This window comes from Aulonocara sp. 'chitande type north' Nkhata Bay, linkage group LG7 (assembly GCF_057382095.1).
Source record: "Aulonocara sp. 'chitande type north' Nkhata Bay isolate Kocher_YH1m ecotype deep benthic linkage group LG7, A_spYH_male_GT1.1, whole genome shotgun sequence".
Lineage (NCBI taxonomy): Eukaryota > Metazoa > Chordata > Actinopteri > Cichliformes > Cichlidae > Aulonocara > Aulonocara sp. 'chitande type north' Nkhata Bay.
In genome coordinates, this window is record NC_141350.1 from 35,752,780 (window position 1) to 35,896,958 (window position 144,179).

At 40.4% G+C, this 144,179-nt stretch overlaps 6 protein-coding genes and 1 long non-coding RNA gene across 17 annotated transcripts; all 7 read right to left on the minus strand.

Annotated features, from left to right (window-relative positions):
- Positions 1–12,333: 12,333 nt before the first annotated feature.
- Positions 12,334–55,438, minus strand: grin1a (glutamate receptor, ionotropic, N-methyl D-aspartate 1a). 10 transcript variants are annotated; one of them, XM_086300214.1, is made up of 23 exons: positions 54,388–55,435; positions 46,660–46,794; positions 45,364–45,540; positions 40,441–40,503; positions 39,604–39,701; positions 37,984–38,105; positions 36,818–36,992; positions 35,785–35,929; positions 34,213–34,299; positions 33,728–33,863; positions 33,264–33,391; positions 30,831–30,995; positions 29,289–29,407; positions 28,831–28,943; positions 25,680–25,828; positions 25,393–25,550; positions 24,679–24,840; positions 24,242–24,351; positions 23,729–23,874; positions 23,396–23,446; positions 19,340–19,366; positions 18,470–18,580; positions 12,334–15,177 (listed from the first exon to the last, which is right to left on the minus strand). In XM_086300214.1, exons 1-23 carry the CDS (start codon positions 54,634–54,636, stop codon positions 15,109–15,111), a joined length of 2,895 nt encoding a protein of 964 aa, XP_086156340.1. In that variant the 5' UTR covers positions 54,637–55,435; the 3' UTR covers positions 12,334–15,108. The 10 variants fall into 10 exon arrangements, 9 of the variants coding, with proteins under 9 accessions (XP_086156340.1, XP_086156336.1, XP_086156332.1 ...); XM_086300210.1 differs by lacking the exon at positions 23,396–23,446 and having other exon boundaries at positions 33,264–33,390; positions 33,715–33,863; positions 54,388–55,436; XM_086300206.1 differs by lacking the exon at positions 23,396–23,446 and having other exon boundaries at positions 12,334–18,580; positions 33,264–33,390; positions 33,715–33,863; positions 54,388–55,438.
- Positions 55,439–59,117: 3,679 nt separating this feature from the next.
- Positions 59,118–69,212, minus strand: LOC147325622 (uncharacterized). Of its 2 annotated transcripts, XR_015130578.1 has the most exons (6): positions 69,164–69,212; positions 62,037–62,096; positions 61,760–61,822; positions 59,618–59,688; positions 59,353–59,499; positions 59,118–59,267 (listed from the first exon to the last, which is right to left on the minus strand). It is a non-coding gene; the product is annotated as an uncharacterized LOC147325622 (long non-coding RNA). The 2 variants fall into 2 exon arrangements; XR_015130577.1 differs by having other exon boundaries at positions 59,118–59,499.
- A 4,533-nt stretch (positions 69,213–73,745) lies between these two features.
- LOC147325623 (cholesterol 7-desaturase nvd) lies at positions 73,746–94,271 on the minus strand. Its single transcript, XM_086300215.1, has 7 exons — positions 93,813–94,271; positions 88,754–88,942; positions 84,962–85,140; positions 82,599–82,724; positions 82,362–82,481; positions 81,407–81,583; positions 73,746–79,479 (listed from the first exon to the last, which is right to left on the minus strand). Exons 1-7 carry the CDS (start codon positions 94,216–94,218, stop codon positions 79,318–79,320), a joined length of 1,359 nt encoding a protein of 452 aa, XP_086156341.1. The 5' UTR covers positions 94,219–94,271; the 3' UTR covers positions 73,746–79,317.
- Positions 94,272–95,792: 1,521 nt separating this feature from the next.
- On the minus strand, positions 95,793–96,972 carry LOC147325624 (zinc finger BED domain-containing protein 4-like). Its single transcript, XM_086297751.1, has 2 exons — positions 96,312–96,972; positions 95,793–96,181 (listed from the first exon to the last, which is right to left on the minus strand). Exons 1-2 carry the CDS (start codon positions 96,970–96,972, stop codon positions 95,793–95,795), a joined length of 1,050 nt encoding a protein of 349 aa, XP_086153877.1.
- A 21,032-nt stretch (positions 96,973–118,004) lies between these two features.
- LOC147325625 (bile salt-activated lipase-like) lies at positions 118,005–123,628 on the minus strand. Its single transcript, XM_086300216.1, has 11 exons — positions 123,559–123,628; positions 123,286–123,433; positions 122,939–123,058; positions 120,553–120,750; positions 120,312–120,442; positions 119,820–119,927; positions 119,588–119,702; positions 119,203–119,389; positions 118,876–119,079; positions 118,399–118,608; positions 118,005–118,275 (listed from the first exon to the last, which is right to left on the minus strand). The coding sequence occupies exons 1-11, from the start codon at positions 123,622–123,624 to the stop codon at positions 118,092–118,094; spliced, it is 1,671 nt and encodes a 556-aa protein (XP_086156342.1). The 5' UTR covers positions 123,625–123,628; the 3' UTR covers positions 118,005–118,091.
- Positions 123,629–127,864: 4,236 nt separating this feature from the next.
- Positions 127,865–132,065, minus strand: LOC147325626 (bile salt-activated lipase-like). The gene is made up of 12 exons (XM_086300217.1): positions 131,732–132,065; positions 131,068–131,600; positions 130,651–130,798; positions 130,295–130,414; positions 130,029–130,226; positions 129,789–129,919; positions 129,582–129,689; positions 129,338–129,452; positions 129,010–129,196; positions 128,663–128,866; positions 128,319–128,528; positions 127,865–128,205 (listed from the first exon to the last, which is right to left on the minus strand). Exons 2-12 carry the CDS (start codon positions 131,131–131,133, stop codon positions 128,022–128,024), a joined length of 1,671 nt encoding a protein of 556 aa, XP_086156343.1. The 5' UTR covers positions 131,134–131,600; positions 131,732–132,065; the 3' UTR covers positions 127,865–128,021.
- Positions 132,066–133,890: 1,825 nt separating this feature from the next.
- Positions 133,891–143,487, minus strand: gtf3c5 (general transcription factor IIIC, polypeptide 5). Its single transcript, XM_086300218.1, has 11 exons — positions 142,623–143,487; positions 139,815–140,013; positions 138,913–139,108; positions 138,622–138,805; positions 138,186–138,290; positions 137,489–137,603; positions 137,244–137,324; positions 136,941–137,029; positions 135,711–135,793; positions 135,131–135,273; positions 133,891–134,357 (listed from the first exon to the last, which is right to left on the minus strand). Exons 1-11 carry the CDS (start codon positions 142,818–142,820, stop codon positions 134,167–134,169), a joined length of 1,584 nt encoding a protein of 527 aa, XP_086156344.1. The 5' UTR covers positions 142,821–143,487; the 3' UTR covers positions 133,891–134,166.
- Between the last annotated feature and the right edge of the window lie 692 nt (positions 143,488–144,179).

Genomic DNA, 144,179 nt, shown 5'->3' on the forward strand with positions numbered 1-144,179 from the left:
AACTGATTTAATTTTGGTAGAAATCACGTCAAGGTCACACCAAATGTGCAACTCAGGAAAATTTTTACAATATTATTATTAATATTTTTATGGAATGTCTTCAAACTTCACAGCAATATACTAAACCTCAGGGGACGTGGGTACCTAGGTTGTCTAAGCGTTTGACCTTGACCTTCTTTGTAACCAGCAAAGGTTCGGAGATACTGGGAGAAGTCAGACTAGAGAAGGTAAAAAGAAAACAAAAACAGAAAAAGAGATTCACATGGTAACCTTAACCATGTATCAAGTTCCTGCTGAAGGAGGAGGTGGCAACAAAACGATATGACCAGGACATGTGACAAGTACCATCACCTTGTGTTTTACTATGTTTTTTTTTCTCTATATCACATACAGAGACTCTTTGACCCTCTGTATGTGATATTGGCCTATACAAGGTGGAAAAAGAATTAAAGTGAATAACAATAAGACATTGTGCTTCAAGTGACAGGAAGATACAATTTTTTCTTATTCAGCATTTGGTTACACTAAATGGCACTCTAAGGAGAGGATTTTAGACTTTTCAAAATCCTTTATAGTTCCCATGATATATCTGTTGTCAAAGCTTACCTGGGTCATTTCCAAGATTTCCTTATTTCACAACTCCAGGTTGTAGCATAGGTTGTACGACAAAACTTTATTAACCTCTGGGCCTAAGCATAAATAATCCAGATGGCGTGACTTTCCAGACATCTCCTTCTGGAGCCAGTTCTTTTCACACACATGACAGCAGGCCATAGCATGTTTTGTGTGTATAAGTCATTTCTTTCCAATTTTCTGGAAACTTAGGCTTGTTTTTGCATGCCCTGTTGTCTGTTTGCTTGAATCCTGTTACATACCTTAAGAGTTTTTGTCTCCCATAAACTAAAAGGTTATTGCTGTTCATCTAAACCTTGTGTCACAGGCCTTTTTCACAGCAGTCAGTATAATTTGCTGCAGTCGAAAAAGCACTAGTGTCGCCAATAATGACAACAATGGGTCTGTTCTATTCAGATGTCTCAGTAAAGCAGGGCAGTGTGACAGTGAGCCAGCACGAACAGCATCTGGAAGTCAGCTATCATTATTATTATGTATAACAAAATAATTACTACTTTAAGTACACTGAACAAAAATATAAACGCAACACTTTTGTTTTTGCTCCCATTTTTCATGAGCTGAACTTAAAGATCTGAAACATTTTCTACAAACACAAAGGACCCATTACTATCAAATACTGTTCACAAATCTGTCTAAATCTGTGTTAGTGAGAACTTCAGGTTTGCCGAGATAATCCATCCTACCTCACAGGTGTGGCATGTCGAGGTGCTGATTAGACAGCATGAACATTGCACAGGTGTGCCTTAGACTGCCCACAATAAAAGGCCACTCTGAAATATGCTACAGATGTCACAGCTTTTGAGGGAGCATGCAATTGGCATGCTGACTGCAGGAATGTCTACCAGAACAGTTGCCTGTGAAATTAATGTTCATTTCTCTGCCATAAGCCATCTTCAAAGGCGTTTAAGAGAATTTGGCTGTACATCCAACCAGCCTCACAATTGCAGACCACATGTAACCACACCAGCCCAGGACCTCCACATCCAGCATGTTCACCTCCAGGATGGTCGACCAGGTGGAGGCCAGCCACCCAGACAGCTGCAGCAACAATCGGTTTGCATAAAAGAATTTCTGCAAAAACTGTCAGAAACCGTGTCAGGGAAGCTCATCTGCATGCTCGTGGTCCTCATCAGGGTCTAGACCTGACTGCAGTTCATCACTTTAACCAACTTGAGTGGACAAATGCTCACATTCAATGGCATCTGGCACGTTGGAGAGGTGTTCTGTTGACAGATGTTTTTACTGTTCAGGGCAGATGGCAGACAGCTTGTGTTGCGTCATGTGGATGAGCAGTTTGCTGACGTCAATGTTGTGGACTGAGTGGCCCATGGTGCCGGTGGGGTTATGGACAATGAACACGAGTGCATTTTATTGTTGGTGTGGCGCCCTGAGTATTTTGAGCATTAAGAACAAGTCTCAGATGTGTTCCTTATGTGTTCGTGCCCACCCCCCATCATCATTTTTTTGCTATTTGTTGTGACAATAGTTTGCATCATAACACAGAGCGAAAAGCTCATTTGCTCCCACCTGATGTGATGTTAGGGCGATATTTAGTTTCGCCAGTAGGTGGCAGTGGCGGCTCAGCCAAACGGGTAACTGGCAAAATAATCCTTCACAAAAGTAACGCAGGCCAGTTATTACAATGGAAGCCGCCAGTAACACTGAATTGTTTTGCTGTGTTTCAGGTGAGAGCAATATACGAGAACTACATACATTTATGTAAAGTTGATGCTTATTTAACATGTTTGGAGTGTAATTCTTGTTTATATGGTGTTTAATGTGAGCGAATAAGGGAGTTGTTTCACGTTATCTGTGGGTAATCCTAGTAACATTTGTGCGCTAGCTAAGTCATGTTAGCCTCCTGCATTAATCTCTGTAACCGTGTTGTTCCATCAGTAAGGTGAAAGGAAACTGTTAGCGGGTTTCAGTTAAAGTTATAGGAAATAGACCAGCCAGTACATGTTATGTTGTCTATTGTGTACTGGTCATTTTCTCTGTGTGTTAAGGGCTGATTAATACGTGGCCATTACACGTAATGCCACAAAAGTAACGCAGGCCAGTTATTACAATGGAAGCCGCCAGTAACACTGAATTGTTTTGCTGTGTTTCAGCGCAATAAATCTTCATGTGCACCTGAATGAACCCTGTCGTCCTTCAGTGTGTAACATAATTTGGCGAGCCAGCCAGGAGCATATTTCCTGCTCCAGACAAGAACCTAGAACACATTAAATCAACATCTGGTAAAGATGGAACAACTACAGGATGAGATCAGCACAGCCTTGTGGACACTTGGGAAACCCGAACTCACCAAGGTATGCCAGCATCTTAAGTGCAGCGAACCAGCAGGGGTGGGTTTTAAAGGACAGTCCCGACGTGCTCTGATTCGGCTGGCAGAAAGTACTCTGGACGAGATTGAAAAAACAGAGGAATCTGAAGTGTTTCAGCAGTTCATCCGTGATCTCCAGTCATTCATACAGTCATTACAAGAACATCCTGTAGCTGAAGTGGAGATACAACGAGCAGAGCTCAATGAGATAGAAAAACTGAAACAAGAGTACAGTCAGCTCCAACAAGCTCAAGCAGAAGCACGACGTGTTCTGGAAGAAAAAATTGAAGCGTTGGGGACCGAGTTTAGAGGTGCAGCTGGGATAAGTGAAAAACAAGTAAGTCAGCTTGCACCCTTTACTACACCAGAAGTGACTCTGAGAAAAGACTTTCGGATCTGGGGTCAGATCGGGGAAGCAGGACAAAAAGACAAGTTATCTTTCACTAGCTTGACCAACCAAATTGATTCCGGGCTTAAGAAAGGCTACTCAGAGACTGAAATCATTGAAGCTGTGATTAAGGCAGTAAGCCCTGGCCTTCACCTTCGAGACTTGCTGGAAGTGAAGCGTGACCTCACACTTCCCACACTAAGAACTATATTACGGGGACATTACAAAGTAGACTCGTCAGCTGACCTGCTTCATCAACTCATGAGCATATCTCAAGACCCCAAAGAATCTGCTCAGTGCTTTCTGTTCAGGGCAATAGAACTCAGAGAGAAATTACTCTGGAAGTCTGGTGATGACGATGAAGGGGAGCAGTTCAGCCCAGACTTAATTCAGCGCAAGTTCCTGCGCTCATTAGAGACTGGCCTCCTCAGTGAAGCCGTGAAGTTTCAGTTAAAGCCTTATCTTAGCAACTACCAAGTAACAGATGAGGTTCTAATTGAGAAGATAAATGAAGCAGCCAGCCTTGAATTAGAGCGACAAAATAAACTGAGGAGAAATACTACAGTAAAAACACCAAGGATAAATGAGGTACACACAGAGTCACAGCACAACCACACTCAGCCACCTTTGAACAGTGAACCAGACAGAAAGGATGAAACCCAGACAAAGGGGGGTGAAGGAGGTGCCACAAAGAAAAAGCAAGGACAGAATAAGGGCCTGGATTCAGAGACAGCTAAGCTGATTGAAGGCCTGAAAGCTGATGTGCTTGAAGTAAAGAAAATGTTTAATGAGACTTTGGAAGCAACAAAAGTAAGGTCAAGTATGGACAGTCGGTTCTCTCCTACAACAAGACGTGCTAGAGGTTGCCAAATGTGCAGAGAGGCTCAGCTTGGTGATCTGTGTAGACACTGCTATCGCTGTGGTCAGGAGGGTCACCTTTCCCGAGGGTGCAGGCAGGCTAGGATCACCCAGGGAAACGGGAGGGGGCTACTGAGCCGGGACCCACAGTAGCCCACTCATCACCCAGGTCCCAGGTAAATCCTGTCTATGGGCAAGACACCCCGCATCAACAAGCACCACAAAATGACTTCACACGCACTGAAACTGGCCCCAAAGAGCCAAACAGCAACAAATTGACAAGTGACACATCTAATGGTTATATACCCTCACAACGGCAAACCAAGCTCATCAGTCTCATTGGGAAAAGATGCACAGTTCAGTGCCACCTAGATAAGGTACCAGTAGAGGCCCTGTGGGACACTGGAGCTCAGGCAAGTCTGATTAACAATGAATGGCGAGAACAACACCTACCACACAGCACTGTCAGGCCACTTGCTGAGCTGTTGGGAACAGAACCTCTAGTGGCTTTAGCAGCTAATGGTAGTGAAATCCCATATGATGGGTGGGTAGAGACAGAATTCTATTTGGACTGTAACCCTGAAAATTGTCTTCTAGTCCCAATGCTTGTATCCAGTGACCCCAATGTTGCACAACTGCCCATTATTGGATTTAATGTAATAGAGGAAGTTGTGAGTAAATGGGGCAAGCGACAACCAAGCTCACGCAACGTTCGAAAAATCAGCCAAATCCTTTCAGTATCAGTACACACTGCTAAATCAGTACTAAAACTATTGCAGTCACCAGACCAAAACCAAAGTGTGGGCACAGTATTGGCAGGAAAGAGGGGACTATGTCTCGCTGCTGAACAGATTACCACCACATATGTCCGTGCACACATTGGAGCCCAGTTTTCAGGACAGAGTCTGTTATTTGTCCCGAATGAACCATCACAGTTGCCTGAGGGTCTTGTCATCCAAGAGGGACTGGTCACCATAATGGAGGGCAGGTCAGTGTACATCCCAGTCGCGATAGCTAATACCAACAAGCGGGATGTCAACTTAATCCCTCACACTGTTCTGGGACATCTGGAAGAAATAAAAGCAGTGTACCCCATCACCCCTGAAAAGACACAAGACTCAGTGGAGCAGATTTCATCACAGCCTCCTATACAGGTGAATGAGGTTATGAACACACCCTCCTCCAGCCATAAGCCACCTCAGTGGGACCCTCCAGTTAAGTTGGACCATCTCAGTGAAAATGAACAACAAACGGTGAGACAGCTGTTAAGAGAGGAATGTCATGCTTTTGCTTATGATGATAAAGATGTTGGGTGCATCCCCAGTTTAAACATGCACATCACATTGCATGACACAACACCTGTTCGAAAAACCTACATATCTGTGCCAAAGCCTCTGCACCAAGAGGTGAAAGACTATCTTCAAGACCTGCTGAACCGTGGGTGGATTTCAGAGTCTAGGTCACCCTACTCATCTCCAATCGTCTGCGTTCGGAAGAAGTCAGGTGAATTGAGATTGTGCTGTGATTACAGGGAACTCAACCGGAAGTCAGTACCAGACAGACACCCAATTCCCAGAATTCAGGATATGCTAGATTCCCTTCATGGCAGCTCCTGGTTCTCTGTTCTTGATCAGGGGAAAGCATACCATCAGGGGTTCCTGGACCCTGAAAGTCGCCCCCTGACAGCCTTCATCATACCTTGGGGCTTGTACCAGTGGAACCGCATACCCTTTGGCCTCAGCTCAGCCCCAGCAGAGTTTCAGCGGAGCATGGAGGACTGTTTAAGGGGACTGCGGGATGTAATCTGTCAGCCATATTTGGACGACAACCTAGTCCACTCTACTTCATTTGATACTCATCTTGAACACATCAGAGCCGTCCTTCAGAGATACCAAAAACATGGTGTCAAACTCAGCCCACAGAAATGTGACATCTTCAAGAAAAAGGTACGTTTCCTTGGTCGGATGGTGTCCGAAGAGGGATATACCATGGACCCAGCGGAAATAGTCCCTGTACAAGCTCTGAGAGACAAACCACCATCCACAGTGGGGGAACTGAGTCGGGTCCTAGGATTCCTGTCCTACTATAGATCCTATATCCCAAACTTTTCAAAAGTGGCAAAACCCCTGTACCAGTTGCTGACACTGCCTCCAGATAAAGCACCGCCACCAGTGCCCAGGGCAAAGGGGAAAGTGGTTAAGACAAAACCGAAAGGTCGACCACCGCCTAACACACCCATTAAATGGACTGAGAGCCATCAAAATGCCCTAAATGAGTTGACTGACTGTCTAACACAGCCACCTATTCTGGGTTACCCTGATTTCTCAGAGCCCTTTGTACTCCATTGTGATGCCTCACAACAGGGCCTGGGAGCTGTGTTATATCAAAAGCAAGCAGGCAAGATGAAGGTCATTGCATATGGCTCAAGGACATTAACACCCCCTGAGAAAAACTATCATATGCATTCGGGAAAGCTGGAATTCTTGGCTTTAAAATGGGCAGTCTGTGAACGCTTTCGGGACTACCTATATTACGCCCCACATTTTGTTGTCTACACAGACAATAACCCTTTGACATATGTCCTTACGACAGCAAAGCTGAACGCCACAGGCCACCGCTGGGTGAGTGAACTGGCTGACTTCAACTTTACTATCAAATACCGGCCAGGGAAGAAAAATGCTGATGCAGATGGCCTATCCCGCTTACCACTAAACATTGAGCAGTATATGGCACAGTGCACATCAGAAGTCAAACAGGGTGTCGCTAGAGCTGCTGTTGAAAGTGCAGTATTGCAGAGGGAGAATCTGCTGCATGAAACTGTTGTTGTCAGCCTGAGTGCCGTCAGTTTAGTGCAAGACGCGGTCACACTGTCTGCTGGAAAGTCTCTGTCACCCGAGGAAATCCGAGTGAGTCAGGAGAAAGATCCCATCATCAGTCGCTTTTTACAACACAAAAGCAACAACTACTTACCAAAAGGTCGTGCCCTAACAGCAGAACCCCCTGATGTCAGAATCTTGCTGAGGCAGTGGAGCAGAGTGCACATAAATGATGATGGGGTCCTCTATAGGAGAGTGAGAGGCAGAGACCAGCTTCTTCTCCCTAAAGAGCATCGTGACACTGTGTTCAGGGAACTGCACAAAGAGATGGGACATTTGGGGGCAGAAAGAACTCTGTGTTTAATAAGGGACAGGTTCTACTGGCCTCGAATGCAAAACGATGTGGAGCATTTTGTAATGCATGCCTGCGAATGCCTCAAGAGAAAGCGGCCAAGTAAGATTACCAGGGCCCCACTGACCACCATTACAACGACATTCCCATTTGAGCTTGTGTCCATAGACTTTTTGCACCTTGAGACTTGTAAACAGGGATATGAGTACATACTGGTAGTGATGGACCACTTCACACGTTTTGCACAAGCTTATGCAACAAAAAACAAATCTGCAAAAACAGTGGTGGATAAGGTCTTCAATCACTTTGCTCTGAACTTTGGTTTCCCAGCACGAATCCACCATGACATGGGCAGGGAATTTGAGAATCAGATGTTTTCCCAGTTGCAAAAAGTCTGTGGTTTACGTGGCTCTCACACTACCCCATACCATCCACAAGGAAATGGGCAAGTGGAGCGTTTCAACAGAACTTTGTTGTCCATGTTGAGAACACTAACTGACCTTGAAAAAGCAGACTGGAAGGAATCATTGACAAAAGTGGTGCACGCCTACAACTGCACTCGGAATGAGGCTACTGGGTTTTCCCCGTACTATTTGTTGTTTGGCCGTACTCCAAGACTCCCTATAGACATCTTGTTCAACTTGCCTTCACAGGAACAGCAATTAAGCTACGAGGAGTATGTGACAAAATGGCAATCCCGAATGAAGGAGGCCTATGAGATTGCATCTATGGCAGCCCAGAAAGAAGCTTCAAGAGGTAAACAGTATTACAACCGTAAGATCTACGGAGCTCAACTTCATCCGGGGAACAGAGTCCTGCTCCGCAACCTCAAGGAGAGAGGAGGCCCAGGCAAGCTTCGGTCATACTGGGAGGATACAGTGTATGTGGTGGTGAGTCAAAAAAGCCCTGACATCCCAGTTTACGAGATCAAGCCAGAGAGGGGAGGAAAAAGCCGCACAGTACACAGGAACCTGTTGCTTCCATGTGACAGTCTACCTGTGGAAAATCCACACAGACAGGAGCAAAACGAAAGAAGAAAAAGCCTGAGACAAAAAACGGTAGAAGCTCAACAACAGCTACTACAACAAGACACAGACGTAGAGAGTGAGGATGAGGGTGAGCTTGTGTGGAGGTTTCCACAGCAAAACAGTACCACCACCATTATCCCTCCAACCCTGGAATCTCTGGTGGGTGAACAACAACTGGGGGAGCCTCAAACAGCTGACTTCGACCCTTTCTTACAGGACCACAGAGAGATACACGAACCTGAGTTGCAGACAGCAGAGCAACATTACAACCACCAGGAGTCACAGGATGAACAACAAGATGAGCAAGGAGACAGTGACTCCAACAGTGAACAAGGGTTGTCACCTGTCCTCAGACACCCCAAGAGAGAGCGACGTCAGCCCAAAATGCTGACATATGATATATTAGGACAACCCACAGTCAGACAAGCTGATATGGACAGTGTTAAGATGGGAGCTATTTGCACCCAGAGACTGTGGAGGCCTTGGTGGCCTGAAGATATACCAGCAAGGTGTGAGAGACAGTAATAAGAAACTGATCCAAAATGAAGACATTTACATGAACATTGTGACAAGCAGAATAGAGCAAATGTAGCACCAACAGACAATGGACAGAATCTAACATTCATTCTTATGGTGTGTGCTAACTTGTCACATGCTGAACGTATGATGATGATGACCATCTGTAAAAGATGCCTTGATATGTAAACAAAGTTAAGTGTGGTAACAGACTAGTGTATTGTTGGCCGAATATTGAGTCTGGTTACAGTCAGAAATTCAGAGTAACAGGATGAACTTGTTTACTAACCTTGAGGGAGAAAAATGGTTACTTGGCACAACATGATTCATGATTAGCTTCTACCATGACTTTTAATTTGCTGAATGCAAATTGTTGAATTGCAATGTTTCATTGAACAGATGTCAGAAGCATGTGTAACCATAATTGTTACCCAGGGATAGGTATACTAATAGTACACAAGAAATGTACTGACAACAGCAAACATGTTCAAAGAGTTTAGGAAAAAATTTATTTCTTTCTTTCTTTTTTTATTAAGCAGGGGAGGGTGTGGCGCCCTGAGTATTTTGAGCATTAAGAACAAGTCTCAGATGTGTTCCTTATGTGTTCGTGCCCACCCCCCATCATCATTTTTTTGCTATTTGTTGTGACAATAGTTTGCATCATAACACAGAGCGAAAAGCTCATTTGCTCCCACCTGATGTGATGTTAGGGCGATATTTAGTTTCGCCAGTAGGTGGCAGTGGCGGCTCAGCCAAACGGGTAACTGGCAAAATAATCCTTCACAAAAGTAACGCAGGCCAGTTATTACAATGGAAGCCGCCAGTAACACTGAATTGTTTTGCTGTGTTTCAGGTGAGAGCAATATACGAGAACTACATACATTTATGTAAAGTTGATGCTTATTTAACATGTTTGGAGTGTAATTCTTGTTTATATGGTGTTTAATGTGAGCGAATAAGGGAGTTGTTTCACGTTATCTGTGGGTAATCCTAGTAACATTTGTGCGCTAGCTAAGTCATGTTAGCCTCCTGCATTAATCTCTGTAACCGTGTTGTTCCATCAGTAAGGTGAAAGGAAACTGTTAGCGGGTTTCAGTTAAAGTTATAGGAAATAGACCAGCCAGTACATGTTATGTTGTCTATTGTGTACTGGTCATTTTCTCTGTGTGTTAAGGGCTGATTAATACGTGGCCATTACACGTAATGCCACAAAAGTAACGCAGGCCAGTTATTACAATGGAAGCCGCCAGTAACACTGAATTGTTTTGCTGTGTTTCAGCGCAATAAATCTTCATGTGCACCTGAATGAACCCTGTCGTCCTTCAGTGTGTAACATTGGCATTTTGAATGCACAGAGATACCGTGTTGAGATCCTGAGGACCATGGTTGTGCGTTTTATTCATGACCATAACCTCCTGTTACAGCATGATAATATGGGCCTCCCCCATATTGCAAGGATCTGTACACAATTCCTTGGAAGCTGAAAACATCCCAGTTCTTGCATGGCCAGCATACTCACCAGACATGTCACCCATTGAGCATGTTTGGGACACTCGGCTCGGCGTATATGACAGCGTGTTCCACTTCCTGCCAATATTCAGCAACTTTGCACAAGTATTGAAGAGGAGTGGACCAACATTCCACTGCCCACAATCAACAACCTGATCAACTCTATGCCCATTGTGAGGCAAATGGTGGCCACAGCAGATACTGACTGGTTTTGCGGCATCTGTAGCATTGTGCTGTGTGATCAAGCTGCATATTTCAGAGTGGCCTTTTATTGTGGGCAGTCTAAGGCACACCTGTGCAATGTTCATGCTGTCTAATCAGCACCTCGACATGCCACACCTGTGAGGTAGGATGGATTATCTCGGCAAACCTGAAGTTCTCACTAACACAGATTTGTGAACAGTATTTGATAGTAATGGGTCCTTTGTGTTTGTAGAAAATGTTTCAGATCTTTCTTTAAGTTCAGCTCGTGAAAAATGGGAGCAAAAACAAAAGTGTTGCGTTTATATTTTTGTTCAGTGTAGATATATTCATTCCTCCTTCCATCCATCCAAAGACTTAGTTTTAGGGCTATGCAGGCTCTTTTAGATGTTTCTTTTTGGTAAAGTCTAATCTGCCTTCCTGTTCTTTAATGTAACTGTTGGGTTTCACCTTATTATAAATGCTTTTATATTCACATGAGGCATCTTTTGCTTGTAGCCCTTGACAAAAAAACTCCTACCTCCTTGAGTGTGTTCTTGACTTGGTTGATGTTTTGATGGTGTTTTTCTTAACCATCGGAAAAAATCGGTCATCATGCACTTAGGTTGTCTTCTGTGGTCGTTCAGGCCCCTCAGTGTTGCTGACGTGGCCAGTGTATCCAAAGTTTTTAAGAGTATATATATTAGATTGTTGATTTGGCAGATCTTAAAGGTTTTGGTCTGTCTTACAAGGCTATTTTGCTTTTTCAGCCTCACTTCCACTGACATTAATTTGGACCTTATATTTAAAATTACGCTGAAAAAGTATAAAATACAATTTCAACACTTTGTATGTATGTGTGAAATAATTGACTTACATACCTTTATAAAACTGCATGACTGCATTGCATATTAAAAGCAAACCTGCAAATGTCCTGAGCACAAATCCCAAAACATATTGTGTACATACAGTGGTCTCATCTCAGGACTTGAAATCTGCTTGTTGGCTTGACATTATATTGATGGCTGAGCATTATAACGACTCTGACAGACTGTCTGCTGTGATTAGGACAGAAAGTCAGTGCACCAAGACAAATATCTCACCTCCTGCTTCTGCAACATTTGCATTAATTAATAGTGACAGCTGAGATATGACCAAAGATGACGCTCATAATTAAATTTCAGATTACACTTAATGTGATTTTGATGTTAGCGCTATGCTTCATCCAAGAAAACAGTGGTATAATTACAGCTGCTGAAATGTCAAATTATTAACCCTTACATTAGGAAAGCTGCTGTGAAATACAAGTTTAAATCAGCTATTTTATATGAGTAACTCTACTGAGAGTTTTAGAGGAAAAGCTAAAAGCTGGTTTCATAACCCTTGTGGATATTTAACAAATTTAACAAATTTCCCACGTGTGGGACTAATAAAGGTTATCTTATCTTATTAACCAAAATAACTAAATATGTCAACTAACAGATGCAACTAAAACAAGTTGGCTAGCAGACTCCTTCTGAACTAATCGATAATGTTACTAATCATGCTAATATACTCACAGCAATACTGCTGTCATGTTGACCTGCGAATGAGATCCATGTTACAATGCAGAAATGTACTATGGTTAATATCTACAAAGATTTTATGGCTGTTTTTTGAGATATTTCAGTTGGGACCAAACTGAGAAGCAGCTGAGGAGAACATGTAAAAAGTACTTCAGACACACCTTTGCTTTGCATTATACTTTTATAACAATGAGTAAAAGCAGCAGACAACTATACAGTCTAAATGTAGACAACAGAAACAAAGCTATGGGGATTCACAAACTTTAACCTATATCACTAGACTTGGCTAGTTGGACAGGTGGCCTCAGGTTTGACTCTAGATCACTGTGGTATACAGAGGAGTTATTAGATTCTTGCAGTCATGTGCAAGAAGCTCAGATGGGTGTGTATGAAAAAGAAGCCCAAATCATCACCCCTCCACCACCGTGCTTGGCATTTAATATGAAGTGTGTGTGCTGATATGCTGTGTTTTGTTTACTGCAAATGTGGTTCTGTGCATTATGGCTAAACATTTCTACTGTAGTCTCATCTGTCTGGAGGACATAGTTCCAGGAATCTTGTGGATAGTTCAGATGGAACTGTGTGAACCTGGGTTATGCTACCATTTTAAATTTGTTTAGTCTTTTTTCTACCTTTGCACTTGTGAATGTTAACATTTATCATACTAAATGAGACCTGTAGAGTCTGAGATGTAGCTCTTGGATGTTTTGCGGTTTCTCTGAGCATCGCACGGTCAGACCTTGAAGTGAATTTGTTGGGAGGCCCACTCCTGAGAAGACTGTAGTATTGTGTTTACACATCTGGATGCTTAAAACCATCAAATTGCCAAAACATCTGCGTTTATAGAACTGCCAAAATTTTCTGACAATCAGTTAATCAAGTGAATTTGATTAGCAGCATATGTCTCCTACTTTCACTCTTAATTTCTATGGCTGCAGTAATGATACACTAAGTTTTTCACAGACCTGCATGGAGTGGCTGTAGCCCTATTTGTACTTTTTTTGCTTGCCTTGATTATATGACATTGTGTAGATGTCATCAATTAACTGAAAGAATTACTTGACATTGACGAGAGAAATAGTTGTTAGTTGGAGCCCTATATTTAGCATATTAAAGCAAAGGATTCATTAGACATGACAATGTAAGTGTATTTTATTTACAGGTGTATAAACAACATGATTCAATGCAAGATCGTCACTGGAAAAGGTAAGAAAAACAAGTGAACCTTCCCTTAATGTTTGTGTGCGTGTGTGTGTGTGTGTGTGTGTGTGCGTATATGCATATGTATATGTGTGTGTTGATGCATGCCTGTGTATCACACCTGTTTTGTGTTTGTGTAACTATAGTATAAGACATTCCCAGCTGCAGTCATTGTACGAGCTCATGAACCTCATCTACACAGAGCCAGACTCTATTTACATTTCATTCAACTTTAAGTGCTCCTCACGGCTCAGCTAACTGTACATGGCAACAGCACGCATCCAAACTAAAGCATTAATAATAACACATAAGCATGCACAGGTCTGAATGAGATCAGAAGCAACCTCTTTGCTCAAATTAAAATCATTTAATCCTATAAAGACTTTGTAGATCCTGCTGTTTTTTCTCAATAAAGCAAATTAAAAAGGAAACCGGTAAGATACTTTACAGTATGACTGTCGTTCTGTTTTGGGAATCGGTGTTTTGTTTAAATACAGTTTGGGGAGACTCCTCATCATAAAGTGCTATGCAGTGCCATACACCAGAAAGAATGTTACAGTTTTCTTCAGAGCAGTGGTTTCTCATCTCCAGAAATTGGGAAACGGCCTGTTTTTGCATCTAACCAAACCTGCACATGTGCTTGCAAGCTGAGCGAAGCTTTCAAATTCACTCGGCTTCCTTCGTGTAAAAGTTCTCCGGCGCTGCACAGGGGAGGAGGTTTTGCATGAAAGACCGAGTGCTGGTTGGGTGAAAAACCTGGCCCTTTGATGCAACCCCTTGGAGACTGGAAATGAGAAAGACTGCAGTGGCGGCGGCAGGAGAGAGGAAGAGAGAGGGCGTCCCAAAACAGCAGCATGGCTCACAGCCAACTGTCTCAAATATGGCTGAATATGAAAGACACCACTAGTATTTAACTAATTAAGTAGGATGTGATTTCTTATATCACCTGCATATGTCGTGCTATAAATAGTAGTAAAGCTAAATACTTCAAACTTGAATTGTTGTTAAAAATAGAAACACATGCAAATTTTGAGGTTAGTGCAAAATAAAAGTGGGGAAAGGTTCAATTTGTTCATCTCCAGAAGCTGATGTATACCCTTGCCCAAGCACACCCATGCCTTCATCATCTTCTCTGGTTGACATGGTTAGCCAACTGCCTTCTGTAGTGCCATTATTAGTGTGGATAAAAACACAGGTATGTCCTATTAAAAAATACTTGACCTCCATCGGAGCTTACAGACCATTTTGTATTGCAGTATATGTTGTTAAGAAATATTAAATGTTGTGACTTCTAGGCCCTAAGTGGAAGTGAAATGTCCAGTACAATACTCGCAGCCAAACTGGTTCATCCATAAACTTAGCCGAACTAACCTGGCTTGCTAAAAGCTATAAAGCTGCTTGGGAAATTGGAAAACATCAAACATTAAGTAAATGTGTGCAATTAAAGGGACAAAACAACGTTAAATAAGTTAGGTAATAATATACAGAAGGAAAAGATTGTATATGTCGGATGGGTTCTTCTGTGCATGCTCAGGGACCCTACGAACATTAAAGTCATTTCGTCTTTAAAAAAAAAAGATAAAAGAAAAAGAAAGGTGCAAGTTGAGTGTTTTCAGCCAGTTCCTCAGCAAGCAGTTTCCTCAAAAGCTCCGCTGGCAGGCGGTGAAATAAAAGCTTCGGTTTTGGCTTCCTCTCCTCCTCTCCTTGGGGAGTGAACCTCATTGTCGCCCTCTCCGTTTACACCACTGTGCTGACAGACGGGTCAGACAAGTTGAGTTGGCCCGTGACGTCAGTGGGTGGGTACTGCTGCAGAGGTGAAGAAAAACAGGGCGGAGGAAGAGAGACACATAACAGGGTGTCATTTCTTGACAAAATTTAGTGTCCCTTTTGTTGCCGATGTTGTTGTTGTCCTAGCATTGTCTAAATATTAATTTTAATTTAGGGAACAACTGTGTTCTGCAGAAGCTGGATGTTGCTCTAACCCCTCTCAGGCAGACTTTAATTTTGTGTCATTTTCTTTAAAGTCTGAATTTTTGTAGAACAGTTTGTGCCTGGGGTGGGCTAGTTTTGGAGCTGACGTAAGATCCCGAGAGTCTTGACAACAGCAGTCATTTATTTTTTTATTTTATTTTTTGCCTCAGCAACATGACTGGGTGATAACTTCCTGCCATGGATAAAATGGGCAGCTCATTTATCACCCCCACAGTCATCTGTGTGCATGCAGACAGGCAGCTTCTCTATATTTAGCTCAAGAGGAGAACATGAATTTTGGGCTGATTGCACAAGTGCTGCTGTGTCCGACTCTTACGTCCAATCCCTGCATCACTGTGCTTCTTTAAGAGCAGAATATGTTGAATTATAGGCTTCTACAATGCTGAGAGGGGAGGCAAGATCCCATATCCATGCATATGCTTCGTTTGAGTGGGTTGTTTTTAGTGCTTTTGGCAGCAGTAAGCCATTTTTTAAAATGTTATCTTTTACATAGAAACACAGAAATCCTACATTACAGAATCCGCTTTATACATCATAAATCGAGTTTGCAGAACATGTTGTTTTTGTAGAATTGCTTCATGTTTTGAAACACAGTGAGATTGGGTGGAGTAACTGCATTATGTCCTTTATAATTCAGCTAATTTCCAACATGCCAATCAAAATTCTGACTCACAGTGCTGTGTTGCAAAGCATGCAGGAAAGCATCTTTTCTTTTTACATTAAGCACATTACTACTGCACATTAATGACATTCAGAACCAAAACAGGGAAGGTGTACCCGTCTCATTTGTCACTTTTTTTGATTTAAGCACCTCTCGTTTTAAGCCGATAGAGCCGATACATTCAAGCATGTGAGTTTCAGAAGTTGGTATGATGCAACTAACATGCTGACAGATGTGGGGGCATCCAGACTGAATGGGAAAATTGTTGCTTTTTATTTTAAGGTAATAAATAGGAGTCAGAGTGGATGTCCCTCATCTCCTTGACCCGCAAGTTGCATCATCACATAGCTTACAGCCCCCATTTGGGTCTCCACATGTCTTGTACCTTGAGGGCCTGCTAACAGCGCACCCTACTGGGGTCAAGTGGACCAGCAAAAGAGAAACACTTCACTGACATCACAACCACAGTTAAAAGCTACTTATTCAGCACAACTAAGATGACGTTTTTTTGTTGGGGTTTTTTGTCATATATGGAACAGCTACAAAGAGTATTACTACTTCTACGGTTACTACATCTATGACAGTTAAAGTAATTAGCATGCTTGTAGAGGGAGAGAGGAGCAGTGTGGCATGTGGGTGAGGGACACTGACACTCAAGTCCATTGATATCCATTAATAGAAAAGAAGAACATTTATATAAAATCAAAAATAATGGTCAAAGACTGAAGATGGTAGGTCTTTCAGTTGGAGCATCTTTTGTAATTACACTAAATCCTGTTTCATTTTACACTTTGAGACATTTTCTTCCCCCAATAGGGCTCCCAAACCAGCATCCGAAACCTCATACAGACAAAGTGGCAGTGGCGATCCCGCTCTTCTTCTCATAAAATGAAAGAAATTCTATTGGAAAAACGCCGGGGAAGAGTAAAGGTGCTTGGCTTCATTGCTGAAACATCCGTTAAAAAAACAAAACAAAACAAAAAAACAACAACAGATAGTTAACAGAAGAGAAAGAAAGGAGAAACAGAAAATCAAATCGTAACTTTTTTTTAAATGTTGCAAGCTGTTATCTTTGCTGCCATAGGCTACATTTCTCCAGAGAAACACATTCAAAGCATAGTGTTAGTGCAAAAGGCTATGAAGGCTATCTCCACAAATTATTGCCATTCTTTTATAAAGCCCAGATTTGGTTAACAACCAGCTATGCCTGGCAGATCAGCTGGGCACAAATGACCGTGGGTCACCGGTTTGTCAGCGCGATCCAAGCTTGTGTAGTGCAATCTCCAAACCGCAATGAGCAGGGCCTTTCAACCGAACTGTGAAGGAATGCAGAAAACCTGACACTCTCATTGTGCTGCAGCAAAGGAGTGATATAAAAAGAATGGGGGGGGGGGCAGTAGCTTGTATTTATTCTTGCATCACAACACAGTGAGAGTCTAAGGCTTCACAGAGTTTTTAGCACAATAAAAACAATATGTAAAACTTAAAGTCGACTGTCTTCACGACCTGAAAATATACCCTGCAAAAGGCATGCACAGTTCGGACCACAAGGACACTGGAAATAAAACAAGAATTATGACAAACAAAATATGATAATGCAAAAAAGTAAATTGATTAATAGAAATCCATGAGTGGAATCCTGAAATAGACACACCGAAAAATATGACAACACATTAGTTTTCTTCTCGGGAGGGCTGGACGTCACCTTAAATTTTAAAAAAGGGTTTTGGGAATAAAAAAATGACAGAACACCAGCGCATGCTTTTCAAACCATAAGCAAACCAACAGCGGCTGAAACCCAAACAGAGGAAGTGCAGGATTGGTGCAAAGAAACAATGGATATACGAAGGATCAGGCAGTCAAAACGACAGGACATGAACAGAAACGTATAAACAGACACGCTCGCATACGGTACACTCACGCACACACGTACCACAGTGCCACCACCACCATCACCACCAAATACGGACAGAATCCACGTCCAAACCAGAGGCAGGGAGGAAGAGCAGCCCAAGACAAAACACCACTGGCAGACTGCTTGCTTTTGTCGCGCCCCTTCCTCCAGAAGACACTAATCCCATTAAATCCTTCCCCCCTTTTCCCCCAAATCCTGGACACTTGGGACGCTCCCTTTCCAAATTCAGAGCCCAGCTCCTGGCCTGGCCTGACCTGAGATCCTGCACTGATGCCCTCTATGCTGTAGAGGAACCATAAGAGCTAAATGGTAATGGTTGATCGATGGTGAAGGGACAGACACGTGGCAGAGGCCAGCGGAGCCGTGTGGAAATGAGTGAGTGGAACATGGGACTCTTTTGAGGTCAGATATGGGGATGGGGGCAGAGAGGACAGCGAAAGACAAAGAGATGGAAGCAGAGACAGAGGAGGAGAAGAGGAAAGAGAGGAAAGAATAAACAAGGGAAGGTGTCGCTTCTTCCGTCTCCTTACCGTGTCTTTGGAGGACCTACGTCTCTTGATGCTGGAGGCCAGGGTGGTACTGATGGACCTAAAAGAGGCTTTCTTTTTGGGGTCAGGCTCTGCTCTACCACTTTTCCTATCCTAAAATAAATATATGTAGAAACATTATTCATGTCCTATGGCTGGGGTGATAACCGTGGTTTCAGTCTCACCCGTTTTCTCTCTACCCACCACCACCAAAACCACTGCCACCCCAATAGATTACCTTATGTTTTTAATAGACTAATTACTGGGAGGGTCCTTGTGAAAAACACTACACCATTTGGAAATGTAAAAGAGGGAGAAAGAAGGGGATAAAGCTTGTTAGATGTGAGAGTGAACAAAGTCTGTTCAGTCTGATATGAGGGCATTTGTCTACATTTTATGCAACATAATCACACTTGGACTGCACAAGATGGCACAGTAGTCCTCTAGAAACACACTCAGTTGGCCCTAGAAATGCACTGGAATGAGTGATGACTAGTAAAGATGTCAGTGGGTGTGATACCTAGGTTTTAAACCATCTAAAATAGTCTACCCGTACACTCGCTATTGTGTGAGTGCACACACACTTTAAAGCTGCCACTTCTTTATCTCAGCACATGATTAATCTTCAATCTACTCTTACTCAGTAACACACAGGTAACATCTTCAAATGCGTACCTGTCAAAATAAAATAAAAACATAAAGAAAAAGAAGCACTATTAACCGTATTCTTACAACATGGTGAGCCAATTTGGTGCCCTCGCTCCCTCATACCATCAGAGTGCCCCACAGCTATTCTCAGCACAATTACTGGATGTCTGTGTGCAACAATAAAAAAAGAACTCATATTAAGAACTCATATTAAGGTATTCTTACATCCTGAGTCTCTACAGAGGAAGAGGGCTGCATAGGGGGAGAAAAGAAAAATAAAATAAATGTCCATCCACTTGGATTGTTATTACTTTAAAGAATATCCTTAAGCAAAAGCCAAGGGAACCAAAAATGGCAGATAAAAAAATCCCAAAACTAGCAAAGCAAACATTCACATCCAAAGCCAGGCAGGTATAAAAAGTTAAAAAATAATAATAATAATAATAAAAAAGCTACAGTATTGGATGCATAGAAGGAAAACAACAGCGACATAAGTCAGTAATTAAAGCCCATTTAACGTCATTATACCTTTAAGGGGTATAATGGAAATTCACCCCACACACCAGGGAATGGGATGAGATGGAGAGCATAAAGGTAAAAATAAGAAGGAATGGTTGTCTACTAGAGCAACGAAAAAGCCTGTTTTCTACTGAAATTAAAGTGCAAAAACAAAAGTCAGTGTTTAAATGATAAATTCATAATTAACTGAGCAAATGAAAGCTAAAAGATGCTACTTCTAATAAAAAAAAAAGAGTATAGTATAAGTGGAGGATGACAGATTAGTAGCAGCAAGGGAGGCCCTTGGGGTGGGCGGGGCAGTGTGGTGTGAATTTCAACATGCCAAATCGTTTTATGGATGGAGGGAAGGAATAAAAGGGGGAACATAGATTAAGTAACACAAAACAAATAGCACGACAAATCAATCCTGGCCAGCACTGGCCCCGCAGTTCATCCTTTTTCATCAGGTCACATGACTAGGCTCTTTCAGGGCACATTTGTTCCACCATCACCCCGCCAACCAGCACTCTCTCAACCCCCTGATGACATAATATCAGGTGGCGAGCAGGTATTATCTCATGTGCAGGATAGATGAAAGCTGGCAGAAGAGTGATTGGTGCACGGCACCGTTCGATTTTAGTGCAAAAAATATCTTTTTCCTGTTGGAAGATGACATCTCGTGTTAGTAAATGGTTAAAGTCAGCGTGCGTATTGGTCTTGGTTCAGAAAAATCAATGCCCAAGTGACGTCAGGTGTTCGTTTAATCTTTACTTTCCCCTTTTCTTACACATGTTAGACTGCAGGAGTGAAGCCCGGCCATCCAGAGCCCTGATGAGGCGCTGCGTGTGCACAGTCCCGGCCATGCAGGGCATGCTGGACCATCAGATGAAGAGCGGCATGGGAATTGCACCGTGTACATCGGCTGCGTGTTTCCCGTTGGAAACAGATGTGAGCTGTCATAGTCCAGCATCATTATACAACATCACTGTTATCGTCACGCAGCAGACTTTCTGACGCTTTGTTTTCATCCCAAACTATCATCAGGTTCAATCTGGTTCAGACAGTGCACTTCTAAGTAACATCTGTTTGAAAAGACAGATGTAGAAGCCACATGTGTAGTCTCTTAGTAATGGAACACAATGTAACTTTTTTTATAATATAAATGTTCACATTGTAGCTACATTGTCCACCTCTAAAAAAGAGAACAGAGAGAGTGGATCAGCAGCAGCCTTTCACTAACCCTAACCCTGCCCCAGTCCTAATGTAACTGACAGCTTTTATTAAAGATGAAGATGAGTTATTACTTACACACCCTACATAAATTATAGCAATCGTTGCACTCGAGTGGTCGCACCCTTAGGCGATTTATTCACAGTCAGCTATGGTAAAGTGACAGATAGATGACTGTGTAACACGTATACTTATTAATTGTGTTTGCTATTTAGGTTATTTCTTTATCGGTTTGGCTTAATTCTTTTCCCCTCCAACCAACATACTTTGAAAGGCACAACTACTTTTACTTTAAAGTCATACTGGTTCTGTTTATACTAAGATTTTCTTTCTATAAATTGAATAATGGAATAAGCGGACACTTCGGCCCATTACTATATATCATGCCTTTATTTAAAAGGGACAGTTAAGCCTTAATATCATTTAGGCACCATCGGCAACCAAATAAAAAGCTCTCACACACAAAAATGCATGTGCATTAGCTAAATTAGGTAAAAGTAGGAAATGCCCCAGTAAACTAGCATTTCTCATTATAGAACTCAAAAAACTAAAAATAAATTTTACTCCAAAGACCCTTTACTCACTCATCATGTATGTTGCTACAGCTTTTAAAGTTTTACAATCCTGGGCAACCTACACACATGCACTTTTCTTTCTTAGTAAAAGTCTGCAAAACCAATGCCATGGTGGCGTGACACCTAATGAACTTCTTGTTTGAGAGCTTTTAGCTTTTAAAAATAACTGGGTGCAGAGATAATGCAAAGGTGGCAACTAGTGAGGATTTTACTTTGTGAACAGATTTACTCAGAAGTGCACTTTCTCTGAAGTTAAACCTCTGTTTGAAGGCATTTGGGTGCACAGTCCTGCACATTGCTTTGCATAATACAACCTGAGGCATTTAAAAGCACATAATAACAAAAAACACACATGGAAGCAGTCGAAACGATGCCAGTAATGGGTATCGAGGTTTTAGTGATTGCTGTACTAGAGAAGGAAGAGGCCACATAAACTGTGATCTTAGATTGAGTTTGTACCCTGGAAAACCAAGCTATCATTTTTAATTTCAGAAATTTAGATCACTGTGAGTAATCAAATCAGCGTACCTAAACAGTGTGAATAAGATCCTGAATAATTTTCATGCAAAGCAGATTTGATTAGCCTTACTTCATGGGTCCTCTCAGCGCTTCTTGCGTAAGGCGCCATTGTAATAGCTATAGTTAGAGCAATGTGTGTCTAGCAATTTTAGCTTTTGGGCCCAGAGTGATGGTGAATGAGCAAGATGAGCAAGCATGAGCCATCTTTGTTTAGTGATGCAGAGAAATTGGCATGATCATCACTGACATGGATATAAATTACATTAGTCTGCGGGCAGTTTAGTGTGTCCCTCTCCTTTCTCAGTGACGCCCCCCTGCATGCATTCATCTGCTGTATGCGCCTACATCTATATGTACAGCTATATGAGGACACATACGACAGTTACATACAGCTATCAGTTTGATGGTAGACACTTTTAGAAGGACATTGATTTGCTGACAGGCACTTGTGATAATTATACTGTACCTTCCTCCAGCCCTGCTGTCTCATTTCACTTGGTTCAAGAGAGACACAGCAGACAAACTGCCACAGCCACATCACAGACTCAGGCTGTGATTGGCCATCAAATGTGGAAACCCTGTACCTTCAAAGCAGCACTGATTGCATCAGAGTGCAGGGGAAATCATGTTCTTCACTGGCTGAGCAAAGGAACTTATCGCTTGATTATAGCTCAGATGGTCAGTTCATTCAAAAAAAACAAAAAACAAAAATGTTCATAGTGGTATCTGGCCATGAAAATGACTTTAAACTGCAAAGAAGTTCCATTTATTGTTTTTTTTAATTACGTGAATGTTTCTGAAAACCCCTGAAAATGAATCTAAGTTAGCTGTATAGTTAGATACCACTAGAGCAAGTATGAAAATAAGGACTTATAAAATTATATTTGAGTGAACTGAGCCTTTAGATTGATGCCTGTTCAGGCAATGTTGCACGAAGCCTTTGCCATGCGAGATTTTAAGTTCTTGCTTGGTGTCTGCATCATGAACACTGCGGTGGATAAGGAGACACACTGTGCGCTGCAGCATTGCACATTTCACTTATGCTGACAATTGTGGAACGGTCACTGCCGTATGATTGTGCCAGGGCATTGATTTGACTCTTTATGCTCTATTTGTCTTATCAGCTTTTGGCTGCTGTTAGTTTTGCTGCCAGAGAGAAGGAAATCAATGGGGTCGCGAGCAAAATGCATCAACCTTAGAGTATTCATTGTCAATAATGTTTTTTCAATGTTTCTGGCAGGGAATTTGTTTTTTCTGCTGGATTTCCATGTACAAATCATATGACCTTATGAAGAATATAGCGCCACAGCAGCAGCTTAGAACTACTGGTTCATGCCATGGACGTGGGTAGTGGAGAGTTTTCATTTGGAGATTTATTGTGTGAGAGAATCTCTAATTATCTTATTGTTACGCCAAGAACGAGAGGTGACATGACGGTGGAAATGGCTCTACTACATACTAAAGAGGGAGTTCCAGCCACCGCTTGACTTCCAGAAGTCTCCTTACTATCCTGCAGGCACACACACAAGAGACACGGGTGCATTTGGCCTCAGGGAACTGTGTAAACCCACAGGGTGGCCACTCAGCATGCCTTACATTATATGTAGGCATCAGAGATCACTGTTTCTTGTATGGTGATCTGCTGGTTTGATCACTACTTAAAAAAACCCCCAAAGTTCTCAGATGGGTTGAGAAACAGAAATCAACCCTCATTCGAGGGAGGTTTTTCTGGCTCTCTTCCACCCCAGTTTTGACCCTTCCACCTTCAGTGGATGCAGGGTATCAATCCTACCTGCAAGTTCTTCCTCCAGACATTGACGGCCGCAAAGGCCAGCTGCATCTGCTTCCTGCGGGCGTCTTTATGGCGCTTATAGGCAATTTCAATGAAGATGAGGAAGATCCCTGCTGCTATTCCTCCAGCCACCAGCATGAATACCCCTGTGAAGGAGGGACACATGAACAGAAACAGAGCAGACACAGGGATGCGTGAGTTTCCTGTCTACATCTCCCCCGCTCCCACTAAGCATGAACGCATGGTCTGACTGTCATGCTCAGTGGTCGCCCTCCTTTCTCAACCAGCTCCTACTGACGACGACTGCTGCAAACTACACAATATTAATAGAGAACCACAACCGCACGAAATCACAGGACAAGATACTGTACGGCACACTACCCACAGAGCACCACGCTGACACTAAAACAACGATTTTGTAAAGGTATTGGACAAAAAAGGGCTACAGTACCTTACCACTGCAGTTTTTGTCCAATCACTTTTAACGCTTTCTCTACGCCATAAGGACCATACCTGCCATGTTTTCAAAGGTGAGTGTGGCTGGGGCATTGCTCCTTGAGTCACACTCCTGGTATCTCACCCAGGTTTTATCTAGGTCTTCCATGAAGCCGTTCTCATGAGAACTGCAGGGGGTTGGGGGTAGTGGGGAGAGAGGTAACAGAGTTAATGAATGCCGCAAATGACCGAATGTTTGAGCCGCTTACTCCCAGCTAGCAACACAGATGAAGCACAGACAGCTGTACAGACACGTGTACTGACAAACAGTGATACACTTGACAAGAGACAACCAGACAAACAGGGCAGGAAAGGGGAGATACAAAGATGTGACATAAGGCAATGTATTGGATGGCTATAAAGGGTCAATATGTGACCATGAAATCATATTGATAAGAAAAAAAAAAAGAAAAAAAAAAGGTCATACGAGTAATGCAGCTTCGGCTGGGACAGACCTGAGAATGGCCAGGGACACATTCTGTTTCCAGGGGCTGTCCTTGCGCATGCCTATGCCAAAGCCCGAACGGAAAAACAGCTCTCCCGTGGTCACCAGGTCGCACTTCTGCGAGGCTTCAAACTCCAGCACCGCAGAGTCCCAGATGAAAGCATGCAGCTTGCTGTGGGGGCAGGGGGAGGGAGGAGGAGGAGGAAGTGGGGAGGAAGGGGAAGGAGGGGAAGGAGGGGGTTACGGTGCAACAGTACAATGATTTACATACACATTTACGGCTCCCACCCTTCTCTCTCTCTCACACCACATCGTGTGTGTCAGTCAGCGTTTACCAGCAATCTCTACCGCTGCTTATGTCCCAAATGAAATCCAATGCCAGATGGGTGAGGGCGCGTCCCCCATTGGATTCCCCCAATCTCAAAGATGTTCGTCTGGGTACAACCTGAAAAAGGGGGCTCTTCGACTCAATGTTAGCTCAACCTCACACTGTTGTCAGTGCTGTTGACACGTCCACTCCTGCTGCTGTCCCTGGAAACCTGCCTTGGCTGGGCGATGGGCCTGAATCAGGGCGAATGTCGCAGTAAAGCCTACCACTTCCACCTGATCCGGAGGTCCATGTCCCTCCCCTAGAGTTAACTGGAATAGCCCTGGTCTACGTGCTTGATAGGTCGAACAGCCGGCCGACACGTACTCTGGTCGGCCCGGCCTGGCCGAGACTCACTTGTCACGCACGGCCTGGATAGCCTCGGCGGCACTCTCATAGTTGTGCTTCTCCATGTGGCGGTACATGGTGCTAAGCTCCACCTGCCGCCGGAAGTAGATATCCACTGAGCTTTGTTTCACTGTGGCGTAGATGAACTTGTCTGATGGGTTTCTCAGCTGCATAAAGAGACAAGGAAAAGCACAATCTGATGAACAATAAGTAAGAATAAAATCAATCAGTCTATATATTTGTTAATATGATTGAAAAAAGGTAATGTGTAGTAATAAGCTCCTTGTTTCACATACCCGTGGGTCATTGATACCGGTGATGCGCTCCTCAGGCCGGTCCAACACCAGGAAGGCAGCCAGATTGGCAGTATAGGAAGCCACAATGATCATGGCAAAACCAGCCCACACCATGCCCAGGATTCTCGCTGAGAAGCTACGTGGTGCACCTGTGTGGTGAGTCCAAGTTTTGAGTTTTCATCTCAGTAACTGTCAATTTCAGCTTATTAAAAAAAATTAAATAACGTTTTTACACTATTAGTTCCAGATAGATTTTGTCTGATTTTGGATCTGTGTGATGGCAGTGAAGTGGATATTCCTAATATCAGCCAGAGCACTCTGCATTTTCCCATAATGATCTCACTAGGCGGGTGCGTCTTTGCTACTGTTTTCTGCTACATTTTTGTACACGATATAAACATATTTTAATAATATCCACACTCACCAATAAATCAGGAATTAAAAAAAGGATATGTGTCAATTAAATATTTTGCAGTAGTTTTACAATTTTAGCCCATAATCATCTCAAAAACTCTGGCTGTCATTCTTCTGGAGTGAGTGCTGTCAAATGCTGTAAGAAGCAGAGGTGGGACCAAGTCATTGTTTTGCAAGTCTCAAGTCTTTATCCTCAAGTCTCAAGTCAAGTCTCAAGTAATGTCAGGCAAGTCAGAGTCGAGTCTCAAGTCACTGGTGTAAAAGTCCGAGTCAAGTCACAAGTCTGAAACTTTGAATTTCAAGTCCTTTCGAGTCTTTAAAAAAAAAAAAACAACGAAAAAATAATGTTGCAGTTATGCTAAATGTAAATATTAGACCATGTAATTTTAAAATCTGTGTTTTTCTCAACACATGACAAAATAGTTAACTTAGAAAATATACACAAATTGTGAAATTGCACCTCTTTAAAATGCAGCTCAATTAAACCTAGCTCCAAGAATAGTTTTCACCGACAGTTCTGAGATAAGCTGCATGTCATTCTTGGATGCGGTTGTAGGACCGGCTTTAAAATCGCATGACAAAAATATCATACACATTAAAAAAACTGTATCACCAACGTAGCCTGGAAAACATTTGCTAGTTAGATGAAGTCAGCTATCTCATCTTACCATATTTATATGCATATTTATAATCATACGGTTCTTGGAGTGAGTGCATACACTCATGAAGTTTAGTAACTTCAGGTCACTGCAACAAGCCCAGGTACAGTTTACCGACGGATGGGTACAGGACCTTGAAATGCACCGTGTAGAAAGTAAAGACCATCGTACGTATCATAAGTTTACCAGTCTCACAAATCGTCGTCATAAATACACATTCGTTAACCGTTTATTAATAGGACCTTTGAGCTCAACGGTAATTAATTAGTAGTGGAAATAATTTCTGGTACCCATCACAGAAATGTAGCAGTGACAATAATATTGTATGCTGTAATCGTACTGGGCAATTAGTGATACAAAACAACTGTTTTATCCTGTGAATAAAAGTATATGTTTTTGTCAATGTACCATAATAACAGAGGCGAAACGCAATATTGTGTCAGGACAATTCACTATTTATGCACAATAAACAAAGGAGCATAGCGCGACAATTTCTGTTCAGCGCCAGACTTGCTTGTAACCTATATCACTAATTATGTTATGAAAATGACGTATTAACTACTAAAAAACACTGACCTTTGTGTAAATGCTTGGAGCAGACTAACCTGTGAGCTGGAGGGTTCTGGGACGTTATATTTGACCTTTGAATGGCTGCAATCCAGGCCACCCGTCGCCTCTTTGTTACTTCGGAAACATGGCTCGAACAATTTCTCTTCAACGAGGTAATCCGATAACAACCGATCTCTTTACCCGTCGGCTTCCCATGGCTGTCTTGCGACCGGCTATTGCAGTTAATAATACAACGGCTTCTTGTGTTTCTTTTTATCGCTGTATAACTGATTTTAATTGAAAGCCTGCGTGCGCTAGTACCGCTTGCCACGAGTTCCCAGAATCCTTTGCGGTTCTACCCGTGAATGACGTCACATTTTCAATCTCTATATAATATGCATGTTAAATTTTGTATTTGGGGTAAAATATCAAGTCTTTTCAAGTAAACCGGTTCAAGTCCAATTCAAGTCCCAAGTCATTGGTGTAAAAGTCCAAGTCAAGTCACAAGTCTTAGAACATTTTTTCAAGTCAAGTCTAAAGTCATAAAATTAATGACTCGAGTCTGACTCGAGTCCAAGTCATGTGACTCGAGTCCACACCTCTGGTAAGAAGCACTCATGTTGACGTGGATGTAAAACTTTGTGAAAGGATTCTCATATAAGTCGATGAGTCTGTGAACATAATTTCTGACTCATGACAGCGATACTGTGTCGAGTGGTTGAAGATATCCTGAACTTTTCAGTCAGTAAGTGCTTCTGATGTCGCTGCTGTTAGCCACTATTAGCCTCTGTTAGCTTTTGTTAGCTAGTGTAACTAAAACTTTCTTTGGAGGGGCTCTAACATTGCTGGACTCAAACACTTAGTGGATAAACTTAAATAACGTGAGAATTTAATCAAACTGTTTCTTAGAGGGGAAGTGTGATTTTTAAAACACTTGAACCAAACATAAGCTGGCATAATATTAGCCAATAAGCAACAACTATTGTTTAGCTAGCTAAACAATAGTCGGGAGACAACAGGGTTGTGTGTCTAACCTGCTGACAATAAGCAATTAGAACAACATCGGGGACAGTATTTATTTCCACTGTATTCAAGATGGCGCAGCGACATGGTTTCTACAAACTGGCACCCAGTCCTATAGATTTTTAATGGTTTCATTTTAAGTTTATGAGGATAGATCAGTTTGTTTATGAGTACAAAATCTTAAAGAGAGGGCTCTCCTAAAGGGAGCCTTGCAAAAGTAGCTTTTTTATATACATATATAAAACTCATAAAATATCATGAAAAGGAAACACTTGACAGAAAATCAAATAAGATAACAAAACTGTTACAAGCTGTACCAGCTTTTCTTTTTTTTCTTTTTTCTTTGTCGTTTTCAAAGAAAAATATGACAGTAGCAGCTGGATATCTGGAGCCACACAGACACTTGATATCAATCCTTTTACAAATGCAAAACTGTTCAAAGACTAGAAGACATCATCCAGGAGCTCTGTGGGAAAGAGAAAATTCAACAACTGGGTATGACTCACCTTCTCCTATACCAGAGTTCAACAATACTCCCCAGGAGAACCACATGGCAGATGATAAGGTGAGGGCATCTTCTTCTTCTTCTTCACTATTTACTTTAAATCTCCCAAACGGGCTATGGGAAGAAATTGGGAGGGTTGCAGAAGATATAAAATGAGAAATGTCCAACAACTTGCTGAATGTGAAAAACCCAGTGATTCCCCAAAAAAGGGAGGAAAACTGAACATGAGTGGGCGAAGCAAGACAAAGTCCTCAGAAAGAAAACAGGGTGAAGACGGTGGCACAGAGCTGTGGGATGACTGGAACCAATCTTCACCTCTGTCTGCCTTGCTGTCCACATCGAGGGAAGATCTGCAGTGCTCAGGAGTCCATGTACACACACACACAAGCATGTACTTCACACACACAGTCGTTCATACACATATGGATACATGAATACACATACAGGCCCCCCTTGTACCTGAACCGGTCTAGTAGGTAAAGCATCACCGCCACCACATGCACCGAAAGACCCACCAGCAGCCACAGCGTGCTTTGGAACGGCTGCATAAACGAGTCCAGTGTACTGCGAGGAATTTCCTGAAAACAGATACAGGCAGTTGATTATCGATTGATAATGAATTCTTTTAGAATTTTATGGAACCATTGGTCTGGCTCATTGTCAGGTTTTACAGTCTTTTTACTGACAAAGACCCATGACCTTCCATATTGCACTGAAGTAGGATTCTAGCAAGAAAAAACTTATATGCTCATATGTTCTGTAACTGTGTGGTCTGTTAAATGTAAATTTTTTCAAAATGTACTATGGGTAAAAAAAATTTAGGTCTTTTTATGAGTAATGTGCAAAAGTCTTGAGCCATCCCTCATTTCTTTATATTCAGCTAGGAAAATGGGAAACATGTACAGATAAAAACAGAAGCAAAATCAGAAACTGTACAAATATTGTAAACTTCAAGTCAATATTTGCATGACTGCTTTGATAACTTTCTTGTACTTTCTTTAAGTAGTCTTCAGGAATAGTTCTTCAGGGTTATTGAAGGACATTCAACGCTTTTCTTTGGATGTTGGCTGCCTTTTGTTCTATTCTCTGTCAAAATGATCCTACACTGCTTCAGTGGATATGCTTTTGATGCATTGGCAGTGTGTTTGGGAAAATGAAGACACACTTTCGACATGCTAATGCATGATGAGTCAAAACCTGATGGTATTTTTCTGCATTCATAATTCGATTCCATCTTTGGCAAAATCCCCAACACCTCTGACTAAAATGCAGAGTGCAAAATGCAAGATCAAAAATAAAGGGTGTCTTTTACACAACAGTGCAGGTTATTATGCACTCACATACATCAAATAGGTTTAAACCTGGCAAATGAGATAAAATAAGTTTGACTGTTTCCATGCCTTTAACATTTTAACCAGTGTTATTTATATCTGAACACAGTTGTGTCTTTTTTACTGTTTCAGGCTCATTTCTGTGTCTGCGAAAATCTGCAAGGACAGAAAATGAGAACGCATTATCTTAACACTTGTTTGAGATGTGTAATCCATGGCTAATCCTTCCCAGATGGCATTCATTTCTTTCAAAGAAAGATGGTAGAGGCAATGGCTAACTGATACTGCATCACCTCATATTCCCTCTAGGTCTTTGTCCACTTAGAGATTTTAATAACCTATGGAAATTAAAGTTAACGGATCAAATCAATATTTTTCCAAACTGTCAGGGGTGATTTGATCCCCATCCACCACTTTAAATTGCAGCTACGTAGTTCTTTGTCGTGTTGTCATTAACCTGGTATACAAATAATATAGATGGTATCTTGAAACCACCTCTACTACCTTTTTCTGCCACAGCTGAGCAAATTGTATTAAAATGTATCTCTCTTGAAGCCATACAATCTCTGTCTCTGCTTCATTATATTTTTACATAAATGAACAGATGCACAAGTAAGCAATAGATGCATCTCCCCTAGTCATAGGTCTAAGTACCAAATATCCTGCTTACCTTTTTAACGAGGATAGTGAGGCCTTGATATTTAAAGGGTTTGGAGAACTCGATGTACTGGGCTCGCTCATTGTTTATAGTCAGCGGAGCTACAATCATGTCAGCCAGGCCTCCCAGGAGCTCGCCCATCATGCCGTTCCACTCCTTCTTGTTACTGTTGTTGACCTGGAGTCCCAAAATGGAAGGAGTTGAGAAAGTTGAGAATCTGAATCAGCTTTAGCCCTGCTGTTGTCTAGACCACAGATTTGCCTCAGGATTTAAGGATTTGGGTTAAACCAAGTAAACGTCAAAAATATAGAACAGCGTGTTCTTGCTTTGCCTAAAGAACAGAGTTTCAGGTTTCAGAAGGTTGCAGGTTTTCAGTTCAGCGTATCTAGTTTCTTCTCTTTTTGCTTTCTTGCAGTTCTTACGGCTTCTGCGACATGTTACAGCCTCACGCTCCCGTTTTGGGAAGGACTCAATTTCAAGAGATCATCCTTGTTTAATATGTGACAAATAAGAATTAATGCTCTAAAAATAAACATGCAATGATACATGAAATCTGCACTGAACATACTAGAATGGTAATAGGAGGTGATTAAATCTGTTTTATGTCCTTTCTAATTCAGGTCACCTATATACAGTGGATTGTGCTCTTGAGATTTTGGGGCTAAAGACCCATTAGAAGGGTGAATATTTTCACAGGGACACCTGAAAATCTTTGCACCAATTTCTTTTGTCACAAAAATAATACGGACAGGCATGAAGGACATAATATGACTTTTGTGTTGGTATAAAATGTGTTGGCCATTTTTAGACTTCTTAATATTAGAGCATAATTTTACAATTCATAGCAATGCATTTCACTACAGTTATTAAAAGCTTAGGAATATGTTGTATGATTGACTATTGCCTTTAAAAACAATGTGCATTACAGTACATACTTAATGAACAAACATATGCTCAGAGAGATGCCTGAAAAAGGCAAGAAACTACTGTTTTACCAAGTGCTATGCACTGTAGTATACATTTATAATTGTTGTGATTCTCAAATGGTTTATTATTGTATATTTTGAGGCTCTGTTCTTCCAAATGATGCATGATTTGACTCAAAATGGTGTGATTCCATTCAAAATGTCCTCAGGCTATAAAGTGTTATTAGCACACTAATTTATTTCCTTGTTGAACTGAAAAAAAAAGATTCCTAGATGGAAGTAAAATTTAGCGTCATTTACAAGCATTTAACAGGAACAAAAGAAGATGCCCTTGGGTTATAAAAATGTAATGATTACATTTTCTATTGCACATCAGAATTAATAGACACATAAGTCGCACCTCATGTAGGCCTGTAGTAGCTTCATCTTAAATAAGCCAGTGCAGTTTAATAGTAACATTGCCGCTATTATTAAATAAGATAGCTTACATTTTTTTATATTATACAATAATATTTGCTGATAGCTCATTGTTAACATATTTCTATAGTATTGTAGTTGATGATTAGCAGATTCCCGGAAAAGTAATGCAATCTGTTGAGAATGTAAACAGAGAAACCAAAGACTGGACTGGTTACAAAGATAAGTCACAGGCTAGTTTCTGTGCACTCATGACGGTGTGCTGCTTGAGCAATACAAGGTTAGGTTATATATAGCTGATCCTAGCAGGGCATGTGTCCTATTTTATCTGCACAAAACCCAACTCTTTCCCAGGAGGGGTTCATAAAAAATGAACAAACCTTGCCAAAACAACAACCACAAAAAAAAATCTTCAGCACACAAGTGGTGGTATGTACAGTTTGTATGTGTTCCATTTTCATGGATCACAGAACAGATTTGGCAGCGGTGCAGTAAAAACACAATCTGGCAACAAGACAGCTACGACTCATATATAAGTGATCTGATCCAAAGATGGCAATCAATAAGAAAAAAAAGCAGCTGGAAAGCTGAAGGATGTGCAGCAGAAGGCTGGATCGCAGTAAAACAGCTGGACTCGAGTCAAAAATAAACATGATTAAATTTAAATGGCACTCTACTCCCTTTGTCTTCTGAATTATTTAGAAGACAGGACAGACAATGTGAGTCAAGTTCTCTGAGCCTGTGAAGTAAGTGTGACTCATAAAAAACGATTAACAAAAGCATTAAACGCCATCCAAAAAGACAAATACTCAAAACCATATTGAACCTGGTGACCTTGGAAGTGCTTGGTGGCTTGCAGGCCACTCTGCAACTGGTAGGCAACTACTCATCGGTAGTTGACAACTGGAAATTTGTATAATTTTGCTGCCTTGAGCTAATGATCTCCTTTTTAGATCTGAGTGATTTTTAAACACATTCATGTGGAACTACAGGAAAGTCCCAAAATAAAGGCATGCCACCAGATTTAAATGACTGCAGATGGAAAATATATTCTTCTTGTGAGCCAAAATACACCAACCATGGATCTTAATGTGAAACTCACCCGCTCCTGAGTTCCAAATTTTCCATCAGCCACCAGATGCACCTCATAGGTGAAGTTCATGGTCATAGCCAGCTTTATCAGGAGGTCAATACAAAATCCATAACAACACTGGGGTACGATTGGGCGTCCTGTAACGAAAACAGCAACATTTGGAAGTTATGCACAACCTGGTGGAAACTGGTTCATTTGTTGTTGGTTTCTTTTTGTTTTTGCTTTTTTGAATCCAAAGGCGGCGCATGTAGACTGCACAGAATGCATGACACACTGATACACTGCAGACAACCTCACACAGCCTCATTGCACACAGACCAGGTGTGTGCCAGCATCCCAACAATCACTCAGTCTGAATGGCTACATGCATACATATATAGATACCTGCTGCATATATATGTATGCATCTCCGGTGGATGTTTGGCGGGTGCGCTAGAAGCACAGTGATAATGTAAACGTCCCTGATGTGTTACCTGGGATGGTCTCATTGGGCCCAGTGCAGATAACCTTTTTAATTAAGACTCCATTTAATGTCATTTCCTCCTTGCAAGTACCGTCAGGCAGAGTGGGTTTCACATACACAAATGGCTCCTGGTGTATTGTCACTATCTACAACAGACGGGACAGAAAGCTGTTTATCACGGAGTTGGAGATGCATCTGCTTTAGGAGAAAAACATACATTACACATCACCAAAACATATAGATGTGCAAGGATGGACAGGTGAAAGTAAAAATAATAAACAAGGATACAGATGAGCTTCTCTCGAGGCCTAAGACAGAAGTGAAGAGATAAAAGTCACAGCAAATATGTCAGTTCTGCTTTAAGAACACAGATTAGCTTCCCTGCAAGAGAGAGATGTTAGCACACTGTCCAACACGAGTATTTCGGCTCAGGTCCGCAGTCTATCCGTGTAGACATGAGTGCCACATTGCAGCAGCAAAGTGAAGGTGTCTTACTTTTAGTCGAGTGGACATCTGGAAGCCCTGTGGTTTCTCAGTCTCTCCTCCGGGCCAGATAATCTTCCGCTGATTGTTCATTACCACCTGTAGCGATGCCACACACACATATACAGTATTATAGGTGAGTGCTGACAGAAGGCCTGCTGCTGATGAGGCTTCAGCACTGTGGGTGAGCATCACTAATGAGTCAGCTTTACATAACCACAGCTCAGCAGTTTATTTATTGCATCAACCTCTGACTTTTGTATGATACAGGGTTTCATGAAATTATTACTTTTCCACCTGTCGCCAAATAACTGAAGAGCTTAGAAGAGCTGATCCTTGCAGCCTTTATCGGCTGCCTGGCTGAGTTGAATATCCACCATTAGCTAAAATAGAGTGGGATGGAAACAAGGCTTATAAAACAGCTTCCATTTTACAGAAGGGTTGGATTAGCGGTAATGGGAAGTAAGTCACATGCTACACCTTAGTCTACTTGCTACAAACTGCAGGGATTTTCAAAGAACAAGCAGTAAAATTAGAATCAGAAACTGAATTTGTTACATTTAGTACACTCTGATTGGGCTTGGATTTGATTAAAACTGCACAACAGCTCTATTCTGGTGATATTAGTGAGGCTGGCACTCTCGCAGATGGATACATCGTTAGTGGACCAGAGCAGGATGGTGGTTTGGTGGTTAGCACCATTGACTCACAGCATGAAGGTCCTGAGCTTGAATGTGCCGCCTAGTGCCTTTCTAAATGGAGATTGTTCTCTATGGGTACTTGGCTTCTTCCTATAGTCCAGAGACATCCATGTTCGGTTAATTGACAACTCTAATATTGCCAAAAATGTGAATGGTTGCCTGTCTCTCTGTGTTAGCCCTGCAATAGACTGGTAACCTGCCTGTTGCCCTGTGACAGCTGGTGTAGGCTCCTGCTCACCCGTGAACCCGAACTGGATCAGTGGAAGATTGAAGAGTACATTTAGAGCCAAAACAAGGGCTGTGTTTGTTTAGTTTCCTCACTAAAGTTTAATAAAATGTACTAAAACCTTTATTTTCATGGTGAGTAAATGAGCAGCCAGCGCTAAAAAATGTACTTGGAAGTTTATTGTGTGCTTTGCAAAATGGTAAATGAGTGAAATATTTCCTCTTTATCGGTTTCTGTTGCATACTTGGGGTTCATGATTGGTTGTATTTCCCATTTCATGCAATGCAAGCAGGATTGAAAAAAAGAAAGACTGATTTTATAATCTTGCCACTTTCTCTTCTTGCCCTCATTGCATCCAGGAGTTCTGAATGACATTTGTGCTACATTTACCAATATTGTCATCATATGATGAGTAAAAGAATCTGAAATATCCCTCTAATAGAAAAGAGCATTTGTTGAACTGCCTTTTTTATGCAAAGGCTCACAGATATGCGGAGTAGATGTACATTACCTGGTATGTGGTATAGATAGAAAACTGACTCCCACCCACCCACAATAAATAAAAAACAGATGATTCTGTATGTGGGCAAGACAAAATCCACACATGGTTTGTGAGTATAAAACAGGGAATGGACATCTGTAGGTGCCTTTGTGTACCTGCGTCCCATTGTATATGCCAACTTGGATGAGTCTGGACTTCTGATAGTTCAGTATACTGTAGTGGGCGTATTTTCTATCTCCGTCGTCATTGAACTCCACACGCCCTGTGAGACCCTCGGGATATTTAGATGACATCAGCACCCTGTGGCAAGCACATGAAAACTGTTATCTGTGTGAATCAGTGCAAATGTGCCCATGTAAGGCCATTGTGCATCATCTCATGTTAGTGTAACAGTGTATTTTATTGTAAATTGCTCAGTGTAGGGCTCTTAATTCAGTGCACGAAGCAAAAAATAAATAAAATTGATTAACCACATCTCTTGTTAACGAAAGGCAGAGCTGTGGTTGCTGAGTGCTGACAATACTTGCTGTTGCATTTGTTTGGAAGCAGCGCTTTATATTTTGTTATGCTGCCTCGAAGCTGCTCTAAGTGGGTCAGCTGAAACTCACTGGCTTCGTTTGGAAATAACAAATACAAGGTTTATGGTACATTCAGGAAAACCTGATAAATCTGATGAATCTGTTAAAACTGTCAACAATGGGGGGGAAATGACTGCAATGCAGCATACAACTTATTTATATTGCAGGCCTGTTTCAGTAATTAAACCTGAGCATGTCTAATATGTTTTTGCCCTTTATCACAATAATGGAAATTCTAATATATCTTAATTTTCCAATTATTTTTAATTGAGACATTTTTTATATGACATTTTCTGTCATATGTCTACACTGTTGTAATAATAGCTGCTCATATTAAAGATTTCTAATGAAGAAGCCACAGTATTTATGATTAAAACCTATTTAGTTTAAAAAAAAGTTTTTTTTAACTAAATAGGTTTGTATGGTATCCTAAAAGCCCCACCACCTGCTGTTCAAACCTTTTGTTTACAAAGGGAAAGCCAATCAGTTGTAATTTGCTTTAGATGGAAGTGGTAGAGGAGCCGAAACATTTGGGCCATATATTGTATAAGATTAAAAAAAGGATTATTTTAAAACCATGAAACATGCAAAGCTTCTGTGCCAAGCTTACCGTTTAAAAAGGGGTCCTGTTTTCCAAATGTTAGTGTTGCCCACACATCCCCTTGGAGGCTCTGTGATATTCTCCTTCTCAAATAGCTCCTGTATGGACTGAGCTACCACAGCCACTGCGTCATTGATGTGGGCAGACTCATTCTTCCCGTTGATGAGCTGGAGGCCGATTAGACCTGAGAGCATTCCAACAACATAAAGATAATCACCTTCCTGAGCAAGGCACACTCTCTCAGGAGCCTTTTGCAATGCGTAAAGTGGAAAAAAACTTATAGGGCCTCCAGTTTAAACATCCTGAAAAAAGGTCAGACATCAGCTGCTTGATCCAGCTCTGATCCACTGGGAGGGGTAAGTTCAATAAGAGTGTCTCATAAAAGACAGCAGAAATAAGTGGATCATTTTTCTGATGTTGTCACCGATGACCTTTTCGCAGCATGTGCAAGGAGTCCCTTGAAGTTGGATTTATATTTTTCAGCCCTTCTGGCAAAAGTTTGAGGACTCAGCACAGGCACACATATTATTTGTGTTCTCGCTAAACAAAAATACCACCAGGCCTACTTTTAAACCAAGCAACAATCCAACTTCAGCTAAGTTTTCTGATTGCAACCAGGTCCATCAGTCTTGCAGGCTCCTAAAAGAAGCTGCAGTGCAGGTGGAAGAGACTGGACACGGACAGGACAACAAATGCTCTGCGGGGATTGCTTGTGTTTGAGTGCCTGGGGGAGAAACGGTCGACATTTGTGACCAGAAAGTGATAAAATACCGTGACCTGTGAGACATGTGCAAAAATATCCACGAATACATACAAAAAGACTGTTGTGGCTTACCATTCTATCAGTTATCTGTTGCAAAACTCTCCCTTTATAATTCATTAGAGACCAGGATGTTAATATGGCAGATTAGCACAGTGAATTTAGCCTTGGATGAGCCAGGATACACACACATTTAAAGTAAAAACTGAGTGTACACACCACATTTAAACCTTTAAACAAAGAATGCTTAAACGTTTAAATGCTCAACACGAAACAAGCAGTAATACAAATAATCATGTAATAAACCCATCGATAAATGGTTAATCTTTCTAATCCTGTGTGTGTTATGCTCGGCCTCTTAGTAAAGCCGAGGTAAACTGGTGCATTCCCAGTGATCTAAGCTGGATGAACGTACCGTCTGGCGCCTCACTCAGGGCTTTACCCGACATCTCACGCTCGCCCACCAGCCACACGTAGCCGGAGCCCGTCATGTTGAGGAAACGGGCAGCCCTGTACACTGCGGCAGCGTCCTCCTCACTGGAATTTGTTAAAATTAAATCAATAAAAGACAATTGATTGTTTTAACCAGCAGATGATGCTGATCTGATATGCGAGTCTGTCGAGGCTTTCAAGTAACCAAAACAGGAGCAGTGACATGAATCACAAAAAATACTAAACAAAATCCAACCTGACGGCTTTTCCGAGCATTAGAAACAAAGTCAGCCATGATGATATAAAAGATTAATAATTTAAAGTTTTGACACTCATGGATTTTTAATTAAAAACTTTTCATTAAAAATAGATCATCGTGAGTCATTATAGGACAAAACCGAAGAAAATGTAATTGTTGCTTTTAAATTTTAAGGGTTTAGACAAAGTTTGTAATTCTGGTTTGTAATAAATATCTTTAGGTCATTTCCCCCTTAATCTAGCCAATAACTGTCTTCCAATCGTGTACATGTCGCATAGTAAATTGTTACGATACATTTAGCTGTAGCCCTGCGACAGACTGGCAACCTGTGAAGGGTGAACCCCACTTCATGCTCCATGACAGCTGCAATAGGCTCCAGTTCCCTCACAACCCTGAATTGAATAAGTGGAAGAAAATGGATGGATGGACACTTATGCAAGTTCATTTTCCTTGAAAACAGTATGAAGCTCTCTAGTCTGCACAGCATTTTATGATTTAGTCTGAAGAAATGGCTTTCTATTGATGAAGGTTTATCATTTCAGTTTTTTGTCATTTTCGGGGGGATATTTACGTCTTTATTTGATAGAATAGTGAAGAGTTAGAGAGGAAAATGGTGAAAGCAAAAGACCTGGAGTCACACTTGAAACCATGGTCACCTGTTCAACCACGTGAGCTAAACTGGTATCCCAGATTTTTTCAGAAATCATCATATCATCCCGGGCAGCCAATTATGAAAGCTAAAAAAGGCCCCAAAACACACAACTCTGTACTGCAGAGAATCCTCTGCTTTATATTCTTAAAATCCCCAAAACATAATTTCATATAAGGGAGACACGTTTATCATAAAGTTGCTAAACACACAAGATCTTTACATATTTGTAACTTGATGACAAAAAACCCTAAGGCTGACTTTACCCACATTTTAATTTAAAAGAAAAAACCCACTCATATTTTAGATATTGCATTCACTTTTACAATATTTACTTCAAGCTATATTATTCTTATACTGAGTGAAATGACAAAAACTGATGTCAGGCTTTGGACACATTGATGCCCTGTGTCAGAATCCATCACTATCAATCGTGTATGATTACTTACATCAAAAAGAAATCTAAGTGTATATTCTATTCATAGACACATTTCTATGAAAATACAATACATTTGAATTATTTTCCTCTGAAATGCAGAAATGTAAGTACAAGTAAATACAAAGCTCAATATAGAGCTGCAGGACTTCTACAACTTTCCATATTAGTGCAGCCGAAACCTTTGAAGCACTCTCCAGAAGGTCTATAAATATATGTATGTTATTTATTTAAAAAATAAATAAATAAAACACCTCACCTGGCGGACAGGATGATGACTCGGGCCTCCAGCTCTTTCGCCTCCAGCAGCAGAGCAGTTAAGTTAGTCTCCTGGCTGAACTGGAGGACTTTCTCTGCCTGTGATTGGGGCATAAGGAAGGTCAAGCCAGCTACTTTCCCCTACCTCAGACACCATGCTGCCTCTTTACCTTGTTGGTTTGAGCTTGGCCGATTTTGTTTGAAAACGAGAGACAGAGATATAAAAAGGAAAGCGATCCAGGGGAACCGGCTGAACTAAAAAAATAAAAAAACTTTTGCATTTGTTCGCATGCAAACTGAGGGTTATCAAGGCTCCAAAGAAGGACGTGCATGTGTTAGGTAGGGGGAAAGAAGAAGGTCAATGCAACCAGTAACTAAAAACAGGTGAAGGGGGGTGAGAGGGACGTTTTCCCCCAACAAAAAAACTGCTGAAAACTGGGGAAGTGCTACAGAACAGGAGGAAGTAGCATCTGGGAAACGGTTTTGTCCCACACTACCGGTTCTCCACAAAGGAATGGAGTTGCAAACTTTTTTTGTGTGTGTGAGTGTGTGTGTTCTGAGTACATGCATTCCTTTACTGAAGGAAAAAATGAAAAATGATAAAAGCGAGGCGCTGGCCACTGATTTTTTTTTTATGTTAAAAAATTATAGATTTTTTTTCACAACAAAATCATTCTTCATTTAAATCATAGGGAAATGTCTCAAAGTAAAAATTAAAGAAAACACGTGCTACCAAGAGAGGGACATTTCTGGGTCGGCTGGTGACTGGTTTGGTCTGGTTTCTAGTTGCTACGTTTGGAAAGTTGGTGGGCGGCGTGCATTGACCATGCAAATATACCTTAGGTCCTCGCTTGTTGTCATAGGACAGTTGGTCGAGGTTTTCATAGTTCCTTTTTTTATTCTGATGAGTAATGTGCACAGAGAAAATATGCAGACACAGAAAAATATTATAAACAGTTGAAAATGGAGGGCAGTAAAGCATTCCAACAAATCTCCACTTTTCTGCTTCAAATTGGGATCTTTAACAGTGGGGCTTGCAAAAACATCAGAGATGACCACTTGCAATCATGCTGAGATTATGTCCTCTTATTAAAAACAGATATTAAGTATATACAGCATTTACATGTACTGTGCATGTGATGCATCAATTATTAGTGATAATCCAGCCGCATAGGCAAACATAAGTGTCAAGGAGAGTGATCAGATTTCCAGCACGCCTTAAAAATCAGCTCTATGTGATCACTTTTTTGGCCTCTTAACAAAAACACAAAGAGCTCATTAAATTTTTCGCAGTATGGCGCACTTGCAAAAGAAACTGCTACTCCACAAAACCATCTGCTCATTCAACATCATCTTCAGAAGCTCGTTCTATACTTAGCATCCTCAGACACAATCATTAAAAGCTTGGCTGCAGTTTGCAAGCAGTAACAGCAGTAATTCAACATCAACTGCTAACACGCAGTCATTTTTTACCCCGTAAAAATCCAGCAAATCCGGAAAACTTCTGTCCCAACTTGGCACTATACAGACTAATTCTCGGCAGTCTTTGAGGGTGACTGTCTAAACTGGGAATGTTAGAAAAATAAAAATATAGCACTCAATAAAAGTGTCTGACTTTGTAGCAAGCTCTTGTTTTCAAAATTTATTGCACAAAGGAAACAAAGGTTTCCCACAGAGCTGAATCAGAGTTAATAAAGTGTGAGTGGTGGTGCTGTAGGGCAGGTCCAGAAAGCTCTTGGTCTACAAATTAAGTAATAAATCTTCACAAAAAACATCCACATTCCATCTGCAGCATTTTGTTTTTTGTGGCATTTTCAGCTTGATTGACACCTAAAGCATGTAGCACAGTACTAACAAAAATAATGTGTTGTGAAAGCGAGACAGAGCAATCCGATAGGGGATTCCTATGCACGTTTAATTACATTCAGGCTATCTAACACTTGAGGTGTCACCATTTCAGACTCTGGTCCTGTTCTGTATCCTGCGAGAGGAGCCACTTGGGAGTCCAGGCTGAGTTTAGAAGCCATTTTGCAGTAAAATAGCAAACTGCGTGTTTCTGCATCACAGGGTTTCTTTCACAGCTGCCTGGATTCAGAGCTCACACCTCAGTGCACTCTGGTCCGCACTCCCCCGTTTGCAAAGTTCAGGCTGACTGTGCATCAATGCACTATTCAGCAAACTGACAACAGATGCTGCCTAGTAAATCTTTTATTCACATAAACAAACAAACAAACAAATGTTAAACACCTCTGTGTGGATGCTGTTGTGTTCCAAAAGAATAAAAAGCCCATAAAAAAATTATCATATATGATATAGATATGAGAACTGTTGGATGCTAATGGGAGAATAAGAACAAAAAACAAAGGAAAAGAATGTTTCTATTTTATAAAAACAACACATAGATGTTTCTCCAGCCACTTCATTGCATAGACCTGTTCAACAGCAAATATTTACCCAGCCAGTCATCAAGAAACTCCATTTAGGCATCTAAACATGGTCAAGATGACCCACTGAAGTTCAAACTGAGCATCAGAACGAGGAAGAAATGAGTGTTTCAGAAACTGCTGACCTACTGAGATTTTACCGCCCAACCATTTCTAACAAAGAGCAAATATCCAGTGAGCAGCAGTTTTCTGGGGGCTTATGCCTTTTTAATGTCTGAGGTCAGAGAGGAATGGCCAGACTGCTTCAAGCTAATAAGAAGGAAACAGTAACTCAAACAATCGCTTATTACAACCAAGCTATACAGACGAGCATCAAGAAAGCGAATCAAATGTGTTGCCTGGTCTGGAGTCTCGATTTCTGCTGCTACATTCAGGTGGTAGGGTCTGAATTTGGCATAAAGAACATGGAAGCATGGATCCATCCTGCCTTGTGTCAAAGGCTCAGACTGACAGTGGTGGTATAATGATTTGGGCATATTTGACACCTTGTTGAATCTATGTCATGAAGAATTTAGGCAGTTCTGAAGAACAAAAGGGGTTCAAACCATTACTAGTAAGTTGTTCCTTATAAAAAACTCAAAGGAGCTGCCTGCAACAATCAGCATCAAGGTGAATTGTGGTATTCACTGGCCACTTTGTTAGGTTCTATGTGATAAAGTGGCCAGTGAGTGTATATAAATTGTATTTTTGCAAAAGGATCTTCTACCTAATATTTGGAATATCTGGAATTATCATCAGTGGTGACAGATCACTAAATTTATTTCAAAGTAATGTTACAAAAGTGTCCCAGAAACCTTACGGTAATGGTGTTTGATCTTCAGCTCCTGGCAGTGGCATTTCTCTCTGTATCCTATCAACTATAAAGGCAAAAATCGAGTTGGAAATTTATCATAAACTGAGAATTTTTTGCATCTAATTCAAGTAGAAACCCTCTCTGAAGCCTTCCAGAAAAAAAGGACTTTGTCTTTATCCCCTGAGTTTTTCTGAGCACTCTATTTTTGTATCTGCAGCCAGGCATTAATATTTCACTTTGTGTTGGCCACATTTGCTCTCTGGCTAAGTCCACTGTGTCCAGTGCCTTTTCACTGGTGGTGACAGCCCCCCTGTGACTGTGTGACCTCGCTAAAGACTTACCACGGAGCTAAAAATACTCCATCTTGCCTGTCACTGAGTTTATGCAGCACAACAAGGTGATTAGCAAGAGCAACATTTCTCAGTTTTAATTAGAGCGTGGTCTACCTGAGACAAAATGAAATCCTTCAGCATCACCTAAAGCATTTGGAGATATGACATCCAGACAAATCTATAAAGAAAAAGCTGGTTTGGTAGTGAAAAAGATTTTTTTATCATGATTATTTTGTTAAGTGACACACGGGATGTCAGAGCCGAGGGGAAAGTGAGCTGAGCAGCTGCTCTCTGACATTTCTTTTCTCGTCATTTAAGAGTATGAAGGTTACACTCCCGGATTTTGTCACACTGCCAAGCGTAAAACCCCAACTGTCCTGTCAGCTGGGGACCAAGTTTTGATTCTTCTTTTGTGACATTTTATGAAAATCATGTTGCATTTTAAGATATTAAGGCTTCTGTTGTTTAATATTTTCTCAGCATAGCCAGAACTACATCAGCGTGCCTTTTAAAGCTTTCCAACTTCTCCACATGCGTGTGGCTCTAAGCCTCTTGCATATTTCTTCCTATTTAATGCTTCATTTAAGAAAGAAAAGCTGCAGTAATTTAGTGGAAGAGCTGGAATCTGTAGTGTTGAGAAAATGTTAGTCCAGATTAACCATTTGTTCACGGCTATTTTCAGCTATGGATTAACAGGCATTACCCAGTAGTGTATAGATGAGTGTATGTTGGACTGACTCAAAACAAACTATAGAGGATTTGCTCGTGGTAATGAAGGATGATGCCAGTGTGACAGCAGGATTCGTTAATTTTTTATGGTTTATCGACAGCAGCTGAGCGCTACGGCACAGCTGAAAGACATACATCAGCCTTTGGATATGGCGAAAACAGTCATTAGCAGTATACAGGACTTGTCTTATGCTGCTCTGCACTGGTTTCAGTGTAATTATCTCTGCATGTTTTTGGAAAGATTCTCAAACAAATCCTTCTCAGGGCCCAGAAACTCTCAAACTGGCACTGCAGTGAGGACTAAATATATTCATAATTACCGGTAGAGGCTCTCATCAGCAGAGAGAGTCGCTGCCACTTCGCTCAGCTTTATGGGACTGAATGAGCTGAATGCACAGATGGGTTCATTCTGAGATCCAAACGAAGACTTTGCACTTGCACAGGCTTTTAATATACAAATTTATCTTTTCCAGTGCAGGATGTGAGTCACATCTCCACCATCTGACTGTCACTGGTTATGGTTCAAAGTGCGCAGCTGCAGTTTCACAATCGAGAGTGTTTTTTTTCCGATTGGTGTCTGACGCCGATCCCGGTCGCTTCATTTAAGCAGCTTTGCTTTAACCGTAGCTGCCTTCTGCAAAATTGCCTCGGGTGTGTGTCATACCCAGTGTCTCTTCATCTTCTGATTTAATTAAGTCTCCGAATCAGGACTCATTTCACTCTGCCACACAATTACAGCAAAAGAGCCCCAGAGAGGGACAAGCAACGCAGAGTACAAAGAGAAAATGCATCGCAACGTGATTTCATCTTATTAAATGGATGAAATAGATGCAGTTGTTTTGTTTTTTTCTTCATCTTTCTAGCCATCTAACTCTCTTTGCCCCAAAGGGCACACATCATCACAGTCTCAAGTCTGTTTTGGCTCAAAGATCAGCATTTCACTGACCCATATACACAGCCCAGAGCAATACTTAAAATGGAAGCATCAGCGCTAAAAAGAAAAAAATAAATCCTCTTATCTTCCAAACATGAAGTAGCAGGTTGCAATAAAGGAAAGCCCTCTGTGTGCAGTAACAAAGCCTGCAAAGAAACACCTGACTCCAGTGAAACAGTTAAATCTGTGATGGTTTGCAAAGCCCCATGTTAAATTCCACTATTTGGCTCCCAATGTGGAAAGACACTGGATAATTTGGACTATGGAGAAAAGCAAAGTGAAGATGAGCAAATAAACATACAAACTTTTGTAAGATTAGACCACATTAAACGCTGGTAATGTCTCTAGGAATGTTAGCCAATGTTTACACAATGGTGAGAAAGAGATGTGGCCACACAACAGAAAGGAAAACAGTCACATACATAGAAGACCTTTGAGGTTTAAAAGCCTTAAACACTCGCACGCTCATGCTCATACACTCGAGGGGACGGGGGAGGAGGCTAGGAGGCCGGGAGCCAGAGCATCTCACCTTTGTTTCTCTTTCCTCCAAGAGGGTCTCGAGCCTCTTTTGAGCAGCCCGGCCCTCGTGGTCGTCGCTCACTATCAGGATGATGTGGTTCCAGTTGAACTCGCGCATTAGGTCGAACCACACGTGCGCCTGGTGAGAGTAGGGAGGGACTGTCCGCAGAAAGGACAGGTGGATACTCTGAAGAGCATTGAGCAGAAAATAAGGTGATCAGCAAAGATGCATGATTAGTTTTTTAAAATCTGTTTGTTATCAAGTGGAAATAATATTAAATCATATTCTGACAACATGATAATTATCCCGTGTGCACAAGATAAAAAAAAATGTATCATGTAGAACTACATAACAGCTAAATTTCCAAAGGTCTCATTGATTGCAACATAAGACTGTAAGTATACACAGTGTACCCAAAAGTAATCCAGTATGCAGTGGACATGCGCTGCATCCCCAAAATTCTCCTCTTTTGAAGAATATCAATAAAGGAAGTAATTAGCCACTTGGGAAAAAGAGGATCTCTGAGACTGAGTGGAGTCTGAAGTTACTACTATGTTCTGGCTGAGAGTCCAGAGTCTGCACCAGGAGTTTTAAACAAATAAATACTTTTTTTTAAAAGTAGGGGCACAAATAAAAGTGAAGAGCCTTAGCCATCAAAATAAAGACTTGAATGCAAAAACAGGATTATTTGAAGATGCTGCAAGTCTCTACATCTGGATAGCTTTAATTGAGTGTCCACATACTTTTGGTGATCTGGGATATGGTTTTGTATGCTGTTCATTTTAGCTGCTCAATCTGTTCTAGACAAATCATGCACCACATATTTAAGATGTTTTGTGGCAGTGAACAAAAGCAAACACAATGGATAAATATCATGTACAACAATATGGAATCCCTTTCCTTGATCTTCCTTCCTCACATCTCCCCCAGGCCTATCTAAATCTCTGAATTGAATGCCTCTCATTTCCCTTATTTTGGGAGATTATGGACTGTGTCACTTTAAACACTCAATTCATGTCTTTGGCATTTATGTGATTGCTTTAGTTTCATTTTGGTTGCTTGTGCTTCTTAAAAACACAAGTCAGGTCGGAGGCATTATTAATGATGCTCTTTCAAATTTCAGCTGGAAACCCATTTAATCACAGCTCCCCTAATGGACACTGATGGGACGTTTAATCTAGGAAGCCTCTGAAGATGCCCCAGGGGAGCTTCTTATTCCTCCACTCTGTGTTCACGCTCTTCCTGTTTTTCCTGTTTCCCTCTTTCTCTCTGTCTCCTTTTACATCTCTCACATCCATCACTCACCTTGTCTGAGTAGATGGACATGCGGGTGGTGAGCCCCACCACAGGGATGCGGTAGAAGCCTGCCGTGTAAGAGACAGGCGTCGGGGTTAGGTGGTCATTGGACTGGGGAGGGTGACTCACCAGGATAGCATAGACCTGCAGAGATACAGAAGAAGGACCCTTTGTCATTTTGACACTGCCATTAAGATAAAATGTTAAGACCACTCATCCTACTCCGATAGATGTTGGGGGCAGCAGTTTCTATCTTTGTTTCTTTCTTTAGAAGCTGTATATTAAAGATGGAAGTAGCTTTCAGGTCCGAAAAGTGAAGACACACCAGGTGTCTTAAATTTCCAATCTTTTAATGGCCAAGAGGGAGTGATGCTTCCTGTTGTACAAAGAAGCCAAGCTAAATATATCTCAATGAAAAAATTATTTAAAACATGGTTCCAGGTAACCCTTTATGGCTGGTCAGAGTGGACAGCCTCCGTTTTGCGCAGCTATTTTTAAAGCCTGGTAGAATTGCAACCTCATAAGCCATAAGCTAGCACAATAATTTTTTTTGCATATAAAACCTTAGGAGTTGTACTTATATCTTATACACTCATCTTGTCCCCGGTCACGGTTTCCTTCCACATATGGCTTTACAAAAATTGCATAAAAAGCACTTGCAGCAATACAAACATTATATTCCAGAAACACACTTTGCCGATCCAATCAGCTGTTTATAGCACTTCCTACGTTGGAATAGAGGTCAGAGCTGTCACAGAACTATCGCATGTCTGCCCGAAACCGGAAGTGACGTAATTTTTGTGGAAAATGTAGTTTTTGTCTTATATGGCATTTACAAAGATATGCTGGTGTTTTTAAAATTCCTGTTTGAGTTTATGCCTTTCTTATAGTTTCTGGGATGCTTAGAACTCAAATTACACTGTTGGAAATAGTATATTTTGATGCAAATGATGTTTGTTTTTTGCAAATTTGCATTACAATATTTATTTTCATTTTTCCTGCAGTATATAAAAATGGGTGTATCTCAAAAATAAAACTGAAGACACTCAAAATAAATTTCCTGTGGTTGAAAACTATTTTGTGCAACTTTTTTGCATTTACAGTTTTGAGGGATATCCCTCTGAAATGTCTCTAACTAGAAATATGTGTTAAAAAAACATTTTCAATTTTTCTTTTATAGTTTATTGCATTTTTTTTTTGCTTTTTTGTGTCGTTGCTATGGACTTAATGCATAAATATTATTAACATTTGGGATATAATGGTTGTATTGATGTATAGTAACTTGAAATACTCCCAAAAATGTCACTAAAGCATGTAAAAATATAAAGATAAGCTCTGGCAGACTTGGTTCTAGGTTAGGTCTTAAAGGGTTTAAAAAACAAGGATAACGTATGATACGTTTTATCATGTGATTGGTAAGTGTCTTTCCTTTTTGCGTGCAGTATCCATCAGCTTCATGATGAACTTCATCTTTTCACTAACAAATGCCAGAAGTCACAATGGTTTTATTCACCTTTTTATACAGTAAAAGTGAATCGGTGCATCTGGGAGAAAAGACTATTTTACAGTTTGTTATAAAAAATATTTTGGTCTTTGCCTTTAGAGATACCAAAATCTTTAGGATAGGGGGTTGAGTCGCAATATTTAATAAGAGACCTGTTCAAATTACATTAAGGCTTAAAGTTACATACTTGTGGCACAAAATACCAATACTTAGGCTTGAAAAAAAAATCAATAGTTGATGTCCAGGTGGCGTCATCCATCTTTGATATACAGTCTATTTTTACAGACCCTTAAAGACACAGTGTCCTCCAAAATCAAACACACACATCTTCTCCCAGGTCTTGTTTAGATGTGAGTTGCCCAGCCTCTGGGTCTGGGTCTGCCTTCTCTTGAGCATAATGGCGCCAACCACCTAAAGAAAGCAGGTGGAAGCCACTGATGACATCAAAAGTGTGAGCCTTTCAGCATGCAAGAGATGCAGTCCTTCTTTTGCATAGTAATGCAGTTGACAGTGTAGTTCAGTGAAAAGAAAAAAGCTCCAACATTCAAACTTTTTTTGAGTAACTGGGTCATAGTTTTTAGAAAGAGGCCAGTTTTCAAATTTAGTTTTTGTCACTTTAAGCAGCTCCACACAAGTGTTTTCAGTTTGTGGCTTTGTGTGTGTGTGTGTGTGTGTGTGTGTGTGTGTGTGTGTGTGTGTGTGTGTGTGTGTGTGTGTGTGTTACTGAATAGGAAAAAGTGTATGTCTCCATCCTTGTGCAATTTGATGTGCAGTTTCCCTTTAAGACTAGATTAAAATGCAGGAATTGTGTTAAAGTCTTTTCATTTCAGTTTTTATTTGGAATTAATCACTGATCACAAACTGATTGCTTCACAGAATCTAGGACATTGGAGGCCAGTGAGCATATATAGCCCTGGGGAAGCTGTCCACTAGACAGAGCCAGCAATTAAGCCTTGGCGGCAACATCAGGGTTTTTATTTATTTATTTATTTTTTAGTGTTAAGGTTCAAAATTGAGGAGGGAGAGTACAAACCACCCATGGTCCAGAAGCTCTTGGTCCAACAATGATTTTAATGAACACACGTGTGGGAAGACACTCTGTACGCAGACAGCCAGTAGTCCTCGACTTAATCAAAGCATGAACAGATATTTTATAGCATCAGGGTTTGATTTACTGACGCCCCTTCATGCGTCACAGATACATTTTATACATAGATCAGATCAACACCACAATGACTTTTAACCCAGAAGATCATCTTCTATTTTCATGGCTGGTACTTTCCGTTCTTGTCTTAAAGTGAATTGTTCCTCTTTCTTGCCGAGACAACAAGGACGGTTCCTCTTTTACCGAGACATGACTAATCTCTCCTCTAAATAAATCTAACTCATGTGTGTGTGTCACGACCTCACATGCTCTTTCTCAATTCACCTGTTGCACTTCTGACCTTTCACCAGACCAGAGGCTCACTGAGACTATATGTATGTCTTCTACTAAATAAATGTTTTAACCAAGAACTTCTACTAAAACCTTAATATGAAATGACCTGATATAAGTGTTTTGTAAGCATGTATTGCAATTCCTTCTATGGCTCCAAGTCACTTGCACAATAGATTGTCCGGACATCGCGCCGAACAAAGCTTCCAACCCCCAATTAATTGACCGAGCTCCAACTCTTTAATAAGCACAGATATGCATTGTGTATAAAATAGTTATAACTGCATCTGAAATACAAGGTCAACATAATAACTGTATGCATAACATCTTAAGGCCTTTCTTAAAGCTATCTGTTACATTGTTAAAGCCTCGTCTTAGCCTGCTGCTCAAAATAACTTTCACTTCTGCAAAACTCTCCAAGCCTGTTTCCTGTCTTGTTACTTTTAGCCTTTCTGAAAGACACACACTGTTCAACCCCTGAATGCAATATAAACTCCAGATTATATTATTAATGCAATGGTAATAATGATGATTATTTAACAATAGCAGTAAAATAATTTCCCTGCTCCACACTCCCTCTCTCGACCTCTGGAACACCAGAGGTCGCAATACATTGTGTCCTCGCTCAGACCCTCTCTAGCCGTCCTCTGGCTCAACCAGCTCCCATTCGAGAACACTCCATGTGTAAGCTTAGGTTTTCTCGGTCCCTCTCTTTTGGTTCATGAGGCCTCGAGATCTCCAGCATCCTCGCCCCTCCTGTGGTCGCCGAGATCTTCTGTAAAGGAAACAAAACACCTTTTCCTGCACCTCCCTAACTTATCCTATCTGGGACTCTTTAATCAAAAGCCTGATCCTAATTATCTTCTTAACTTATTGACTTGTATTTATGTATATTCTTCAACGTTACTCATCACTTTAAAACTCTTTAAGCCCTGCTTTTACGTCCGGTTGCTCGCTCTATTTTCCCTATATGATCATCAACATCCTGTACACACAAACTGTCCACCTTTTTAACAAAAAATCATTAGAACCAGCCTATTCTACTAAAAGCTCCAAAAGAAAAACAACCACTTTAATCAATTAAGTTTAAGCATATAAGCAATTACTCCTGTATACATTTCATCATAGCTAAATGCTGCCTTGAAACAACACCTGTGTGTTAACACTAACTTCATTTTAAAACCTCACATTTCCTATGTTATCACCTGTTTTTGGTATAGCCTTTTTATTTCATTTGCTCCCTTTAATGTAACAATACCTTCTAATTCTAATTTATCAGACTTAACCAAAATATATGCTTTCCTTCCTCTTTGGTCCTTCTTTAAGTTCAGTCAAAAAGCTTAATGAATTTGAGGCCTTTTGCCTGGAATCAATACTGTCATGTGTGTTTCTTAACTCTGTGTCTGTAAGCGTGTGCAATCCTTCAATAACTTCAATAACTCATATCAAAAAATGCAATATGTATAAAAATCATTTCTATTTATAAACTCTCCCCTTTATCCTAAAAATACCTTCTATGTAATATCTGTATGTGTAAGCCTACATTATAACCACTTCTTCTAGAAATTAAAAAGAAATCAAACCTGTTCTCCTCCTTCAACCCTCACTAATTTTCCCTCTAAGATTTATTCACAGCTTTGAAAAACCGGCATTATATCTTCTAAACAGGATTCAGTTCACTTTAATCCTTTAACCTTAACATAAAAATAACAGTTTCAGTCTTACCTCCGGACGAGCCCCCAAATGTTAAGGTTCAAAATTGAGGAGGGAGAGTACAAACCACCCATGGTCCAGAAGCTCTTGGTCCAACAATGATTTTAATGAACACACGTGTGGGAAGACACTCTGTACGCAGACAGCCAGTAGTCCTCGACTTAATCAAAGCATGAACAGATATTTTATAGCATCAGGGTTTGATTTACTGACGCCCCTTCATGCGTCACAGATACATTTTATACATAGATCAGATCAACACCACAATGACTTTTAACCCAGAAGATCATCTTCTATTTTCATGGCTGGTACTTTCCGTTCTTGTCTTAAAGTGAATTGTTCCTCTTTCTTGCCGAGACAACAAGGACGGTTCCTCTTTTACCGAGACATGACTAATCTCTCCTCTAAATAAATCTAACTCATGTGTGTGTGTCACGACCTCACATGCTCTTTCTCAATTCACCTGTTGCACTTCTGACCTTTCACCAGACCAGAGGCTCACTGAGACTATGTGTATGTCTTCTACTAAATAAATGTTTTAACCAAGAACTTCTACTAAAACCTTAATATGAAATGACCTGATATAAGTGTTTTGTAAGCATGTATTGCAATTCCTTCTATGGCTCCAAGTCACTTGCACAATAGATTGTCCGGACATCGTGCCGAACAAAGCTTCCAACCCCCAATTAATTGACCGAGCTCCAACTCTTTAATAAGCACAGATATGCATTGTGTATAAAGTAGTTATAACTGCATCTGAAATACAAGGTCAACATAATAACTGTATGCATAACATCTTAAGGCCTTTCTTAAAGCTATCTGTTACATTGTTAAAGCCTCGTCTTAGCCTGCTGCTCAAAATAACTTTCACTTCTGCAAAACTCTCCAAGCCTGTTTCCTGTCCTGTTACTTTTAGCCTTTCTGAAAGACACACACTGTTCAACCCCTGAATGCAATATAAACTCCAGATTATATTATTAATGCAATGGTAATAATGATGATTATTTAACAATAGCAGTAAAATAATTTCCCTGCTCCACACTAGCTTGAATGAAACTTCTGTGTGCCTAACATACAATATACTCATTATTCATTCAGTGAACCTTGAATCTAGACATAAATTGTAGCCAGGGGCAACCACATCTATAACAAAAAATAGAGAGAAGCAAAAAAACAAAAAAGAAACTTCTCCTTGAGATGATGCTCACTGTGTGGGCTGGCAGACTAATATTAATTTGTGCTGTCTTATTCCTGCAAAAAGTGAGCCCAAGCTGACCAACTACTCAAGTAAAAGGATGAATTTATGTGAGAATCGATTTGAGAAATGCCCCGGAGATGTGGATGAAGGGGAATAAAGTTGGCATGGCTGTGCGGGAATGGATTATTGGATATGAGGAGTCCGTATGGTTGGGTCAAAAATGAGGTCTATCTTCCAAGGACTGCTCCCAGGCATCTACTCTTCCATCTGCCACAGTCTTCCCTCCTCTGTGACTGCTAGCACCTACTGATCTCATCAGATTACACCTTCGATAGACTTTCTGTCCAATTCAAGTGTGATTTAGTCTCATTCACAAGAGGTGTGTGTGTGTGTGTGTGTGTGTGTGTGTGTGTGTGTGTGTGTGTGTGTGTGTGTGTGTGTGTGTGTGTGTGTGTGACTATTGCTCTTCATACACATTCACATTGTGAGGATGTGTATGGTGAACAAGTGTGAACCTGAAATTTTTAACATAATGCGGTCTTTTAAGGGGCTAGGCAGGTAGGGTTAGGCAGGTAGTTAAGGTAAACAATATCCCCAATAAATCACTGTAAATCAGTTTAATGTCCCTTAAGTTCACGGGGGACACAGAGAACATTGTTGGTGTTGTCTTTAGAATCTCGTGTGGGTGGATTGTACACTCTTACTTTGTATGACAGAGACAGAATATGATGGTTTTATTCCTACAAGCCTGTGTCTCTTAGACTCGTTGTATTAAGCAGAGGACCAGGGACATGAAAGCAACACTGAAGCTGTGGGTGTTTTTTTTCTTTTTTTTTTATAAAGCTTAATTATGTGTGTGGGAGAAAGAAGAGTGAGAGCAAGAGGGACTTCACGCCTCAACATGCTGTGACATAATGTTGGCGCTTTTTAAAAGCTGTGTTGAGCATCACCACGAGAGGATGGTCGGTGCATTTGTCAGCATGCTTCAACTCTCAAAGGCACACACTCTCTAATCATGTATTACTTATGACATATGTTTTGCTGGCTACATCTGCAGCACAAATGGCGTGAATCTCCAAGATAATTCACATTTCAGGTCATTCTTAACATGCGCCTCCTCCTAGTATACCTTACAAAGACAGTTTCTCATGCCACCCATGCTTCGGATCACTATCAGAGGAACTGAGGTCATTATCCACCAAACATACTAAACTGTTACCTCAAACCATTCCAGCCTCCTTTTTCCAAAATGTTCACTCATCATGCAACACGCACGGTCAGAGCCAAGCCATTAATCACAAATTACATATTGCACATTTTCACTCCTGACTGGTTCCTTTGCAGTTGAGTTGTTCTGCAGCTGGGTGTCCTATAAAGTACAATTGCCCTCTCATCCGAGTTATTGCCCCAAACCACAGCCTATTTTTGGATTTCTGGAAAACAGATGGAGCTGTAGAGGGATCAGTGTATTATACAAAGTGAACTAAAATGTGAGTTAAAGTGTGGAATAGTGCCAAATGGAACAACAGAAGGCCAGCATAATATGTAGTCTAACTTCCTGCCCCTACATTAACATGTTCCTGCTTGATAGATATTCTGCAGCTGAAGATCTAATAAAATAGTCTGTCTAGGTTTAATTCAGAATTTGAGACTAATAAGCTAGTTATGACAACCAATCCCTTCAACGGTGCAAAGGTGAAAAAACAAAGATGCTTCTGAAATGTAAGCAATTTCACCGAAAGCACAAACTTTCTCTGTTAAGAAGCAGTCCCTCAAAGACACCCGGATGCAACTATCTTTAGGTAGGTGGACTTGGCATTTAGCTCGTGGCAAATATACTAAAAGATATGAATAAGGCAACTAGAGCCCATTGGCAGTAAACTGTACCTGACTGGAGATGAGGTCCTCGCAGACGGAGAGAGCCATCTGGATCGCGTTGGATTTATGCGTTACGGAGATGGCGGTCAGCTTGAATTTGTCCCTGCCATAGACTTGGTTGGCCTGGGTCACGGCATCTTTGAAGACCTGCTCGTATCTCTTCTGGCTCAGGACGGCCCCGATGTTCACGATCTTCGGCTCGCAGCCGGCCCGCGCGCAGGAGCACGAGAAGAGCACCGCCAGCAGAAACAGACGCATCGTGTGGACCACCAAACAGCACAGCGCAGCCCGGTCGCTTTTCTCCCTGGTGGCGGGTCGGCTCGACCAGCTTCTGGACAGCTCAGCCAGTTGAATGCGCGACTGCAGGCACAATCCAGGTGGGCGGTGATAGCGAGGGAGGGAGGCCAAAAAAGGAAGAGGAAGACTTTGTCCAAAAAAAGGTGGTTTGGTTATATGCAATGCGGAGGAATGTGCATGATCATGTTAGAGACAGGCTGTCAACCGGGGACATCTAACCCGCATTGTCCACCTTCTTTGCTCTCCTTTGAGGAGCTGCAAAACCTTCTAGTGGCAGCCACAAAGACTTAAACCATAGCCCACGCTTTTACGGCTTCCTCTCCGGGGCGAGTATCGCTCTCTCCAGCCTCTGTTCCCGTGCGCTTTCTCCGAACTCAGCACCGATGCGTGGCGCGCTGGTTGCTCCGGGCTGAGCGGCTGCTGCTGCTGTCCTTGGTCCTGACAGCTGTGCATGCGCGCCTGTGGTGCGCGCTCCCGCTGTATCGGTTCCCTGCTCCGGAGTTTTGCGCGTTGGCGTGCTGTGCTGCTGCTGCTGCTTCAGCTACTAATGATGCCGGCGAAGAAGCTAATCCTATGAAAAATACATGTAATCACTTGTTAAAAACACACTCGATCATCATGTTTGTCATAACAGGACACGAAAGGCAGGAGCAGTATGAATGGGCTGCAAAAAAAAATTATATCAGCGTTGTGGGCTTTGCTGGTGCATAAAATTTGAAATGGTCAGAAGGGAGGAGGGAAGGCGTTTGTCTTTTTAGTATAACAGTAGTCATGCCCCCCCGGAACTGGAACTGGAAAGAGAGCCTGATTTCTCATACTGCTCTCTCTCGTAAACTGGACCGACCTCCGTGAGCAGCTCATTAATCACACAGGATGTCGGCATCATCAGTCATAGCCCGTCACTCTTCTGCAGAAGATGACTCGCCTGTCTTGTTTCTCTAATTTTTGTACGTGTGTGTGTGTGAGAGAGAGAGAGAGAAGTGTGTTTGTAAAGGATAGAGTGTGTGTGTGTGTGCGTGTGCGTGTGTGTGTGTGTGTGCAGAGGCGAAGTAAAAGAAACACACTGTAGATATTGTGGATGTTGCATTATATCTGACCCCTCTGTTGATGAAACTGTTTGCTTCCCTGCAGCTGAAGACACGAGCAGAATCAACCTCCTGGTTACCTAGGAAACTGGCTTTTACAACTCACACGCGCTTGCACACAGCGGAGAGCTTCACACGGAGGAAATGTTCTCTCAATTTTTTTTTAATGGAAAGCAGTGAGACAATGAGTTTATTCATCACTGCAGGAAACGTCAAAATATCTTTCTGTAACAAAACGGTCATTAACACCAAAATGAAAAGAAAAAGATTAAAAAGAGGATATTTAATCGGAAGGATTCAAATGGTCAAACATCAGTTTATCATTTTATTATTAATATCATAATAAGCTGGATACTATTTCAATATTTCCCCTGAGAGTACATGCGTTTATTCCCGGTATTAACAATTCCTACGTAGGAAAAAAAAAAGGTGTTTTGAAATGAGGCCAGTGTTTGAACAGTGCTCCGAATTCTAAATCACTGAAACACTGTGGTGTCTCTCTGCTCGCAGTGAGCTGATAAATTAATCACAAGGCTGAAAGAAATCAACATTCATCAGCTGCAGGCTGTTCTCCTTCCAAAGTGAGCTCCTCTCAAGTATGATCTGACTGTTTTCTTTATAACTTTAACAATGTGCACTGACAAAGGGGATATTAGGCATGACGGTTCAATTTCGCAGGAAACCTGACACATGTTTACCAGTAGTTCTAATAAAAAACGAATGGAGAAAGGTGTTGCATGAATTTAACTTTGTGTAGGTTGTATTACAAACCTACACAAAGTTAATTTAAAAAGAGATTGTGTGTCTCACTACTGCGCTTGTGTGTTGTTCTGTTGGTGTACTTTTAGTCTAACAGTGGGTCTTGTAGGACTCTATTTTCTAAATCTAGATAAATAATTTAGCATTTCTTTTTCAATCGTTGTTTTTAAATCAGGAAATTAGGTTCTGCGTCCTGATCTAGACAGAATCAGGCATTTAACTCAGTTTTATTTTTGTTGTGTCACCGAACTGGACCAAAGGTTTGCCACCCTCTACCAAGAAGGTGACTCTATTGTAACTGGAGCACACTGGATGCCACAACCAAAGTAGACCGAGTGAGCAGTACTGCCTAGCAAGTGAAGCCTGCGACCACAATCTGAAAGAGCAAGTACTGGAGAAAGTGTCCAGATTCCAGCCCGCGCTCCCAGGACAGCCAGCTAATCAACAAATTTAGCATCCAGTTGACTGGGACTTTGCTGCACTAATGAGAAGCCTCTGTCTCCATTGAAGAACACTGGAGGCAATTTAACTAGACCAGGCTCCTCAATGTAACCTGCCACCCCACTGGCTGTCACCCTGGCTCCACAAGAGATGCCACGGTCTTGGTTTCTCCATGGTCTTGTGCACCATCTCACAGTCCATCCACAGCCAGGTCCTTCCATGACACCACAGCTGATCCTCACCTTGATTCTTGCTCCATCCTGCTTCACGGCCGTGGTTATATGAGACCCTGTTGCCTGGAATATCGGGATGAAGATACCTGAGTTCTGGAATTAGACAGCGAAATTCCGGGGACTATATGGGACCACGCTAAGTTGAAGTATGTTGTAGTCCATGTCGGATCAAATGGAGTCTCTGAACTACCGCACTTTCATCTCAGACACAATTCCTACTCTCTACTGCAGGGTGGGTCATTTCAGTTGCTTGCTGAGCTTAGTCAGTCTGTTGCAACTACAAGATGACTTTTATAGCCAACTTTAACTTGTTCTGAGAGCTTGGAGGGCTTATCAGAGTGATGGTCTGCACCCTAATAGAGCAGGTTCTTGTATGTTGTCAGCATATATATGCTGCACCTTTCTCTGAGTGCTCAACCATAACAATCTCTGATCAAGCTTCTCTCACTCGGGATACTGGTCTATTCACAGAACACGCTTATGAAACTAGCAACACAAAGCTCCCTATTTAGATTTGGGAGACAGGTGTCCTCCTTACTTTTCGAATTAGACTTAAAACGTTTCTTTTCTATAAGATTTATAGTAAGGGCTGGATCAGGCAACCCTGAATCATCCTTTAGTTATGCAGCAGTGGACCTTTGAGTGTTGGGGTTTTCTCCAGAACACCATAGGCTATTTGCCTTACTGTAGAAAAGAGCTTAAGGCAACTGTTGTTGTGATTTAGTGCTACATAAAAAAAATCTGAATTGAATTGAAAACGCCCATATACACCAAGAATGTGACCATGCACCATTACATTAAAGCCATTATTAGAGATTTCCCATCATCCTACCTGAACATCCCTGAGGCACGGAGACATATTCATTGGTCCTCTGGGAGTCTGATAATCAATTGTAGGGTAAAAGCCAAGCTGCCAGCCGCTGTCTGTCCCTAGAGTGTGCAGGTGTCCCTGTTTACATGGATTTGTCCTGCATATTTGTCCCTTGCCCATCCCCCATCCCACAAACTGAGGCAGTGTCCCGCATTTTGATTGGTTCAAGTTTGGAAAACTTGCATCTGCTGTAAAGACACTTTACTTTTATCCAATGGCTGCTAAGAAAGCAGAGAAGACTGTCAACATCACTCACATTTAGGTTAGAGTAGAGTATGACCAACAGGGGACATTGTGAGTCACCACAAAGTCAAAGGCTTTGCGCATTTGACAGGAAAATGTTGAAGACTACTACAAAGAAAAGGAAATGCAGCTACAATAAAGAGAGGGAAATACTCCATACAAGGTAAGGCTGTGGAAGGAAGTTCCTAGAGTTTTTGTCTTTATTATCATCATTTTTGCTGTGGCATGGGGAAGAATATTAGACAAGTTCTTTGCATTTATGTGTCCTAGATTTAGTTTTTTGGGATCTGATTGCCCATCCTCGCTTCCAAGCTGCACACAGTGAATGCTAATGTAGATTTTTACCACAAAATTAGACCCAGCACTTGCAATACCACACACTGTGTTGCAGAGTTGAAACAGCTGTGTGCTGTAGCTGCAGGCTTCATGCTGCTAGTGCCATAAGAGAGAATGATTTAGTCTGCTTTAATTAGGGAAGATAAGTGGACAGATATCAGCTGAACAACAGAAGGCAAAGGGCAATAAGTCACAACATCGTCTGCTCTAATTTTCTTTAACTTCTTTAATTCTACTGATGGTTTCGGGTTGTTAAAAAAAACTAGTTTAATGGTTACAGTAGTCGGCTTACATACACTGGCTTACATAAACATTATACGACACAAAATTCTCCACGGTTCTGGCCCAGCAAGGGGTCACTCATGTCATGGTATTGATTGCAGAGGATTCATAACTCCACTGGGCCCTAGAGAGAGTGGTTTACCCTTCAAATGTAATTTGTTTTGTGGACTATGGAGGATGTTGGACTCAAAGTGGGTGACTCAGGTTTATTTACAGCAAGATGAACAGAAACAAAAGGCAAACATGAGGGTTTCCAGTTAGTGACGGTTCAAGTCCTTCACTAACTCTTTACACAACAGATTGTCTCTCTGAAATGCTTTCTCAGGAACACACCAGGATTTTCTGCACAGAGGAAGAAAACAGGCAAGTGTAAGTCACCGTCAAAAACAGAGCAAAAATACGGACATGGGGAACTAACATCACTAACGGTCTTAATCAGTGATCAGGCGACAACTGAATGTCTTCCCTCAGCTTAAGTATCAGCAGCACAATGAGACGATGACAAATGGATGTTCTCATCATCTCCGGGTGAACAGGACCGAAGGATGGAAGGAAGCCAAGAGGAATCCCACCCCTGAAACACAAAAGCGTTGTTAGCTGCTCACTCACTTAAATGCATTCACACAGAGAGTGGAAGAGAGGAAAAGAGCAACAAGAGAAGAGTTTGACAGAAAGATTAGTCTAACCCAGACCTTCCCAAAGTGTGGGGGGCGCAGAACCGTTGCAGGGGGGGCGCGGCATGGACACTGCTAGCACGGGGCGCCTACACAAAGGCAAAGCAGGAGATGAAGCATAGCTGAATATGTTTCCAAACCAACTTCATTCTAAGCCAAAGACTAGAAAATATGGTGGAACAAATCTTCCCTTTGGCTTCACCTGCACAAGTGCCAAGGTAGGTCTCCCCTGCAGAATTGGTTTTCCCTTTGTCGGGAGCAGCGCTGGGCTGTTTAAATCACGGACAAACAGTATCCCACATTCTTGATTTTTAGTTCACAAACACTTGTTGTAACGACTAACTACTCCTGACATATTGGAGATGTTAGCTCTTTATACAGTAAAGTTACAGCGGGATACAAATAACATCAGTAATAATTTATTTGCCACGATTTGTTCCCCCTGTCTAAATCACAGACAAACAGTATCCCACAGTTGTTTATGTTTTTACACCCATTTTGCACAGAGAGGCATTTTTTGAAAAATTTCTTGATAGCAATGTTGAATATTATTACACAGGAAAAAACAACTACATGTAAAATAATCACACAGTGACGCCTCTGCCTTTCTAAATGGAGGGACAGTAACTGCGTGTTTATATGTAAGAGTGTAAAACCTGAAGATAGAGACAAAATACTGTTAATCTGACTATCTGTCATTCTGCAATTCATGTCATGTAAACAATAACGTGGCGCACAGCTGACGTGAAAAAGGCACATACCTTTGACGTTGCGTGACGAACTCTGTATTCCTCGTCCACACGTAAAAGCAAAAAAGGAGTTTTAAAAAATCTCAGTTTTCGGTGATTCGAAACGCCGTTTACGTGTGGACGAAACCAGGGGCGATTATAGGATCAGAACTTTGGGGGTGCTGAGCACCCAGAGAGCTGCCCAGCCATGCAAGATAAACCTGTCTCTGTCAGTCCCTGCATCCTTAAAGGTTGTCCCAAGTTCTCTCTGACTGTTTCCTTGGTGCATTTAAACCCCTGTTCCTCCCTGTCCTCATCGTCTGTTGTCTTCATCTCCGTTATCAGTCATCATAATTTTACCATTTCTGTGCAAGTCTGCAAATTTCTTTATTAAATCATAAGATTCTTAAATTCATCAAGTCTCTCTGTGCCTGGGTCCTCATCTTAATACATGACATTACTGTTTTGTACATTTTACACAATTTAATCCCCACATTTGTGAAAGAAAAGCAAAACACTTTTTTGAAAAGTCTGTAACAAAACCATCAAATCTGATCAATGTTATTTAAATGCTGCAAAAGAAGAATGGATTGGAATAGAAAAAATCCTAACCTTAATTACTGGGGGAGAATAATGAATGATGCTCATAGTGAGTAAAAAGTAAACTGAGTGCATTTTTTGGACAGAGATTCACTTTTAATGTGTATGTATAATATAATACAGATACATAAAAATAAACTCCCAAAACAGAATAAATTATTACAAATAAATTATTACAAAATATTAATAAAACTATAAAAATGGAGGCAACTTAGCCTGTGGTAGAATGTATAAAATGTATGAAAAAATCTTTACTGCAGACACTAATTTTACTAATTTAATAATAATAATTTTGTGTTGTAAGATTTATGAGTTTTATGCTTTCATAGTGGTACTTAGGAGAGCTTGACATTTTCTCAGGTGGTATCACACTGAAACACTGATAAGGTAAGTGTGTGTGTGCTTTTGGAAAACATTTAAAGCTGCTGTACAGAATCTTTGAAACAAGCTTAAAACATTTTTAGAATATAAACAGAGAACTCTGCTTCTCTTTACAGCTCCTCACGTACGTACTGCGGCAGTCATACAGACAAGTGGACGGTCCAAAAGTTGGCCTACCTATTACTGGCTGAGGTTTTAGTAGAGTTGTGGCTGAACCACATAAAAATATATCATTGATTTTAATCTCCCCAATCAATTATAATGTTATGTTGGAATGTTGTTAAAGAGGGTCAAAAATGTTTCAACCCAGTTTGTTTTGCAGATTCTGTATAGCAGCTTTAATATAGGGAGAACACAACTTCCAGATTGTGTGAGTAAAATCAGGTTTTTTCTCTTTGTCAGTTTAATAGTTTCTGTTGTGCCTGTCACTGTTCCCTGTCTGTTTCCTTACCTGGTTCTTCCTGACCTTGTACTTTGTCCTCACGTTCCCCTCTTTCCTCGCTCCCTCTTTGGACTGACAATCATACACAAATAGATTGTATTCAATTAGATGAAAAATTACATTAATATGAAAAAAATTCTATTAAGATCGCTAACAAAAAGTCCTCTCAGTGTACTTTCAACCAAAAGGCAAATAACCACATGAACATCTAATAAAAGATATAAACATTGAAACACTGATCCAACATTATTCTTGATTGACGGATCATTTGATCTTACACTTTTACCTGAATGTGACTCCTTTTTTTGAAAAAACTTCCTTATATCCATTATGGACCTGGCTGTCTCTACACACAAACACACACACAACAGGAGTTATAAGGTTAAGGGGCATTCAGTCAGTTAGCTAGTTAGTATCCATTTCAAACAGGACAGTGGTAACCAACAGTAGGCTGCGGACAAGTTTTAGATTTTAAATAGGCTGTATACATTTCAATGGGAGCAACAGGACGGTCAAATGTCGCTGAATTTACTACAGAGCAGGACGGATTGTAGGGTAGCAAACATTGTCGGAAAACATGTGTTAGGTATTTTAGTACCACGGTTAGCATTTACAGAAGATTGTTTTATACAGAAAAGAGTTGCTCAATAAGGCCGATCTACTAGTTGTTTTTCTCTTTCTCTGTGACCCAAGAATTAATGTGTAGGACTCACAAGCTGGTACCCCAAGGTCGAAAACACCACAGAGATGAGACCACTTCCTTACTCCCATCCTCCCTTTTTTCTTTATCTCCTGGAAAAGGCTCGTTAAAGGCTAGGTGGTTTGTTTCAGAATTCACTGATGAAAGAACTCTGTATTTTATGTCTAGGAGTGTATTTTGCTGGGATGATCATAAATTGTAGCTGAACTGATAAACTACACACAGGATACTTCTTGGCTCACAAGGCAGGAAGACGTTTCCTTATTTGGTCTGTACCGGTTTGAACTGGGAAAGCTGACACACGAACCTTTTTTTTCATCTATATAAACTGCTGTGTATCAAATAAACCTTTGAGTCGATTTGGGAAGACAACCTGAAGCAGTCTGTGTTTCCTTGTTCTCCCAAGCTGCTCCCGACGTCGTAACTAACCCAGCTGAATGGCATACCTGAGTGTTACTTTAAATAATTAGGAATCTTAGAAGGAAAGGACAGAACTCTGCTTATCGCTCACGCCACGGAGGAAACCCGGGAAGGCAATTTCCTTCAATTTTGGTGTCAGAAGTGGGATCCTGACAGAAGGTAAATATGTGTCTTTCATATTTATATAGAGACCATATTATACCTCTCTCAGTGATCGATCCATAAAAAAACGGGATATGCTGACGAAGTTTCACTTAGTGATCCAGAGAGATACACTGACTGACTTCCTCAGTCCCCGAATCCATAAAAAAACGGGATATGCTGACGAAGTTTCACTTAGTGATCCAGAGAGATACACTGACTGACTTCCTCAGTCCCCGAATAAAGTAAATTAACCCTTGTGTGGTGTTGGTGGACACAGGAAGTTGCCTGTTGTCTTGAATATTTTAATTTTGTTTAAAAAATAATAATAATAATAATAATTAATTGTTTAATTAAACGTACGTTAAAAAGTGAGAAGTTGCTCACTCAGAAAAAGTGACACAGAAAGTTGCCTGTTGTCTTAAATACTTCTCGTCAAGTGAGAAGTTGCTCATCAAAGAGTGACACAGGGAGTTGCCTGTTATCTTGAAACGTACGTTAAAAAGTGAGAAGTTGCTCACTCACAGAAAGCTAGTAAATAATTAAATTTAATTTTGTTAAAAAAAAAAAACGAAAGAAAACTGAAAACGGGTCTCACAGACCCGATTACCATACAAGGGTTAAAAGCAGTAAATTAAAAGCAGAAAGACACAGGAAGTTGCCTGTTGTTTTACGAGAAGTTGCTCGTTAAGCGAGAAGTTGCTCGCTAAGTGAGAGTTGCTCACACAAACAAAAAATTGCTAGCAATAAATTTAAAGTGACCTCAGCTGTGCCGCAGCGAAAATACTAACCTAAATCCTCCTAGCGTGTAAACCCCTCTGGAAATCACTGAACATGAGTCAGAATTATTCAAAGACCACAGACAGGTCCGATAAAAAATCTAAAGTACCTGTAAAACCAAAAATTAATAAAATACAAAATAAAGTCTCAAATAACGGCTCAGTACAACTCCCATTTCCGGTTACGTGTAACCTACGTCCGCGAATCGGTGAAGACGTCCATGATCACGTATCCAGAACATGCAGGAGTGCTTATGTGACTGACTTTGTTTACAACTTAAGAAGTTCAATGCATTCTAATTTCTTTTCGGAGCCTTATCCCGAACGATTATCGCCAGAAAACAGGTCAGTAGAAATGTTGAATATCATTTGTGATAAGAAAAGTAGTCTGCTTAAAAAGTCCTGTAGAAAATATATGATAGAATGCCGCGACGTGATGCATCAAATGTTACCGCTATGGACAAAAGGAGGGTAAATAATGACAAAGTCGCCGATTTCTTTAAGAATCTAAAGAAATTCCTGCTAACAATGTCCAGAGACAAAAGTGACTTAAATGCAGTAACTATGTGTAAACAGAAGCCTGATGAATCCATCCTAGTATTCATAAAACGCTTTATGCACTGTTGGACAAGCTAGAGGTGCAAATTTAGCTCAGTTTTCCAGCAGCCGCAGACACCCAAAGCAAAAATGAATTTGTGTATTTAATTTAACATAAAGGGTGAAATGTTTGCTGACACTGATAACAGCTTATGTTTTCTCTGCCCTATGTACCGACATGATGGAGAAGGAACATCCTCTGTGTCAGCTGGACCCTCAGCAGAGAATGAACTCAACATCCTTTTTGTCCGTACTCTATGTCACACACTGTGCCAAAAAAAAAACGTGTACAGACGCCACTACCAGGTAATCCCATGACTGGGAGCCACACTTTTGTTTCTCTCACACTGTTCAACAACATGATAACTGCTCACACAAGTGAAGGTCAAACAGTGATTTTGTTACATAACTCAGACATAGGTTACGAAATATGTCGTCACATAGATCTAACCTATCCTATCCACTGTACTATTTCTGCACTTATGTTGCCAGCTGAATACCAGAATATGACATTATGGTCAAAAAGTGAGAATGATATAGGATTTATTGACTGCATACCTTATCACGCACAGCTAAAAAACAAAAAGCGAGTATATGTCAGGCAATGTCCCCTTTCTGCCGAAAAAGCCGCAGTCCTAGATGTCATGATAGGAGATTTATTGACTACAGGAGTAATAAAGCCCACACTCCTGTCAATCCTGTGCCAAAGCCTAACAAACCTGGCGTATGGCGTTTCATACAAGTTTTAAGGCAAATTAATGCAGTCAACATTCCTCTGCCACCTCTCGTTTCAGATGTTCACAGCATATTGACATGCATTGCATACACATTTTACCGTGGTGGATTTATGCTCCGCTCCTTTTTCTCATGAAGACACACAGCCGTTATTTGCATTCACACATAGAAATAAGCAGTACACTTGGACTCGTTTGCCCCAAGGCATGATAGACAGCTCTGCTGCTTTCTCAATGGTGCTTCACTCCTCCAGGGCTGCACCCTGATCCACATGTGGATGACCTCCTCCTCTGTGCTGAAAGTGAAAAACTATGTCAAACTGCTACACACATGCTTCTCCAGCACCTCCAAAAGACTGGCCACCAAGCATCAGCAAAGAAAATGCAGTACTGTCAGACTTCTGTTCAATATTTGGGATTCACATTGTCTCACGGAAAACGTTCCATGACTGCAGACAGGGTCAAAGCTGTGACCTCTGTCCCTCGTCCCACTACACAGAAGGAAATGTCGTCCTTCTTAGGCATGGTGAACTATTGCAGACAGTGCATACCAGACTGTTCTTTTCATGACCACATTCTGCGTGAATGCTGCAAAAAAGACAAGCCTCCTCGAATACTGTGATCCACAGAAATGACTGTCTCTTTCAATGCATTACAGGGAGTGCTGACCTCCGCCACTCAAAGGTGCTGCCTGAATTGTTCAGGAATGCCGGCCTGCCTGAGGGCAGTAGCAGCTTGCTCTATCATGATAAGGGACTGCGGGAAGCTCACACTCTCACATGACACTATTCTACACACCAATCACCAGGTCACGACCATTCTAGCAAACATAACTACACAACACATGCAAATCTCACTATAAAAGCGAGCAGCACACCCAATTCGCCAGCACATTTATTGATCCTATGCTGTGTTCTTCTGACCGACAGGATGGCTCAGACAGGCTTGATGATCATGACTGCATGACACGTATACAGGAATCCACAGCACCACGTCCAGATTTAGAGCAAACACCTATCTCAGACTCAGCCACGGTTTATGTGGACGGGTCCTGTTCAAGGCCGAATGACAACTCATTTCTTTGTGGCTATTCAGTGGTAACAGTGCCTGACATCATACTAGAGGCTCACTCATTACCATTTCACTCAGCACAAAAAGCAGAGCTCATGGCTTTAATACGCGCCTGTGAGCTCCATGTGGATAAGCATGTGACGATTTACACAGACAGCCGCTATGCATTTGGCGTTGTGCATGACTTTGGCACATTGTGGAGACAGAGAGGATTTAGATCTGCTGATGGAAAATAAATTGCTAAATTGTGATTTTGTTCAAAGACTTTTTCAGGCTATACAGCTGCCATCGGCCGTTGCAGTTGTAAAAACGAAAGGACACAGTACAGCTGACACAGACGAAGCAACAGGTAATGCTTTAGCAGACGTGACAGCCAAGGCTGCAGCTGCATCACAGCTCCCACCTCCGCAGGAAGTATTATCTGTGCCCCTACAGCTGCCACTTGTTACACTCCCAGACTATTTAGACACAAATGTTGATTTAAAATTCATACAAGAGCAAGCCTCTGCATGTGATTACACCTATTGGGAGAATAATGACTGTACCTTAGAAGACAGAGATGGCCTATACAAAATCTTAAGGGTTTGATTGCCCTCCCATATTCCCTGATGCCAGTCCTTGCCCGACATTTTCACTGTGTGAGTCATGTCGGACAAAGAGGGGTAATAGGGGCAATAAAATCAAGATTTGTAATTGAGAAAACATCACACGCAGTAAAACGCATATTAGCAACCTGTCTAACATGTGCACGAACTAATGTAGGAAAATCAAAAGCGAAACATCAGCATTTACCACAACCAGATTTTCCATTTCATACATTACAAATTGATTTCACACATATGCCAGCACAAGGAAGCATCAAGTACTTACTGGTAATAGTGGATCAATTTAGTAAATGAGTAGAAGCTTATCCAACCTCAAAAGAAACTGCAGAAGTAGTCTATCAAAAGTTGAGCAATGAAATAATACCCAGATTCGGAATACCTCACCAGATTAACAGTGATAGAGGATCTTCATTCACATTAGAAGTAATTCAAAAGTGTGCTAAAACTTTAATGACCTGGGTCAAATTACTTACTCAAGTCCTCTGTGAGATTGGAATGACTCAATCTGCAGTAACCAAATTATCTCCATTTGAAATAAGACTATTTCCAACACCATGGTCAGCTTCCAGAGGGGCACCGCTAGTAGAAGGTGATGTATATTGCATTGTCCACTGATGTTCACAACCTGGTAGAAAAACTGAATAATAACTATCAGAAAGTTTGTCTCTCTCAGCTTTTCCCCTCCACAGTTCCACCAGTGGAGACAAGGAGACGCATGTTGGAGAAGCCACTAAAACCAAGGACACCCTGGGAGGCCGCGTTTTCCAGCCCCCAGGCTTTACTGGCAGTGACGAAGAACCAGCATCCTCACAGACGGACAACCTCAGTGGATTCATGCCAGCAGGGTTAAGACCAGCCCAATCGGACCATCTCAGGCGTCGGATCAAGCAGACGACATCTCCGGCGAGCCAGCGCCCGGAACTAGAGCAAATAAACACACGGGTAGATGACATCTCCGGCGAGCCAGCGCCAGGATCCAATTTACACACACACACAATCACTGATTAAGACACAACGTCTGAAAGAACAACAACAAGGTACTCAAACATCCAGCAGGAACAGAAAGCCAAAAGTACCACATGATGTCTAACCTGATAAAGCCAGACTCATTCCATCCTGATAATGGAGAAAATGAAATGCCCATTGTCATCATACGACGCTTATTCAATGTCTCTCGAACCTGGGACCAGGCCAGAAGACAACTGAAGAACTGTTTTTCTTATATATTTAGGTTATTTATCATATCTATCGCATTAACCTTAGGATTTCTCTTTGCTATTTTGTATTGTAAACTGCAACCATGTTCACATTTCTGCAAGCCACATTTTCAATGATAACCCATATAGCTACCAGTACAGCCACTTCAATGTATTTGCAATTAGCACAAATTGATCCTGAGGATGTGCCAGATGTTACCAATGATGTTCCTGATGTGTATATTGAACATTAGGTTGTGAACTATTACATTTTATGATTTGCTTTTTATATTATGTTATTACATTTGTGATTTTTCCTTTCTATTTGAGTTATTATTTTTAAAAAATAATAAAAGAGGGGAACTGTTAGGTATTTTAGTACCACGGTTAGCATTTACAGAAGATTGTTTTATACAGAAAAGAGTTGCTCAATAAGGCCGATCTACTAGTTGTTTTTCTCTTTCTCTGTGACCCAAGAATTAATGTGTAGGACTCACAAGCTGGTACCCCAAGGTCGAAAACACCACAGAGATGAGACCACTTCCTTACTCCCATCCTCCCTTTTTTCTTTATCTCCTGGAAAAGGCTCGTTAAAGGCTAGGTGGTTTGTTTCAGAATTCACTGATGAAAGAACTCTGTATTTTATGTCTAGGAGTGTATTTTGCTGGGATGATCATAAATTGTAGCTGAACTGATAAACTACACACAGGATACTTCTTGGCTCACAAGGCAGGAAGACGTTTCCTTATTTGGTCTGTACCGGTTTGAACTGGGAAAGCTGACACACGAACCTTTTTTTTCATCTATATAAACTGCTGTGTATCAAATAAACCTTTGAGTCGATTTGGGAAGACAACCTGAAGCAGTCTGTGTTTCCTTGTTCTCCCAAGCTGCTCCCGACGTCGTAACTAACCCAGCTGAATGGCATACCTGAGTGTTACTTTAAATAATTAGGAATCTTAGAAGGAAAGGACAGAACTCTGCTTATCGCTCACGCCACGGAGGAAACCCGGGAAGGCAATTTCCTTCAACATGTTTTCAACACTGCAGGTTACCTGGTGTAATGTTTTTCAGCTAAAAAGAAACATGGTCTGACTCCTACCTAACTATATAAAGAGTAACTGAAGGTTAAATGCAGCTAATATGTCCTGTTTTAAGCCAGGCACTTACACTTCCGCTCTGCTGCGTCTAAGCCACCATCGCTCTGGCAGCAAGAGGCTAGAGCCAGAGTAGGGGAGAGGCGAGCTGGAACAAACCATTTTGGGAGGGGGGGGGGGTATCTATACTTTTGTTGTTAAAATCTTATGTCTCAAACAAGTACAGTACTGTATGCTTTTTATATTTTTAGTAGTGTGTCACACAAACAGCAAATATTGTCAAAAAAAAGTAAGAAATCTTTGGGGGTGCATTGATTAATTTTGGCTGAAGCACCCCCCAAAATGGCTAAAATCGCCCCTGGACTAAACAGCTGCGTTTTCAGAAATACCGGTGTAGGTGCGGACATAGCGTAAAAGAGTTAGTAGTTTATTTTCTTACTACCTGCAGATTACTTGTATTTGCTTAATTGTTTACTAAATGTTTGAGGTGTGAAATGAGCAAAATATGGGTGTGTGTTGTTGGAGGATGTATTTGTGCGTGCGTGTGTGTGCGTACGCGCGCGAGGGGGGGGGGGCGCGAACATTTTTCTTGTAAAACAAAGGGGGGCCCAGCGAAAAAAGTTTGGGAACCACTGGTCTAACCCTTGGGGGTGTTTTTTGTTTGTTTGTTGATTAGCTAACGTCCCGTGATGTTAAACATCGGCGGCAGGAGGACGGGATCCTTTATAGACTGAGATGGTGTAAGTCAACATTTTGGTCTCTTTGCATTTCTCTAGCCCAGTTTGACTTTAAAATCCTTCTACTGCGCAAAGTCTTGAATGATGAGACCTCATGTCTTAGAGTCATCATAGCAAATAGCAGGCAGAGCCTTCAGGTATCATGTCTCCTTCTGTGGAACCAGCATCCAGTTTGGGTTCAGGAGAAAGACCCTCTCTGCTTTTAAGATTAGACTTGAGCTTGTTTATGCTGCTACAGGCTCGGGCTGCTGGGTGACTTTCCATGATACACCGAGCATTTCTTCTCTACTCCCACGTTTTAGTGCGTATGCATTTATCTGCCACTATTGCATGTCATTCAATTCTATCTGCTCTCTCCTGCAGTTTGCATTTTACCCAGTCTGTTGCTCGTGGTCAGCCTGTGTGCTGTCCCTTTTTTTCCTTTTCCTTTTCCCCTCACCCACCAACCACAGCAGATGGCTGCCCCTCCCAGAGCCAGAGGTCTGTGCCTGTGCTTGCTTGTAGAGAATTGACTGATCCTTGGGGTTTTCTCTCTAATATTGTTTGTTGGTTTTTAAAATAAGTTTAAAGGGCGGTATGTATCAAGGTCCATATAAATACCATGACCCAAGGATTCACAGTAGCCTTTTTAATGACATGATTAGTGTTACAATCTTTACCTGTTAGTGGTTTTATTGTTGTGGATGATAGGTGTATGTACACCCACATAAGTCTTTACACTGCTGTACACACAAAGCAGTACTCTGAACGAATTTGAAACATGTTTCTTCATCACACTATTCCCAGTTGCTATTCAGTTCACACAACTTTCATAACAACATTAATCTTTAAAGAACAGGAGCTCAATGTATATATGTTTTATAAAATATAGGATGTTTTTCAAATTAAAATCCTTTGGGTTTCCCAAAATCCAAAAATCTTTAGTTATTACTGAACAGTGACACATTTTTAACAAAAATAGTGGCAAAAAAAAATAATAACCACAAAAAAATGACTGGAGGCAGAGGAAGGAAACATCCCCATAGGTAACAAATCAATACCGTAGCTCCAAAGGGAGAAATCTTTTTGTAGTCATAAACCTTTCAAGAAAAGAGAATTACTATGAATTATTGACAGACTAGTGTGTTAGAGTCCAGGATTTTTGGTACATAGTGTCCCTCTGGAGCTCAGCCTGGACAGATCCATTTTCAGACATCGTTTTCCAAATTGAGGCGAGTAAACAAAAAGCCTGACCGCATACTGCTTTCAGTGTGTCTGCCACATATTTAAGAGCAAATGATCAAAGCACTGACAATTGAAAGAAACAATAACGTTGAACAAAACATCTAATGATTATTCTTCCAGTCTTGGTGTTGCTGCCACAGCCAGTTACTGTTAATCTCACCACTTATTGTACGGCCCTGATGGCATGAAGGCCTCTTATTAGATGAACCCTCCTGTGTCTCTTTTCCAGCCCACTCATCCACAATGCTAACACATCAATAAAGCCGGACAAGTCTGCTCTGCAGCAATTATATAACAAGTTGTTTTGTGTGTTGCTGGAGCAGCTCAACACAGTTTCATAAAGACTCCCCAGCTCAGCGAGGCCATTGCAAGAAGTGCATGCAGCCGAGCACACAAAGAGCATCACAGGCGTTTAAACATAGTATGAAGCTTTCCTCACATATGTGAAAATCCACGTGGAAGTGTACGCACATGTACACACTCCCCGAGTTCACACTTTAAGCCACCCACCCACACAGATGTAACACAGACCCATACAACACCAACACTGTCCTCTGCACTGTGAGGAAAGGATATTTTGTGCGTATATGGGTGTGTGTATGTGTCTGTTTTAAAGCCAGAATGAAACAAAAATGCTTATCATTAAAATCACACGAATACACGAAAGGAGTTACAGGAGGACAACTACTGCTAAATAAATAAATAAATATTTAATTAGATGCAACAAATATAACAGTAAAATAAATTAGGCATCAATTAAAATAAAATGTGACATATGTTGATATCCCTTATTCATTTTTATTTTTCATTAAATGTTCTACTTATTTACCTTCCCACTTCATTTTCATTTATGTATGAGAGTAAAATACAAAGTGAATATGCAAAGTAAAATACTCTGCAAAGGTCTTGAGTCACCTCTTATTTCTGTATATTTTGCAAGTAAAATGGGAAATAGGTGCAGCAGCTTATTGAAACGTGCAAATGTACATGGAAATACAGTTTACAAGGGAAAGACACAGGTTGTACAATTCTAACAAGTTCGAAAATACATTGAAGGACATTCAAAGCTCTTCTCTGGGTATTGGCTGCCTTGTCAGGACACTGCTTCAAAAATGTCGAGCTCCAGCCACTGGGGAGGCCAATCCATGACCAATTCAGTGATCCGAGTTTGGGATCATTGTCATGTTGAAAAATGAAGCTGTTGCCAATCTGACACTTTCTAGATGGTATTTCATGGTGTTGCATTCATATAGTAACTGCATCAATTTGACAAGGTCACCAGCACCGCAGGCTGAACTGCTGCCCCAAAGTGTGACATAGCCTCTTCTATTTTTTATTTTTTACAGATTGCTGCAGATAAAACTATCAGAATAAGCGAGAGAAATAGAGGAAGGAACTGAGGGAAATAAAATTTAATTTAGGGAGCTGAAGCTAAATAAAAGTCAAGAAATTGAAAACTAACACTAGGACAGTAAACAGTCTAAACAAGAATCTACAACTCCATTTAATCAGAACCCTCATTGTACTAGAATAAGAATGAAAACATGAGCCAAAATGCAAGACTACAAAACAAAATCTGGAAAACCATGACATGAAAGGAGAAATGAAAGACTTAACAGCATCACAAGAACTCAACATTTCTACAAAGATAGCAAAATCTGAACCCACAATTCAACCAAGCAAATATATGAATCAACACTTAAAATAACAGAAAACCCAGTCAAAATCTCAAACTCAATAATACAACAAAGAACTAAAAATGACACCAAATCCAGGACCATCTTCAGCCACTTACAGCCGCGCTTATGAGAATAAAACCTTTCTTGCTATAGTGTCATCTATACTCGCGTTATATCTTCAAAGTGCTTTTAAATGACAAATCTCTCATTTATGAAACCCATAAAGAGGAAATGAAGCGGAAGACAGAAACCGATGTCGCACTTGAACTCCTACATGCTTTAGCGCATGACTCCGTGTGGCAGTGTTTCACGAGAGCATTTTTCAGAACACATTTGCTCTGACGTGAACATGTCGAAGCTGAATGCTGCGAAGAACCATAAATGAGAAGTGATGGAGCAGCATTTTGCAGAACACAATTGTCTGTAGAAGTTGGACGCTTTTAATATGGCGCCCACATTATCTGATTGAAGCGAGACGTGAAATAGGTCCTGCTCTGATGTTTCTTTGATATAAACAGAGCCAGTGAGGCCTTTGAAATGGGTCGCCTAAATGAGTCATCTGCAGATGGATGCTTGCCTATCTGATGCGTTTCTCATGTAGTGTGAAGTCCTTGCATAAATTATAGATGTGTGAGCCCACTCGGTGCTCGCTCGCTTGTCCTGATGCCGAGCTGAAGCATTGATGCTGCAGAGAACACAGAGACTCTTATGAATTTTAGATTCCAGCTCTGCTCCTAACATGCTGCAAAGCCCTGTGTGAGGGCTCAGAGTTGGATTGATATGGATCAATGTTTTTGTTACACATTAGAGAGGCCTGCTTGCTCCAAATTTGTGATTCTAAAACGGAGACAGTCCACCAAGTCAGGAGAGAATCGGGATAAGGAAAACAAGCATTCATGTTATTACAGACTCAAGAGAAGAAAGAGATATGCTATTTCATGTAAATTATAAGGAAAAACACATCAATCAAGGGAAAACTTTATTACATGATAATACATTTTGAAGCAGGTGACACTATCTGTCAAGCTATCCATTGTGGTAAAGCCCTTATGATTAAAAGGAGTAGCCGAAAGTAGCTTTTTATAACATTTGACATCATTTGAGAACTGTATTTTGGCTGACACCCAAAGAGGATAGCAATTTGTAATCATGGCCAAATCTTATTGATGTGCCACCCACCTAAAAATTACTGCATAACAAGTATCTTCCCACATGACAAGGACTCCTTTCAACCTCCTGCAGCCCAGCCAAAGACTGCATGCACAAATCTGAAATAGCCAGTGCTTACTGGTTTGTGAGTCCTGTTTTGAAACCTTGAGCTGAGCATTTAAGCTCTTATAATTTTGTTTTTTTCTGTTTTGTAAGAGGGGAATCTGACTGAAAAACAGCACAATTACATGCTTGATCACATTGTAGCTCCAAAACATAACCTACATTTAATTTACTTTATACGGTACCATAATTTTGAAAATGAAATTCGTGCTGTATTAATTAAGACTTGAAGCTAGAAACTGAATTCATAACCTAAAATGATCATTTTTCAATAAAATCACACATTTATTCAGCAGAAGGGACAATTTTCCATAAACATCTATAAACTGCTTTCCTTTTTGCAACCAAAGGAATCACTTTGCCATTGCCTTTATGATTTAGAGGGAACATCAAGCTTTTATACACAGTTTATGAGCCAATCACACTGTAAAAACGTCTTTAAAATGTCGAGCAACATTTTGAGGAATATGACAGAGTGGTGACAAAGATCCTAAAGCACTGGTCCTGCTTCTGGGGCAGAACATGTTTTTCTTCAACTGGTCCCATGTGGGAACTCACAGGACTCAAAAATTGTCCAGCTTCTACACATTTCATTACATCAGTGCCCATGAATATGAGGCAGACAAAGTGCTTAAAGTGTACAGAATAAAGCACTTTATGAATCTATGATCGAATGAGGCTTGTAGTCTAGATTACTTTGAGTGGTGACCGTAGAAAAGCTCCATTTAACTGCCAGTCCAGTCCATTACAGCACACCCCCAGATGCCCTCTGTCCATGTTTCAGTGGGTCAAAGCCATTTCAGGAGGCAGCCTGACATTTTCCACTGTTTGAAATGTTATGAAAAAATACCAGGTAATGGAAACTGTGAAAGTCAAGACACGATAGGGAAGATAAAAAAAATGTTAGGATAAAAGTACAAAGTTTAAAAAAAACAAAGTTGGGTGGACAAACTTTTGCACATCACAACTGATGTTTGAAACACCGACTGCTGCAAGGTTTTATTTTGTTTTTTAACAGTTCACTTGAAAAATCAAGATAATACACACATTTTCCACAGATACATAGAAACAAATCTTTGAGTGCAAGTACATCTACTACAAAGCATAATAATAAAAAGAAAAGAAAAACAGGCTTAAATTGTAGGGACAGGTTTCCTTCATGTGCAGTTGGAAAGGAGATCAAGCTGGGTTTTTTGTTGCTAATAATATGCAGCAGTAACAGCACAGAACATCCTAGATGTTGTAATGAGAAATAGGTCAATATGAGACCCAGAAAGATAAGATAGGAGTTTTGATTCAAAGTCAAACCTCTGTTATCTGTAGCACCAAATCCTGCAAAGCTGTGTCACTCTTCAAAGAAAACAAGAGTCAGGAGGTTGACAAGCTGACAGCAGATTGGATGCTTTCAGTTTTAGAGATATTTTAAATGTGGCGTAAGATGAACTATTACAGTGGTAAAACGTAATTCTTCATGCAGACCTCCAGTTGACATTATTTAGGAGTCAAGTGAACTTGTGCCATCTATAAATTGGAAATCTATTTAGAATAAAGAGCTGTGCACCATGAATTTGAAGACAATAAGTGAGGTTTATCAATCAACAGGAACAGGTGACATCTGAAATCTGGAGAAGAAAAGATAAATGTCCATGCTCCCTCGTTAATGTGGGAAAAGCCAGAGGAATATATTTCAAATGTCAATCAAAGCGCATGAGAAATATCTCACTGCCAGGTCACACTTAGAACTCATTCATCTAAAATATGGACAGCATTTTAAGTGGGAGGACCATGTACAGAAAACAGCCCAGCATTACCAGTAGGAGGAGCAGGAAGCACAGGAAGTACCTGGCTCTCAGTACTTCAACCAGACAGGAAGGGTTACAGCAGTATCCGCATATATTTCTGCATGTGTCAGCCTCCAGCTGCCTCTCCAGAGTGAAACAACATAACAGTGGTGCTGGCGCAGGCTGAAGTTCAGGACCTGAACTGATGCTGAGGGCCGGTCCGGGTTCATATGTGCCGTGACTGTAAGACTCCTCCTGAAGTCTCCAAATCTCCCACTCAGGGAAAGGGGTGGTCTGTCGACAGAAGGGGCACTGAAGCCGGCTGGTGTCCTTGGCCCGGCTCATGATGGCATCTGTACAGCGGTGACATATTTTGTGGTTGCAGTTGAGTAAGGTGACACTGTGATCGCCGCGCGAGTCGAACAGCTCGCTGCAGATGGGGCACTCGTGCCGACTGCTGTCACTGCACAAACTCCTGACACTTTCACTGCAGCCTGGCTGATCCCTGCCAGCCAATTCCAGCTCTTGTGGAACAGATGTCTTTTGGTCAGTCCCATCTGTCGCTGTTTGTGCGCCTGCTTTGTGATTCTTGTCACTGCTGTCCTGATGTTTGTACCCAAGCAGAGGCTTTATCACTGAGTCGCTTACATCTTCTGTTTTTTCTCCGTTGGATTTGTATACTTCTCTGAAATAAGCTTCCTCTGTAGATGACTGTTGATCTTCTTCCAGTGTAATAACACCTTCCTCCTCAGTGTCAAACACTTTTGCTTCAGCCATCCTTCATTAATAAGATTTTAATACAGGCAACACAGCTCTAGCACAAAGTCGACTATGGCAAGTCTACTTTCTTCCTGCACTAAGCGGGCCAATTACTGATGTAATGCTTTAGTATAAGGAGAGCAACACAGTTTTCCCACCTCTAACTGAGATAAGAAAAGTACATTCGCAGATAAGGAGTGCTAAGAAATAATGTGCACCTCAGAGAAGTGCCACTGGCCAAGAAGAACAGTGAACATTTCAGCATTATGCTCAATTTAACATACTAACATATTCACTGCAACTGAAAGCTTTTGCCGGTTCACAAATGCATGAGTAAGCACATTAGAGCATAAGGGACAGATTTATTCTTCATATTTATACAAACATCACATCTGCAGATTAGACAGGCACAAAGCACATGTTAAAACTGAGAAGGTAGGAAGCAGTTTATCTGATATTTTAACAACTATTGTGCTTTAACATTGCTGCTTGTTTGCTTTGAAATGTGTCTTCTCTCATCTAATGCAATCCAACAGAAATTAAAAGTGCAGAAAGCCACATCGGCAAATGCAATAAGACATTATTATAACCTTTATACAGTTAAACACCATAGTGTGTAGTAAAGACTCCTCACAGTACTGCAGTCATCAGTGATTACATTGGGAACATATGCCCAGATTAATTAAACACCCAAGTGTAATATTCTATATAATATAATAATAATAATATAATATAAGTATAAATATTAGCATTCTATGTATTAGAGCTATCTGCTTTCACAATCTTAAAAAATATCCTAAATTTAATTGAGCATCAGTGTCTTATCACATTAAAACAAATGTGCAGCAGCAAGCATTTGTGACAGTGCATTATAAATTGCAATTATCAAATCACACCGATATGATCACTTCATCATTTGCAATGCATTATATATATGAACAATTATTTTCTTAAAAAAAAACAATGAATATTTCAATGCCTGCTATAATCATGATTTGCATATCAACAAAGAATCACATGAGCACATGTAGGTGGAAAAGGTCAGAGCTGCTTGCAGAGCTCCATTTCACCTCCGTGTGTTTGTCTAACAGCTGTTTGTTGTCCTCTTCTCTCTCACTGAAAAAAATGACTGCATGCTAACTGTCCAGGAATAAACAACAAGCAGCAGTTCTGGCACGAGCATTTAGTAGGTGTAAGGTTTTCTCAGATGTTTATGGGAACCAAGTCATCATATGAATGACATAATATTTCACAAAACTGGAGTCATAAAGAATCATTTGTAGCCATACAACCAACAAGCAGATGATGACATGGGTCCTACTAAGCAGGACAAGCAGTACCTTGGAAAACTGTGCAAATATGTAGCCAGAGCAAGTAGTGTTGTTTTGAAGGGAAATAGCACACAGACCAAAAACTGATTTGTTTTCAAGCAGCAGCTTCCAAGACAAAGAAATGTAGAACAAAATGTAAAAACCTGCAATTCTGAGCTCCAAAAATAAATAGATTCCCATAGACATTGAAGCTAAAATGCCTGGATTTATGACACATACTTTTGGCCTGTTGCTAAATTTTATTTTGGTCTCTATCAAATATTCATCTTAATGACAACTGTATGGAGGGTGCAAATATTTTTGTTCTGAGGCTTAATGTTATGCGAACACAGGTGACCATAACTGCTAGATTTCTACCTGGCTTCACCTTAGCTAATTCGAGTCATCTCATCGAACCTCTGATAGTTCAGTTTAATGCTAATGCTAGCAAGGTTGGTTAGCAAGTTGCTTTTATGGACAACACAGGTGTAATGCACACACCTTAAAGTGCTACAAAATAAAGGCAGAAACCTTTTTTTTTTTTTAATCAGGCTGTAAACAAGGTTTCAACACAGGAGTCTGTAGGGATTGAATTATGTTTGGAGCCAGCCTCAAGTGGCCACTAGAGGTATTGCAGTTGTTGACACATTGCATTGCCTTCGTCTCCAACTTCAGAGGCTTCCTCTTGGTTGAAAAATAAAATAAAATAAAATAAAATAAAATAAAATAAAATAAGACTTAAAAATTGTTGCATGGTCCTTTTAAGTTGTCGTGTCACACCACTGAAACAAAGAGACTGTTGTCAGCTGGCTGCTGAGTAACCTGAGAAATCATTTAAAAAACAAACACGCCTGCTCTTACACCTGCAGGTCAAACACAGCCAAGGTTGAGTACACATTAAAGATGTAAATTTACAGTGTGAGGCATAAGAGCATAACAGGGGAGAAGAAGTAATAACTGCATTCTGAGGCAGAAGAAGGAAGCCTTTCCTATGATCTCAAACTACAGGCAGACTAAAAAACAACAAAATAGAGAAAGTCCCTTAGTCAAGAGCAAATATTGGGATATCTATGTATATGTTTCACAGTTTATGTTATAGATAGTTGGCCTGGTGCAGAGTAAAACAGTTTTGACAATCAAACAGTCAATAGGGGATTTCTGGTGTCAGGGTATTGGTTGTTTAGATGTTTGTGAAATCTCAGTGGCACTTCAGGCATTTTATAAGGCTGGAAAGTAAAATTACACACATCAAAAATACCCCAAAAAGAGGTCTTTAACAAGACAAGGTTTGAGTCCTTTACAAAAAAATGCATATCTAAATTGCTTAAACTTGCCAGGCTTCTTGGCTCCCCTTTTCATCAGCAACAAATACAAATGATTGGTGAACGCCTTCGTCCAAAGCGTCAGATTAATGTACTCTGACCTGATAATCTCTGCTTAAATCTCCTCTTGTGGTTCGGGGAGGTCAAAAGTCCAACTTGTCACGCTGGTACTGCAGCCGTGGGCTGTTCTCACTGTAGAACTGACTGAACCAGCGCCTGTGTTTTTGGATGGCTGAATCTTCCTTTACAAGAAGAGGCTTGGAGACATACTTCTTATTGTTCCAGATCATCACATCACGCTCAAACTGAAGACAAAACAAAAACAAGAGAGAGTCACGGGACAGCACTAAATATCAAACATAATTATAAGATTTTTATACAGTAAAAGTTTTAAGCCTACTTCAAACATTTTTATTTTTAACAATATCCAACTTGTCCTTGATGATAATGAAGCAGCCCAGCTGAATACAATTTGTAAAGGAACAGATTTTCACTGAAGTATAACAAGAATTAAATAATGAAAACTATACTGGTGTCTTTTTGCATTAAATTACAATACTTTATCAGCAGGGGTTTCTTTGTGAAGTGCTGCTCATTAAATGTCACTCCATAGTAACTCCGTCAGCTGCTGACATTTCAGTGAGAACGCCCTTCCACTGCTGTCAATACCAAGTGGAGAAAAAAAAATTTAATCTAAAAACATAAGCTTGGAACATGAAACTGTGCAATCATCTTCCTTTATCTTGTGTTTGTTTTTAATTAAACTATGTATCTAGCTAATCAAAGTATTTTGTCTGAATATTTTTAGAAAATCTTAATGGAGGACAAGTCTAGACATTTTAAGAACCAGACAACTTTTCCCAAAGTATTTTGAGCCTACTATTATTTCTTGTTAAAGTGCAACTATGTGTTTTTATCACCAAGCTAATTATCAGGTTTAATGAGGATTATTCACACCTTATCCGTGACTGTGGTGTTACTTCTCGTGATAATGTGGAGGCTGAATTTAATCAAAGGCAGAGTGGGAGGTTAATGTGCACAGTGATCTCTCCAAGTTAGAGCAGCACTGGGGTATATCTCACTAATAAATAGCAATAAATTGCAGTTTTGATATATGAAATGAAAGATAAACAACAAAAGTTTAAATGTGATGGAACAAACCAGTGAATAATAGCCCACCCATTGACTAAAAGATGGGGGGGAAACCCTTGTTTGAACAAACTATGGGTGTTAGATGAGAGTAAGTGGGGCATGCAAGGCAAGCAGTGCTTGCCAAGGGAAATCTAGAAAATGGACAATAAAAGTGAACTAAAAGGAAAGCGATCTCTCACCTTACAATTTAGTATTTGGTCCTATAAAGAATCGTTCCTTGTTTGCATCCATCCTGTAAGTTACTGCCATCTTTTGGCCAAAAGTACCTACTGTCTCTGGAAGCTCAACTTAAATATAGTTTCTGTCATTTTCACAGGGGGATTTGTAACCCAGTATCAAAGACTGCAGCTGGGGAAGCTGAGATAGGAGCTGCATTTCACTGATGTGAGATCAGTTATTAGTTCTTATACATTATTATACACATGTCCACACACATGTGAAAACAAGAGGGAACATTTGCTACTAAGCAATCAAAGTGCAGGTAAGTTGTCTCTTATCACTTTGGCTAACATGTGTGACGTAGAGGAAAGTTGAAGATATTAAGGCTCAGTGCAGCAAGATATAGAAGATAATAAAAGTCACCCAGGACAAAATCATTAAAAATCCTATATGTTTTAATCAGCTCCAATCTGTCATGTTAGTGGAACAGTGTTGGATCTGTTTTGTTTTGTGTCTATTTTGGGGGAGGGGATCATCTTCTTTGCTTGCCTTTCAGCAAAAGCCATTATATGATACTGCCTTAAACTTAGTGAGTTAGAGCAGTTCATCTACTATTTGTAAGGTTGGTGGTTGAATCCCTGGTTGCTCCAGTCTGCCTGCCAAAGTAAAATGCTAAAACCTATGTTATTCCTGATGTGTTCATTGGAGTATGAATGTAAGATAGAAAGAACTTTGACATAGAAACAAGTGCTTGTGTTAAAGGGCAAATGAGCCTCAATGAGTTCTCAAGTACAACAGAAAAGTGCCATATAAGAGCCAATCCATTTATCAGATAGATAGATAAGGGTCAAATGATGGCAGCATAAATTATATGTAAACAAGCCTGTGTTATAGTTATCATAAAAGATAATGGTACTGCACCTGAATGCACTCCACTTTGAGGATGAACTTGGGCACCACAGGTGGGATATAAGACTGATAGAAAATGGTGTGAGTGACACACTGCAACAGAGGCTCCACAGGAGTCACACAATGCATGATTACACCCCGGCCCAAGAAAGTTTGGTCAAACAGCAGAAATACTATTCCTGGGCCAACCTGAAAGATAAACATGTAATATTAGCACAATTTAAAGTTTTCAACTTTTCCTGATAAGCATATCTATACACTTAGGGTTCATTCATTTAGTCAGATTCACTAGCAGTTACTGTAGTAAAAATGTATTTTGCATCATTTAACATCAAGCCTTATTTCCAGATAATTAAATGCCAAAAAAGCATCAGTCTGTTCATGAGAAATTAATGCTTGAAAAACACATTTACATGCATGGTTAAGCTCAATAATGCCTGCCTCTCATATTATATTGCTGCCGATCTCCCACTGCTGGCCACAGTAAACATATCCTGCTTCCAACATTTGTGTTGCGTGTAAATGATCCAGCTCCCTCTGCAGCCTTGTGGTTAACCTAGGGAAATTAGTGGTTTCAGGCTACACTTGCATATCATTTTTTTACTCACGCAGCAAGGCAAAAAGTCACACTGTGCTGTGTTTTTTGCTTAAGCAAAAACGACCATTTTTCTCAGGCTGATCAGGCCAGTGATGTTCGACATTAGAGATTACAGGAAGCTTTGTCAAACCCGGTTTTGTTACAATGCCGACAGCAAACTGTACTGTTACTGCACTGTGAAACATAATGTTTATTGTTGAAATGTACTTCTCATCCAATTTAAAAGGACGCTTACAGATCTAGCATGATTTATTTTGGTTATATCTAGTTTGAATAAAATTTATAGACAAGACCAGTGATTTGTGCCAGTTTAATGTACAATCAATCATAGGGAATTGTTTAAAAAATGGCATTCCTGGTGTACTGTACCTGTCTCGCCACAACAGAAACATCCAGAAGAGGCCAGTGGCATCCAAACACTCTAAGTGCATGTTTCACAAACATCTGAGAACAATGCTTGTTAGGCTCTGACTCTGGTTTCCAGTCAACCTTCAAGACACACAGTGAAAAACAGTGTCAAAATCAAAAGTTGCAGGTATAACAGCGAACATATTCACCTTAGTGGATAATGGGAACATCAAATTTAGTTTAGTGTTTCCAGTTTACCTTCCAGTCATGTTGCACAAATTCCCAGATTTTGCTATTGGTGTAACGCAGATCTGCTCCACTGAGCATGCTTGGAGTGTGAAGGTGCGACAAGTGAGCTATGTCCGCTGCATTTTCTGGAATCTCCTACACAGAAGAGAAGACAACTAGTTATTAGCAAAAAAAATAAAATGCTAGCATGTGGTATATTGTTTCTGTCTGTTGATTTCTAAGATACATGTAAAGTCCCTTAAATATATTCAAAGATTGCAAGAAAGAACATGTATTGACTATACTGCATGAAATGCATAAATGCCTTGCTGTCATGTTTTGGCTGTGTGCAGGCAAGAGAAGGACCCAAATGCAAAACTCACTGAGACAAAAATGAACTCAAAACACTGCTTTATTGCAGGCTTGGAAAGGAAACAAAGAACAAATAGAAATTGGGAAAACTACAACTAAATCATACATGAAAACACAGGGCGACTAACACAGCTATGATGGAGTACGTAACACTGACAAAACACAGGGCTTAAATAATGAGCCACAGGAGGAGAGCACAGCTGGGAGTAATTACGCAGGATGAGACAAGGGAAGCAAAACTAGAAACATTAACATAGGACAGACTGTAAAAGTAAAAAAGGAAACACACTGACTGAACTCAAAACATGTAAACTTAGCCGACTGTGGAGACAGAACAACGGCTGTGTCCCAATTCAGGGTCTGCACGCTTGAAGTACGCATTTTAAGTGTGATTACGTCACCGCCACGCAATGACGGCTGTCCCAATTCGAAGTGTACTTCAAATGCATACTTCAAATGCGCCGTCGATTTCCCCAAATATCAAGTGTGGTCCGGTGCACGCTTCGTGGTCCCATATATCCCACAATTCATAGCGCGGCGGTGGGTGTGGATAATTTTGCCGCAAAATACGGCAGAAGGGAGCGGCCTAAGAGTGAACTGTCAATAGTAAGTACTCAATATGACGTCACTTATTTATGTGCGAATGTTTAATAACGAAGAACATTAAAACATTGCTGTTGCCCACATGTCGGCAAAGTTATGTGACATTAGTGATGTTTGTACTTTCAGCCTCTACATATGTGTATATATATATATATATATATATATATATATATATATATATATATCATAATAATGTGACAATACTATAATATTGGTCATATTATATTTACATTACCACAGTGAGATGACTTTAGTCTCATGAACAACAAGAGCTAATTGTTATTTACTAACTACTCTTGAACTGACTGTTCAGTACAGAAATGAAGCCCAACAATCATGTTTTACAGTCCCGTGGTCTCAGCCTCAGATACTCAACTAATCAAAGTTATGTCATGACAAAAATGAATCACCAACAAAACATTTTTTCTCCTTCATTTATGTCGTACTATCTTGCGTTTCTTGCGGTTAGTATCATGGTTGCTAGGCAACCTGAACAGCGCAACGAAGGCCAGACCGTCCCATTTCACAAGCCTCTCACTTCCGCACTACTCGTACTTATAGTACGCACTGTACGTAGTACGCGTAGTGCGCGTACTTCAAGCGTGCAGACCCTGAATTGGGACACAGCCATAGAGACGTGAAACATGGGACAGAAAGGCACAGTAGACATAATGACGCCACAGGGGAAGAGTAAAACAAAACACAGAAGCACAGGACCTCTTTCAAAATAAAATAGGAAACAATGAAACACTGACATGACTACATGAACTTAACAACATAAGAAACAGACGTGAAACACATAAAGGATAAGGGAGACTTAACACAAGGGTTGAAAACACAAGGGGAATATAATAAGCAAATGAACATAGAAAACCTAATGAGCTTAAACATACACTATAAACATCAAAATGAACTAAAACCCAAAACGCTGGGTCATAAGACCCAGGATCGTGACACCTTAGTATACTCTAGAGATATCTTAGTATTAGCACAAGTGTTGTTTTAGGGAGATGAAAAGCTTGTAGCTTTGCTTCTGATCAGAACCAATCTGAATAAATATCAACAATGCATGGTTCATTGCAGTGTGTGAGGAGTGACCATGAAAAGGAAACTGATGCTAAATTGAAGGTAACTGATGTACGGATGGATATAGAAACACTACCCTAAAGACAGTGTACACTACTGACATACAAATCATTAGAAGATAGATTAGTTTTTTGTCACAACATACATTTTATTTATAGAGTGACTTGGAATTCCTTATGGAAGCTTGCTTCTGCCACTGAAAAACATTATGTCATTATATTTTTAATATCTTTATATCTTTTTGTCACCTATCTCTAATAGGTGACAAACAGAGAAGATACAAGAGAAGATACAAGTTTCCATACATTTCCACTCAGATGTATGAACCATACCTGTATATGAGCATTAATAAAATGCTCAGTTCTCCCCCGATAGACCCACTCATCATTTGTGATCTCCGGCTGCTCAGGGACGATCCACTGAGGTCCTTCTCCATCACAGTGAAACCAAACCAAGATTTGCTTGTTGACCTCACAGCTGGGCCAGCTGCGCACGCTGGCAAAATCAGGCACTGATGGACAAATGAAACCCCAGACTAAATCACAACCCCTTTAACCCTCTACTGCATGACTTTTTAATTTTGGGGGAAAAAAATATTTCTCCCTATTTTGGGGGAGCTTTAGGATCCCTAATAATATATCAATCATAAAATTTGACACCCTGCCCCCCCCTAAACAGATATTAGTTTGTTGCTTCAAGGCAACACTGTGCAACAAAGGTAGTAAAATGCCAAGTTATTCTATAATAAGTTGTATTAGTACAACAAGGATGAACACATAAATAAACAATGTAAACATTTCACAAAACAATAAAACACCAAAATACATCCAACATTTGACCCTAACCCCATGCACGTGCGCGCGCGCACACACGTTGTGTTTCCATCACTTTTGGGGACGTTACATTAACTTACATTAATTTCCTGGACACTTATCCTGACTCTACCCATCACAAGTCCCTGCCTGAACCTTACCCTAACCCTGACTCAAGCCTTCACCCTAAAATTGAATGATTTACCTTGCAATTTGTCCCCATAAAGTAGGCGAGACCTCACAATATGAGTGTGTAAACAAATTTGTGTCCCCACAACAATAAGTAATACATGACCACACACACTGACACCCACACAGCAATATTGGTATGGCAGGGATCAGGCCCACACAATATGCTTACACATGGCCCACATACCGCAAAGAATGACGGCCCTTTGGTGGCCCAGACCTAGTTTGCCAGAGGTGGCCCACACATGGGCCAGCACAAGGCCAGTTTCAGACACCCTGGTCGTTCTGTGCTGGCCCATGTGTGGATTACCTCTGGCAAACCTGATCTGGGCCACCAAAGGGCCGTTATTCATTGCGGTATGTGGGCCATCTGTAGGTGATGTGCAGCCACGGGCCAGTTGTAGACACACTGCTGGCCCTGTGCTGGCCCAGAACGGTTTCAGCTCTGGCCCCAGATGTCAGCATAATGTGTACCTTAATCAAGCCATGCAATAACAACATGTGCCAGAACATGCAAAACAGTGCAAAAGTAACATGCCGAAACTCTGTTCAGATAGTGAATGGACTGATTTTTATGTAGCACTTTTCTACTCTCCCAGATTACTCAAAGTGCCGGCTTGATACCAGATCCTGGCCAGACCTGCTTACTATGTGGGCACTAACACACACACAGACAGTTACTTTACCAACTGACCACTGACCCCTGAGCTCCTAAGTGTCCCTCAAACCTCATTCAGGGATCCACTCCTCTACTTCACTGTCACTCCCTGAAAGCTCACTGTCCTCACTTTCTGAGGACAGAAAGTGCACATTCCCTTGGTTTCCTTGCATAAAAAGTTTTTACATCCATGTCCTGTAATTATGAGTAGATTGTAAAGTAAAAAACATTGACTATGGTCATATAAATGCACACAAACACATCTCTACACACATATCCAAATGCATTATATTGCCTGAAAAAAATTGGGCTAACTGCGCAGTGTTGCCTTGAGGCAACGAATGAAAATGAACAGTTTTACAGTATAAATAGATTTAAAAAAGTAGAACAAACAATCAAATATGCTTCTTAACATATTCATGCACATACAAGTATATTTTAATATACATTTATTTCACTATAAACATGTAAAATAGTGATCTTTATCTTGCCTCCTAATGGAGATGTCTCTCATGTAGTGCAGCTTGCAGAAAGGGGCCCTACCCCCCCAAATCAAAGTCACACCTCCTTCAACTCATCATTTTCTTGGAAAGAGATGTGCCTGGTAGCATTGTTTGAAAAAAAAAAAGTTTTTTTTTTTTTTTGAAGGGCCACCGTAAGGCATGTAAATGTGGTTTGTTGCCTCAGGGCAACGCTATGCAGTAGAGGGTTAATCAGGATTTACTCTATTCTGTACACCCATGTAGGGCTGCTCAATTAATCGAATTTTAATCACGATTACGATCTGGGCTTTCAACGATCATTAAAAATGACTGAGCCGATTATTAGCCCCTCCCTCATGCTTTACTCTCGCGCTGCTCCATGTGGCAAATCAAGCGCACTGCTCTGCATTTCGAACACGCGTCACAACAATTAAGAGGACCTGAGGGAAGCTCGGAAAGCTAAGCAGAAGTTATTTGGAGAGGAGTGGACTGCCGTTGGTTGAAAAGAGAGGTAAAAAAAAAAAACTTAAGTGGTGTGGAAACATTATGGCTTCGCGGAGTCAGACGTGGATCAAGTAGACACAGTGTGTAAACTTTGCTATGGTGTCGTAGCTGCACCACAGAGCAACACTGCAAAGTTCACATTTTTCATTTATTTCTTATATTGCAAACATTTGCGCTGTTATCAGTATTTGCACACTATTTTATATTATTTTTTAAAGTCATTATTCAATACATTGTTATTGTTAAACCTTTAAAGCCGGTCAGAGCAGCATGCTCATTTTGTGTAACTATTTTTAAATCCCTGTAGAACCTGAACGCTAAGCTAGCACAATAAATTTTTTTCCATATGAAACCAGAGGAGTTGTACGTACTTCTTATGCCATCAGCTTGTCCTCGGTCACGGTTTCCTTCCACATATAGCTTTGCAAAAATTGCATAAAAAGAGCTTGCAGGAACAAAAACATAATATTCCAGAAACACGCTTTGACGATCCGATCATGAACTTCCCACATTGAACAAGACGCCAACGCGAACTATCGCAAGTGACGTCGTTTTTGCGGAAAATGTAGTTTTTTACTTGTAGGCCTTAGAACTCGAATTGCACTGCTGGAAATAGTTTATTTTGATGCACATGCACATTCTTTGCAAATTTGCATCATAGGATTGTTTTTTTGTTTTTCCTGCAGTATATAAAAATTGCTGTATCTCCAAAAATAAAACTATGAAGACACTCAAAATAAATTTCCTGTTGTTGTAAACTATTTTTTGCAACTTTTTTGTATTTAAAGTTTTGAGGGATAAACCTCTTAAATTTCTCCAAGTAGAAATATATGTAAAAACAAAAACGATTTTCAATTTTTTTGTAGTTTATTGCACTTTTTTGCAATTAATGTCGTTACTATGGACTTAATGCATACACATTTTTAAAATATGGGCTATAACAGTTGTATTGATGTATAGCAACTTGAAATGCTCCCACAAATGGCACTACAGCATGTAAAAAAATAATATAAGCTCTGGTGGACGAAATAAATATCGTCAAATAATCGTGATCTCAATTTCAGTGAAAATAATCGTGATTATCATTTTTGCCATAATCGAGCAGCCCTACACCCATGTCAGTTAACATCTGACCAATAACATCCAATAACCAATAATCATAACCAATCCAATCCAATAACTAATAACTGACCAATAACATCTGACCCTGGTCTGTTTACTTCTAAGTTTATATAATATTTTAAGCCATTGGCTAAGCATATTCATGCACATCTGAAGATTAAACTGCCATCAGTTTCAGATTTGGACCTAATATTTATGAAGGCTTTAAATGTCTTCTCATTACAAATCACAATGAAATGTTCAGTAACTTGCTTTCTTTATGTAGGTTTTCTAAAATAGTGATTTTTGTTTCTTAGCGAGCATATTATCCAAACATTCAAGGTTACTTAGAACTGTGACATAACAATATTATAATACCTTTTTCTGCATAGGGAATCTTCACACATACACCATTATCCCCCTGAAACTGCCATCCATGAAATGGACACTCGATGCAGTTCCCAAACACCCGTCCACCCACAGCAAGGTTGGCACCCAGGTGAGGGCAGTAGGCATCCACCACATAGGCCTTTCCATCGTGGCCCCGAAACACTGCCACCTGCTCACCTATGATTATAAGCAGAGAAAGGTTTTAATACTGGGTTTGTGAACTGTCACTAATGGGCCATAGTGGATAACAGTACTGTGCAAACTGTAGTTTTTGTACAGTTTTATCCAAACCAGACCAGTGTTTGCATATTTATTGTACAGTTCAAGAGAAAGGAAAAACAAACGTGCATTCTTTGCAGCATATTCCCTTTTCCCCGCTTCTTAGTATGTTCCTTAGTGCCCTACTTGGAGCAATATAGCTAATTATAGACAGCACTTATTAACGAAGAAACACACAAATTTTCCAAGAAACAACCCAACCCATACACAGAATTAGTAATTATTATGCCAGATTTTACATTTTATAATGCACAACTTTGTGTTTCTTAAATTATTCCATTAACAATTAATGCCACCCATAGAAGATTTGTATGATCTTTGAAATGATTCTGATGAGCTTTATTTTGTTTGTTGAAACAAAATCAAATGCAGTTGCATCAGAATTACTGCGGCACAAAATTTTAAATGGAACGGTGCACACCTATTATGGTCAAATGGCGTTCCTAGTGGAGGTCTTCTTGGAAAGTGCTTCCTGTGGTGCATGTCTAAATTGACACAAGATCAGAAGATCTCTTCCTACTGTCTTTGCTGGATTTTTAGCTGAGCTTTCGATCTGTCGTGCTCAGACAGCACTCAGGTTGGTGCAAGCTGAGCAACTGTAGTATAGAGTGACAGCTGAGCAAGCTCTACTAGTGATTAGTCAGGGTACTAAAAGAATCTGAGACACCAAATAATCCAGATGAAGGGTGACACAGCACTGCACTGTTGCCCCCAGACTGTTGGGAGAGCAGAATTTAACGACACTACAGAGAACTGCACGGTGGAAAAGACACACTCAGCAGAATTTAATATGTGAATGCATTACTGCAGAGAAAAGTTAGGAGGGAGACACAGCAGGATGCAGATCCTGAATGGGTGCCAATGTTTTTTTGGGTCAAAAGAATTTGGGGGAGTAAAATGTCAGGGGCTACAGGGAGAACTGAACCTAGAAGATATAGTGAGGAAGAAAGCGGAAAAGAGAAGTTAGAAAAATAAAATATATCCAGTGTGAATTATGGGTAGAGAAATGTGTATGTTATCTAGAGAAAAACAATCTGTATGCTTCTTATTATGTTTTCCAACATGCTGACACACCCTGGTGGGTTTCTGGCAACTTCTCAAATTGGCAACCACTGCTCTGCATCACACTTGCAGTGTGTAGGAGGTCTAATAACCTGCCACACTTGTACTCACAGTAAGATTCCCAACGTGTAGAAAAACCAATCAGTCAACATGCATCTACTTGAGAAAACTTTTAGCTACAAAACCTTTCAATTGCTTATCTTTTTTTAGCATATATACTTTCCAAATTCTCTTCAAAGCCTCTTTCACTCGTTACCTCCAGCTTTTTGATATCTTTATGTTTGCAAACCTTGCAACCTTGCAATTGCTTCTTTTTCTTATGTTATAGACATGAAAAAAATGTGTTTTTGTTTTTTAAAGATGATTTAAATGTACCAGATAGTGTTGGTTGTTGTTGTTTGTTTTTCGAAATAAAGGCACCCAGTTAATCAAATGAAATGAAATATTTTCAAAATAAACCTCAAGGCAGCTTTAGGGAATCAGCATATCTGAAGCTATAGTTATATCATTCAAATATCAAAATATGGAGCTCCTTATGACATGTGAGCTTTCAATGTGTGTTTTCAAAACAAAATTTTTTCAAAATACTGTTTTTAAAAATATTGCCTTTTTTTACTATACTATACAGTTTAAAATGTTTTATTTTTATTTTCAACTGTCATGATTGTTTTCATGTATTTTCCAGTGAAACATAAAAGTTCATTCCCTTTTTTGAAGGAATGCCATTCAACTCAGTTATTTTCGTTTTGTTTTTGTGCAACAACTTTTTCAAATTTGTGCTTTACCTGGATTAATTCTAATGATCTTTTTAGCAATGCAATGCATTTAAGTTGGTTCAGCAAATTGACTTGGGATTTAAGTATTCTAGCAATACAAGCTAATGCGATGGAAATGCATCTTGTAGTTTGTAACGTGATTCTCTGTTATGGACAGGGTTAAAAAATAATTGCACAGTCACAACGTGTTTGATCATTTCTGATATTGGTGTTATGGTATCCCTTTTAGTTACTAGTCCCATAAACATATACAGAGTGCCAGTCATAGAAACTATGATGTCAGTTCACTTTTGGGTGCAGTTCAACTAGAGGCGACACTCTCTTCTGATAAAACATGTTTACAAAGGATAAATATAACAGATGTAAGGGGATTAGTTAAATCACAGCAGACAGCATTGGAATGTATAAAATGTCTGTGGTGGTTGATATCAAGTGGTGTTTCAAATTGGCGTGAAATGAAAATAGTAGCTGCTATAACGTGGCTTTGTTATGGTGCTGATTTTTTTTTTTTACTTTCTAGTTTCTAGAGGGAGAAATAAATCTGAATCTCATTTAAATATGAGATTCCAGCTTTATTCCTCCCTCTTTGTTTCCTAGCTTCATTGTTTTCTTGGCCTTAGTGTGTTTCCACGTTTAGGTTTCAAGTTGTTGTAGTTTTCAGTTTCCTTTGTACTCTGTGTTTTGCATTTGTTCAATCCTGCCATCAGCCTTTAATAAATAGCTTTCTTTTGTTCATCTCAGTCCGCCTGCCTTCACACTCACGCAGGCCTGGGACATACCTAGCCCTTGAGCACGGTGTATTTCTACAATGCCAAACCCTCATACAAATCTAAAAATGCAATGATCTAGTAAATGAGTCGTTCTATAAATACAGAACGAACAAACAAATGAAAAGGTCTCCACGAACATTAATGAAGATTGCATTAATAAACTACAGCTCCACCTTGATGTGAAGACCAGTAGATTGCTTTGCTAACTCTGATTGTAAGATCCAATAAAATGTATACTGACGTGAAAGGTTGTATTTGGTGAAGTCAGTTGGTGGAGACTTTTGTAGCACAACAGCCTAACTCAACTGTTGTTCGATGATGTTTGCTTTTCCTTTATGAAGGGTGTTGCAGACAGGGCAGGAACACAGGATTACAGTATGTTGCTAACTTGTGTAACTCACTTAAAGAGCAATTGATGAAAAGATGACTGTTATTTACAACTGTGAGCTGAATCCACAAGAGCAAGTCTCACTTTTTACCGGTGGATATCTTTTCCAGGTGTGAAATCCTCTCATACACTGTTTGTTTGTCATTTACTGAAAGCTATGTGACAGAAACCTAAAAAGCCCGACAGGCTCTTTGAAACCCTTTTGAACTCAAACTCAAAGAAACTCTCTGAAGAGATCAAACAGTCCCACCACATATCAACATGAGAAGCACAAATCTGTAAGTGAAACACAACAGCGGTTGAATCAATACACATAAACTTTAGGCCATCAGTGATGAGACCGTCTTGTTGTTGATCACAGAAAAACCTGATGCAGGAGATCAAAGGGGTCAGCTAGTGCTCACACATCAAACCTTATCATTAAAGACAGATCTTAATAATAAAATGTGATGTAATAATAAACAAGTGTTGGATTAGAAAAAGAATAAACACTAGATATTCAAATGAAGAGTTCTTGCAAGTTACCAGAATGATAAAAAACAATTATAAAACAAACCTAAGGCTCTAGAAAATGTGCATTCATTAAAGTTTTCTTCTCTAATTCTCTAATCAAGAAAATTATTAACGCATTAATTAATGAAGAAACTAGCTCTTATTTCAAAGCACTAATGTTGCCGTGAAGTAATTAACATCAGTAATGGCAACACTGTGTCTCCAAGGCGCCTTCAAACCAAACATGCAGGTGAAGCTTGAACCTTTGTGTAAAAGAAAAAATGTTACTAAGCACCATAATGCACAACCGTTTTCTTAACAAAGGCCTGGCCAACGTGTTGAAATGCTTTTACATTCCCTGAATTCCAAAAATATTGTAATGTGAGCTTGTTTCGTCTGTCTTGGCAACAGTCCTACCTGGATGAGATAGCAAACATCTGGGTTGCTGGAAAGGTGGCAAACAACTAAAAGGTCTGACAATAATGTTACTTGCTGTGCTTCAATAAGTATCACACTTATTCTTTTACACACCTGAGAATGAAAGTTTAAATAATTCTGTGTCGGGCACTTGTAACACTTACCTGACTGCTTGAAAAGAAATTCAGCTTATCCCTCATGATGGGGGCAAACTGAATTTGGTGCATTTATACTTTACCCCATACTGTACCCCACACTTTCACCATGCACCCAGAAAACAACCAGCAATTTGTTTACTCATTCAAAAATGCAGTTTTGACAAAAATAACTAACCATTAACAACTATCCATTATTAAAATTATGTCAGCCATAAATTATGTGGAAAAGCCCTGCAGATGGAATTTCTGATATTGTTGAAAGGCATGCATAGCCGAATAAACACCTGTAAAAATAAGCCTACATATAAGCCTACAAAGCTCAGTCTAATCACTCAATCAAACTTTGAGTTAAACTTTAACAGTCACGAAGGGTCATTACATCATTGTCCAATTTCCAAAGTCCAAAGTAAGCTGCTAGCACACATTTAATATCCCCCAAACTTTTATTGAACACATATATAGCCTAATTTTAAGTTTACAGCTTTAAATGACTCTTTAACTTGCTGCAACTCTGTTAATAAACACGTTGTCTAGTCAGCCTGCCCGTATACCAGCATCTGATTTATTTATTTTTTGCTAATTACAACTGCTGGTGCTTTTTGTTTCTTTTACTTAGCATTTGCACACCATATACTGTAACGTAACTGTGTTTCTTCTGTTATTCCCTGTTAAGAGCAGTGATCCAACCACCACTATGCATCGTACCTAGAATAGACACACTTTTGACCTCGCCCCTCTGCAGCATGTGTGAGTCCAGGACTCGGTACCAGCCGTTTGGGTAAACCGGTGGGAGCTCCCCGATTTTCCTCCTGCGCCTGGCGTCGTTGGCTGCCTGCGCTTTGGTGCGACCGTCCTCCTCGACGTATCCCACGTCTTCGGGCGACCTGAGCAGTTCCAGAGGACTGAAGAGCTGCCGGTACAGCCAGCCTATAGCGAAGAAAAGAACACCGACGGAGAAGCAAAAGAAGGCCCGGGCTGGGGCACCGCGTAAGCCCATTTCGCTCCATATCGGGTACCAGCTGCCCACAGAGCCCAGCGGATCTCCACCTTGTGTGATAAGCATTGCACCCACTCCCAGCCCGATGACGGCAGCTGCCTTCGCGTTGGACATGTCTGAGTCTCTAACTTGCAGACTGTCACGGTCACTTTATAACGAACACCGGGCACTTTGGACACAGACCAACATTTTTTTTAAGCCACACCCGGGCCGACTACAGTGTACATAAACGCAGAAGTGGGATGGCCATTTCATAGTGAAATCGACTTTCTCTCTTGAGGACTAATGTTTAACATTAAATCCTTCAATCCTTTTTTATGTTTGGCGTGTAGATGAGAAAATTACACACACACACACACACACACACACACGAACACATATACATATATGTACATATATATGTATGTTTCATGACTACAAGACAAGAGACAAAGTATCTCCCCCTCTGTTATGTAAATTGATGTGTGCCAGTGTATGAGTGTATTATAATTAACATTAAATATGTTTTTATTAATAATAATTTATTTATACTTAAATGTTATATTGGCAGGATTCTACAATGTTATCTGAAACATGATTAGACTCGTGTGCTGTAAACGCCCTCTAGTGGCCTTTGTAATAAGAATCATGTCAAAAGTCAAGTTAACCCTCTGAGTGAGGCGTCACTGGTGATGAGACCCAACGCTACAAACAATCTTAACAGTAGTTAAGTTCTAGTTTGAAGAAAAGCTTTTTGAAAAAAGAATAAACTGAAATAGTTTATGATGCATGCAATTTAGAACAATTATTTTTCACGTTCTCTCATTGCCAAGACTTGGGGAAAATAATTTAAAGATGATCATCTATGATAAAGATTTTAGATTTAATCAAAATATCACTGATCTGATCCTATAGTTAAAACTAACTACAAGAAAACAAATTATATTATATGTGACAACTTAGATCTTGTTAGTATTGGTTGGTGGGCCTTTGTTCCTACTCAGTCCTCACAGATTCCCATCTAATATACGAAATGGCATAGCATATTTGGGAGCCTTGACAATACAAATTTCCAGAGGTGGGACCAAGTCATTGTTTTGCAAGTCTCAAGTAAGTCTCAAGTCTTTATCCTCAAGTTACAAGTCAAGTCTCAAGTAAAGTCAAGCAAGTCAGAGTCAAGTCGTAAGTCAAGACAGACAACTTTCAAGTCAAGTCCCAAGTCCGAAACTTTGAATTTCAAGTCCTTTCAAGTCTTTTTTGTAAAAACAATGTTGCAGTTATATGTTAGGTGTAAATAATAGACCATGTGTTCTCTCTCTTTTTTAAAATCTGTATTTATCTCATCACCTGATGAAACAAGTAACTTACAAAATATGCACAAACAAATTCTGAAATTGCACCTTGTACAGGTCAATTAAACTTTGCTGGAAGAACAGTCTTCCTCTAAATTACAAATTCACAGAACAAACATTCAGTGAAAAATGCAAAAGCAGAAGCAGATTTCCTTATGTACAAAACAATGAACCATCGCAGTAAATTTAGTGCAGTGTGATTAGCTTGTCCTCTCTCTCTCATCTAATATATATATATATATATATATATATATATATATATATATATATATATATATATATGAACAATGAACAATGAACAACAATGAACAAGAATGTGCAAGAATGTGCACTTTAACTATTTCAGTTAACTATTAACTATTCTGCATTGCATTTCCAAAAGACCGAATTGGCCAAAAGTCTGTCAGTCATTTGTGCACGATGAGGCCGTAGAATGATGCCACCATAGCTGAAAACTCGCTCCACAGGAGCACTACATGCAGGTACTACCAAAACTCTGGTGGCCACATGAAACAGAGAAGGAAGAGTCTGCATGTTCATTGCCCAGAACAAGAGGGCGTTCTGTCCATCAGCAATATCCAGGTAGTGACTTAGCTGTAGAGCTGGACTCTTCCCCACATCCTTCTTCTGCCTCTTACAGTAAGCAGCAAAGAGTCCTCCATCTTCACAGGCCTCTTGGTGTTCCTCACCAGGAGTGACAGGTTGCTCTGACTTTGCAGGATCTGCCGCATCTTGCAGGATCAGATCTGGCAAAACAAATTAACAACAGCAAAAGAGCCTTTATTACAATTTTAGACAAAAAAATACAGAAAAAATATAAACTATATTCAATCTTTACCTTTAACTTTCTGTGTCACCTCTGTCTTTATGTCACACTGCCCAACACATGGTGTTCCACCCACAACAGAGAAAATGCTGGATCCAAAGCAGCTGCTTTAAGGTACACTGGATCTGAAAAGGGGGCAGTGATCCCATCTTCTGCTCTAGCCATTCGCACATTGATAAAGATTCCAAGAAATCTTTTGTTCAAAGATGCTTGAAGGCTCCTGACCAGACCTTTCAGGAAACGGACTTGAGGCTTCACTTTCTCAAGGTGGTGATTGAGGGACAGCACGGATGGAACAACAGCACTAATCGTGACTATTTTCTCACCTTGTGTCAAATCTGTTGCTTCTCCAAAAGGCTTCAAGATGTCCACCATCTCCTTCAACAGGTTCCACTCTCGTGTTGTGAATAATAACTCCTTGTGCCCAGCCATTTCAAGAACAGCACAGAGTTTTAGATGTTCACATTGGATAACTGCCTTCACTTGTCTCCGTGTTGAATTCCATCTTGTGATTACAGCTGCAGGGATCGCTTTCTGTTCACCAAATTCAGCTTCAAACACATCTTTGAATGTTGTGCTTGTGTGCAGTAGAGAGCTGAGCTTAGATAACTTTGAAAGTGAAGGAGATGCCACTTTGGTCTCTGACAAACCATCTTTCACCACCAGCTGAAGTGTGTGCGCAAAACACTGCAGGCGCTGTGTCTTTGCCATAGCAGCACCTACTGTTTCCTGATCTTTCAAGGTTAAGTCATGCCAGAGCTCTGGGTCGTCAAGATGATCACCATCATCATCATGTTCCTCACCTTGCTCAGTGGGGAAGCACACAGTGAATGCTGGTTGAAATTCAAAGGGGCAGGTTGCAACCAATAATCAAGTCACTTAATAATGCATTCGTGATAGCTTTCTGCTGTGGATGAGTCATGCTGTACTGTCCGGCACAAGTGTCCATAAACTGTGATATGAAAGGCTGTTAAGGTTCATTTGTGATCCTCTTTTTCATCTGGTATTCTTCAAATCTGATGGAGGTAAGCATATTGACTATGTGCACGTTAGCATATGCTACTTCCGGTGCGGAAACTCCTGTGGGGAGCTTTGTTTCCGGTGTCCTATTTGCGCCCTGTTTACGCTCCAAAACAAGTTAAGCAAATGAATGAATCAAGTGGCGATTTACATTTCTATAGATGTCTTGGGCATTTACCCAATATATCTGTAAATGATGTTCATCGACTTGTCGATATTTTTCCCCCGCGCCTCAGAGAAAAAGAGAAAAGGGATTCAAATGTTATATTTCTCAGCTGTCCCTCGTTTATCGCGGGTGTTATGTTCTAGAAATAACCAGGGATAGGTGAAATCAAGTAGCCAATTTTATTTTTTGACAGTGCAAAACGTTTCGTGGACATACAGTACTGCACTTCAGAGTCACACCGCTAGCGATCGATGCAGCGATTCTGTACTGTACAGGAGAGACGTCACGGAGGAGATCATCTGCAGCGATCAGGACGCAGGAAACAATGTGACGTAAAAAAAAGCATGCAAACTTGCACTAAAAAATCCGTGAAACAGCGAGGTGAAAGGTGAACCGCGTTATTAGCGAGGGACCGCTGTAATTTTGAAGGTAAGTCACAACATACCCTTCGTAAATACTAATGTATAGAAACCGTTACCAGCAATCATTCATTTTTTGTGTGGCTTTTTTCACGGTTTGTTAACATGCTGTGTAGGTGTGTACTTGACTAGCTGATCTCGACATAATGAGAGAAACATCTGGTTTGACTATTCTTCACCTGTAGTTTGAATGCTGCCTGTTTAAATCATAATAACTGACACTATACAGAGATGTGCTTCTGAATGTGGATGATGTGTCTTCTGCTGCAGTAATGCAGTTCTGCTTGTGTTGAGTGATGTAAACAACTGATCGATCTAAACGCTTTAAATGTCAAAATTGATCATTAGATTTTTTATGACACAACAGTGGTGAGTGTTCCCACCTTCTGGTCTTTGTAACTTAACGCAATCTTTACGTTTTCGAGTTTTGGACATGATTTTGGAATATATCTTCGCAGTAGCGATTGACCGCAAAGTAAAGCTACCGGAAATGCACAACCCCACATCCGGTCTCAAACCAGTAAGTTAGCATTTTCTCGTGCACATAGTCAATTAGACTCATGTCAGAAATTCCATTTCAGCCATTCATGAATTGCATTTGACTTTAAGTGTGCGTGTGTGTGGGGGGGTGGGGGGAGATATGTGTGTATTCACATCATTTATGTTAATGAGAGTGCGGGGAGTGAGTTGGAGGGTGGGGTGGGCTGCTTTTAACTATGTAAAGCACTTTGTGCTACATTTTTTGTATGAAAAGTGCTTTATAAATAAAGACTGATTGATTGATTGATTGATTGATTAAGTTGATCCTAATAATAATAAATAACTATTAACACTTAAACCCTCATAGTTTTCAGACAATAAAAATATAAATAAAAAATATATAAACAATATTTATTAAAACACTTTTCTCAAAACTCTGCATACAGTTCTAATAAGCAATGTTTAGCATCCCTGTTAAGAATAACTGACCTTTGCAAATAAACAACAGCTAATAACATAAGATCAAAGTATTTTATTTCATGTATTGACATAAATGACAGAAGAAAAAGGCCATATATAGCAGGACTACTCAATTACACACTAAGGTGGGCCAGATTTTCTAACCAAAAAAATTTTTCCCTGGCTCAGACTTGCAAAAGTTAAACACGACCATACACTAATTGCAAATTAAACAGTGATTTTGAATTGTGATGTGATGGTAAAATAAATATTTGTCAGTCTAAACTGGGTCAAATCTACGGGGTTAATGATGGGGAGGAGACGGAGAGAAACTCTCTTCCCTGAGTACAGCTACAGAACCCACTTTCTGAAACGGACCCTGCTCACCAATTCTGAGCTAACAAGTTGCATATTATTCTTGGATGCGCTTGTAGGACTGGATTTAAAATAGCATGACAAACATATCATACCTGTTAAAGCCAAACAGTATCATCAACGTAGCCCGGAGAACATTTGCTAATAAGATGAAGTTAGCTAAGCCGCTATCTCATCGTAGCAAAAAAAGGCAGCACCTACCGTTCTTTATGCAACTTCAAATGTCGGACAAAGTTGGAAGTTGTTCCATCTCCGTCTGTAATTCTCTTCTTGCATGTTTTGCATGTTGCATTTCGTTTTTTGTTGACTACTTCGTAGTTTATGTAGCCGAAAGAAATTACTCTTGGGAGCATTTTTGGCTCGAGCGTTTTTGTTTTTGTAAATCTGGTTAATTTGATTGGCTGTGCTACAGCTCGCGCTCACATACATACGGAGTGTGGTAAGAATGAATGAATAAAGTGAATTAATGGTCCACACTTTTTATATAATATGTATGTTAAATTTTAGATTTGGGTAAAATATCAAGTCTTTTCAAGTAAACAGGTTCAAGTCCAATTCAAGTCCCAAGTCACTGGTGTAAAAGTCCAAGTCAAGTCACAAGTCTTACAACCTTTTTTCAAGTAAAGTCATAAAATTAATGACTCGAGTCTGACTCGAGTCCAAGTCATGTGACTCGAGTCTACACCTCCGCAAATTTCCGTACAATCAGATATCAAGTATATACAAATGTCGTGACCCTGACGTTGCCAGTACTAGTTATTCTGAAGATGTGATATTCTGTGATGCAGTTTGCCTCGCCACTAGAGGGCGCGGTCGTTTTTGTGAGTAATGTTCTGTTGGGATGTGAAATGTGTTCATGGAGGCAGTGTGAATCAGTGTGAATCTGCAGAAATTATGCTTAGGGGCAGTGGATGTGGTTTCTTTCAGAGTGTGTGTACACAAGATTGGTGAGTTACATTAAATCTCCTGTTTTAGAAGGATAGTTTGTCAATTTTATTGCTCTTGTTATTTTCTGTTCACTCATTTTACCTAGTGGGAGATATAGCTAAGCTAAGTTATGGCTAAGCTAAGTTTTAGTTTGAGTCATACTTGCCAACCTTGAGACCTCAGAATTAGGGAGCCATTCAAAACGGCTGTTGGGGGGGGGGGGGGGGGGAGTAGTATACATATACATATATATACCAAAAACTTGAATTTTACATTTTTTATTTATTGGATAAAGTAAGTTAAATGTCACCGTTATTATTGTCCAGCCGGAAACAGCGGGGCTGCCCAAATTCAGAAGCTGCATCCACCTGAGCACCTGGCCTTCGCGGTCTAAGTGGGCCGGGTCCTCCGAAAGCCGGGTAGGCCGGAAGCGAGCAACTGTGAAATCCAGTCTTTAAGAGTTCCTGGGACCATTTTGTGGCTTTTGCATTTGTCAAATCCAAGCCATTTGCACTGTGTTGAATGGAATATAGCCAAATTTTCTAAAAAAAAAAAGTTTTTTTTTTAAAATTTCAGTCTGATTTCCTTAAATTAGCTTCAGTGGCTAAGCTACAGAAACACATCCTCTATTGTTCCTAGTGGTCGATTTGTGCCCCATTGAAAACCATTATAAACGCTGTTTTTCATTGCATGATTATTTTAACTAAAGTTAATGCAGTCCTGTAAGTGACGGTGACACTTTGGAGCCCGGGCTTGTAATGTTTTTATATGTCCACCAGGTGGCGCCATTGTTTCACATTTAGCGCCTGCTGGAAAATCCCACATTTACAGCAAAATTTCTTTCTGCTCAAATGATGAGCGTGGGTCACTATCAATGTGTGTGTGTTAAAAAAAATAAAGGTGTGTCTAATCTCAGAATAAAAGAGTGTGCGTCTAATTTCAAACTTTTTTTCTCCTTTGAAGTCCACACTGCAATACAAACAAATCAAATATAACACTAAAACCCAAAGCCAAATTAGACTTTATTTTGTCTGCAAGCTCAGGTTGTCTATGCAGCTGCACTAAAGCCGTGGTTATAAGAATGAGCAGAAGCGCGGGAGTAGTCATTTTCACAATGGCAAGACACTGCAACACAGAGGAAGCTTTGAAAATGATCCTGGACCCCGAGGATAGCTCCTCATCATCCGCCGAGGATTCTGGGGATGACGCGGAGATTTCATCGGAGGAGGAAACGGAGGAGCTGGAGTCAGGTTCCGACTCATGTGGAGCAGAGTCGTCTGAAAATGAGAGCGGAGAGACGGAGGAAGCACCAGCAGTGTGGATTGCAAAAAACGGAATAAAGTGGTCTCCTACACACGCCGAGACGCTCCGCTATGTTCCAGCAGCCACGGGACACACCGGACCTACTCATTATGCCACCGCTCGTATCAGTGACCCACAATCCAGCTTTTCACTGTTTGTTACCGATGAAATTATGCTGCATATTGCGTCAATGACCAATCTCCAAGGGAGACGCACAATCGCATACTGGAGAGATGTGGACACAGACGAACTGCGCGCTTATGTGGGACTACTGATTCTTGCCGGTGTTTACCGTTCCAAAAATGAATCTATGCTCAGTCTCTGGAGTGAGAAATCCGGGCGGATGGTTTTTCGCGCTACCATGTCCCAGAAAAGATTTCATCAAATCAGCAGGGCTCTGCGATTTGATGATAAACTTTCCAGACCAAGACGCCGTGGTAATAAATTTGCTCCATTTCGTAAAATCTGGGATATGTGGACCCACCGCCTCGAGATGATGTTCTGCCCAGACCAGGACATTTGAACTTGTTCCGTTCAAAGGGAGGTGCGGTTTCAGGCAGTATATGCCCAAAAAGCCAGCGAAGTATGGTCTGAAAATATGGGCAGTCTGCGACGTCATACGCCTGGAGACTGCAGCTCTGCACAGGCAAAGCTGCTGGGGAACGCGCTGAGGTCAACCAGGGGATGCGGGTCGTTCTGGAACTGACAGAGGGGCTCCAGGGACAAGTCATCACATGTGACAACTTTTTCACTTCCTTTCCTCTGTCAGAATAGCTGCTCAGGAGAAAAATGACCCTGGTTGGCACCATTAGAAAAAACAAACCCGAGTTTCCGCCACAGCTGCTCCAGACAAGGCAGAGAGAGGTGTTTTCCTCCATTTTCGCCTTTGCCATGACGCACACGGTGGTGTCTTACGTCCCCCGCCGCGACAGAAATGTCCTCCTATTGAGCACAAAACACCGCACTCCAGGCGTAAGTGGTGACCCAAAGAGAAAGCCCCAAATAATAAAGGATTATAACAAATCCAAGGGAGGTGTCGACAAACTTGATCAGGTAGGTGTCATTACGCATCAGTTGCGCACGAATTTATTCATTCTTGCTCATATATTCTTGTGTAAAATATACGTAGGCTTAATGTTTTTTTGTTTTTTTTTAATTAGGTGGTTGGCACCTACTCGTGTAGTAGGCAAACGAGTCTGTGGCCATTGGCCCTTTTCCACCATGTCATTGACGTCTCGCTTTACTACAACGGTTACGTCTTGTGGACCGCAGTTGACCCAGCCTGGCAGCAGGGCAAATCATACAGGAGGAGGTTGTATATCGAGAAGGTTGGAGAAACGTTAGTTAAACCGCAGATGGCGAAGAGAGAGCGTCTTCCCCGCCCATCACACCTAGCAGAGTTACTCAAACATGCGCAGGGTGCTGCTTCTGCAGGCCCCTCTGCAGCCATCAAATCGAAGGGCAGGAGGCAATGCGAATTTTGCGCAGAAAACAGAAGAGTCGTCACCACCTGCTGCAAATGTGGAAAGGGCGCATGCAAGGACCACAGCCTGACCATCTGCAAAAACTGTTCCACCTGAGCAGGACTACCCGCCCCACCACCACCACACTCCCATCTCTCACTCTTTCTCACATCTCATATCTCTCATACCTTTCCCCATTCCAAACAGTATATGTTCATTGTTCTAAAGTTCTAAAATAAATGTTTTCTGGTTCAAAGTGATCTTGTATTTTTATTTTCATATTTTATTCTAGAACACAACAATGTAACGCGCATTTAGTGGTAATACGCAATAAGTAAATAATAAGTGGTAATAAGCAGTTAGCATAAGCAAATGTGAAAACATGATTACCGTTATATTACATTTACTGTGCTCCTAGAAAAAAACAGTACTTGGTTAGAATAATGGTTGGTACCAATCTTTGGACCATCTAAAGGCCTAATTATAATAACAATCGAATATTACTTCAAATCTATTTTATGGAAAATATTTAGGTTTTTTGTTTTTTTCGGCTAAAAAACCAGTGTGCTCATGTAACGAAACTGGGATTTAAAGGGTTAAATCCCCCGAAATATAATTAAAACTTTATATGAATATTTGAGGGAGAAGTAGTTTTAAAAGGCTGACTAATTTAAAGTGGGAAAAAATATGAATATATAATATTTTTATAGCACTTTTTGGGGCGTGGCCGTTTTGTGGCCTTAGGAACACAAAAGGGTGCATTTTTTGAAATGTGCTCCTGCAAAAAAAAAATAAAAGTGGATCAAAATGAATGTTGGTGCCAATCTTTGGACCATTTTAAGGCCTAATTATAATAACACTCGAATATTACTTCAAATGTATTTTATGGAAAATATTTACGTTTTTTCAGCTAAAAAACCAGTGCGCTCATGTAACGAAACTGGGATTTAAAGGGTTAAAACCTCTGAAATATAATTAAAACTTTATATGAATATTTCAGGGAGAAGTAGTTTTAAAAGACTGACTAATTTAAAGTGGAAAAAAATATGAATATATAATATTTTTATAGCACTTTTTGGGGCGTGGCCGTTTTGTGGCCTTATAGAATCCGGTTGTTAAGTGATGACGTGACAAATCCTACTTCCGGGCCTAAAGTAATCTGCGTTTAATATGGCTTTTGTGTTGTTAACATGTTTAATGTTTTGTATTTTCTTCTATTTAATCTCAAAAAGCTCCTAAAACAGTCAGTGATCACTGTTGTCCTCCCTCTGCTTTTATTACCGCTAATCATTTATTTAAGCTCAGTTTTTAAAACCTTAGGATGTAATTACAGCCCAGTCCATGCAGCAGTATATGAATGACTAACCTCGTATTGTGGATGGATTATCTCAGTTGTTCTCCTGGCTGAAGTTTGGTCCTTTTACAGCATCCTGCCATGCGATTACATTTGTTCCTGACCACCGAGAACACTCACGTTAACTTTTATCGAGTGGAAAAAAAGTTAGCTTGTTTATATTATGCTAACATAGCTGTGTCGCTAGCGGTCACATAGCACATCATTATATACCAGCTAGCCCAACTTCAGTAACCCTACAAACGTCACTGCTGTTTAGTTTTCTGTCTTCATTTATGCTGGAAGTGATAACAGAGCTGTACGTTTTAATTTGTTTCCAAAACCCCGCAGTCAGGACATGCTATATTGTATTTAGATAGAAGCTAGTGAGCTAACTTCCTGCTAACTTCTAACTCCGTTAAATGTCATAAATTCCGTTTTCATGGATGCCTGGATGCTAAACTCAATTGTTACACCTGGTAGAGCAGAACGCTGATCATTTTATTAAAGATGAAAGACTTTAGACAGTTTTTCAACTCTCAGTAATGCCATAGTGATCGTTTGATATATGGACCTGCAGCGGAGTTTAGGCCCAGACACGGCTAGTGATGTCAGACTTAACCGGATACGAAAGGGTGCATTTTTTGAAATGTGCTCCTGCAAAAAAAAAAATAAAAGTGGATCAAAATGAATGTTAGTGCCAATCTTTGGACCATCTTAAGGCCTAATTATAATAACACTCAAATATTACTTCAAATGTATTTTATGGAAAATATTTACGCTTTTTTCAGCTAAAAAACCAGTGCGCTCATGTAACGAAACTGGGATTTAAAGGGTTAAAACCTCCGAAATATAATTAAACTTTATATGAATATTTCAGGGAGAAGTAGTTTTAAAAGACTGACTAATTTAAAGTGGAAAAAAATATGAATATATAATATTTTTATAGCACAAACGTGGCTGTTTTGTGGCCTTATGCTGGGCTTACACTGTGCGATTTATGGCCCATTTTGAGACGATTTTTGAGTCGTTTTGGCGATCGGCCCGATTTTGGCCTTCATCGTGCGTCGTGCATTGTGTAGTATACGTGGGGTAACGAGAAGCGATTAACACCTCACGACCAGGTCCTGATCCCTCGCGACCGTTGTGAGGGTGTCACCGCAGCTTCTCACACTGCGCACACGCAAACAAAAATGTCAGCGAAAAAGACGGCGCAGCACGGCAGTGCAGCGTGTGATCTGGACACAAGCGATGGAGGCACAACTTGTAGAACTATGGCAAGCTCATCCGAGCCTTTTCGATGTGGCTTCACAAAATTATCACGACCACAACAACCGTGAAAATAGTTGGATCTACACTGCTGCTCAATCACAGCTGCCTGATCAATGTTTTTCATTAGCAATTTAGCAAAGTTGATGGTGGTGGTGTGCGTGTCTGTGTGAGTGAAAGACAGAAAGGGAGAGCGAGCGACAGAATTTCTGTTGTAACCTTCATTTTATGGACGCACAGTGTGAGCACTCAGGTCGCATCAGGCCGTATAGTGTGAGACCCTGCATCGTGACCTACGAACTTCCAACCCCTGCAAGTCAATCGTACAGTTTGAGCAGAAGCTGAATAACACGACTGAAAAAATCGCACAGTGTAAGCCCAGCATTAGGAACATGAAAGGGTGCATTTTTTAAGGAACAACCAAGGGTTAAGTCTGATGTCATTAGCCGTGTCTGGGCCCAAACTCTGCTGCAGGTCCCAAAGTCACTCGATCACTGCGGCATCACTGAGAGTTAAAAACTGTTTAAATCCTTTCATCTGTAATAAAATGATCCGCGTTGCTGCTCTACCAGGTGTAACTAGTAAGTTTAACATCTAGGCATCCATGAAAGCCGAATTTATGACATTTAACGGAGTTAGAAGTTAGCAGTATGTTAGCTTGCTAGTTTCCATCTAAATATAACATACCATGTTCTTACTGAGGGATTTCTGAAACAAATTGGTAAAGGGTAAATGGCCTGTATTTATATAGCGCATCACTGAGAGTTAAAAACTGTCTAAATCCTTTCATCTGTAATAAAATGATCCGCGTTGCTGCTCTACCAGGTGTAACTAGTAAGTTTAACATCTAGGCATCCATGAAAGCTGAATTTATGAAATTTAACGGAGTTAGAAGTTAGCAGTAAGTTAGCTTGCTAGTTTCCATCTAAATATAACATACCATGTTCTTACTGAGGGATTTCTGAAACAAATTGGTAAATGATAAATGGCCTGTATTTATATAGCGCTTCACTAGTCCCTAAGGACCCCAAATCGCTTTACATATCCAGTCATCCACCCATTCACCCACACATTCACACAAATTAAGACGTACAGCTCTACTATCACTTCCAACATAAATGAAGACAGAAAACTAAACAGCAGTGATGTTTGTAGGGTTACTGAAGTCGGGCTAGCTGGTATGTAATGATGTGCTACTTGATCGCTAGCGACATAGCTATGTTAGCATAATATAAACAGTGAAGCTGGATGATGAACGCTAACTTTTTTCCACTCAATAAAAGTTAACGTGATTCCCGAAGGTTCAGGGCAAATGCAATCGCATGGCAGGATGCTGTAAACAGGCTGAACTTCATAATGACTGAAACTAGCGCCACTGAAGGAACAATCAGTGTTGCCAACTCCTCAGTAAGGAAAATTGCTATTGGTTGTCCTAAAAGTCACCAGAAGTCGCTAAATGACGTCATTGCCTAATTTGCATAATTGGTCATGCTAATGTGATTTAATCTAACCTACGTTGTTGAAGAGAGAAATAACATAGTGGAAGAGACAAGAAGTGAGTAAAAACATTGTAAATGCATTTAGAATTTATTTAGAACTATAAATTAAATTTCTTTTAGCAATTATTGTTTTTTAATGTCACAATTCCAACCCTGCTCCTTTACCTGGGCTTGGACAGGCATAAGTGACCCGAAATTGGCACTCTGGTGGAGTTACTGTGTGTGTGTGTTTATAAGTAGTAGTGGTGTGCGGATCGATCCTGAAATATCGATTCCTCCGATACCAATCATTTATGTTCTAGAATCGATTCTCACATTAAAATATCGATATTTTAGTAATTTAGGGTTAATTTGTAGTTTATCATTAACAGCAACACAGTGGAAAGAAACTATAACATTCGGATTGTCTACATTCAAAGGAACTACTTCCTCTTCCGCCTTTCATAGTCATGTGTGAAATACGGCTGTATAAATGTCTGGCCGCCCCCTGGCGCGCACTCACAACAATGGCTGAGCGTAATTGTGCGGACGTATTTTACCTCCACAAACAGCTGAGACGTGGTTTGCTATACATGTGGCAAAAAAGTGCTCCAAGAGTGAGGTGTTGTGGCCATACTAGGGAGACATTCAAAAGGGCTGCTTGGAGGGGGCATTTCTGTACCTTTTACAGGGTTTATTTATCGGATAAAATATGTTAAATATCACCGTTATTATTGGCCGGCCCGGAAACAGCGGGGGTGTCCAAATTCAGAGGCTGCTTCCACCTGAGGACCCGCCCTTCGCGGTCTAAAGAAAGCCGGGTAGTACGTCACAGGCTCCATTGGTGGAGTGAAACTCTGCCGTCTGCTCCTTGCTATCTAAAATATAACCGGACACTGGCGTAAACTCTTCTGTTTAATTAGTTTTCTGTTTGATGTTTATTCAGCTTTGTGAAAACCCTGGAGGAACCCACCCGATGGATTAATAAAGTTAAATTTAATTTAATCTAATCTAATAATTTTAATCTTAGCCAAACCGATTTGCTCACGAACAAATAAAACACTGAAAAAGCCAAACAATAACATTTTTAAGTTATCAAAGTGACTTATATATCATGTTTAACCCGAGTAGCGAAAGCCCGCGGGGGATTGAAAACGATGTGTCAGTTGGCTCAGATATTTGAAGTTTACACAGCTACATTCTCATCTGAAAACATGTTAAAAGTTGGGTTTTTTTGCGACCCAGAAAGAGAAATAAGAGTAATATTAAAACTAAGTAGCTGCCGCCATTGTTGGAAACTGGAATTGGCTGGGCCGCGCTATGAATTCTGCGATATGGTTTTTCAATGTTGTTGTCCGGGTGGAAAATCGGGAAAATTTCGGGAGAATGGTGGCTCCAGGAGATTTTTGGGAGGGGCACTGAAATTCGGTATTCTCCCGGAAAAATCGCGAGGGTTGGCATGTATGGTTGTGGCAACATCACTAACCTTGTCAAACACCTCAGAGTAAATCATATCACAGAATATGACAAGCGTATGTTGAGGCGAACTGAAGAGGAAGAGAGGGACAGGTGCTGCTAGGGCGAGACAGACGTCTCTCACGGAGTCCTTTAGTGCTGCAGGCAGGCAAGGTGTTCAGATAGCCACAACTTCAGTTTTTTTATTTATATATGATGAACTCTGCATTAAGTGATAAGAACAAGTAATCTGATGTCCTGCAATCATTATGATGCTATAATTTGAGATACAATAAATAAAATACGTTTTTGTACAAAGTATCGGTATCGGATCAGTATCGTCGATACCACCCTGAAAATTACTTGGTATCAGATCGGAAAGGAAATCAGTGGTATCGCACATCACTAATAAGTAGTTTTAAACCTTGTGATCCACAAAACAGCATCACAGTAAAAGAAGAACTGACTGCGTTACAGTCAGTGCGGAGCAGTGGCTTCACTCATACGCACTTTAATTTGCAGTTTGGACGCATAGGTGTGAACGTCTCGTGCCCTGATAGCAGCTGGGGGAGGACTATCCTCCGTCCGTGAGCGCTTTGGCACTGGCGAGGTGCCCACAGCAGCACCACTGCTTATTTAGCGTAAAAGCGATAAGCATTTCACGTCAAAACGTCGTCATAAATAAGTCTCCAATAACACCAGAAAATGTCGCCAGATTTGTTGCTAGAAAAAAAGTCGCTAAAGGGGTCTGAAAACTCGCTAAATATAGGCAACACTGGGAACAATGGGCTGGGAGCAGTAGCGGAGCTGGGGTGGGGGGGTGGCTTACTGGGCTTAAGCCCGGGTTGTTTTTTCAGAAGCCTGGCATCTTTTGGAGTGTAATTTTTTCATAGTTAGATGCCTGGCTGACAACTGTATAAAACAAAAACTACACACAATATTGTAGTGCACACTGTGGGAATTTACGACTGTGCGTAAATCCCCCCTAATATTGGTATGATCCGAGCTCAGACACTAAACGACTGAGCGAGGGGGCGGGGGGAGCTGCTGCCTGCGAGTTTGCTGTTGGAGAAGTGGAGACAGGCAGACAGAGGAAAACTGAAGTTCGACCAGGTACCAAAGCAAATCATTCATACTGTACAAATAATGTAAATATGACGGTGTATCACGAAAGATTGATATCAAACTGATCACTCGACCCATATTACGTTACTTGTTCAAGTGAATCAACAAATGGCGAAATGAAAAGCCGATCAACAACAATGCTGCTTCTTTAGAGAGTCTTAGCTTACGTGTGTTTATTTCATATTTTCAGTTGTTACCCTCCACGGCTAAATAAATCAGTTTCAGTAATGTACTGATATGCAAGAATGGACATAAGGAGCTTCTTTCAAAGAAAAAACTCTGGTAGATGTTATTTTCTATATTATGCTTCGTATGTTGTTCAGTATATTTCTATGCAAAACAAGAGGAATTTCAATACACAGCAGTATATTCACAGTTTAAACCAGATATTTACGTACACTTTATGGAAAACACAAGAACATTTTTTTACTGTACAACATCAATTTAGAGCAGGGGTAGGCAACCTTTCTGATGGTGAGTGCCATTTAAATTTTCCTCAGAGGTCAGTGTGCCATATGATTGCATTAGCAATAAATTTAATAACGCTCTATATTAGCACTTACACACTATATAGAACTACTTTATAGAATTATATTTGTTCGAAGATGTTATCAGCGAATAGTTATCAGCTATTTTGAAACAAAAAGACACTTTTTATCCATAACAGCAAATGAATTGTACAACAGAAAATACAAATGCTATTTATGGTCTCCTCCCAAGAATGATAAGAAAAATAAACTGGGCCAATATGGCATGTCTGTTAATACAGAGACACACATGTTAATGTGATCTCTGGTCTCCCACTCAGAGACACAGGTCTCCGAGTGTCCAGCATTCAGACCTGAGGACACTCATGTGAGAGAAAATCTGCTCACACAGATATGTAGAGCCAAATACTGTCAATAAGGCCTCTGCAATGTTCTGAAGACAGTTAAACTTGTCAGGTAGTGATGTCCAGCAGGTGAAAATGAAAGCTCCATGAACACGCACAGCTGTGGATTCTAGCCGCTTCGATGTTGCATTAACTGGCATTAACCCAGCCAGTTAATGCGAGACAAACCCAGCTGCTCATTAAAGCTTTCTGGTTTGATCAGAAAATAAAACATTGGTCCATACACCTGAAAGTCCCAAAAATGCATTGTGTCTCGAGTCTACGGATGTATCCGTGTATTTCCGTGGTGCTGATGCTGTGCTGAGCGGAAAGCTCCTGAAGCTTTGAAGTGTCAGAATGTGGAAAGCTAGCAACGTCCCTCTCACCAGTAGGCTAAGTTATTTTTAGCCAATTACAAGTTGAATCTGGTAGTTGGGGTTGTTAGTTAAGATACCGTCATTAAGAAGAGGCACAACTAATGTGTCTATGCGAGCTGATTTGCGATGTGATGCACCTTCTCAGATTAATTCAGTGCATGTCGTGCCCAGGGCTGGACTGGGACAAAAAAACAGCCCGGGCTGTATTTCTTTGTGCCCCCCTTTCCCTGTTAATGCCGCCACCCCACCTGGCCCCCTGGCAAAACTTTGCTAGACCCACCCCTGCACAGTTACCAGCTGTCAGCTACTTAGAAAATGATATTGGTGTTATTTGTCTCTCAGAAACAGTTCATAACTTCCCTTCAACTCATTCATGTCACCTAAAAGGTAAACCTGTTTCTCCATCACCTGTTCAGCTCTGATGATTCAGTAAGGACATCTCCTGGTTTCATCTTCATGTTTCCCTCTCACCACATATCCAAACCGATATCATGACCAGCAGCTTTTACAGCTGTGGCTCCAGCAAACATCAGCTGATACTAGAAATTAATATTAAATAAATTCTAACAACAGCTGATCAAGCTTAAACGTGCTGCTGTTGTTTAGCGTGACATCCAGCAATTTCCTCTTTCTGGCGCAAAGTGAGCGATAAACAAACAAGAGAGAAAAGCTGATCAGCTGATCATTGACCAATTTCATGATTAAAGTAGCAACAGGAGAGAATGAGAGGAGAAGAGGCAGCTGTGCAGCAAAGACAAAGAATAACTCCACCTTTGTGTCTTTTTTCATTGTAGCTGAAATCCGGGACAAACTGCGTCCCCTCTCAGCTCAACATGAAACGCACAATAATTTCTCTGAATGCGGGACGATTCCGTCTTTTTACGGGACGGTTGGCAACTCTACTAACTAACCTTATGAATAAAACAAAGTTCACTATCAGTAACATAGTAGCACCCACCCAGCTGTATAGAAACTCCGTCATGCTAGCTAGAACGCAGTACGAGTTATTGTAACTGGCTGTAAAAAGTCAGCACAACGAAAATAAACTCCACCTAAACTTGGTTTATATCTGACCCAGATAGACTGCAGGCCATAACTTCTTACCTGAAGTTCAGTTCACCTGACACTCGGACCGCCCCGCTTCGGGTCTCTCCTCCTCCTGCCTCCAATCTCCCTCATCCAAGTGCTGGCCTCCACCACTTGTTAATTTTACTGAATCTGTGGAAGCTCCGCGATGCCATTACCAAACAACTGAGTTATTTTTACACACCGGCCAGCATCTGGCCAATCCAACACCTTTCATTGTTTATACCGTTACAAAAAATATATAAAAATCATCGGGCCACCGAGCAAATGCCCGGTATGCCCGATGGCCAGTCCAGCTATGGCCGTGCCATCAGTTAACCCTTTGCGTGCCAACTATGGCACACGTGCCCAGGGTTGCCGACCCCTGATTTAGAGTAAACTTGTTTTGTTTTGGATAAATAAATATTGAAATATCTTTTGAATTAGTTAAATGCCAGAATAAAGAGAGACAGAGCTGTCTATTTTTTATCACTTTCATCAAATGTAGGAGTACATATACACCAAGTTTGTTGTTAATTAATAAGAAACTCCAGACGATTCCATTCTGAGCTGAAGAAGCTTCTGATAGGTTAGTAGAGTCCATGTGAGTAAACTGGTGGCACACCTGTGGATGCATATAAGGCAAAACACAGAGCCTGTTTCTATGACATGGGAAAATCAAGAGATGTCAACCAAAACACCAGGAAAAGAATTGTGGAGCTCCATAAGTGTGGCTCAATTTTGAATACAATTTGGTGCCATGTGCAATTAAGAAATACAGATAGTTTCTCTCTTTACTCTTAAAGTTAACAATTATGTTTTTTTATATTTATCAACCTAAAAACCTGTTTTCAACTGTATATTTGATGATGTTGGTGTTTGGCTTGATTGTCAGCACAAAGAGGGAGAGAGAGAGGAACAGAGAGGGAGATGGAGAATGAGGACAAAACAGAAATGGAACAAGAGCAGGTGAAACAGACATGTAAGTAAATATGGTTTGTTTCCTGAGCGCAGAGCTGCTGGTGCTTGTTTCCCTACAGAGCACTTTATAGGCAAACCCACTTTATCAGCGGCTGATATTCAGTCACTGGCACACAGCTTTGAACCCTCTGCTGAGTTTTAGCTCTCAGTTGAGTTTAAACAGGTTTTAAGCCTTCAAGGCGTGATTGTAGATGCCGTACAGGTGAGTATTTCTCACCTGCAGTGGCATTGCAGGCCACGCCCCGTCACAAGCATTTTCTATTTAATTGACTATGTGCACGTTAGCATATGCTACTTCTGGTGCGGAAACTCCTGTGGGGAACTTTGTTTCCGGTGTCCTATTCACGCCCTGTTTACGGTCCAAAACAAGTTAAGCAAATGAATGAATCAAACAGCGATTTACATTTCTATAGATGTCTTGGGCATTTACCCAATATATCCGTAAATGATGTTCATCGACTTGTCAATATTTTTTCCCCGTAGCCAATTTTATTTTTTGACGGTGCAAAACGTTTGGTGGACATCGTGGACATACAGTACTGCACTTCAGAGTCACACCGCTAGCGATCGATGCAGCGATTCTGTACTGTACAGGAGAGACGTCATGGAGGAGATCGTCTGCAGCGATCAGGATGCGGGACACAATGTGACGTGAAAAGAAGTAAGCATGCAAACTTGCACTAAAAAACTGCAAAACAGCGAGGTGAAAGGTGAACCGCGTTATTAGCGAGGGACCACTGTAATTTTTAAGGTAAGTCACAACATACCCTTCGTAAATACTAATGTATAGAAACCGTTACCAGCAATCATTCATTTTTTGTGTGGCTTTTTTCACGGTTTGTTAACATGCTGTGTAGGTGTGTACTTGACTAGCTGATATCGACATAATGGGAGAAACATCTGGTTTGACTATTCTTCACCTGTAGTTTGAATGCTGAACATTTGCCTGTTTAAATCATAAGACCAGTCACTATACAGAGATGTGCTTCTGAATGTGGATGATGTGTCTTCTGCTGCAGTAATGCAGTTCTGCTTGTGTTGAGTGATGTAAACAACTGATCGATCTAAACGCTTTAAACATCAAAATTGATCATTAGATTTTTTATGACACAACAGTGGTGAGTGTTCCCACCTTCTGGTCTTTGTAACTTAACACGACCTTTCCATTTTTTGAGTTTTGGACATGATTTAGAAGTTAGCATTTTCTCGTGCACAGGGTCAATTATAAACTTTGTCTAAATTATGTCCTGGGTTTTAACTATTTAATAATAAAAAGGAAACACAAAAAACACTGAAGGTCATGAAAATTAATTGAGATTTAGCAATTCAAGAACACACCCACCTTATTTATTGAAAAGTATTGGTATTGGTATCGGCGATACAGGTCCGTATTTACTTGGTATCGGCTCAATACCAAAATATGCAGTATCGCACACCACTACGGAGCATTACGGCTATTGTAGTCAGGAACCTCGCGGAGTAATCTGGGTCCAAAACTCCGTCTGTTTCAGGTCCCAAAGTCAAACGAACACTGCAGCATCACTGAGAGTTAAAAACCATCTAAATTCTTTCACCTTTAATAAAATGATCAGCGTTGCTGCTTTACCAGGTGTAACAATTAAGTTTAACAGGCCAGGGATCCATGAAAACAGAATTTATTAAATTTAACGGAGTTAGAAGTTAACAAGAAGTTAGCTTGCTAGTTTCTTTTTTATTTAATGCAAAATTATATTTTGTTTTAATTTACTTTCAAATTCTTCAGTTGCTGAATGGGCTGCATAGTTTTCAAAATTGCATAGTTCAGAATAGCTATAATTGTACCAGATGGTTGCATTCAGTTAAGTTGGACTAGACTGTAATACAAACCGTTCAAGTTTGTCAACAATAAAACTGACTGAAATGAGAGAAAGACTGAGTGCGAGAATTTGATATTAGATAAAATGAATATTGATAAAGTTTACCTTTATGTACAGACTCTGAATATCGCAAAATATTTTTAAAAATTGCAATAATATCGTATCGTGCGTTAAGTATTGTGATAATATAGTATCGTGGGATGTATGGTGATTCCCACCTCTACTAAACAGTAAAGCTGGAGGATGAACGCTAACTTTTTTCCAAGTTCCAAGGGTTCCCAATAGTTAGGGACAAATGCAGTTGCATGGTAAGATGCTGTAAACGGACCAAACTTCAGTTGGGAGAACAACTGAGATAATCCATCCACAATACGAGGTTAGTCATTAATACACTGCAACAACATGGGAATAGAGCAGCTGCAAGAGAATTCAACATTAATGAATCAATAGTACGGAAGTGGAGGAAGCAAGAAGAATGAATTGAGTAAAGTTTGACTTATCTGACTGTTTTGTTTCGCTTAATGCACCTTATAATCTGGTGTGCCTTGTGGTACAAAAAATACGGTACGCATTACCATTTTTTTTTGTTGTTGTTTTCCTGTCATGCCTGTTTCATTCATTCTGGAAGTACCGTATCCACTAGGTCACTGACTCTGGGAGAGACCAATAGTTATCAGTAGTGTAGGAGAGAAAGGGACAGGTAAAACACAAAATAGTATATTTTACCAATTATGTAACTGTTATACCTAAAAGAAAAAAAAATCTTTGTTTTGATAATGTGGTTTCAAGATCTAATATTTGTATTAGAGATGGACCGATCCGATATTACGTATCGGTATCGGTCCAATACTGACCTAAATTACTGGATCGGATATCAGAGAGAAATAAAAAATGTAATCCGATCCGAAGTATCACAAAATCACCTCACAAACCGCGCTACTTGGCGTAACCCAGCTCGGCGCATCGGAGCAGTATGTGTCACGTGATAGAGCGGCTGTTGTCTGCGAGACCTGTCGGTGGTCTGTTGGAGTATTTGGAGCTTCGCTACATGCTTTCTAACCGCGGCATTTCATCTCGGCGAAAACTATCCCAGAGAAGTAAAACAAGTGTGTAAGTTCATCCCTGAATGTTTGCATAGTATTTCCACGTTAAGCTTAATAACTGATAACTGATATATTGAGCCCCAGCTGGACTGGCCATCGGAGTTCTGTATTGAGGTGAAAAGGAAGCGATTTGTCCCGTACTTCAGCTAGAATTAAAAATTAGACATTTTTGTCTTTGCTGCGCAGTTGCATCTACTTCTCTCATTCACTCCCCCTTCCTCTCCTGTTATTACTTCAAGCATGAAACTGATCAATGATCAGCTGATCGGCTTTTCTGCCACAAGTCCCGTCTTTCTTGTTTGTTTATCACCCACTTTGCGCTAGAAAGAGGAGACCAGCGGATAAACAGCAGCGCGTTTAAGCATGATAAGCTGTTGTTAGAATGTATTTAATATTACTTTCTAGTATCAGCTGAGGTTTGCTGGAGCCACAGCTGTAAAAGCTGCTGGTCATGATATCTGTTTGGACATCTGGTGAGAGGGAAACATGAAGATGAAACCAGGAGATGTCCTTACTGAATCATCACAGCTGAACAGGTGATGGAGAAACAGGTTTTCCTTTTAGGTGACATGGATAAGTTATGAAGTTATGAACTGTTTCTGAGAGACAAATAACACCAGGATCCTTTTCTACGTAGCTGACGGCTGGTAACTGTGCAGGGGCCAGGTTGGGCATTAACAGGGAAAGGGGGGCACAAAGAAATATTTTTCTTTGTTATGTCATTTAAAAACTTTGAATAAATAATTATCTGAATTTTACAACAAAAGTGGCCATCTGATTAAATGTATAGAAATCCATTATTGTATATAGTAACTAATAAGTCTAATATACATCCTAGTAAGCTATAGTACTTTATCCTTTGGGAAGGTACCATCTGTGCAGTCTGCAGTTCTGTTGAAGAAAGATGTTGAGTCTATTTAATTATTGTAGAAAAATAATTGATTTCTGTGCATTTGTTTTACACTTGCATTAAATTAAAGTTGATTACATCGATTAAGGGAGCGAGCGCAAATGCAAAAACTGAGCGAGAGGGGCTGCTATTGTGTGTATGGATAATAGCAAACACTGAAATACATGTTTTGCACACAGCAACGAGTTTTGTTCACTCAAATTTAGCTTTTCTTCACTCAAAATAAATTTCTCCTCAAAATGCAACACGTGCACCTGCAAATGTTTTTTACGTGCGCTCAGAATAATGGCACAAAAATAACGCCATACACCCCTAGTTTTAATGGTTTGGGGCATAGTGGGAAGTATATTACATGTACTTCCTAACTGTCTGTCTAACACTGTCATTTGTGGAAAAGCCCAATGAACCTCTTGACATCAACTATGAAACAATTTGTTTTTTGGTGAATGGATCATGAAGTAGTTTGTTGGCGCAGTTATAAATTACATTTACATATAGGACAAAAGAGTGCAAGATAAGTATACCACTAGAAATTTGGACTTGAGTAATGTTGTCAATTACTTTGCTGAGTGCAAAGCCAGAAAGATGACATTCAGATTCAACAATAGTTTGTTTTTTGGAAGGACTGATGTATGTAGGATATATCGAGAAGCTGGTCCATTAGAAATAGTTATTGAATGAGGAATTCTATTCATTAGTGTGCTGGTTTGGTACAGTGACCACAGTGAAGACCTGTAGTTAATGGACTTCACCCAACTTCCGTTTGAGATTGCTGTTCATGGCACTGGAATGATACAGTTAATACTGTTGATTATTCCTGTACTATACAATTTTTGCATTTACACAGTGTGTGTCTGTGTGAGAGAGAGACAGAGTGAGATAGTGTGTATACTCGGGTACAAGTTGGTGGGAACGATAACCACTGTTTTTGTCTGCTAGAGTGGTTTTTTCACTGCATATTCTGCACCAAAACTCTGTGCGTTCATCATTTGTTTGAAGCCAGCTCACCTCCTGCAACCCCTTTTCCGAGAATACTTTTTGCAGTTCGGACTCCTTCTGACATTTCTTTGGAGGTGGAGGAACACCAAAGTAATTACGTAAAGGAGCTTGCTTCTTGGACATCTTTAAGAGTTCTAAACAAATGTTTGTCCTCCTCCAGAAAATCTTATGTACGCAAACGCGTGTTGCAACTTCTTATCTGGTGCGCGTCTTTTATTTTGACAGAAAATGCACACCTGCGGACCACTTATGTGCACCCCTGGTCATATTGTAAATCCAAACACATGATCATATAAACCCAACAGATTAGTATTTTTGTCTGCTATCCATTTATTTTTTTATGAGCTAGTGATGCAATACTTGTCTACACATATCCACAGGTGACAGCACATGATGCTTATTCTGAAACAACTGTGGGAAGGCTGGGCAGGATCCTGGTCCAGAAATTCACGTAAGGCATCCTCATTTTCTGTTGCACGTAGTTGTTGTTCATATCAGAATGGATCTCCAGGAACTGTGGTGCACTTCTGGTGAACGTTGGCCAGTTAACAGGCACGCTTGAGCCTCCGTTGTTGGGATCTCTGTGGACATAAAAAGAAAAAAGTAAAACATAAATACAGCAGCTTAATTTATATTTCAATACTTGGTTTAGTTGTTTGGTTTCTGTGATACTCTGACAATCGTTTGTGTCTGCAGAATTATACCCAGTTTTGGCAAAGTTGGTCCAGTAGGAGATCATGGCGCCGGAGACACGGCGATGGCTTGGCCAGTATCCCAGTGGTGTGGTAAAGGGCTTTCCAAACACGTACTGCAGGTCGTCAGCGTGGTCAGCTCCCATCCAGCTTGGGTAGGGCATGATAAGACCACCCATACGGTTGGGCTCAGAGAAGAGGTAGGAGTAGGTGCGCCCAGTTCTTTAATGAGAAAAAACATTGATGTGACAATAACTACACAACTGACAAAAACTATTTGACTTTCATTTCTGTAATTATTTATATGAATGAAATTTTTTTTTTTTTTTTTTTTTTTGGCCTGTCCCGTTTGGCTCTTTTGCCCTCAGAATTGTTGTCTAAAGGCAAAGAAAGATGCCCAACGGATTTACTTTATATGAATGAAATTTTACTGAGACCACTATTATCTCATTAAACTGTGACATCTGTATTGCAAGATAATATTCTCACGTGGCATGGTCAGCATGTAGATAAAGGGCAGCCTGTGTAGGAACCAGGAAGATGTAGTCCGTTCCTACTCCCACAATGGTTTTCTTGATGGTCTCCTGGCTGGGATTGCTTCCCCAGTTTGAAGTATAGGTGGAGTAGGCATTGTTCAGACCAACCGTGCCCTTCTCCTTTGTGTACGCTCCCAAGAGCCTCCTCACATCGTCACTGAAATCCGAAAGTGAGGATTAAGGTCTGATAAAACACCTTACTGTCACCTAAGGTTTGATATAGTGTTACATCCATGTTGGCATTGTTATTGTTTCAACTGATCAAATGGCTCAAACTCACATAGGGGTGCTAATTAGATCTGAGTTGATTGACGGAACATCTAAAGCAGTGAAAATATGCCCGTCCATGTCATTGACTCCAGCAATGTAATCAATTTCAGCTGCATTGTGGAACAAGTGGGAAGGATCTTCTGGCAAGAAGTCCCCATCAATCACAGGAGACAGGATCAGGTTGAAGACAATGGGGTCTGAGAAATGCAGACAATTAGAACATGTACTATATGCAGAACAAACTTTGTTTTATATATACTGTGTTAGCCAGCATATAGTTTAAACTGTTGGATTTGCTTGTATCCCATTGAACTTTGTGAGCAATCTTGTCAGAAAAGCTTTCATCGTGTCTAAAATGAGAATGTAAAGTAGGCTGTGTGGAATGTAATCCTTACTATCGGGTGAACCGGACAAACTGATAGTGCCTGCCAGTGTTAGGGCTCCAGGATCAGCCATCTTCAAACAGGCAGCCATTCTGTTATCAGTTGGGCACTTGACCTTCTGAGCAACCTGCAGAGTGGGTGTAAATTAATAATTATGTGCTATTGTTAAAGCTGTTTACACAGATTTTGTATTCCTATTATTTGTTCCGAAAGAGTGATTATATCCAGAGAAGCTGCTATGTACCTCCTCAGCGAACTTGCGAGGGTTCTTGTTGATTCCCCAGGGGCAAAGTGCCACTCCACTCTGGGAGATGGCTCTCCTGATGATGCCTTTATTGTGGGGAGTGAGAGTCTGTGGGTGGAAGGTTAGGAAGAATACTTAGTCTGATCTTGTGCAACAACTTTATGGTTTCCAGTGCAAATAGCAAGCCAACAATTGTAACCACTGTAGCAGATGGGTGAGAACCAGGTCTAGGTCTGCTGTAAGTGTCACCTCAACATAAATTACTAAATTTGATCTGTTGACTGTGATGTTGCTGTACTGCTTACAGTGTTTTTATTTTAGCAAACAGTTTGTGCAGGAATTCGCTTCTTCAGTTCCTTGCAAACTAAGTTGCCAGTGTGAGTTTATAGCTCAAAACTCTATAATCTTGTCCAAATATGGTCACTGGTTCGAACAACCAAGGATTTTGATATATGTGTGTATATATACATATCTGTGGAAATGTATTTTCACCTGGAAGCTAACACTAGCTCCACCTGCAGATTCCCCAAAGATGGTGATGTTGCCAGGGTCGCCTCCAAATGAGCGGATGTTTCTGTGTACCCAAGCAATGGCAGCCTGCTGATCCCACAAACCGTAGTTTCCTGAGGATCAAATATATTTCAGCTCATGAGAAGAATCACTGCTTTAATGGAAGTATTTTTTAAATGGCAACCTAGCATGTACCAGGCTCTGTAAAGTGTGTGTAACTTACCAGGCAAGCCAGAGTCTCCACTGCTCAGGAAGCCCAGTGTTCCCACACGGTACCCCACCGTCACTACAATAACATTCCCTCTGTCTGCAATCTCCTGTCCGCTGTACAGGTAATTATTCAGGAAGTTCGCACCCATGGAGCCTCCAACCAGGAAGCCTCCTCCATAGATCCAAACCATGACAGGGAGACCGGCAGATACTAGAGGACAAAGTTAGTGAAATTTAGTCTTTGTCTAATTAACCTAGGGCTGCGCAAGTTAATGCGTTATTATCACATCAACGCATTCATTGATTAATAACGACAATTATTTTATTTTGAAGGTCCATGCTAACTGCCTCAGAACATAAAAAGCCACGGGTCACAGGAGGGATGGGATGTTGATCTGTGCAGGCTTGAAATGGGTGACATTATGCATCTCAACCAATGAGATCATTTATGGTGGGCTTGATAGTACTGCAGGGCAGAGTTGATAGAACTAAAGTTATTTGTAAGAGCTGCAAAGTTGAGTTTTCTTATCATCGGAGTACAGTGGTCTCTCGCTATAACGCGGTTCACCTTTTGCAGCCTCGCTGTTTCACAGATTTTTTTTTGTGTGTGTGCAATTTTGCATCCTTTTTTCCCCCTGCGCATTGTATTCTGCGTTCTCATTGACTGTAGACCATTGTCAATCAATCTCATGCCGTGTCTCCTGTACAGTACAGAATGTGTTCAGCTTGTCAAATTAACACAAATCTTTGATCGCTAGCAGTATGACTCTTACGTGCTGTACTGTATGTTTGTAAGTTATCTCCCCAACAAACACAACAGTGTCAACGAAACCTTTTTCAAAGGCACCTGTGGTAGCACCCAAAAGGCAGAGGAAGATGCTAACCACCGCACAAAAAGTTGGACTTCTGGATATGCTGAAGGAAGGTATAAGTTACTGTATTTTTTGGACCATAAGGCACACCAGATTATAAGGCGCATTAAACAGGGTTTGATCTTTGGTTTCATTCTATAATACTGGATTTATTTTTCTACGAAGGTTTGAACTTTGAGAGTGTTTAAACAAGAGAGAAAAGTGTGAAAATGTTCATGTCTGTCTGAGAAAAGTGTCTAAAGCGTGTAGTGAGGGGTTTTACAGCCTTAACACATCTATAATAACTGTAAAAAATAAAGCTGACTACTTCATGGATTTCACCTATCGCTGGTTATTTTTAGAGTGTAACTTGCACGATAAACAAGGGACCACTGCACTTCAAGTCTGAAGTATCACTTAAATGCATTACACGCTATTGATGCCAGCAAAACACCCACTCAAACAAACAGTGGCAGGAGGATCGACAGACTACATTGGATGCAGCTTGTAGGAGAAGTATAGTTAAACAAAAGCGCTATACAAATACAGGCCATTTACCATTTATTTATTCAAAACGGGAGAAGCTAACAATCGCCATAACAAAGTGGCTAGCTACAAACTGCAAGTCAATTATTATCGTGGAAGATGTCGGTCTGATGAGCCTCCCTCAAGACACACCAGAATTCACAAGCTGTACAAAAAGGAGAGCACTATGAAAGCAACTGTGTCATTATGTGCACTAGCTGTTGCTCCCTCTGGAATCTAGTGGATGTCACTAGGTAACCATAATTACCTGAGAGTTGCAGTACATTATATTGATGAACAGTGGGAGCTGCGTTTGCATGCTCTGAGTGCAGCGAAAACAGAAGAGAGTGGCAAAGAGTAAGAAAATTTCAATTTAGAGGAATAGATAAATGCAGTAAATTTTGTCAACTCAATCTAGATTAGTGAAGGTGGGTTTTGGGGCGGGGGGGGATTCTCATTCTCCACCAGAAATCAAGAATAAACAGACTTCACAGAATAAAAGTCCTTTGACAGTAAATGATCTTGAACATCTCCCTGACAACAGAAAATGTTTCTGGTGGTACCTGAAAAAAATCAACATATTTATAAATGTTAACTTGCTGTTGATCAAAAGGTGCCTGTTATAAAGTTATGCTCGTGATTCTTTGTTGGATCTGATTAGATTCATGTTTATGTTGAGATCGACAAGAAGTGTTTTAACTGCTACTGTGTTAAGGAAATAGTGCTGTTAAAAAGCACCTTATTTCTTTAAAGGCGTTGCTAACTGATAGCAACGTTGCTAACTCATATAGCACATCCGCTATATGAGATGTGCACTTCTCATATAGCAGTGCTATGGGTGCCGGTTTAGCTCAGTGGGTGAGCAGGTGTATGGCTGGAGAGCAGTGGGCCTGGGTTTGAGTCCGACCTGCGGCCTTTTCCTGCGTGTTCTCGCAGAGAATCATGCAATTCATGCGATCACAATTTAAAAAATTTCATCATTGCCCAGCACTAAAATAAACTTTTGTGCATTTCTGTTTTTACCTGAGCTGCCATGAGGAACCCAGATGTTAAGGTACAGGCAGTCTGTACTGCCGATGGTGTCAGTCATCACAAGGTTCAACTGAAGGCATCTGGGCTTGTAGTCTGTGGCCTGTAGAATACCTGACCAGAAACACATTAAAAGAGTTAAATATTACATTTGAAAAATTATCAGGATACATGTGTATGTTACTTCACACAGCGCAGGTCTTAGCTTGCCTACCTTTGCAAGTAGTAGAAGTAATTTTCTATTGACTGATTAAAGTTAACCGGAGACATGCAGAAAAGGCTGCTGAGAGTTTCAGAGATAACAGCTAAAGACTGATGAGAAACTTAATCAGTCTACCTACCATCCCAACCACGGTGAGGCCTTGGTTTCTCAAATGTTCCAGGAGCATCAGCAAAGGGAATCCCCAAGAAGATATCCATGGATCGGCCTGATCCCAGACTCTTCGATTTTCCCTCAACCTTCCCTCCCTCGGTCTGCACCACACCAAGCTAAAGAGATAAAGCACAATGAGATAAAAAAAATGTTGATACGTTTGTAGCTAAATAGTCTTTGCACAACAAGATGACAAAAAATCCTGTAAACATGAAAAATACACATTTTGTGTAACACTTACAGAGGCCGCAGAGGCCGTCTCTAGAAACAAAGCAACAGCAATCAAAATCCCCAGCGTCAGCATCATGAGTAACTGGCAGAATGGCACCGATTGTCACCCTGACTTTTATAAAGCGGACTCCTCCCCTGGACAACATCTGACCTGTGTGAAGTTCGTGGGCCTGCTTTTCTCACAGTTACATAATATTTAACCACCTTGTGTACATTACACCTTCCCAAATACTTCCCGTGTATCATATCATTATATCATTAATTTCCATATTTTCGAGAAGGAAAATAAGTTGTTTTAGACTCAGTGAGCAGAGAGACAAATTTAGCCAAATGTTCATGTAAGTTGCCTAATGTGTAAGAATGACCACAGGTCAGGATGTATTTTGAAATATTTCACGCAGACAAATAATGACAGTCTGATTCTGGACATGCAAAGAAGGCTACTAGTAGTATGTTTGGCATCTCGTTTTTTAATTTAATGAATTACTTCAAAAATAGAGAGCTGGTTCAAAAAAACACACAAACAAAACAGACAGAGATTGTGTTACAGTCCTGACCAGAGCCTTCGTAAGACATGCAAGTGATTAATCTTTCACGTGTGACTTGTGAGTTTTCCCCCACTATTTATCAGGAAACCATCCTCTATTGAGTTTACACAGCTGTCAGACTGTGCACAGAGTCACACTCCTCTAGCCAATCTGAAAAGTTAACCATTATGTTTTGAATGCTTCAAAACTAAACTGTAACTACCTTTATTGTAGCCTACAATTAATAACTATTTCTACTATAAAGTGCAAATTTGCTGAGTCAGCGTTATCTCTTATGTGCTTTTCCACGGCTACTGATTTTATCTGTGACATAATCTATACACCTATGGGGTCCATGCATATACAGCAACAGTGTCTGCATGTGCATGACACTCACCTGCCACATATCTAGTCAGCCAATCACATGACAGCAACTATTGCGTTTAGGAATGTATGGTCCAGATGACCTGCTGACCCCCAAATGGCAAAGAAAAGCAATTTAAGTGACTTTGAATATGACTTGGTTGTTGATGCTATCCTATTTCAGAAACTGCTGATCTACTGGGAGTTTCCCTCACAATCATCTCTAGGGTTCAAAGGCATGGTCTGAAAATGAGAAAATGACCAGTGAGCAGCAGTTCTCTGGGTGAAAAATGCCTTGTTGATGTCAAACATCAGAGGAGTTGACTTTTAGGTTTGTTAGGTATGAAGCTATCATTAGCTTGCTAGCCCTGGCATCTCCACATATATATATTTAGAGCTTCAGGTGTAAATTCAAATAGATCAAATAAAACTAAGACAACCATATTTGTCTCTGCTATGCTAATTTTTAATGAACTATCACTGATACTGATACTTTTAGATCAACATGTCTGCACATGTCCACAGTGGACAGCACATGCTCCTTCTTCAGAGCCCACTGTGGGAAGGCTGAAGCCCTCGGTCTGCACCAGCTAAAGAGATAAAGGTCAGGTCAAGGTCAAGGTCAGATTTATTTATATAGCACATTTCCAACAGCCGATGCTGCACAAAGTGCTTAACAATAACAATAAAATTAAAAACTACAGTGTAATACAATAATAACAATAGAAACAATAGAATAGAAGAATTGAAACAATACTAACTAATTCAGTACAATAATAACAATAGAAACAATAGAATAGAAGAATTGAAACAATACTAACTAATTCAGATAAATCCAAAATGCTTGGGTCATAATGTGTTAAAAGCCAGAGCGTAAAAGTGTGTCTTTAGTAAAGATTTAAATTGCTCAAGAGTTTGAGCAGATCTAATATTAAAGGGGAGACTATTCCAAAGTCTGGGACCTGCCACAGAGAAGGATCTATCACCACGAGATTTGAGGTTAGTCCGTGGAATGGACAACAATAGTTTTGAACTAGATCTCGTGGGTTTTCCTGGAGCATAGGCAGAGAGGAGCTCAGACAAGTAGGGGGGGGGCTCGGGCGTTGAGTGACTTAAAAACAAAAAGTAAGAGTTTAAATTGGATCCTGTAGGGGACAGGGAGCCAGTGTAAAGAGGCTAAAATTGGGGTTATATGCTCTCTCCGTTTAGTACCGGTTAGCAGGCGAGCAGCAGCATTTTGAACCATCTGAAGGCGATGGATGGTGGCATGATCTAGGCCATAATACAATGAATTGCAGTAGTCCAATCTGCAAGTAAGAAAAAGGTGGATGATACGCTCGAAGACGTCAGCCGGAAGGTATGGCTTTATCCTGGCTAGCTGTCTTAGCTGAAAAAAACAGGACTGAACTACTGCACTCACCTGCTTATTCAATTTAAAAGAACCATCAATGTAAACTCCGAGGTTTTTTACATGTGTTTTACAATACGAGGAGAGGGTACCCAACGTGCTGTCGATATGATTGAAATTGCCAAAAATGACAACCTCAGTTTTGTTTTCATTTAGCTGTAAAAAATTTAATGATAACCACTGTTTAACATCGTCAAGGCAGCGTAATAAGAGCTGCGGTTGATCTGATCCTGATTTTAAAGGTAGATAAATCTGTAGATCATCCGCAAAGCAATGAAATGAAATGCTGTACCGCGAGAAGATGGAGCCCAATGGCAGCAAATAGAGTGCGAAGAGGGCGGGACCCAAAATAGAGCCTTGAGGAACGCCGTATTTAAGAGGAGCTAATTTGGAGTTGTGGGGGCCCATATTGACATAAATGAACCTTTCTGTCAAGTAGGAGCGAAACCACTGAAGGGCAGATCCTTTTAGGCCAGCATGCGATTCTAGCCGTGATAACAGGATGTCGTGGTCAACCGTGTCAAAAGCTGCTGACAAGTCCAACAGTAAAAGGGCAGCAGGGCTGCCAGAATCCATAGTTAAGAGAATATCGTTAAAAATCCTTAAAAGTGCTGTCTCAGTGCTATGTAATGATTTAAAACCAGATTGAAATTTTTCTGAAATCATATTAGAATCGAGGTGTGCCTGCAACTGTAGATAGACCACTTTCTCCAAAACTTTAGATAGAAAAGGAAGCTTTGAGATGGGCCTGTAATTAGACAGAACAGTTGGGTCCAGGTTTTGTTTTTTAAGAAGAGGCTGAACTACAGCTTGTTTAAAGCATAGTGGGACGCAGCCTGTAGTAAGGGACGTATTAATCAATTTCAGAATAAAAGGGCCAACAATATTAAAAGTGTTTTTGAGCAGACTCGGGGGAAGAGAATCAGAGGGGCAGTGTGATGATCTTAGGCCACTAACTATCGCGGTCAGGTCCTTAAGGGAAACGGGATCGAACTGCTCTAAGACAGCTGAACACACAGGTGGAGCACAATGAGACTAATATACATAACGTATCCTGATGTTTTTTCAAATGTAATATTCAACTCTTTTAATGTGTGTTTCTGGTCGGGTATTCTACAGGCCAAAGACTACAAGCCCAGGTCATCTCAAATTGGTTTCCAATTGAGTCCAATGTGCTTAAATGGCCTCCACAAAAACAAAACCTAAATCCAGTTGAGCACCTTTGGGATGTGCTAGAATAAGAGATGTGCATCATGCATTTGATGCTAATATTGCCGGCGCTGGAGGAGAAAATAAAATCCTACTAGCTGACACATTTCTTACACAAGTCAAATCGCTGTCTCCCTTCGTGACATAATAACAGGTGAATTATCTTTTAAGGATGAGGTGGCCAAATTTGCTGAGTGAGATACCCATTATGAATGTGGGCATTGGGAGGTGACATGATCGGTATCTGGGACCACAAAATCACTAAACACAGAAAAAAAGGAACCATTTCACTTTTTAAGAAGAGAAAAATATGAGGAACCGTAGAAAATTTAACCCAGTGTTAAAGCACTCTGAGCTGTATTGTCTCTTGTCCTGTCCTTGTTTATCTTACATAGATATAGTTAGTATTAGGGCCTTTTTATCTTTTTCATTTTATTTAAATTTTGTGAGTTATTATTTGTAATTTCTAGTTTTATATCTGTTGCAGATATTTTGATATTCTTATAAATGCACCATGGGCGGCTTTGGGTGAAATGGCATTTCGATTCGCTGTATACTGTGTATATTGTTGTATTAACAACATGAATTGAATTGAATTGAACTGGCCTTTGAGCTAAGGGTGCTTAAACTAACTTTGCAAGGTATGAAGCTATCATTAGCTTGCTAGCCCTTTTGTCTCCACATATTTAGAGCTTCAGGTGCAAATTCAAAAGTCATCTTTATTTAGCACATTTAAAGCACATCAAGTGTCTGCCAAAGTGCTGAACAGAGGGATAATATAATCAAAAAGAAAGAATTATAATAGATATGATGAAAACATTATAGAAACCCCTGATAGTTGATCAAATAAAACTAAGACAACCATATTTTCTCTAATATGTTTATTTTTCATGAACTAGCACTGATACTGATACTTTATTTAGATCTACATGTCTGCACATGTCCACAGTGAATAGTACATGCCCTTTATTCAGAGGTGACTGTGGGAAGGCTGGGCAGGATGCTGGTCCAGAAATGCACATAACGCAGCCTCATTTCCTGCCTTATGTAATTCTGGTTCATGTCAGAATTGATCTCCAGGAACTTTTCACCACTTCTGGTGAATGTTGGCCAGGTAGCAGGCACGGCTGAATCTCCCTTGTTAGGATCTCTGTTGATCAGAGAAATTGAAAACATCACTGATGTGTTTTTAATTTGTATTACAATAAGTGATTCAGTTGTTTGATTTCTTTGACGCAAAAATCTGTGTTTGCAGAATTATACCCAGTTTTGGCAAAGTTGGTCCAGTAGGAGATCAAATAGTCAGAGACACGGCGATGGCTTGGCCAGTATACAAGTGGTGAGCTGAAGGGCTTTCCAAACACGTACTGCAGGTCGTCAGCGTGGTCAGCTCCCATCCAGCTTGGGTAGGGCAATAAAGGACCGCCCAGAAGGTTGGGCTCAGAGAAGAGGTAGGAGTAGGTGCGACCAGTTCTTTGATGAGACAAAAAGAACAGGAAAATTAATGTGATGATAACTCCACCACTGCTAAAAAAATATGTATTTTTATTTCGTAAGTAATTAATTAGATAAACTGTGACATCTGTATTTCAAGGTCACATTCTCACGTGGCATGGTCAGCATGAAGATAAAGGGCAGCCTGTGTAGGAACCAGGAAAATGTAGTCTGTTTCAATATCAACAATGGTTTTCTTGATGGTATCCCAGGTGGGAAAACTTCCCCAATTTGAGGTATACGTGGAGTAGGCATTGTTCAGGCCAGACTCACCCTTCTCCTTTGTCAAGGCAGCCAAAAGCCTCCTCACATCGTTACTGCAATCAGAAAGAGAGAACTGATAAAATTCCTTACTGCCACCAAATCATGGTTTACCGTTTTGCGATGTGTAAGTTGTTTGAAATTGTTTCATGATGCAATTCCAAATCACTCCAAAGCTGATCAAAGCACTCAAACTCACGTAGGGGTGACAACCAGATCAAGGTTGACTGATGGAACATCAAAATTGGTGAACATATGCCCGTCCATGTTGTTGACTCCAGCAATGTAGTCAATTTCAGCTGCATTGTGGAACAAGTTGGAAGGATCGTCCGGCAAGAAATCACCATCGATCACAGGGGCTATCTCCAGGTTCAACACAAGGGGCTCTAAGATATGCACACAATCAGAAATCATTATATATATGCCAGAAATTGTGCAATAATTAGTATGAATATAATTTGGTGGGTAATTTAAGCAGAACTGTTTTCATCACGTATAAATTGGGTTTTGTGGAACGTAGTCCTTACGATCAGGTGAACTGAGCAAATTCACAGTTCCCGCCTTTGTTAGGGTCCCAGGATCAGTCATCTTCAGACAGGAAGCCATTCTGTTATCAGTTGGGCAGTTGACCTTCCGAGCAACCTGCAGAGTGGGTGCAAATTATCTGTAATTACCCCCATGTTTTATGCATGTTTCTATTATTATTTCCTTATTTGATCAAAAAAAAAAAAAAAAAGAAAAGTGGTTATATGTAAAGAAGCTGCTATGTACCTCCTCAGCAAACCTACGAGGGTTTCTGTTGAGTGCCCAGGGGCAAAGTGCCACCCCACTCTGGGAGATGGCTCTCCTGATGATCCCTTTATTGTGGGGAGTGAGAGTCTGTAGGTGGAATGTCAGGAGAAATACATATTTCACTATCTGCTTTGAAATGAGTTCCACCTATGGATAGATGGTCAGAAAAAGAACAAATACTCTCACCTGGAAGCTAACACTAACTCCACCTGCAGATTCTCCAAAGACGGTGATGTTGTCAGGGTCGCCTCCAAATGAGCGGATGTTTCTGTGCACCCAGGCGATGGCGGCCTGCTGATCCCACAAACCGTAGTTTCCTGAGGATTAAATATAATCAAGTTTGTAGAAAGAATCACTATTTAAATGGAAGTATTTCTGTATTGGCAGTCCAGCATGTACCAGGTTCTGTAAGATGTGTGTACCTACCAGGTAAATCAGAATCTCCAGTGCTCATGAAGCCCATAGGTCCCACACGGTACCCAAGTGTCACTACAATAACATTCCCTCTGTCTGCTATCTCCTTTCCATAGTACATGTAGTTATCCAGGTAGTAAGGCCCCATGGAGCCTCCAATCATGAAGCCTCCTCCGTAGATCCAAACCATGACAGGGAGACCAGAAGATACTAGAAGGATGAAGACAGTTAGCACTGGTCTAATTTAATATATAAACATTTTTGGCTTCTGTCTTTACCTGAGCTGCCATGAGGAACCCAAATGTTAAGGTACAGACAGTCCTCACTGCCTACGTAGCTATTCTGGAAGAAGTTCAGCTGAAGGCACTCGTCTCTGTACTGTGTGGCCTTTAGAACACCTGACCAGAAACACACATTAAAAGAGTAGTGTGTTATCATTTAAGATTACCATGAAGCATCAAGTATGTTATTATTACATATTTCTTCACACAGAGCTGGCCTTAGCGAATACTTATTTCACTTTGCAAGCAGAAGATGAAACATATTTAAAAGGAAATGAGCAGAAAAGGCTTCTGTGAGTTTCAAACATAATTGTTAAAGAGGTCAAATCTAGTGAAAAATGCTGTCCACCCACCTCCCCAACCAGGGTGACGCTTTGGTTTCTCAAACCTTCCAGGAATGTCAGCAAAGGGAATTCCCTTGAAGATGTCCATGGAACGGGATAATCCAAGACTAATTGTTTCACCCTCAACCATCCCTCCCTCAGTTTGCACCACGCCAAGCTACAGAGATTAAGGCAATAAATGGACTAAATATGTGAGCCATAAAAAAAGATGGATGTTTGGGTTTTTTACCACACTGATTAAATTGAGCACAATATGTTTCAATTTGAACACTTAGTGTAACAAAATTACACATGTTGTAATCACGCAGTCACAGCTGAATTATCAGTGCACAACCGAACTTGAAACATATTCTGCACAGTGAAACCTTTAGAGATATCCAAAAGAAAGTCTGTAAACATGAAAAATACATTTTATGTGATACTTACAGAGGCTGCAGAGGCCGTCTCCAGAAAAACAGCAACAGCAAACAAAATCCCCAGCTTCAGCATCATGATCAAGCTGTCAGAATTTCCCTGATTGTCAGCCAGACTTTTATAAAGGAACCAACATTGCACAACATCTGACCAACGTGGAGTCCGTGGCCCCTGGTTTTCTCACTGTTGAATAATATTTAACCACCTTGTATACACTACATCTTCCCCCAAACTTCCCCACATTTAACTAGAAAACCAAAATCGACTAAAAAGAATGGTTAATGGTAGTTATCATGAGTGTAAGGAAGAGGACTCCCTTACTGCATTTATTTATATTGTATTGTCTGTATAGCACTTTAGAGCACACCTTTCACTTTATTAAAAGCACCTTATCAAGCACTTTATGTAGCATTGCACTTTAAGCATGGATTTGCACACAAGAAGTTTAAATATTTATTGACTATTTATTGGGAATTTTAAAATCAGTTGGTGGCCTTGTTTCAGATCCTGCACAGCTGCTCCTCATCAAGGAATGTGGTGGTTGTCTGTCAGGAGAGAAGAATGGTGATTGAGATTGTGATTAAGGTTTACCAATAAGGAAAACTAATGCAAATGTGTGTGTGAAATCTAGGGAAAAGTGTTGCAAATAAGTGTTTGTAAGTTAATGATTACTCACCTTTCTTGCCTGTGTCCTCTTCAAGGTGTTTGGGCAAATGTTTCCCCGGGGGTCCAGACACCATTTAAAGGTTCCGGGAGAGACCATGGGTAAAGAGTGTGGTGAATCTTTTTGTGCTTGGGTTTCTGGGTTTTTATAATATTGGGTTTGGTGTAACATTAAAGTGTGAAGTATTTATTAATATGTAAATGTGAAAATGTATTTATGTATTTATTTATTCTTATTGATATATTGTATACTGTGGTGGAAGGTTGGGATTTAAGAATTTACCTGAGAGTGGAATAATGGTTAAGTCTGTGACAGCTGAACATATTTAAGGCTGCCAGTTGTCATTAGAGGATGGATTTTTGTGCTGTGAAGAAGCTCGACAAGTTAATTGTTGTAAGGAGAGCCATATAGCAAATAAATACTTTGTTCCACTACACTTGCCTTGGTCTGTCTCACTGTGTTTCCAGCCGCTAAGGGCTGCCCTGTTACAATGAGACATCTCTTTTAATGTCTGCTCTAATAAGTAGGTAAGCTATTTATAATTATTTATAAATATACAATAAAATTACAAATGATAAACAAGGAGCACAAATACTTTTATTCTTAGTCAACAGAAAAACTAATTCCGATACATACTCGTGAAAATTAGCTGGAGTTAACTGGTGTTATTAAAATCTTTCTTGGGGAAAAAAAAGAAAAATAGTCTCTTTTTATTTTATGTTCTGCACTTCTTCTATTTGCAGGTTTTCTCTACATCTAAAGAATATCTGGAGGTGCAGATGCCACCAATATTGTGTTTGGCTTGTATTTAGTTTAAATACTTCAAAAACTTCAAAAACAGTCAGTGTATTAAAAAAGGAATACCATGACACAATATATATCTGTTTTTCCTTACTTATCATCTGATACTCAGACTGTGTCTTGCCTTAACCTTTAACCTCTAACCACTTGGCTTGGAAAGGAAAAGTGGGCAGGAGAATTGCAAAGGAAAAGACAAGGCGTATGCTGAGAATCAGAACAGCCTTACACTAGTATCTCCTTAACAGGGTGAAAACTATACAGAAGATAGACTACAAAACATGCATGTGACTTCACCATAACGTGTTCAACCCCCCTTTTTTTCAGTGTTGGTCGTATAAACAAGAACAGCCAAATATTCCTTAATTTCAAAGGTTAAAATTTTAAAAAAGAAGGAACATTCAGGGCCACATGAACTGACAGCAGCAGCACCACAAAACCAGCTTTTGACATTGGAAAGCTGCTGGATTTACTAGAACGCCACAGTGTCAGTTTTATGACTGAAAGTTGTGAACAGAGATGTTTTGGTGGCTGGTCTCATGCATATGTATTTGTAAGAGTTTCACTTTCAGGACAAGAATTAACGTGATTGTGATATTTGCTGCTAAAAGAGTTTATTTCTAGGAGCGGGAGATGAAGTCATCAGGACCAGGTCCTAAACGGCACTTTGCTTGGATGGCTGAAAGCCGCGCGCGTGGTGCCAAAACGTTCGCCCTAAAACGCTTCACTTATTCCTCAGGCTGAGTGTCTAGACACAAGCCCCACTTACTCTCCGTCAGAAACACTGGGAGTTTCACTGGGACAAAAATGAACTGAATTGAGCTTTTTTTCTTGGCATTGCGCACCCAGCGAGCTGCTTTTCTCTGCTGAATCTGTAACAAATAGGAGTGTCAGCCTTCTCACATTTATCTGAATTGCCAGCAGAAGTGTCAGGAGTGTCTTTGACTACAGCTTAAGAGAAACTGCTTTTTGGGGCTCCTCTATTTACCCAAAATGCCTGAACATATTTAGAAAAAAAAAGAGATCCACAAAAACAGTACAAGTACAGGACCAAAGTTCATGTTGTTCTTCAGTGTTTTGCAGTTCATAGTTCAAATTGAACACTCTAAATATTTTATTCATGTACTTTCTGAGTGCCTTGTTCAGTAAAAACAAACAAACAAAAAAAACTTAAAACAGGAGACTGGAACAGTGTTGTTTGGTTTGAATCTCAATTTTGGGCCTTACGGTCGAAAATTCAAAATTCAATTTGTAGTCGTTTGTTGCAAATTTTAAGTAATTACCCGTTTATTAGTTACTTTGCTATCTTTTTTTTAAATCTTTAATTTAATACGCCTAAAGGAGGAAGACCACAACAACAGGACATGGCATCTGGCGATTTTTAATGTTGGTTATGAATGTTATTTGGTCAGAAAAACTGAACCTTTATTTGTGTCCATGGTGAACTCCAGTTATACTGTAACTAACAAAAATGTCAATTTAAACGCAAACACAAACGGTTTCTCTACATTAACAGCAAAGGGAACACAACTATTACACAAACCTTTCAAAAGAACATAATTTCTTTATTTACACGGTCACATTTTTAAAGAAACTGATGACACAACATATTAACAGTCAAATTTATGTCAACACGTGGTTTTATTGTGTTACATGTAATCTAAAATTTCGGTCTCCATCTCATTTTCACTTCCTTCAGATGGCTGAAATTCATCTTCCTCATCCTCCTCTTCATCCTCCCTATTCTCATACTCCCCCACTTCATCTTCCTCCTCCTCTGCATAAACATCTTTTACGCTTTGGCCTTTACGTCTTCGTCTTTTGGGTAATTCCGGCAGCACTGAAGGACAAACAGAACAAAAAGCCAAAACCAAAAAGTAAAAAGTGGGTGCCAGGTGGTCTTGTTCATGACTCATTTACTTCAAATACTGAAAATAGTCATTGTTAAGTTTTGTCTATGAGTTTTGGTTTGTCATGATAATCCATAATCAGTGCTTCAAAATGTTAGTGCACAAACAAACAGGTTTATTTTTAGGGTAGCATGTTAGCATTTTTCTATTAGAACAACGCAGGGCATCAATGTTTCTGCAGGAATTGTGACTCCAATCATGGAACCAAAAACATAAAAAGTTGACCTACTATCAAAGAAAACATTAATGGATAACAAGAGCTGCTAAAACCAATTTTGCTCGAAACATGGATGTTTTTTTTTTAAAGATTTATTGTTGGCATTTTGCAGATATTGGATAGTGACAGAAAGAGAAAGGTGCCCAGCAAAGGTGCCTGGGCTGCAATCTCAGTTGGACCACCGGTTGACTAACGTTAATATCTGAACATAGTTCAGTCCATCCAGTTGTTGTTCACACTCTTTTACTTAAAACTAGACTATGTAACTGGAGTAGCTGCTGGTCATAAGTAGGCTTAGAGGGAAAAAACTTTGCAGCTAATGAATAGAGAAGAGCAAAGAAAACTATCAGGTGAGAAACTAAACTAAAAGCAGGGCATGATTTGGAGTAAAAGTAAAACAAGTTCTGGGTGCACACTGTGTCAAGTTAACATACTCTAATGATCAAGGCGGTTACACAGTAATAAGCGTCACAACTTTTTCCTTACCTGGCTTCTGCGCTCTGATCACCGCCTTGATCATGGCTGAGATCATGTCCCTCAGCTTGTCTGTGGTGCCAACGACACACCAGCCGTCACGCTCGTCACAGTGCTGCTCGTTTCCGTTGTTCTGCTCGATCTCCTTTTGGATGCTGCAAAATGGCAAACGCTTACATTAGTCATTCTAATGGAACCACGACATATTTGATAAATCCACCAGATAATTAAAATGCTACACTGGATACTTTAAAATAATAAAATCTTATTCATTGTTGCTCCTGTTATGTATTCATAAAAAATAATTTCACAGAATCGTACATTCATGTTTTCCTCCCTATTAACATTAGCACATCTTGCTATCTTCTCTTATCCCACCAAAAACAGAAACAGCCAGCACTTCGGAGTATACAAAATATATCTGAAAAGCAGTTAAATCTACTCTTTGAGAATCTTTAGATAACAACATTTTTAGGAGTTAGGTGAAAGGACCTGTGGAAAACCCAGACATCAGTTTGATCAACTTTATTTAGATGAAAAATGATGACAGATGCGAGTAGATATGACCGTTATGAACATTACTGTGTATTACCTTTCCACATCCAAATCACAGACCTGGTAAAACATTTGTCTGTGAGGAGGCAGCATGCCCTCTCTGAAAATGTAGGATGATTCCTGTGGAGATGAAACAGAGGACACAGACAGCTTCTCCATTACTTTTTTTGCAAGACAGCTTGCATTTAAACTGTCATTAAATGCCTTTGTAGCTTCAGGCATTTTCACTATCATGCTATAGAAATGTCAATGTGTTCAAAAAAAGAAAAAAAAAAAGATTTCAATAAATGAACAGAATATACAGCACTGGGCTAAAGTTTTGATCCACCCCTCATTTCCTTTTGAGTGTCATCTGTAAAACACGGTGGCGTCTCTGTCATTATTTGGGGCTGCATTTCAGCCAGTGGTGTCTTGTCAAAACTGACTGAATTATAAACACAGAAATGCGTGTTTAGATTTTAATCCAACATGCAGTGGGATCTGGAAAGTATCCAACTGACAGCAGTTCGGTTTTCAGCATGATCCCCGACCCACTTCCAAACAGTAAAAGAATACCTGGATAGAAAATCATGTCATGGATTGGCCTCCCCAGAGCTGTTTCAGTCTTTAAATGCTGTATGTATTTCAAGCGAAATGTAAAGAAATAAGGCATGGCTTCAGACTCAAGACCTTTGCACAATACTGTAAACTCTGGCCATACAATCATGAAATTCATCCCATCATATATTCTTTTTTAAGCATGCTTCTAGAAGAATACTCAGGGTCCCATGAAGAAGGAGAGCTTTAATTCATGTTGGGTTCAATTTAGTTCTATTTACAAAGCCCCAGTTTACAACAATGGTCACCTCACAGTGCTTTATATTCTAAAGACACAAAAATAGAGAGAATTTCAAAATGAAAAATCCCCTCCCCATCCTGCAAGAGGTTTGTTTAACAGGAAGACACGGCAGAAAAACTAGGTTCAAGGCTCTGACTGGATGGGGAACAATATAACGGAAAATATGAACATATAAAAAACAATTAACAAGCAGCACCAAACACAACTTCTGAGAGAGCAGACAAAACCTACTGACTATCAACAGAGGCTTATAAAAACACGAGGAGTAAAATGAGGGGAATGAAGGAGAAGTACATCATGGGAAGCGTACCTCATCAAGCCTAAATATAAGTGTTATCAAAAATGTTTTTTTAAAGCCTGATATTGTAACTATAGAAGGTGTGTGTGCTTAAAACATCTGGCATGTTTGCTCTGATAATGGTCACTGACCTTCAGCTGGTATGTGACTGGAGCTGGATCTCGACTGCTGCTGGGACCCTCCTGAGTGGGAAGATCCATCACACTAGCTGGCTGGGGTGCTGGGGAAAAAAGGACAGCACAACACTGAATAGAGCAATGACTTCATTTACTAACTTAGTAACAAGGTTACTTTTAAAACACTTGAGTCTTGACAATTCATACACTGCACTCACCGCTCTCCCTTTTGTGTGAATATATGTGCAAATCAGAGGCTCTGATAGGCTCACAAATAATATTTGTGTGCATTATCCTCCATACTTCTAAAACACTTACCCGACTTGTTTAATGTGTTTGGCAGACTGTAGTTCAGGGAGCTTCTCTTGGCTTTTATTGGTATGTTGGATAGCAAGTAGCCTAAAAATGGGAACAAATGAAATCAAAAATGCTCATCATAACAAACTAGCTGATTTTGCAAAATGACTAAATTGCTCAAGTTTGTTTTTTGCCCTTTTGAAACACAAACGCTGATGTTAAATGTAGAAAAAGTTTCAACAGAAACGGAGAAATCCTGCTCTCACCGTGCTTGGAGCTACAACGGATCCTGAAATCCAGCATCTGATATTTTTTGGCCTCTGGGGTCTTTCGGGGATCGTAGCCGAGCTTCACCCACAGGCTTCTCCACGGCCCTGTCACCTACATACAAAAAGTCTACCTATGTTAATCTCTTTTTACAGGAAATGAGAGACTGCACAAGTCTCTCATCCAGCAGATGGACATAATAATATCAACAAAAGCATGTAATCTAGTAATCTTTATTACTTTTGAGCATTTATTTTTTAGGACTTGTGGCATTTTAGGCTTTGACTTGATTCAATGTTGTATAGTAAATGGATATTACTTATTCAGTGTCATATTAAATAAGTCATAGCCTTAAACCAATGGCTAAACTTTTAGCCAAATAGGGAAATGTAAAGTAAACTATTATAGCTAAATTACCTCTAAGCTTAAATTCACCCTACAAATATAAATTCTGCTTATTGCTATGCAGTAAATTAAATATTAATAGGTTAAATTTGTCTTTTTAAGTATTTCATTCACTACACAGTTGTATAAGTGTACATTCTTATTCATGACAATATCACTGGTATTTGATTAAAATGGAAGCAAACACAGACATTTCTAAGATTTTAGGGCAGACTGAGTAAGTACAGCAGATTTTTTTAATTAAAATTTCAATATTTCAAAACACCTGAGTGAAGTCGTTGATAACCTCACCATGTAGTAGGCATAGAAGGGCAGCAGCAGCTTCAGTTTATCAGGGTGGAGGTTGATGTTGGCTTTGACTGCGTTCCGTGACCAGATGGGCCGGCTCTCAAACATCTAGGTGCAAAGTATTTTGAGATTAGATAATAACCAAACATGATGGAAAGCAATATTTATGTAACATTATATAAAAGATAGCCTTGTAACATTTTGCTATTTTGGAGAGAAAACTGCTGATTATTGTTGGTTGACCTGCGCTTCTGAAATCAGGTGATGGAAAATGAACAAAAATACCAGTAGATGCAGATTGTGAGCCAAAAAACACAACAAGACAGAGTTTTCAAAGTGTCCGAGCAGATGTAAATACAGCTGTGCAATCTCCCCTCAGTTCCTGCGCTTATCAACTAGTGACCCTTGCAATCAGAGTGTGGCTGAGTGCTGGACACACCTTTTTCAGCTGCTCTTCAGCCTTCTTGTCACACTCATTCATGCAGATTCGCTTCCAGGTCACTTTAGCTGCCTCGAGGCACTCTGCAGGCACGACGGGATCAGTGAAGCTGACAAAAATGGCGTTGTGGGGCCGGCCAGCGCGATTTAAACCAATGAAATTCTTACTGTCACCTGGCATTTGGCTACAAACGCAAAAAAGAGGTGAAATATTATAGGTATCACCCTGAAACTAAAGATCGATAAAGGCTTCCCAATATTGCTGTTTGGGGGTTTACAGTGGTTTACTAACTTTAGATGGACGTCAGGCCGATAGAAATAATCCACGGGACTGTCGAGGCGTGAGAAGATGGGTGGGGGGAGAAAGTAAGGCATGGGCTGCTCAAAGAACTCTTGACTCTCGGGTTTGCGGAGGATGATTTTGTCATACAAAGACGTATGTTTTCCACCTTCTGAATGCACAGCGAGGCACTGGAAGTCTGCCAGCCCTGCAAACGGCAAACATCAGAACAAACATTGTCACTTGCATTATTTGTACTTTTTCTGATACGCTGTCATCTTCTGTCTGAGATCAAACCACCCTGTGACAGAAAGCATTGCCATGCTGGAATTTAAGACAAAGGGATTGAGGGCATGGACATTTTTCGCTTTCAGAAGTGTGGCATGCCAGAAACCACTGCCTAAAACAAGTTAATATGATGTTTGGTAAGATCATGGGAGGGTCCCCGTGTCAAGACAATATATAATATAATTCCCACAGATGTGACCCCCCATTACTGAATTTCATTGAAAGAAAAAAAAAAGAAATTCTGCGCCCAATAAATTGCACCGATAATCTTCATATTTCATCTCCTTGTTTCATGTGCTGGCATTTGATGTCTGAAGCAATCTTCCTAAGTTGTCTAAAACAAAAAGTAAATAAATAAATCTGCCATTTGGCCACTGGAGGGCACTGTAGTAAACATGTACAGCATCAGTCAAACTGGATTTCCTTTGATTGTTTAAATTCTCACTTTTAACATGATCAAGATGCCACATCGGTAAGATCATCATGACTAAATTACGTATAAACTGTATGAGGAACGAATAAATATTAGAGATTCTTAAAAAAGTGAAACCAAACATTGAAAGAGGACCAAAGGCGAACAAAATTAACACTTTATTATGCTACAGGTGGATAACTGAGAGACACACCCGTGAATTTGTATGTGGTTCCAATGACTCCGAGCATGTCCATGTGGATTTCAGCATCCTTGGGGTCATTTTTTCGCGCCCGCCGTCGCACTCTGAGGAGGAGGTTGCCTGATGAGACGCGGTTTCCGTACAGTGAGTGACAGAAAGGGTCTTGGGGCCGGTAACGCAGCTCGAGACGCTTGCTGGGGTTGGAATAGGTCTGTGGGATTAATGGGAAATAAAGGGTACAGGTATTAACCACAAAAGTGAGAAAGATTTGAGTATCAGTTAATTACCCACAAAAAAAAAAACAATTTAACATGCAAAATAGACAATACATTTTAAATAAAACAGCTCTCCCCTCCAATCCCACAAAGCTACAACCAAGGGCAGGAACGTATGTTTCATATGTTTTATGAAATATTTAAACTTCAAAGAAATTTAAATACCAACTTGTTATTTGTGTATCTCAGTGGAGCACAGCATTCAAATTTCTCTGTTTCAACCTATGGGAGCCAGTGCACCTGGCTGTAATTAAGCCAGGTTGCAGGAGAGGGCGCTCATGAGAAAGTCTTCAAAGGATTGGAGCTAAAGAAGGTAAAAGGCAAAATAATTCTAATAATTTGTGCTAATTGTTTGGGTAACAATTTACGAATGGCCTTCCTCCCTTCGTGACAGCTTTTTTATCTGGAAGGTTAAAAATGTTAAAATGTTGTTGTTATAATCATAAAGATGGAAAAACAACTGGTGTTACAGTTTATTGCCTTTCCACTGTGATCCTAGGTTCTGGTGGTCATGAATGAGCTTTTCCTCATTCAGCAGATGTAGATTAGATTAGAGATTAGATGAAACTTTATTAATCCCTCGGGTGGGTTCCTCCGGAAAATTCAGTTTCCAGTAGCAAAGCACCGAAAGAAGTTGCAAGTTACAGATACATTAAGGGGAATGAGAGTAAGGATATAAGCATAAATACACCATATATACACATATATAGATACAGAATATACAATATGGATAAACAGGATTGCTCATTTGAGTGAGTATATTGCACAGTGATTATTGCACAGTCAAATATAAGAATAAAAACAAAACAAAAACCAAATATTGCAAATATTGCACAGTGTAGAAAAGCCCCTACAACTCAGTTGTTCCCCCCTCCTTTGTCCTCCTGTTTCCCCTCCCTCTCCCCTCCAGTGAGGAGTTAAACAGTCTGATGGCGTGTGGGACAAAGGAGTTTTTAAGTCTGTTGGTTTTTGACTTTGGGAGAAGCAGCCTGTCGCTGAATAGGCTCCTCTGATTGTTTACGACCGTGTGCAGAGGATGCCCGGCATTGTTCATAATGTCCATCAGTTTCTTTAAGGTCCTCTTCTCTGCCACTGTCACCAGAGTGTCCAGCTTCATGCCGACCACAGAGCTAGCCTTCCTGATTAGTTTCTCCAGCCTGGATGAGTCCTTCTTTGCTGTGCTGCTCCCCCAGCACGCCACGCCATAGAAAAGGACTCCTGCGACCACTGACTGGTAAAACATCCTCAGGAGCTTCCTGCAGATGTTGAAAGACCTCAGCCTCCTGAGGAAGTACAGTCGGCTTTGGCCTTTTTTATACAGGTGCTGCGTGTTGCATGTACTGAATGAGGAAAAGCTCAGACACATTGTTGCAATGAATCTTTTTTTCTTCTTAAAATATCTCAGGCTGCCCTTCATCTGTTTTGTTAATGGTTCAGTCATTAAGGCATCAAACTCATTTAACAGGGAATAATACCTTCTGATGACTGGCAAATTTTAGTGGAGTTGAAAAATAGGATTTTTTTTTTTTTTTTTTTTACTTAGGCTCATGTTTTATATGCATACACATATACTCACTGGTTGTGTTCAACTGCTCATCTAATCAGCCAATCACATGGCAGCAACTCAAACAGTAATTCAAACAACTGCTCATTACAACCATGTTTTGCAGAAGAGCATCAATGAATGCAAAACACATCGAACTCTGAAGCAAATGAGCTATGGGAGCAGAAGACCACACCTGATGCCACTACTATCATCTAAGAACAGGAAATTGAGGTTATGGTTCACACATTGTCACAGAAATTGAACAACAGATGACTGGAAAACTGTCTCCGGCAAGATTCTGATGTGACGGTCCATGTCACAAAGCTCAAAGATCATCTAAAATTGGTTTCACTGCACTGAAATGGGCTCTACAGTAAGCAGAAGTCAATCCAAAAGAGCAGCTTTGCATGTGGTGCAACAGGAGATTTGCATCATGAATGTGACGCTGACAAATCTGCAACAGTGTGATGCTATCATACCAATATGGACCAAAATCTCTGAGGACTATATCCAGCAGCGTGTTTAATGTATGGCACAAACTATTAAAGCAGTTCTGAAGGTAAAAGGGGGTCCAACCATGTACTATCAAGGTGTAGATGGTTCATTACATGTGAAAATGTGGAGGTTTTCAGGACACACGTTTACGTCTTTACATTTAATATAGAAAGAGTAAATTATAGGGAGGTGTGGCCAGCTTGATTTTAAACTGGAACTGTATAGGAGACCCAGCCCTAAAATGCGTTTTACAGCGCTGATCCAAAGCCTGAAAAGATCCCGATTTTCCTCACAGACCACTTGAATTACAAAATGCTGAAAGACTGTAACTGATATAGTTTAAAACACCAAGTAAATAAAGCGATACATCAAATAAAGCGATGTATTTAAGTTACAATGTTTAAAAAAATGAAAATATATTTTCTATGCGCTCATTAGCCGACACAATGGTTTTCAAAATAAAAGCCCGAGACTGATCTGTGTCCCAGCTTACTTTCCGCTTACTTTTGTTACTTTTTGTTCACCACCCAAAGTGGCCAGCATCCTGTCCGCGCTGCTGAAGACCCCCGGATACTCCACACACACCAACTTCTTGTCCTGGAGCTCCACGGTGGACGAGCTTCCCGGGACATCCTCGTGTTCGGCGGGAAACGTCAGCTCTTTGAGAGTAAAATCCAGCTTCGCGTCCCTCATATCCGCCATACTGACTCCTTAGCTGACTAAAAATTAAGAGTAATGTAATGAACCAACTACTTTAGCCAAAAAGAACACGAAAGAAAACACATCTAACTCCTGCACCAACAGCCGTACGAGCATGTGTTCAAGTCCAAAATAACTCCGGGCGGAAACACTTCAGCACGCATGACGTTCCGGTAGCCTTTCAAAATCAGGACTCAAGAAGTTTATTGTCATTTTGTATGGTGTAACCTAGGCAAAAACGAAATAGTGTTTCTCGCCAGCGTCTACAGTGCAATAAACAATACAGTTTAAAAAAGAATAAGCTTAAAAAGAGCAGTAAAAAATTGCAACAATGGGTATGGATAAATGACATAAAATCTAAGTTATAAAACAAACTCAAGTCACATTCATTTGGGTAGGTAGAAGCAGTCCTTTCACAGAAAGGGATGGTTAAATTAGGTAGTCTGTGTGTCTGTGTGCATGCGTGCGGGGGCATTACAGTCCCTTTGTGGACCTCATAGTGTAGCTGTGTGAATAGCTGAGTGGGTGGGGAGGGGGCACAGTCTGTTTATCACTCTCACAGCTTGTGCAAAGAACCCTTCCAGCATCCTGGTGGTTCTGCAGCTGATGCTCCTGTACCTCTTGTCAGACGGCAGGAGGTAGAACAGGCTATGCGAGGGGTGGTGGGGGTCTCTGATGATGGAGATAGCTCTGCATATGCAGTGCTGTTTGTAGATCTCCTCCAGAGACGAGAGAGGGACACCAACAATCCTCCTGGTAGTCTTAACAATCCTATTGAGTTGACACTTCCCATAGGACTTGCAATTGTCAAACCAATATGTAAAACTTTGTGTTAGGATGTTTTCAATGGTGTGAGGTGAAGTGTGGAGAATCCTGCTTTTCTGAGTCTCCTGAGGGAGTAGAGACGCTTTGTGCTTTTTTGATAACTGCTGCGGTGTTAATGGAAAAGGACGGGTCATCAGCTAGGTGTACACCCAGGAACTTAACACTGCTGACCCTCTCGACAGCAGCACCATCTATGATGAGGTCTGTGTGGTGATCTCTGCCAGACTTTATGAAATCGATCACCATCTTCTTTGTTTTGTCCACATTGATGGTGAGCTTGTGGGATCTACACCACACTTCCAGCTGCTCCATTTCCATTCTATAGGCAGACTCATCATTGTCAGTGATGAGACCAACCACAGTTGTGTTGTCTGCAGACTTCACAATGTTTGTTGTGATTTATAAGTACACACCACTGAATTTATAAGTACACAGTGGTGTGTACTTATAAATTCATTTTAAACAACTTAAAATCCCATAACAACACTATAAATACAAGCTTTTTTCAGCCTCTTTTTTTTTTTTTTTTTGCCTGTC

What these genes read in the sequence shown, in the direction of transcription:
- grin1a (XM_086300206.1), bottom strand. Translation starts at nt 54,636, where the DNA reads ATGCGTCTGTTTCTGCTGGCGGTGCTCTTCTCGTGCTCCTGCGCGCGG. An exon ending in AGGACCTCATCTCCAGTCAG is followed by an intron (nt 46,795 to 54,387) that starts GTACAGTTTACT and finishes GTATCTCTGCAG; the next exon opens with GTCTATGCTATCCTGGTGAG. An exon ending in ATCCCAGGTAACACATCAGG is followed by an intron (nt 33,391 to 33,714) that starts GACGTTTACATT and finishes TTTCGTTACAGG; the next exon opens with ACGCCCAATCGTACCCCAGT.
- LOC147325623 (XM_086300215.1), bottom strand. Translation starts at nt 94,218, where the DNA reads ATGTCCAACGCGAAGGCAGCTGCCGTCATCGGGCTGGGAGTGGGTGCA. An exon ending in TTTCTGTTGTGGCGAGACAG is followed by an intron (nt 81,584 to 82,361) that starts GTACAGTACACC and finishes TTTATCTTTCAG; the next exon opens with GTTGGCCCAGGAATAGTATT. An exon ending in TCAAAGTGGAGTGCATTCAG is followed by an intron (nt 79,480 to 81,406) that starts GTGCAGTACCAT and finishes TTTTGTCTTCAG; the next exon opens with TTTGAGCGTGATGTGATGAT.
- LOC147325624 (XM_086297751.1), bottom strand. Translation starts at nt 96,972, where the DNA reads ATGGCAAAGACACAGCGCCTGCAGTGTTTTGCGCACACACTTCAGCTG. An exon ending in GGAACACCATGTGTTGGGCA is followed by an intron (nt 96,182 to 96,311) that starts GTGTGACATAAA and finishes TTGTTTTGCCAG; the next exon opens with ATCTGATCCTGCAAGATGCG.
- LOC147325625 (XM_086300216.1), bottom strand. Translation starts at nt 123,624, where the DNA reads ATGATGCTGACGCTGGGGATTTTGATTGCTGTTGCTTTGTTTCTAGAG. An exon ending in GCCTCACCGTGGTTGGGATG is followed by an intron (nt 123,059 to 123,285) that starts GTAGGTAGACTG and finishes GTTTCTGGTCAG; the next exon opens with GTATTCTACAGGCCACAGAC. An exon ending in GGTTCCTCATGGCAGCTCAG is followed by an intron (nt 120,751 to 122,938) that starts GTAAAAACAGAA and finishes TTTGTCCTCTAG; the next exon opens with TATCTGCCGGTCTCCCTGTC.
- LOC147325626 (XM_086300217.1), bottom strand. Translation starts at nt 131,133, where the DNA reads ATGATGCTGAAGCTGGGGATTTTGTTTGCTGTTGCTGTTTTTCTGGAG. An exon ending in GGTTCCTCATGGCAGCTCAG is followed by an intron (nt 130,227 to 130,294) that starts GTAAAGACAGAA and finishes TCATCCTTCTAG; the next exon opens with TATCTTCTGGTCTCCCTGTC. An exon ending in GAGTTAGTGTTAGCTTCCAG is followed by an intron (nt 129,690 to 129,788) that starts GTGAGAGTATTT and finishes TTCCACCTACAG; the next exon opens with ACTCTCACTCCCCACAATAA.
- gtf3c5 (XM_086300218.1), bottom strand. Translation starts at nt 142,820, where the DNA reads ATGGCGGATATGAGGGACGCGAAGCTGGATTTTACTCTCAAAGAGCTG. An exon ending in AACCACATACAAATTCACGG is followed by an intron (nt 139,109 to 139,814) that starts GTGTGTCTCTCA and finishes TGCCGTTTGCAG; the next exon opens with GGCTGGCAGACTTCCAGTGC. An exon ending in AAACACATTAAACAAGTCGG is followed by an intron (nt 137,030 to 137,243) that starts GTAAGTGTTTTA and finishes TTTTTTCCCCAG; the next exon opens with CACCCCAGCCAGCTAGTGTG.